The 117,139-nt window shown below is 44.5% G+C and overlaps 1 protein-coding gene across 2 annotated transcripts; it reads right to left on the minus strand.

Annotated features, from left to right (window-relative positions):
- Positions 1 to 30,324: 30,324 nt before the first annotated feature.
- Positions 30,325 to 100,368, minus strand: ptchd1 (patched domain containing 1). Of its 2 annotated transcripts, none has more exons than XM_059967794.1 (3): positions 76,256 to 78,507; positions 63,443 to 64,103; positions 30,325 to 36,968 (listed from the first exon to the last, which is right to left on the minus strand). In XM_059967794.1, exons 2-3 carry the CDS (start codon positions 64,038 to 64,040, stop codon positions 35,317 to 35,319), a joined length of 2,250 nt encoding a protein of 749 aa, XP_059823777.1. In that variant the 5' UTR covers positions 64,041 to 64,103; positions 76,256 to 78,507; the 3' UTR covers positions 30,325 to 35,316. The 2 variants fall into 2 exon arrangements, with proteins under 2 accessions (XP_059823777.1, XP_059823776.1); XM_059967793.1 differs by lacking the exon at positions 76,256 to 78,507 and adding an exon at positions 99,642 to 100,368 and having other exon boundaries at positions 30,333 to 36,968.
- Between the last annotated feature and the right edge of the window lie 16,771 nt (positions 100,369 to 117,139).

Raw genomic sequence — 117,139 nt, forward strand, 5'->3', positions numbered from 1 at the left:
AATGGACTGACACTATCCGTGGAGGAGAATAGACAGACACTATCCGTGGAGGGTGACAGAGAATGGACAGACACGATCCGTTGAGGATAATGGACAGGCACTATCCATGGAGGGTGACGAAGAATGGACAGACACTATCCCTGGTGGGTGACAGAGAATGGACAGACAGTCTCCGTTGAGGATAATGGACAGACACTATCCGTGGAGGAGAATGGACAGACACTATCAGTGGAGGAGAATGTACAGACACTATCCGTGGAGGAGAATGGACAGACACTATTCATGGAGGGTGACGGAGATTGTACAGACACTATCCTTTGAGGAGAATGGACAGACACTATCCGTGGAGGATAATGGACAGACACTATCCGTGGAGGGTGATGGAGAATGGACAGATACTATCCGTGGAAGATAGTGAACAGCCACTATCCATGGAGGGTGACGGAGATTGTACAGACACTATCCGTGGAGGAGAATGGACAGACGCTATCCGTGGAGGATAATGAACAGCCACTATCCATGGAGGGTGACGCAGATTGGACAGACACTATTCCTGGTGGGTGACAGAGAATGGACAGACAGTCTCCATTGAGGATAATGGGCATACACTATCCGTGGATGAGAATGGTCAGACGCTATCCGTGGAGGATAATGAATAGCCACTATCCATGGAGGGTGACGGAGATTGGACAGATACTATCCCTGGTGGGTGACAGGGAATGGACAGACAGTCTCCATTGAGGATAATGGACATACACTATCCGTGGAGGATAATGGACAGACACTATCCGTGGAGGGTGACGGAGAATGGACAGATACTATCCGTGGAGGAGAATGGACAGACGCTATCCGTGGAGGATAATGAACAGCCACTATCCATGAAGGGTGACGGAGATTGGACAGACACTATCCGTGGAGGAGAATGGACAGACGTTATCCGTGGAGGATAATGAACAGCCACTATCAATTGAGGGTGACGAAGAATGGACAGACAGTATCCCTTGTGGGTGACAGAGAATGGACAGACAGTCTCTGTTGAGGATAATGGACATACACTATCCGTGGAGGAGAATGGACAGGCACTATCCGTGGAGGATAATGAACAGACACTATCACTGGAGGGTGACAGAGAATGGACAGACACTATCCATGCAGCGTGACGGAGAATGGACAGACAATATCCATGGAGGATAATGGACAGACGCTATCACTGGAGGGTGACGGAGAATGGACAGACACTATCCGTGGAGGGTGACGGAGAATGGACAGACACTATCCATGGAGGGTGACGGAGAATGGACAGACACTATCCGTGGAGGGTGACGGAGAATGGACAGACACTATCCCTGGAGGAGACTGCACAGGCACTATCCATGAAGGGTGACGGAGAATGGACAGACATTATCCGTGGAAGAGAATGGACAGACACTATACATGGAGGAGAATGGACCAACACTATCTGTGGTGGGTGATGGACAGACACTATCCATGGAGGAGAATGGACAGACAATATCCATGGAGGATAATCGACAGACGCTATCACTGGAGTTTGACAGAGAATGGACAGACACTATCATTGGAGGGTGACAGACAAACTCTATCCGTGGAGGATAATGGACAGACACTCTCCGTGGAGGATAATGGATAGACACTATCCGTGGAGGGTAACGGAGAATGGATAGACACTATCCATGGAGGAGAATTGACAGACACTATCCGTGGAGAAGAATGGACAGACACTATCCATGGAGGGTGACGGAGAACGGACAGACACTCTCCGTGGAGGATAATGGACAGACACTATCCGTGCAGGATAATGGACAGGCACTATCCATGGAGGGTGACGGACAGCCACTATCCGTGGAGGGTGACGGAGAGACAATATCCGTGGAGGATATTGGACATACATTATCCATAGAGGAGAATGGACAGACACTATCCGTGGAGGAGAATGGACTGACACTATCCGTGGAGGATAATGGACAGCCACTATCCATGGAAGATAATGGACAGACACTATCTGTGGAGGGTGTCGGAGAGTGGACAGACACTATCCGTGGAGGAGAATGGACAGAGACTATCTGTGGTGGGTAATGGACAGACACTATCCATGGAGCGTGACTGTCAGACACTATCCGTGCAGGATAATGGTCAGGCACTATCTGTGGAGGATAATGGATAGAGACTATCCGTGGAGGATAATGGACTGACACTATCCATGGAGGAGAATAGACAGACACTATCCCTGGTGGGTGACAGAGAATGGACAGACAGCCTCCGTTGAGGATAATGGACATACACTATCCGTGGAGGAGAATGGACAGACACTATCAGTGGAGGAGAATCTACAGACACTATCCGTGGAGGAGAATGGACAGACACTATCCGTGGAGGGTGACGGAGAATGGACAGATACTATCGGTGAAAGATAGTGAACAGCCACTATCCATGGAGGGTGACGGAGATTGTACAGACACTATCCTTTGAGGAGAATGGACAGACACTATCCTTTGAGGAGAATGGACAGACACTATCCGTGGAGGATAATGGACAGACACTATCCGTGGAGGTGAATGGACAGACACTATCCTTTGAGGAGAATGGACTGACACTATCCGTGGAGGATAATGGACAGCCACTATCCATGGAAGATAATGGACAGACACTATCACTGGAGGGTGACGGAGAATGGACAGACACTATCCGTGGAGGATAATGAATAGCCACTATCTATGGAGGGTGACGGAGATTGGACAGATACTAACCCTGGTGGGTGACAGGGAATGGACAGACAGTCTCTGTTGAGGATAATGGACATACACTATCCGTGGAGGAGAATGGACAGACGCTATCCGTGGAGGATAATGAACAGCCACTATCCATGGAGGGTGACGGAGATTGGACAGACAATATCCATGGAGGAGAATGGACAGACGTTATCCGTGGAGGATAATGAACAGCCACTATCAATTGAGGGTGACGAAGAATGGACAGACAGTATCCCTTGTGGGTGACAGAGAATGGACAGACAGTCTCTGTTGAGGATAATGGACATACACTATCCATGGAAGAGAATGTACAGACACTATCCGTGGAGGATAATGGACAGACACTATACATGGAGGAGAATGGACCAACACTATCTGTGGTGGGTGATGGACAGACACTATCCATGGAGGAGAATGGACAGACAATATCCATGGAGGATAATCGACAGACGCTATCACTGGAGTTTGACAGAGAATGGACAGACACTATCATTGGAGGGTGACAGACAAACTCTATCCATGGAGGATAATGGACAGACACTATCCATGGAGGATAACGGACAGACACTATCCGTGGAGGGTAACAGACAGACACTATCCGTGGAGGGCAACAGACTGACACAATCCGTGGAGGATAATGGACAGACACTATCCATGGAGGATAACAGACAGACACTATCCGTGGAGGGTAATAGACTGACACTATCCGTGGAGGATAATGGACAGAGACTATCCATTGAGGAGAATGGACAGACACTATCAGTGGAGGGGAACGGAGAATGGACAGACTCTATCCGTGGTGGAGAATGGACAGACTCTATCCGTGGTGGAGAATGGACAGACGCTATCACTGGAGGGTGACGGAGAATGGACAGACACTATCCGTGGAGGGTGACGGAGAATGGACAGACACTATCCGTGGTGGAGAATGGAAAGACACTATCTGTGGAGGGTGACGGAGAATGGACAGACACTATCCGTGGAGGGTGACGGAGAATGGACAGACACTATCCGTGGAGGAGAATGGACAGACACTATCCGTGGAGGGTGACGGATAATGGACAGACACTATCCATGGAGAGTGACAGAGAATGGACAGACACTATCCGTGGAGTATAATGGACAGACGTTATCACCGGAGTGGGATGGAGAATGGACAGATACTATCCATGGAGGGTAATGGACAGACACTATCCATGGATGGTGACGGAGATTGGACAGACACTATCCGTGGTGGAGAATGGACAGGCACTATCCATGGAAGATAATGGACAGACACTATCTGTGGAGGGTGATGGAGAGTGGACAGACACTATCCGTGGAGGAGAATGGACAGAGACTATCTGTGGTGGGTAATGGACAGACACTATCCATGGAGCGTGACTGTCAGACACTATCCGTGCAGGATAATGGTCAGGCACTATCTGTGGAGGATAATGGATAGAGACTATCCGTGGAGGATAATGGACTGACACTATCCGTGGAGGAGAATAGACAGACACTATCCGTGGAGGGTGACAGAGAATGGACAGACACGATCCGTTGAGGATAATGGACAGGCACTATCCATGGAGGGTGACGAAGAATGGACAGACACTATCCCTGGTGGGTGACAGAGAATGGACAGACAGTCTCCGTTGAGGATAATGGACAGACACTATCCGTGGAGGAGAATGGACAGACACTATCAGTGGAGGAGAATGTACAGACACTATCCGTGGAGGAGAATGGACAGACACTATTCATGGAGGGTGACGGAGATTGTACAGACACTATCCTTTGAGGAGAATGGACAGACACTATCCGTGGAGGATAATGGACAGACACTATCCGTGGAGGGTGATGGAGAATGGACAGATACTATCCGTGGAAGATAGTGAACAGCCACTATCCATGGAGGGTGACGGAGATTGTACAGACACTATCCGTGGAGGAGAATGGACAGACGCTATCCGTGGAGGATAATGAACAGCCACTATCCATGGAGGGTGACGCAGATTGGACAGACACTATTCCTGGTGGGTGACAGAGAATGGACAGACAGTCTCCATTGAGGATAATGGGCATACACTATCCGTGGAGGAGAATGGTCAGACGCTATCCGTGGAGGATAATGAATAGCCACTATCCATGGAGGGTGACGGAGATTGGACAGATACTATCCCTGGTGGGTGACAGGGAATGGACAGACAGTCTCCATTGAGGATAATGGACATACACTATCCGTGGAGGATAATGGACAGACACTATCCGTGGAGGGTGACGGAGAATGGACAGATACTATCCGTGGAGGAGAATGGACAGACGCTATCCGTGGAGGATAATGAACAGCCACTATCCATGAAGGGTGACGGAGATTGGACAGACACTATCCGTGGAGGAGAATGGACAGACGTTATCCGTGGAGGATAATGAACAGCCACTATCAATTGAGGGTGACGAAGAATGGACAGACAGTATCCCTTGTGGGTGACAGAGAATGGACAGACAGTCTCTGTTGAGGATAATGGACATACACTATCCGTGGAGGAGAATGGACAGGCACTATCCGTGGAGGATAATGAACAGACACTATCACTGGAGGGTGACAGAGAATGGACAGACACTATCCATGCAGCGTGACGGAGAATGGACAGACAATATCCATGGAGGATAATGGACAGACGCTATCACTGGAGGGTGACGGAGAATGGACAGACACTATCCGTGGAGGGTGACGGAGAATGGACAGACACTATCCGTGGAGGATAATGGACAGACGCTATCACTGGAGGGTGACGGAGAATGGACAGACACTATCCGTGGAGGATAATGGACAGACGCTATCACTGGAGGGTGACGGAGAATGGACAGACACTATCCGTGGAGGGTGACGGAGAATGGACAGACACTATCCGTGGTGGAGAATGGAAAGACACTATCTGTGGAGGGTGACGGAGAATGGACAGACACTATCCGTGGAGGATAATGGACAGATGCTATCACTGGAGGGTGACGGAGAATGGACAGACACTATCCGTTGAGGATAATGGACAGGCACTATCCATGGAGGGTGACGGAGATTGGACAGACACTATCCCTGGTGGGTGACAGAGAATGGACAGACAGTCTCCGTTGAGGATAATGGACATACACTATCCGTGGAGGAGAATGGACAGACACTATGAGTGGAGGAGAATGTACAGACACTATCCGTGGAGGAGAATGGACAGACACTATCCGTGGAGGGTGACGGAGAATGGACAGATACTATCGGTGGAAGATAGTGAACAGCCACTATCCGTGGAGGGTGACGGAGAATGGACAGACACTATCCATGGAGGGTAATGGACAGACATTATCCGTGGAGGTTGACGGAGAATGGACAGACACTATCCATGGAGAGTGACAGAGAATGGACAGACACTATCCGTGGAGTATAATGGACAGACGTTATCACCGGAGTGGGATGGAGAATGGACAGATACTATCCATGGAGGGTAATGGACAGACACTATCCATGGAGGGTAATGGACTGACACTATCTGTGGAGGGTGATGGAGAGTGGACAGACACTATCCGTGGAGGAGAATGGACAGAGACTATCTGTGGTGGGTAATGGACAGACACTATCCATGGAGCGTGACTGTCAGACACTATCCGTGCAGGATAATGGTCAGGCACTATCTGTGGAGGATAATGGATAGAGACTATCCGTGGAGGATAATGGACTGACACTATCCGTGGAGGAGAATAGACAGACACTATCCGTGGAGGGTGACAGAGAATGGACAGACACGATCCGTTGAGGATAATGGACAGGCACTATCCATGGAGGGTGACGAAGAATGGACAGACACTATCCCTGGTGGGTGACAGAGAATGGACAGACAGTCTCCGTTGAGGATAATGGACAGACACTATCCGTGGAGGAGAATGGACAGACACTATCAGTGGAGGAGAATGTACAGACACTATCCGTGGAGGAGAATGGACAGACACTATTCATGGAGGGTGACGGAGATTGTACAGACACTATCCTTTGAGGAGAATGGACAGACACTATCCGTGGAGGATAATGGACAGACACTATCCGTGGAGGGTGATGGAGAATGGACAGATACTATCCGTGGAAGATAGTGAACAGCCACTATCCATGGAGGGTGACGGAGATTGTACAGACACTATCCGTGGAGGAGAATGGACAGACGCTATCCGTGGAGGATAATGAACAGCCACTATCCATGGAGGGTGACGCAGATTGGACAGACACTATTCCTGGTGGGTGACAGAGAATGGACAGACAGTCTCCATTGAGGATAATGGGCATACACTATCCGTGGAGGAGAATGGTCAGACGCTATCCGTGGAGGATAATGAATAGCCACTATCCATGGAGGGTGACGGAGATTGGACAGATACTATCCCTGGTGGGTGACAGGGAATGGACAGACAGTCTCCATTGAGGATAATGGACATACACTATCCGTGGAGGATAATGGACAGACACTATCCGTGGAGGGTGACGGAGAATGGACAGATACTATCCGTGGAGGAGAATGGACAGACGCTATCCGTGGAGGATAATGAACAGCCACTATCCATGAAGGGTGACGGAGATTGGACAGACACTATCCGTGGAGGAGAATGGACAGACGTTATCCGTGGAGGATAATGAACAGCCACTATCAATTGAGGGTGACGAAGAATGGACAGACAGTATCCCTTGTGGGTGACAGAGAATGGACAGACAGTCTCTGTTGAGGATAATGGACATACACTATCCGTGGAGGAGAATGGACAGGCACTATCCGTGGAGGATAATGAACAGACACTATCACTGGAGGGTGACAGAGAATGGACAGACACTATCCATGCAGCGTGACGGAGAATGGACAGACAATATCCATGGAGGATAATGGACAGACGCTATCACTGGAGGGTGACGGAGAATGGACAGACACTATCCGTGGAGGGTGACGGAGAATGGACAGACACTATCCGTGGAGGATAATGGACAGACGCTATCACTGGAGGGTGACGGAGAATGGACAGACACTATCCGTGGAGGATAATGGACAGACGCTATCACTGGAGGGTGACGGAGAATGGACAGACACTATCCGTGGAGGGTGACGGAGAATGGACAGACACTATCCGTGGTGGAGAATGGAAAGACACTATCTGTGGAGGGTGACGGAGAATGGACAGACACTATCCGTGGAGGATAATGGACAGATGCTATCACTGGAGGGTGACGGAGAATGGACAGACACTATCCGTTGAGGATAATGGACAGGCACTATCCATGGAGGGTGACGGAGATTGGACAGACACTATCCCTGGTGGGTGACAGAGAATGGACAGACAGTCTCCGTTGAGGATAATGGACATACACTATCCGTGGAGGAGAATGGACAGACACTATGAGTGGAGGAGAATGTACAGACACTATCCGTGGAGGAGAATGGACAGACACTATCCGTGGAGGGTGACGGAGAATGGACAGATACTATCGGTGGAAGATAGTGAACAGCCACTATCCGTGGAGGGTGACGGAGAATGGACAGACACTATCCATGGAGGGTAATGGACAGACATTATCCGTGGAGGTTGACGGAGAATGGACAGACACTATCCATGGAGAGTGACAGAGAATGGACAGACACTATCCGTGGAGTATAATGGACAGACGTTATCACCGGAGTGGGATGGAGAATGGACAGATACTATCCATGGAGGGTAATGGACAGACACTATCCATGGAGGGTAATGGACTGACACTATCTGTGGAGGGTGATGGAGAGTGGACAGACACTATCCGTGGAGGAGAATGGACAGAGACTATCTGTGGTGGGTAATGGACAGACACTATCCATGGAGCGTGACTGTCAGACACTATCCGTGCAGGATAATGGTCAGGCACTATCTGTGGAGGATAATGGATAGAGACTATCCGTGGAGGATAATGGACTGACACTATCCGTGGAGGAGAATAGACAGACACTATCCGTGGAGGGTGACAGAGAATGGACAGACACGATCCGTTGAGGATAATGGACAGGCACTATCCATGGAGGGTGACGAAGAATGGACAGACACTATCCCTGGTGGGTGACAGAGAATGGACAGACAGTCTCCGTTGAGGATAATGGACAGACACTATCCGTGGAGGAGAATGGACAGACACTATCAGTGGAGGAGAATGTACAGACACTATCCGTGGAGGAGAATGGACAGACACTATTCATGGAGGGTGACGGAGATTGTACAGACACTATCCTTTGAGGAGAATGGACAGACACTATCCGTGGAGGATAATGGACAGACACTATCCGTGGAGGGTGATGGAGAATGGACAGATACTATCCGTGGAAGATAGTGAACAGCCACTATCCATGGAGGGTGACGGAGATTGTACAGACACTATCCGTGGAGGAGAATGGACAGACGCTATCCGTGGAGGATAATGAACAGCCACTATCCATGGAGGGTGACGCAGATTGGACAGACACTATTCCTGGTGGGTGACAGAGAATGGACAGACAGTCTCCATTGAGGATAATGGGCATACACTATCCGTGGAGGAGAATGGTCAGACGCTATCCGTGGAGGATAATGAATAGCCACTATCCATGGAGGGTGACGGAGATTGGACAGATACTATCCCTGGTGGGTGACAGGGAATGGACAGACAGTCTCCATTGAGGATAATGGACATACACTATCCGTGGAGGATAATGGACAGACACTATCCGTGGAGGGTGACGGAGAATGGACAGATACTATCCGTGGAGGAGAATGGACAGACGCTATCCGTGGAGGATAATGAACAGCCACTATCCATGAAGGGTGACGGAGATTGGACAGACACTATCCGTGGAGGAGAATGGACAGACGTTATCCGTGGAGGATAATGAACAGCCACTATCAATTGAGGGTGACGAAGAATGGACAGACAGTATCCCTTGTGGGTGACAGAGAATGGACAGACAGTCTCTGTTGAGGATAATGGACATACACTATCCGTGGAGGAGAATGGACAGGCACTATCCGTGGAGGATAATGAACAGACACTATCACTGGAGGGTGACAGAGAATGGACAGACACTATCCATGCAGCGTGACGGAGAATGGACAGACAATATCCATGGAGGATAATGGACAGACGCTATCACTGGAGGGTGACGGAGAATGGACAGACACTATCCGTGGAGGGTGACGGAGAATGGACAGACACTATCCGTGGAGGATAATGGACAGACGCTATCACTGGAGGGTGACGGAGAATGGACAGACACTATCCGTGGAGGATAATGGACAGACGCTATCACTGGAGGGTGACGGAGAATGGACAGACACTATCCGTGGAGGGTGACGGAGAATGGACAGACACTATCCGTGGTGGAGAATGGAAAGACACTATCTGTGGAGGGTGACGGAGAATGGACAGACACTATCCGTGGAGGATAATGGACAGATGCTATCACTGGAGGGTGACGGAGAATGGACAGACACTATCCGTTGAGGATAATGGACAGGCACTATCCATGGAGGGTGACGGAGATTGGACAGACACTATCCCTGGTGGGTGACAGAGAATGGACAGACAGTCTCCGTTGAGGATAATGGACATACACTATCCGTGGAGGAGAATGGACTGACACTATCCGTGGAGGAGAATGGACTGACACTATCCGTGGAGGAGAATGGACTGACACTATCCATGGAGGTTGACGGAAAATGGACAGACACTATCCGTGGAGTATAATGGACAGACATTATCCGTGGAGGGTTATCAACAGTCACTATCCGTAGAGGATTATTGACAGACACTATCCGTGTAGGGTGACGGAGAGACACTATCCGTGGAGGATATTGGACAGACACTATCCGTGGAGGAGAATGGACAGACACTATCCGTGGAGGAGAATGGACTGACACTATCCGTGGAGGGTGATGGACAGACACTATCACTGGAGGGTGACGGAGAATGGACAGACACTATCCATGGAGGAGACTGCACAGGCACTATCCATGGAGGGTGACGGAGAATGGACAGACACTATCCATGGAGGATAATGGACAGACACTATCCATGGAGGGTGACGGCGAGACACTATTCGTGGAGGATATTGGACAGACATTATCCGTGGAAGAGATTGGACAGACACTATCCATGGAGGAGAATGGACCAACACTATCTGTGGTGGGTGATGGACAGACACTATCCATGGAGGGTGAAGGAGAATGGACAGACACTCTCCGTGGAGGATAATGGACAGGCACTATCCGTGGAGGAGAATGGACAGACACTATCCGTGGAGGAGAATTGACAGACACTGTCCGTGGAGAAGAATGGACAGACACTATCCATGGAGGGTGACGGAGAATGGACAGACACTATCAGTTGAGGAGTATGGAGAGACTCTATCGGTGGAGGAGTATCGACATACACTATCCATGGAGGATAATCGACAGACGCTATCACTGGAGTTTGACAGAGAATGGACAGACACTATCATTGGAGGGTGACGGACAAACTCTATCCATGGAGGATAATGGACAGACACTCTCCGTGGAGGATAATGGATAGACACTATTCGTGGTGGAGAATTGACAGACACTATCCGTGGAGAAGAATGGACAGACACTATCCATGGAGTGTGACGGAGAATGGACAGACACTCTCCATGGAGGATAATGGACAGGCACTATCCGTGGAGGAGAATGGACAGACACTATCCGTGGAGGAGAATTGACAGACACTATCCGTGGAGAAGAATGGACAGACACTATCCATGGAGGGTGACGGAGAATGGACAGACACTCTCCGTGGAGGATAATGGACAGACACTATCCGTGCAGGATAATGGACAGGCACTATCCATGGAGGGTGATGGAGAATGGACAGACACTCTCCGTGGAGGATAATGGACAGACACTATCCATAGAGGAGAATGGACAGACACTATCCGTGGAGGAGAATTGACAGACACTATCTGTGGAGGATAATGGACAGACAGTATCCGTGGAGGGTGTCAGAGAATGGACAGACACTATCCATGGAGGATAATGAACAGACACTATCCGTGGAGGATAATAGACAGCCACTATCCATGGTGGGTGACGGAGAATGGACAGACACTATCCATGGAGGATAATGGACAAACACTATCTGTGGTGGGTGACGGACAGACACTACCCATGGAGGAGAATGGACAGACACTATCCAAGGAGGAGAATGGACAGACACTATCCGTGGAGGATAATCGACAGACGCCATCACTGGAGTTTGACAGAGAATGGACAGACACTATCATTGGAGGGTGACGGACAAACTCTATCCATGGAGGATAATGGACAGACACTCTCCGTGGAGGATAATGGATAGACACTATCCGTGGAGGGTAACGGAGAATGGATAGACACTATCCATGGTGGAGATTTGACAGACACTATCCGTGGAGAAGAATGGACAGACACTATCCATGGAGGGTGACGGAGAATGGACAGACACTCTCCATGGAGGATAATGAACAGACACTATCCGTGGAGGATAATAGACAGCCACTATCCATGGTGGGTGACGGAGAATGGACAGACACTATCCATGGAGGATAATGGACAAACACTATCCAAGGAGGAGAATGGACAGACACTATCCGTGGAGGTTTATCAACAGACCCTATCCGTGGAGGATAATTGACAGACCCTATCCATGGAGGGTGATGGAGAGACACTATCCGTGGACGATATTGGACAGACATTATCCGTGGAGGTGAATGGACAGACACTACCCATGGAGGATAATGGACAAACACTATCTGTGGTGGGTGATGGACAGACACTATCCATGGAGGATAATGGACAGACACTGTCAGTGGAGGGTGACGGAGAATGGGCAGACACTATCCATGGAGGGTAGTGGACAGACACTATCTATGGAGGATAGTGGACAGACACTATCCGTGGAGTATGAAGGAGAATGGACAGACACTATCCATGGAGGGTGACGGAGAATGGACAGACACTATCCGTGGAGGGTGACGGAGAATGGACAGACACTATCCATGGAGGGTGATGGAGAATGGACAGTCACTATCCGTGGAGGGTGACGGAGAATGGACAGACACTATCCCTGGAGGAGACTGCACAGGCACTATCCATGAAGGGTGACGGAGAATGGACAGACATTATCCGTGGAAGAGAATGGACAGACACTATACATGGAGGAGAATGGACCAACACTATCTGTGGTGGGTGATGGACAGACACTATCCATGGAGGAGAATGGACAGACAATATCCATGGAGGATAATCGACAGACGCTATCACTGGAGTTTGACAGAGAATGGACAGACACTATCATTGGAGGGTGACAGACAAACTCTATCCATGGAGGATAATGGACAGACACTCTCCGTGGAGGATAATGGATAGACACTATCCGTGGAGGGTAACGGAGAATGGATAGACACTATCCATGGAGGAGAATTGACAGACACTATCCGTGGAGAAGAATGGACAGACACTATCCATGGAGGGTGACGGAGAACGGACAGACACTCTCCGTGGAGGATAATGGACAGACACTATCCGTGCAGGATAATGGACAGGCACTATCCATGGAGGGTGACGGACAGACACTATCCGTGGAGGGTGACGGAGAGACAATATCCGTGGAGGATATTGGACATACATTATCCATAGAGGAGAATGGACAGACACTATCCGTGGAGGAGAATGGACTGACACTATCCGTGGAGGAGAATGCACAGGCACTCTCCGTGGGGGTAATGGAGAGACTCTATCGGTGGAGGAGTATCGACAGACACTATCCATGGAGGATAATAGACAGACACTATCCGTGGAGGATAATAGACAGACGTTATCACTGGACGGTGACGGAGAATGGACAGACACTATCCGTGGAGGGTGACGGACAGACACTATCCATGGAGGAGAATGGACAGACACTATCCGTGGAGGATAATAGACAGCCACTATCGATGGAGGGTAATGGACAGACACTATCCGTGAAGGGTAATGGACAGACACTATCCACGGAGGAGAATGGACAGACACTATCCGTGGAGGGTAATGGACAGACACTATCCGCGGAGGAGAATGGACAGACACTATCCGTGGAGGAGAATGGACAGACACTATCCGTGCAGGATAATGGGCTGTCACTATCACTGGAGGGTGACGGAGAATGGACAGATACTATCCATGGAGGGTAATGGACAGACACTATCCGTGGAGTATAATGGACAGGCGTTATCACTGGAGGGTGACGGAGAATGGACAGATACTATCCATGGAGGGTAATGGACAGTCACTATCCGTGCATGAGAATGGACAGACACTACCCAAGGAGGATAGTGGACAGACACTATCCGTGGAGGGTGACGGAGAATGGACAGACACTATCCGTGGAGGATAATGGACAGACGCTATCACTGGAGGGTGACGGAGAATGGACAGACACTATCCGTGGAGGATAATGGACAGACATTCTCCGTGGAGGATAAGGGATAGACACTATCCGTGGAGGGTAACAGAGAATGGATAGAAACTATCCATGGAGGAGAATTGACAGACACTATCCGTGGAGAAGAATGGACGTACACTATCCATGGAGGGTGACGGAGAATGGACAGACACTCTCCGTGGAGGATAATGGACAGGCACTATCCGTGGAGGAGAATGGACAGACACTATCCGTGGAGGAGAATTGACAGACACTATCCATGGAGGGTGACGGAGAATGGACAGACACTATCCATGGAGGAGAATTGACAGACACTATCCGTGGAGAAGAATGGACAGACACTATCCATGGAGGGTGACGGAGAACGGGCAGACACTCTCCGTGGAGGATAATGGACAGACACTATCCGTGCAGGATAATGGACAGGCACTATCCATGGAGGGTGACGGACAGACACTATCCGTGGAGGGTGACGGAGAGACAATATCCGTGGAGGATATTGGACAGACATTATCCATAGAGCAGAATGGACAGACACTATCCGTGGAGGAGAATGGACTGACACTATCTGTGGAGGAGAATGCACAGGCACTCTCCGTGGGGGTAATGGAGAGACTCTATCGGTGGAGGAGTATCGACAGACACTATCCATGGAGGATAATAGACAGACACTATCCGTGGAGGATAATGGACAGACGTTATCACTGGACGGTGACGGAGAATGGACAGACACTATCCGTGGAGGGTGACGGACAGACACTATCCATGGAGGAGAATGGACAGACACTATCCGTGGAGGATAATAGACAGCCACTATCCATGGAGGGTAATGGACAGACACTATCCGTGGAGGGTAATGGACAGACACTATCCGCGGAGGAGAATGGACAGACACTATCCGTGGAGGAGAATGGACAGACACTATCCGTGCAGGATAATGGGCTGTCACTATCACTGGAGGGTGACGGAGAATGGACAGATACTATCCATGGAGGGTAATGGACAGACACTATCCGTGGAGTATAATGGACAGGCGTTATCACTGGAGGGTGACGGAGAATGGACAGATACTATCCATGGAGGGTAATGGACAGACACTATCCGTGCATGAGAATGGACAGACACTACCCAAGGAGGATAGTGGACAGACACTATCCCTGGAGGGTGACGGAGAATGGACAGACACTATCCGTGGAGGATAATAGACAGCCACTATCCATGGTGGGTGACGGAGAATGGACAGACACTATCCATGGAGGATAATGGACAAACACTATCTGTGGTGGGTGACGGACAGACACTATCCATGGAGGAGAATGGACAGACACTATCCAAGGAGGAGAATGGACAGACACTATCCGTGGAGGTTTATCAACAGACCCTATCCGTTGAGGATAATTGACAGACACTATCCATGGAGGGTGACGGAGAGACACTATCCGTGGACGATATTGGACAGACATTATCCGTGGAGGTGAATGGACAGACACTACCCATGGAGGATAATGGACAAACACTATCTGTGGTGGGTGATGGACAGACACTATCCATGGAGGATAGTGGACAGACACTGTCAGTGGAGGGTGACGGAGAATGGGCAGACACTATCCATGGAGGGTAGTGGACAGACACTATCCATGGAGGGTAGTGGACAGACACTATCCATGGAGGATAGTGGACAGACACTATCCGTGGAGGGTGAAGGAGAATGGACAGACACTATCCGTGGAGGGTGACGGAGAATGGACAGACACTATCCATGGAGGGTGACGGAGAATGGACAGACACTATTCGTGGAGAATAATGAACAGACACTATCACTGGAGGGTGACGGAGAATGCAGGGACATTACCCATGGAGGGTAATGGGCAGACACTATCCATGGAGGGTGATGGAGAACGGACAGGCACTATACATGGAGGATAGTGGACAGACACTATCCGTGGAGGAGAATGGACTGACACTATCCCTGGAGGAGACTGCACAGGCACTATCCATGACGGGTGACGGAGAATGGACAGACATTATCCTTGGAAGAGAATGGACAGACACTATCCGTGGAGGAGAATGGACCAACACTATCTGTGGTGGGTGATGGACAGACACTATCCATGGAGGAGAATGGACAGACAATATCCATGGAGGATAATCGACAGACGCTATCACTGGAGTTTGACAGAGAATGGACAGACACTATCATTGGAGGGTGACAGACAAACTCTATCCGTGGAGGATAATGGACAGACACTCTCCGTGGAGGATAATGGATAGACACTATCCGCGGAGGGTAACGGAGAATGGATAGACACTATCCATGGAGGAGAATTGACAGACACTATCCGTGGAGAAGAATGGACAGACACTATCCATGGAGGGTGACGGAGAACGGACAGACACTCTCCGTGGAGGATAATGGACAGACACTATCCGCGCAGGATAATGGACAGGTACTATCCATGGAGGGTGACGGACAGACACTATCCGTGGAGGATGACGGAGAGACAATATCCGTGGAGGATATTGGACAGACATTATCCATAGAGGAGAATGGACAGACACTATCCGTGGAGGAGAATTGCCAGACACTATCTGTGGAGGATAATGGACAGACAGTATCCGTGGAGGGTGTCAGAGAATGGACAGACACTATCCATGGAGGATAATGAACAGACACTATCTGTGGTGGGTGACGGACAGACACTATCCATGGAGGAGAATGGACAGACACTATCCAAGGAGGAGAATGGACAGACACTATCCGTGGAGGTTTATCAACAGACCCTATCCGTGGAGGATAATTGACAGACACTATCCATGGAGGGTGACGGAGAGACACTATCCGTGGACGATATTGGACAGACATTATCCGTGGAGGTGAATGGACAGACACTACCCATGGAGGATAATGGACAAACACTATCTGTGGTGGGTGATGGACAGACACTATCCATGGAGGATAATGGACAGACACTGTCAGTGGAGGGTGACGGAGAATGGGCAGACACTATCCATGGAGGGTAGTGGACAGACACTATCTATGGAGGATAGTGGACAGACACTATCCGTGGAGTATGAAGGAGAATGGACAGACACTATCCATGGAGGGTGACGGAGAATGGACAGACACTATCCGTGGAGGGTGACGGAGAATGGACAGACACTATCCATGGAGGGTGACGGAGAATGTACAGACACTATCAGTTGAGGAGTATGGAGAGACTCTATCGGTGGAGGAGTATCGACATACACTATCCATGGAGGATAATCGACAGACGCCATCACTGGAGTTTGACAGAGAATGGACAGACACTATCATTGGAGGGTGACGGACAAACTCTATCCATGGAGGATAATGGACAGACACTCTCCGTGGAGGATAATGGATAGACACTATCCGTGGAGGGTAACGGAGAATGGATAGACACTATCCATGGTGGAGAATTGACAGACACTATCCGTGGAGAAGAATGGACAGACACTATCACTGGAGGGTGACGGAGAATGCAGGGACATTACCCATGGAGGGTAATGGGCAGACACTATCCATGGAGGGTGATGGAGAACGGACAGGCACTATACATGGAGGATAGTGGACAGACACTATCCGTGGAGGAGAATGGACTGACACTATCCCTGGAGGAGACTGCACAGGCACTATCCATGAAGGGTGACGGAGAATGGACAGACATTATCCTTGGAAGAGAATGGACAGACACTATCCGTGGAGGAGAATGGACCAACACTATCTGTGGTGGGTGATGGACAGACACTATCCATGGAGGAGAATGGACAGACAATATCCATGGAGGATAATCGACAGACGCTATCACTGGAGTTTGACAGAGAATGGACAGACACTATCATTGGAGGGTGACAGACAAACTCTATCCGTGGAGGATAATGGACAGACACTCTCCGTGGAGGATAATGGATAGACACTATCCGCGGAGGGTAACGGAGAATGGATAGACACTATCCATGGAGGAGAATTGACAGACACTATCCGTGGAGAAGAATGGACAGACACTATCCATGGAGGGTGACGGAGAACGGACAGACACTCTCCGTGGAGGATAATGGACAGACACTATCCGCGCAGGATAATGGACAGGTACTATCCATGGAGGGTGACGGACAGACACTATCCGTGGAGGATGACGGAGAGACAATATCCGTGGAGGATATTGGACAGACATTATCCATAGAGGAGAATGGACAGACACTATCCGTGGAGGAGAATTGCCAGACACTATCTGTGGAGGATAATGGACAGACAGTATCCGTGGAGGGTGTCAGAGAATGGACAGACACTATCCATGGAGGATAATGAACAGACACTATCTGTGGTGGGTGACGGACAGACACTATCCATGGAGGAGAATGGACAGACACTATCCAAGGAGGAGAATGGACAGACACTATCCGTGGAGGTTTATCAACAGACCCTATCCGTGGAGGATAATTGACAGACACTATCCATGGAGGGTGACGGAGAGACACTATCCGTGGACGATATTGGACAGACATTATCCGTGGAGGTGAATGGACAGACACTACCCATGGAGGATAATGGACAAACACTATCTGTGGTGGGTGATGGACAGACACTATCCATGGAGGATAATGGACAGACACTGTCAGTGGAGGGTGACGGAGAATGGGCAGACACTATCCATGGAGGGTAGTGGACAGACACTATCTATGGAGGATAGTGGACAGACACTATCCGTGGAGTATGAAGGAGAATGGACAGACACTATCCATGGAGGGTGACGGAGAATGGACAGACACTATCCGTGGAGGGTGACGGAGAATGGACAGACACTATCCATGGAGGGTGACGGAGAATGTACAGACACTATCAGTTGAGGAGTATGGAGAGACTCTATCGGTGGAGGAGTATCGACATACACTATCCATGGAGGATAATCGACAGACGCCATCACTGGAGTTTGACAGAGAATGGACAGACACTATCATTGGAGGGTGACGGACAAACTCTATCCATGGAGGATAATGGACAGACACTCTCCGTGGAGGATAATGGATAGACACTATCCGTGGAGGGTAACGGAGAATGGATAGACACTATCCATGGTGGAGAATTGACAGACACTATCCGTGGAGAAGAATGGACAGACACTATCCATGGAGGGTGACGGAGAATGGACAGACACTCTCCATGGAGGATAATGAACAGACACTATCCGTGGAGGATAATAGACAGCCACTATCCATGGTGGGTGACGGAGAATGGACAGACACTATCCATGGAGGATAATGGACAAACACTATCCAAGGAGGAGAATGGACAGACACTATCCGTGGAGGTTTATCAACAGACCCTATCCGTGGAGGATAATTGACAGACACTATCCATGGAGGGTGACGGAGAGACACTATCCGTGGACGATATTGGACAGACATTATCCGTGGAGGTGAATGGACAGACACTATCACTGGAAGGTGACGGATAATGGACAGACACTATCCATGGAGGAGACTGCACAGGCACTATCCATGGAGGGTGTCGGAGAATGGACAGACACTATCCATGGAGGAGACTGCACAGGCACTATCCATGGAGGGTGACGGAGAATGGACAGACACTATCCATGGAGGATAATGGACAGACACTATCCATGGAGGGTGACGGAGAGACACTATTCGTGGAGGATACTGGACAGACATTATCCGTGGAAGAGATTGGACAGACACTATCCATGGAGGAGAATGGACCAACACTATCTGTGGTGGGTGATGGACAGACACTATCCATGGAGGGTGAAGGAGAATGGACAGACACTCTCCGTGGAGGATAATGGACAGGCACTATCCGTGGAGGAGAATGGACAGACACTATCCGTGGAGGAGAATTGACAGACACTATCCGTGGAGAAGAATGGACAGACACTATCCATGGAGGGTGACAGAGAATGGACAGACACTATCAGTTGAGGAGTATGGAGAGACTCTATCGGTGGAGGAGTATCGACATACACTATCCATGGAGGATAATCGACAGACGCTATCACTGGAGTTTGACAGAGAATGGACAGACATTATCATTGGAAGGTGATGGACAAACTCTATCCGTGGAGGATAATGGACAGACACTCTCCGTGGAGGATAATGGATAGACACTATCCGTGGAGGGTAACGGAGAATGGATAGACACTATCCATGGAGGAGAATTGACAGACACTATCCGTGGAGAAGAATGGACAGACACTACCCATGGAGGATAATGGACAAACACTATCTGTGGTGGATGACGGACAGACACTATCCATGGAGGATAGTGGACAGACACTATCAGTGGAGGGTGACGGAAATGGACAGACACTATCACTGGAGGGTGACAGAGAATGGACAGACACTATCCATGGAGGTTAATGGACAGACACTATCCGTGGAGTATAATGGACAGGCGTTATCACTGGAGGGTGACGGAGAATGGACAGATACCATCCATGGAGGGTAATGGACAGACACTATCCAAGGAGGATAGTGGACAGACACTATCCGTGCATGAGAATGGACAGACCCTATCCAAGGAGGATAGTGGACAGACACTATCCGTGGAGGAGAATGGACTGACACTATCCTTGGAGGAGAATACACAGGCACTCTCCGTGGGGGTAATGGAGAGACTCTATCAGTGGAGGAGTATCGACAGACACTATCTATGGAGGATAATGGACAGACACTATCTGTGGAGTATAATGGACAGATGCTATCACTGGGCGGTAAAGGAGAATGGACAGACACTATCCATGGAGGGTAATGGACAGACACTATCCGTAAAGGATAATGGACAGACACTATCCGTGGAGGTTGACGGAAAATGGACAGACACTATCCATGGAGAGTGACAGAGAATGGACAGACACTATCCGTGGAGTATAATGGACAGACGCTATCACTGGAGTGGGATGCAGAATAGACAGATACTATCCATGGAGGGTAATGGACAGACACTATCCATGGAGGGTAATGGACTGACACTATCCATGGAGGGTGACGGAAAATGGACAGACACTATCCGTGGAGTATAATGGACAGACACTATCCGTGGAGGGTTATCAACAGTCACTATCCGTAGAGGATTATTGACAGACACTATCCGTATAGGGTGACGGAGAGACACTATCCGTGGAGGATATTGGACAGACACTATCCGTGGAGGAGAATGGACAGACACTATCCGTGGAGGAGAATGGACTGACACTATCCGTGGAGGGTGATGGACAGACACTATCACTGGAGGGTGACGGAGAATGGACAGACACTATCCATGGAGGAGACTGCACAGGCACTATCCATGGAGGGTGACGGAGAATGGACAGACACTATCCATGGAGGATAATGGACAGGCACTATCCATGGAGGGTGACGGAGAGACACTATTTGCGGAGGATATTGGACAGACAGTATCTGTGGAAGAGATTGGACAGACACTATCCATGGAGGGTGACGGAGAATGGACAGACACTCTCCGTGGAGGATAATGGACAGACACTATCCATAGAGGAGAATGGACAGACACTATCCGTGGAGGAGAATTGACAGACACTATCTGTGGAGGATAATGGACAGACAGTATCCGTGGAGGGTGTCAGAGAATGGACAGACACTATCCATGGAGGATAATGAACAGACACTATCCGTGGAGGATAATAGACAGCCACTATCCATGGTGGGTGACGGAGAATGGACAGACACTATCCATGGAGGATAATGGACAAACACTATCTGTGGTGGGTGACGGACAGACACTATCCATGGAGGAGAATGGACAGACACTATCCAAGGAGGAGAATGGACAGACACTATCCGTGGAGGTTTATCAACAGACCCTATCCGTGGAGGATAATTGACAGACACTATCCATGGAGGGTGACGGAGAGACACTATCCGTGGACGATATTGGACAGACATTATCCGTGGAGGTGAATGGACAGACACTACCCATGGAGGATAATGGACAAACACTATCTATGGTGGGTGATGGACAGACACTATCCATGGAGGATAATGGACAGACACTGTCAGTGGAGGGTGACGGAGAATGGGCAGACACTATCCATGGAGGGTAGTGGACAGACACTATCCATGGAGGATAGTGGACAGACACTATCCGTGGAGTATGAAGGAGAATGGACAGACACTATCCATGGAGGGTGACGGAGAATGGACAGACACTATCCGTGGAGGGTGACGGAGAATGGACAGACACTAGCCGTGGAGAATAATGAACAGACACTATCACTGGAGGGTGACGGAGAATGCAGAGATATTACCCATGGAGGGTAATGGGCAGACACTATCCATGGAGGGTGACGGAGAACGGACAGGCACTATACATGGAGGATAGTGGACAGACACTATCCGTGGAGGAGAATGCACAGGCACTCTCCGTGGGGGTAATGGAGAGACTCTATCGGTGGAGGAGTATCGACAGACACTATCCATGGAGGATAATAGACAGACACTATCCGTGGAGGATAATGGATAGACGTTATCACTGGACGGTGACGGAGAATGGACAGACACTATCCGTGGAGGGTGACGGACAGACACTATCCATGGAGGAGAATGGACAGACACTATCCATGGAGAGAGACAGAGAATGGACAGACACTATCTATGGAGTATAATGGACAGACGCTATCACTGGAGGCTGATGGAGAATGGACAGATACTATCCATGGAGGATAGTGGACAGGCACTATCCGTAGAGGGGAAGGGACTGACACTATCCGTGGAGGAGAATACACAGGCACTCTCCGTGGGGGTGATGGAGAGACTCTATCGGTGGAGGAGTATCGACAGACACTATCCATGGAGGATAATGGACAGACTCTATCCGTGGAGGATAATGAACAGACGCTATCCGTAGAGGGTAATGGACAGACACTATCCGTGGAGGGTAATAGACAGACACTATCCGTGGAGGGTAATAGACTGACACTATCCGAGGAGGATAATGGACAGAGACTATCCGTTGAGGAGAATGGACAGATACTATCACTGGAGGGTGACGGAGAATGGACAGACAACATCCCTGGAGGAGACTGCACAGGCACTATCCATGGAGGGTGACGGAGAGACACTATCCGTGGAGGACATTGGAGAGACATTATCCGTGGAGAAGAATGGACAGACACTATCCATGGAGGGTGACGGAGAATGTACAGACACTATCAGTTGAGGAGTATGGAGAGACTCTATCGGTGGAGGAGTATCGACATACACTATCCATGGAGGATAATCGACAGACGCCATCACTGGAGTTTGACAGAGAATGGACAGACACTATCATTGGAGGGTGACGGACAAACTCTATCCATGGAGGATAATGGACAGACACTCTCCGTGGAGGATAATGGATAGACACTATCCGTGGAGGGTAACGGAGAATGGATAGACACTATCCATGGTGGAGAATTGACAGACACTATCCGTGGAGAAGAATGGACAGACACTATCACTGGAGGGTGACGGAGAATGCAGGGACATTACCCATGGAGGGTAATGGGCAGACACTATCCATGGAGGGTGATGGAGAACGGACAGGCACTATACATGGAGGATAGTGGACAGACACTATCCGTGGAGGAGAATGGACTGACACTATCCCTGGAGGAGACTGCACAGGCACTATCCATGAAGGGTGACGGAGAATGGACAGACATTATCCTTGGAAGAGAATGGACAGACACTATCCGTGGAGGAGAATGGACCAACACTATCTGTGGTGGGTGATGGACAGACACTATCCATGGAGGAGAATGGACAGACAATATCCATGGAGGATAATCGACAGACGCTATCACTGGAGTTTGACAGAGAATGGACAGACACTATCATTGGAGGGTGACAGACAAACTCTATCCGTGGAGGATAATGGACAGACACTCTCCGTGGAGGATAATGGATAGACACTATCCGCGGAGGGTAACGGAGAATGGATAGACACTATCCATGGAGGAGAATTGACAGACACTATCCGTGGAGAAGAATGGACAGACACTATCCATGGAGGGTGACGGAGAACGGACAGACACTCTCCGTGGAGGATAATGGACAGACACTATCCGCGCAGGATAATGGACAGGTACTATCCATGGAGGGTGACGGACAGACACTATCCGTGGAGGATGACGGAGAGACAATATCCGTGGAGGATATTGGACAGACATTATCCATAGAGGAGAATGGACAGACACTATCCGTGGAGGAGAATTGCCAGACACTATCTGTGGAGGATAATGGACAGACAGTATCCGTGGAGGGTGTCAGAGAATGGACAGACACTATCCATGGAGGATAATGAACAGACACTATCTGTGGTGGGTGACGGACAGACACTATCCATGGAGGAGAATGGACAGACACTATCCAAGGAGGAGAATGGACAGACACTATCCGTGGAGGTTTATCAACAGACCCTATCCGTGGAGGATAATTGACAGACACTATCCATGGAGGGTGACGGAGAGACACTATCCGTGGACGATATTGGACAGACATTATCCGTGGAGGTGAATGGACAGACACTACCCATGGAGGATAATGGACAAACACTATCTGTGGTGGGTGATGGACAGACACTATCCATGGAGGATAATGGACAGACACTGTCAGTGGAGGGTGACGGAGAATGGGCAGACACTATCCATGGAGGGTAGTGGACAGACACTATCTATGGAGGATAGTGGACAGACACTATCCGTGGAGTATGAAGGAGAATGGACAGACACTATCCATGGAGGGTGACGGAGAATGGACAGACACTATCCGTGGAGGGTGACGGAGAATGGACAGACACTATCCATGGAGGGTGACGGAGAATGTACAGACACTATCAGTTGAGGAGTATGGAGAGACTCTATCGGTGGAGGAGTATCGACATACACTATCCATGGAGGATAATCGACAGACGCCATCACTGGAGTTTGACAGAGAATGGACAGACACTATCATTGGAGGGTGACGGACAAACTCTATCCATGGAGGATAATGGACAGACACTCTCCGTGGAGGATAATGGATAGACACTATCCGTGGAGGGTAACGGAGAATGGATAGACACTATCCATGGTGGAGAATTGACAGACACTATCCGTGGAGAAGAATGGACAGACACTATCCATGGAGGGTGACGGAGAATGGACAGACACTCTCCATGGAGGATAATGAACAGACACTATCCGTGGAGGATAATAGACAGCCACTATCCATGGTGGGTGACGGAGAATGGACAGACACTATCCATGGAGGATAATGGACAAACACTATCCAAGGAGGAGAATGGACAGACACTATCCGTGGAGGTTTATCAACAGACCCTATCCGTGGAGGATAATTGACAGACACTATCCATGGAGGGTGACGGAGAGACACTATCCGTGGACGATATTGGACAGACATTATCCGTGGAGGTGAATGGACAGACACTATCACTGGAGGGTGACGGAGAATGGACAGACACTATCCATGGAGGAGACTGCACAGGCACTATCCATGGAGGGTGACGGAGAATGGACAGACACTATCCATGGAGGAGACTGCACAGGCACTATCCATGGAGGGTGACGGAGAATGGACAGACACTATCCATGGAGGATAATGGACAGACACTATCCATGGAGGGTGACGGAGAGACACTATTCGTGGAGGATACTGGACAGACATTATCCGTGGAAGAGATTGGACAGACACTATCCATGGAGGAGAATGGACCAACACTATCTGTGGTGGGTGATGGACAGACACTATCCATGGAGGGTGAAGGAGAATGGACAGACACTCTCCGTGGAGGATAATGGACAGGCACTATCCGTGGAGGAGAATGGACAGACACTATCCGTGGAGGAGAATTGACAGACACTATCCGTGGAGAAGAATGGACAGACACTATCCATGGAGGGTGACAGAGAATGGACAGACACTATCAGTTGAGGAGTATGGAGAGACTCTATCGGTGGAGGAGTATCGACATACACTATCCATGGAGGATAATCGACAGACGCTATCACTGGAGTTTGACAGAGAATGGACAGACATTATCATTGGAGGGTGATGGACAAACTCTATCCGTGGAGGATAATGGACAGACACTCTCCGTGGAGGATAATGGATAGACACTATCCGTGGAGGGTAACGGAGAATGGATAGACACTATCCATGGAGGAGAATTGACAGACACTATCCGTGGAGAAGAATGGACAGACACTACCCATGGAGGATAATGGACAAACACTATCTGTGGTGGATGACGGACAGACACTATCCATGGAGGATAGTGGACAGACACTATCAGTGGAGGGTGACGGAAATGGACAGACACTATCACTGGAGGGTGACAGAGAATGGACAGACACTATCCATGGAGGGTAATGGACAGACACTATCCGTGGAGTATAATGGACAGGCGTTATCACTGGAGGGTGACGGAGAATGGACAGATACCATCCATGGAGGGTAATGGACAGACACTATCCAAGGAGGATAGTGGACAGACACTATCCGTGCATGAGAATGGACAGACCCTATCCAAGGAGGATAGTGGACAGACACTATCCGTGGAGGAGAATGGACTGACACTATCCTTGGAGGAGAATACACAGGCACTCTCCGTGGGGGTAATGGAGAGACTCTATCAGTGGAGGAGTATCGACAGACACTATCTATGGAGGATAATGGACAGACACTATCTGTGGAGTATAATGGACAGATGCTATCACTGGGCGGTAAAGGAGAATGGACAGACACTATCCATGGAGGGTAATGGACAGACACTATCCGTAAAGGATAATGGACAGACACTATCCGTGGAGGTTGACGGAAAATGGACAGACACTATCCATGGAGAGTGACAGAGAATGGACAGACACTATCCGTGGAGTATAATGGACAGACGCTATCACTGGAGTGGGATGCAGAATAGACAGATACTATCCATGGAGGGTAATGGACAGACACTATCCATGGAGGGTAATGGACTGACACTATCCATGGAGGGTGACGGAAAATGGACAGACACTATCCGTGGAGTATAATGGACAGACACTATCCGTGGAGGGTTATCAACAGTCACTATCCGTAGAGGATTATTGACAGACACTATCCGTATAGGGTGACGGAGAGACACTATCCGTGGAGGATATTGGACAGACACTATCCGTGGAGGAGAATGGACAGACACTATCCGTGGAGGAGAATGGACTGACACTATCCGTGGAGGGTGATGGACAGACACTATCACTGGAGGGTGACGGAGAATGGACAGACACTATCCATGGAGGAGACTGCACAGGCACTATCCATGGAGGGTGACGGAGAATGGACAGACACTATCCATGGAGGATAATGGACAGGCACTATCCATGGAGGGTGACGGAGAGACACTATTTGCGGAGGATATTGGACAGACAGTATCTGTGGAAGAGATTGGACAGACACTATCCATGGAGGGTGACGGAGAATGGACAGACACTCTCCGTGGAGGATAATGGACAGACACTATCCATAGAGGAGAATGGACAGACACTATCCGTGGAGGAGAATTGACAGACACTATCTGTGGAGGATAATGGACAGACAGTATCCGTGGAGGGTGTCAGAGAATGGACAGACACTATCCATGGAGGATAATGAACAGACACTATCCGTGGAGGATAATAGACAGCCACTATCCATGGTGGGTGACGGAGAATGGACAGACACTATCCATGGAGGATAATGGACAAACACTATCTGTGGTGGGTGACGGACAGACACTATCCATGGAGGAGAATGGACAGACACTATCCAAGGAGGAGAATGGACAGACACTATCCGTGGAGGTTTATCAACAGACCCTATCCGTGGAGGATAATTGACAGACACTATCCATGGAGGGTGACGGAGAGACACTATCCGTGGACGATATTGGACAGACATTATCCGTGGAGGTGAATGGACAGACACTACCCATGGAGGATAATGGACAAACACTATCTATGGTGGGTGATGGACAGACACTATCCATGGAGGATAATGGACAGACACTGTCAGTGGAGGGTGACGGAGAATGGGCAGACACTATCCATGGAGGGTAGTGGACAGACACTATCCATGGAGGATAGTGGACAGACACTATCCGTGGAGTATGAAGGAGAATGGACAGACACTATCCATGGAGGGTGACGGAGAATGGACAGACACTATCCGTGGAGGGTGACGGAGAATGGACAGACACTAGCCGTGGAGAATAATGAACAGACACTATCACTGGAGGGTGACGGAGAATGCAGAGATATTACCCATGGAGGGTAATGGGCAGACACTATCCATGGAGGGTGACGGAGAACGGACAGGCACTATACATGGAGGATAGTGGACAGACACTATCCGTGGAGGAGAATGCACAGGCACTCTCCGTGGGGGTAATGGAGAGACTCTATCGGTGGAGGAGTATCGACAGACACTATCCATGGAGGATAATAGACAGACACTATCCGTGGAGGATAATGGATAGACGTTATCACTGGACGGTGACGGAGAATGGACAGACACTATCCGTGGAGGGTGACGGACAGACACTATCCATGGAGGAGAATGGACAGACACTATCCATGGAGAGAGACAGAGAATGGACAGACACTATCTATGGAGTATAATGGACAGACGCTATCACTGGAGGCTGATGGAGAATGGACAGATACTATCCATGGAGGATAGTGGACAGGCACTATCCGTAGAGGGGAAGGGACTGACACTATCCGTGGAGGAGAATACACAGGCACTCTCCGTGGGGGTGATGGAGAGACTCTATCGGTGGAGGAGTATCGACAGACACTATCCATGGAGGATAATGGACAGACTCTATCCGTGGAGGATAATGAACAGACGCTATCCGTAGAGGGTAATGGACAGACACTATCCGTGGAGGGTAATAGACAGACACTATCCGTGGAGGGTAATAGACTGACACTATCCGAGGAGGATAATGGACAGAGACTATCCGTTGAGGAGAATGGACAGATACTATCACTGGAGGGTGACGGAGAATGGACAGACAACATCCCTGGAGGAGACTGCACAGGCACTATCCATGGAGGGTGACGGAGAGACACTATCCGTGGAGGACATTGGAGAGACATTATCCGTGGAGAAGAATGGACAGACACTATCCATGGAGGGTGACGGAGAATGTACAGACACTATCAGTTGAGGAGTATGGAGAGACTCTATCGGTGGAGGAGTATCGACATACACTATCCATGGAGGATAATCGACAGACGCCATCACTGGAGTTTGACAGAGAATGGACAGACACTATCATTGGAGGGTGACGGACAAACTCTATCCATGGAGGATAATGGACAGACACTCTCCGTGGAGGATAATGGATAGACACTATCCGTGGAGGGTAACGGAGAATGGATAGACACTATCCATGGAGGAGAATTGACAGACACTATCCGTGGAGAAGAATGGACAGACACTATCCATGGAGGGTGACGGAGAACGGACAGACACTGTCCGTGGAGGATAATGGACAGACACTATCCGTGGAGGAGAACGGACGGACACTATCCGTGGAGGAGAATGGACAGACACTGTCCGTGGAGGATAATGGACAGACACTATCCGTGGAGGAGAACGGACGGACACTATCCGTGGAGGATAATGGACTGACACTATCCGTGGAGGAGAATGGACAGACGCTATTACTGGAGGAGAATGGACAGACACTATCCGTGGAGGAGAATGGACAGACACTATCACTGGAGGAGAATGGACTGACTCTATCCGTGGAGGAGAATGGACAGACGCTATCACTGGAGGAGAATGGACAGACACTATCCGTGGAGGAGGATGGACAGACGCTATCACTGGAGGAGAATGGACTGACACTATCCGTGGAGGAGAATGGACAGACGCTATCACTGGAGGAGAATGGACAGACGCTATCACTAGAGGGTGACGGAGAGTGGACAGACACTATCTGTGGAGGAGAATGGACAGACACTATCCGTGGAGGGTGACGGACAGACTCTATCCATGGAGGATAATAGACAGACACTATCCATGGAGGGTGACGGACAGACACTATCTGTGGAGGATAATGGACAGACACTATTTGTGGAGGAGAATTGACAAACACTGCTTTGGTTCATTTTGACTTCTGTTAATGTCTGACACTCTGAGCTCCTCCAACAGTTGTTTTTTTTGCTCCAGTTTCCAGTATTTATGGTCTTTTGTGCCTCCATGTAACATGAACATTGTGGGCCAAATCATAATTTTCAAGGGTGAGCTTAAGATATTTTAAACCAGAAGGAAACTTAAGGGTTTGGTTGGAAGCAGATAAAAGAAGCTGAAGACACTGGAATCTGAAGCAACACACAAAGCACTGGAGGAACTCAGCTGGTTGGACACATCTTTAAAGGGAAATGCTTCAAGTTCAGACCCTTAATCTGGACCGCTAAATGGAAGCTGTGCTTGGTGCTCTATTGTTATTGATTCTCTGGAAGGAGCTTTGAAATCTTTATCAGTCATTCTTTAAGTTGTGTCAGCTTTGAACAAGTGAACACTTATATTTGGCATTTATTGCTGGATTTCCCTGTTCTGCTGCACCCTACACATTGCCCACAAAGAGTCAAGATGAAGGACCTTTATGGCTTCCTTGCTGATGGTCTTGTGCTTTATTTGTCTACCTGCCAATACCACACTGTCATTTATAGCTGTAACACTATATTCTGCATTCTGCTGTTGCATCCTTTTCTGCCAACTCTCTGTCCTTCTGCATGGAAAGATCTGTATGGATGGCAGGCAAACATTATATCTCACTACAAACGTCTGTTACCGCATACATTTCATTAAAAAATCTCTAAACATTTTTTCATTCAGAATCAAAAGAGAATGCATCTTAAATAGGTACCGAAATGAAGTGATATCTCACCCACTATGAGCAACATTTGGTTTGAGCCCAGTATTTGTCTCCCACAAGTTCTTTCAATCTGACAGTATACCACTGAACTTTGGGCAGCCCCAATTCATAGAAGGTGCCCCCTCAGTTCCCACACATCTCAATGATCTGTAGGAAGCTCAAGCCACGGCTTCATTTTGTCCCTCCATTCTCAATGCTGCCTTCAGCACATAGTCACTGAACAACTGGAGTAACTGGCGCATTAATCGTCTCTGCCTGGAAAACATCTGCAGTCACATTTCCAACCAACTCTGGCCCCGGTCAGCAATCTTACATTGGGGGGGGGGGTGTGTGTGTGTGTGTGTGTGTGTGTGTGTGTGTGAGAGAGAGAGAGAGAGAGAGAGAGAGAGAGACAGTGTATGTCTGTATGTCTGAATAACTTCTCCAATCTGGATGTCGTCTTTAAGTGTATTAGATCTTTGGAAAAGGTTACTTGTTTACTTGTTACTGATGATCCACATTGACTGCTCTGTTTTCTCCACAATGCTGATCACTGTGAGATTTATTTTCTGCCTCCGTTTCATTTTGTTCTCATCTGGCTGGCTGCTATCAAACTGAAAATGCATAAAATCTGATTGGGATTAGGATTTATTTTAGGAATGACAGCCAGGAGGTTGGATGAAAGAGTTTGTTCATCTACTGGACAGTCTTTGTGACATGTGTTGGAAAACATCAGGGTGTTACACTTCACTTCTACACCTCTCATAATTTTGTATCCTTTAAGTAGATCGCCTCTGAACCTTTAATGCTCCTGAGAAAACAATCCAAGTTTGTCCAACTTCTTGCTGTAGCTGATACCCTCTAATTCAAGCAGCATCCTCTTCTGCACCCTCGTCCAAGTGCCCACATCTTCCTGTACTTTGCTGACCAGAACTGCACGCGAGTCCTGCTGAAGGGTCTCGGCCCGAAACATTGACTATACTTTTTTCCATAGATTCTGCCTGGCCTGCCGAGCTCCTCCAGCATTTTGAGTTTGTTGCTGATATCTTAAAATGTGGCATAACCTAATCTTTATGCAGCCTCAACATGACTTCCCAACTTGTGTACTCGTCACCCCAACCGACAAAGGCAATCATGGCATGTACGTTCTTTATCACCCTTGCTACTTGTATTGCCACTTCAAGGGAGCTAAGGACTTGCACCCCAAGATTCCCGTCTACATCAATGCTCCTAATGGTCCTGCTATTTACTGTATATTTTCCTCTTACATCTGACCTCCCAAAGTACAGCACCTCACATTTCTCTGTCCAAATTTCTAATTGGTCTATATCCTGCTGAATTCTCTGACAACCTTCCTTACAATATGCCAACTTTTTTGTAATTTGCAATCTTTCTAATCTGCCCACCTACACTTACATCCAAACTAAAGAGGTCCCAGCAATGATCCTTGCAGAACTTCACAGATCCCTAGTCTGAATAACACTCCCCCACCACTATCCTTTGTCTTCTGTGGTCAGGTCACTTTTGAATCCAATCCTATCCAACATTGATTTTGCATTACTTAATCTTCTGGATCAAGCTAGCATGAGGGATCTTGTCAAAAGCTTTACTGAAGTTCATGTGTACAATATTCACTACCCAATCCTCATCAATCATCTTCATCACCTTCTCAAAAAACCCAATCATGTTTGTAAGATATGAGTTCCCAGCTCAAGGGCATGTCTGAGAAGGCAACAACCTTTTACCGGGGGCTTCATTCATGGGTGCTTGTTGGTCAGAGTGGACTTGGCGGACTGCAAGGCACAATTCTGCATTGTAGAGTCATAGAGCACAGAAGCAGGCCCATCATTTCCATGCCGACCATCAAGTACTAATCTACACTAACACAATTTGCTAGCAGTTGGTTTTCAGCCTTCTAAGCCTTGGTGATTTATGTATCTGTCCTGACACATTTTAGATGTTGTGAGAGTACCCGCCTCCAAAATATCCTCCGGCAGCATGCTTCAGATTTGATCTTCTCAGGTTTGAACTCACCTTCAAATCTCCTCTAAATTTCATACTCCCTATCCTAAACCTATGACCTCTGATTTTAGACAAATCTGTTCAGAGGTAAAGTTGCTTATCATCTATCTTATCAGTGCCCTTTATAATTTTGTATCAGGTCCTTTCTCAGCTTCCTCTTGTTTGAGGAAAACAATCCCAGACCTTCTAATCTCTGCTCACAACTGAAATCTTCATCCCAATAAAAATCCTGATAAATCTCCTCTGCGCTCTCTCCAGTGCAATCACACCCTTCCTATAGCAGGGTGACCAGAACTCCAGCTGTGACATTTATAAGGTTACCTTAACCTCCATGTACTTACATTCCATGTCCCAGCTAATGAAAGCTAATGAAGGCAAGATTTAATATCATGAAAAAAGTGGTAGCAATATTTTTTCGTGCAATTTTAATACCAAAATATAAAGATGATTTACAAAACTGTGTCTGGAGATCCTTGTTTAAAGACTTGGGAATGATCTATGAAGGATCAGTTATGAGGCACCTGCTCCCCCTGTGCTAATCCAATATTATTCCTAAGGCTTAGAAAAGCTCCTATTTGTCCCAAAATAAAGAGGATATTGCTAAAATAGAAATAAATGTTTGAGAGGAAGAGACTACATGATTTAGAAGTCCTGACTGCATCTCTAACACGAAATGACATCCAACGTTTCACTTTGAGGAAAATTCCTTGTGTAGGATATGTTCAGTAACTAATGCATTAGTTACTGTTAGTTAATGACTATTTTTAAGAAAAGTGTCCAAATTTCTGAATGGGCTGATTGTTGCAGATCATCATCACAATGTGCTCAGTGCATAAATAATGTGGCAGCAGCTTCATAAAAAGTTATATATTTACAGTCGGACAGTGTGAACACTATTTGCGTGCAGAAGCCCAACCTGAATATTTCTGAACAATTCTTTAGTGTGTAATAGTCATCCTACCAGCAGTTTGTAACATATCATCCACCCTTCCACTAATAAAACATTTCAGCAATTAGGAGGTAAACGTGCAACACTTATCAGGAAATAAAAGCAGCATTTTATCTATTATTGATCAGAACAAATGCAATTTGTAATAACTAACAGATTAATTCCTTGAAAAAGTATCTATATGAAATTTGTGCCAAATCAGAGGATCTGTACATTGGGATTGAGTAATCTTCTGCTACTTCTCCTCAAACCTGTTTGTTTACTCAAATTCAAGACAATATCACTTGCTCCTCAGTATGTGCTTGTTGTCGTATACAGGACAATTGGGTAAATTAAGTTCCATGAATAATCTAATTTATTTGTTAAGGTGTTTTAAATCTAGCTACTGTTAGAACTCAATATCTGAGAATTATGGACTTAATCTATAATTCTCCCTCTGACAATATCCAGCTTTATTAATTGTACTTGAAGCCTAGAAAAGACTAACTGATTCTAGAATCATTTAACTAATTAAATAGACACACTAGGAAAGGTCACAAAATCAGACTCTTCCCAGCGTCTCATAGTTCCCAAGTTCAAAAGTGACATCTTTCATCAGGGATTTAATGGTACAACTAACAACCATTATCTAGGCAGTACCTTCACCACATCACCTAGGGTTTTACCTGCAGAGCAGCTGTTCCATTCTGCAAGGGCATGAGTGAGCAGATGACTGGTCTAATTCTTGCAATCCAGCCCTGAGCTAGTCACAGTATCCTGGGTGATCAGTGTAGACAATTGCAAAGAGGCTAAGAACACAAATGTGGGAAGAGACCAAAACCAGTGGTCATTAATGCAAGGAAAGAATAAATCCAGCGGGGAACATTTATACCCAGGGACTGGCAATGCCTCACAGAGTAGTTTGGTTGATACATTGAATGGGGGAGAAAGGAATAAAAGGAGATTAAGTGGATCTGAGGAGATGTGTCGGGCATAAATCAGCGACATAGGCCAGTTTGGCCAAATTATCTGTTTCTGTGCTGTAGGATCTCTGTAAAACTATCAGCCAGAGCTAAGTTTGTTTCCTTGCTGACAGTTTCAGGCCTTTATTTTCCCCTTCATCTCCCCTATGCTAGATTTTCTCCACTCCACCTACACTTCCACTCCATCCCCATTGGCATTGCCTAGCTGTACATGTCCGTCAGACTGAGGTGATGTGGTCAATCACTCGGGTCCCGTCCAGGTCCACCATTTCCATGCACTCAACCTCTTCAAGGTTGTTGGGGCTCTTCCTTTCTGCTCGCTTCTTAGAAGGTGGCACGAAGGTCAGTATCACAGGTAGAATGGCAAAGCAGTGGAGAAAGGTGAAAAGCGCTATTAGAAACAGACACCTGAATAGTGTGCAGATCAAATTAGAAGGCACGGAAGTAAGTGGGATAATACCGACCATGTAGCAAAAGTTGCTCTGCAAAATGGCCACTCCATGCAGTTCCAAAGCATTTTTAACCCACTTCGTCCTGGTTAGATCTTTACCCAAGACAAATGTAGATATGAATGGTGCACAGTTGTCGATGGTGTAGTTTATCCCATAAATTAAGCAAAGGACAGAAATACAGTCCAATTCCACTTCCCACAGAGTCATGAAGCCAATCACCCCAAACTCCACTGACGCTACAGTCAGGATGAGCCAGACGTTCACCAAAGAGTTCGCCACCAGGAACGCAGTGAAGAAGAGAACAAACAGTGCACTGATGCACGAGTTCTGCAAGGGTGCTCCCACCGACGAAGCATATCGATCCATGTAGATAAAGGATGGGTTGAAAATCATAAACTTCACCTTGTATGTCAGAGAGAGCTTTCTCAGAGTCTCAAGTAGATCATAAATCTCTTCTCTGGTGTTTTCTGCAGTTTTGGCCACCAAATACATGCGGGACGCAACCACCTCCAGTTCACTGTTGGGTTTCCTCACCAATATGATATCATCCAGGAACTGACTGTACTGAGGAGTCTTTAGGAAGGAATTCCTCAGGGTTTCCAAGAAGTAGTTTCTGGACACTGCAGTGGTAACATTCAGTTTTTTAAGGTAAGTTAAATACGACTCAAACCATGATATTCGAACAAACCCTTCAGTTATTTCCAGCAAATCCTCCTGAACACTGGCATTCCAGTACTCTATTGGTTCGTAGATATAAAATCCAATGACTGGACTGTAGCTGCTAAAATACCTCTGCTGGACAGTGTGATATGAGACAGTGCGAGACTCTGTAGCCACCACATTATTGAGGTCCAATCCTTCACTGACCTGCAGGTAGCCCATTAAGGCAAAGGAGATATAAATGAGATAAAACAGAATCACAAAAGGTTTGACATAAGTGTTTGTAATCCAGTCACAATAATACTGTTTCAAAAACCAAAGCAGGAAATGGTTCTCATAGGTGCTCGTGTCACCCGGAGCTGTTGCCTCCTCGTTGAACTTGGTCATCATGATAAACCTGTACCAGGCAGGTTTACCTTGAAGATCATCTGGTTTTGGCACTTTCCTGCAAAAAATGCTGTGCTGGTAATTATTTTCCAGGTAACCAGTGAAAACCAAATTAGAGCCGTAGAATGCCATCAGGTAGAGGTAGTTAAAAAGTATAGATATGCACGTGTTAACACAGAACTCCTTCACGGCCTCTATATTGGTGAAGGGGCTGGCACCAATGCCAAAGGTTACCATGTACATAGCAGTGGTGAAGGTAATGGGCAGCATGGTATCGGCATACACAGTGGCGATCCTCTCCTTCACATGTTGGTCCTCCATGGTCTCCCTCCATGACGAGAGCATTTCAAACATGCTGTACAGTCCATGTCCTGAGGAAAGGCAGACAGAAAGGCTTCAATTAAAATCACAGACTCAAAGAGCTGAGGCAGTCCAGCAGACCGCTTCTTGCAGTTCAACACCCAGTCTGCAGGTCCCTTCATAAGGTTAGCTTTATTGTTATCTGCACAAGTGTATGTGTGCACAGCTGCAATGAAAAACTTACTTGCAGCAGTTTTACAGGCACCTGGCATCAGATACACAATATTCATTAAAAAATACATAAATTATACAATTGTTTACAAGAAAGAACAGAAACAAAAAAATCCATTGTAGTGCAAAGTGGTCATGGTATTGCTATACTGAGGTAGTGGCTAGGGCAGTGCAGGTTGGTTCAAAACCTGAGTGGCTGAAATGAAGTAGTCACACTTGAACCTGGTGATGAGAGATCTCGGGCTTCTGTATCTCCTGCCTGATGGAAGATCTGAGAAGATGGCATGACTCAGATGGCGATGACAGTGCCTCACGTAGATACCAACAAGGGTTGGGAGGGATATGTCTGTCATTTATCAGAGCGAGCACACTATTCTCTACAGCTTCTTATGTTGCTGCGTGTTCAAATCACTGTACCAGACCATCATGCAATCAGTATGGATACTTTCAAAGGAGCAGAACTAGGTCATTGAGTCTGCTCCACCATTTTACCATGGCTGATCCATTTTCCTTCTCAATCCCATTCTCCTGCCTTCTCCCCTTAACCTTTCATGCCCTGACTTATCAAGAATCTATCAACCTCTGCCTTAAATACACCCAATGATTCGGTTTCCAAAGCTGCCAGTCCAAGAAAACTCAACAAATTCACCACAACACACACAAAACTTATCAGGCCAGGCAGCATCTATGGAAAAGAGTAAACAGTCAATGTCTTGGGCTGAGACCTTTAATCAGGACTGCCCTCTGCAGGAGGTACCAATCAATATGAGGGAAGCTAAGGTTACCTATGATAACAACCCTGTTATTTTTGCATTTTTCCAAAATCTGCCTCTTGATCTGTTCCTCAGTGTTGCTGTTGCTATTGGGGATGACAGTGTCTATAGAATACTCCCAATAGACTGATCACTTCCTTCCTGTTTCTGACTTCCACCCACACCACCTCAGTAGACAATTCCTCCATAACGTCCTCCCTTTTTGCAGTTTTGATACTATCACTGATTAGCAACAACACTCTCCCACCTCTTTTATCCTCCTCTCTGTCCCTTTTGAAACAGCTAAACCCCAGAACATCCAGCAGTCATTCCTGCCCTTGTGACAACCAACGATCTGTAATGGCCACATCGTAGTTCCACCTATTAACCCATGCTCAGCACCTTGTTTCTGATACTTCTAGCATTGAAACAGACACACTTCAACCCATTCAACTAACTGTAATTTTGCCCTGACCTCTGCTTATCCATCCTCACAGTGTCTCTACATGCTGCATCTACCTTTTCAGAATCAGAATCAGGTTTAATATCACCGGAGTATGTCATGAAATTTGTTAACTTTATGGCAGCAGTACAATGTAATACATGATCAATAAACATAGAGAAAAAAACTGAGATATAATAAGTACATGTGTATATGTCTATTAAATAGTTAAATTAAAATAAGTCATGCAAAAAAACAGAAATAAAAAAGTAGTGAGATACTGTTTATAAGTTCAATGTCTATTTGGAAATCAGATGGCAGAGGGGAATAAGCTGCTCCTGAATTGTTGAGTGTGTGCCTTCAGGCTTCTGTACCTCCTTCCTGATGGTAACACTGAGAAGAGAGCATGTCTTGGGTGGCGGAGGTTCTTAATGATAGACACTACTTTCCTGAGGCACTGCTCCTTGAAGATGTCTTGGGTTCTATGGAGGACAGTTCTCATGATGAAGCTGCAACTTACCTTGATCTTGTGCAGTAGTCTCACCCCATATAAAACAGTAATGCAGCCAGTCAGAACGCTCCCCACAATATATTTGTAGAAGTTTTCAAGTATTTTAGTTGACAAACCAAATCTCCTCAAACTCCTAATGAAATATAGCCACTGTCTTGCCTTCTTTGTAGCTGCATCAATATGTTGCATCCAGGTTAGGTCCTCAGAGATATTGACACTCGGGAACTTGAAATTACTCACTCTCTCATCTTCTGATCACTCTATGAGGATTGGCTTGTGTTTCCTCATCCTACCCTTTCTTAAGTCCACAATCAGCTCTTTCATCGTGCTGATGCTGAATGCCAGGTTGTTGATGCAACACCACTCAACCAGTGGTATATTTCACTCCTATACACACTTTCATCACCATCTAAAATTCTGCCAATGATAGTTGTGTAACGCCCTGGTTAAGATTTCACTGCTAATGTTGCAGGGTATTTCATTTAATAGTTTTCTGTAGAAACAGTATGTTCTGTTGGTAGTGTTTCGGTTACCGTCAAAGATAAGGGGTTGTGATGTCATGCTTAGGAATGTCGTGTCATCCAATCAGTATGGTGGAATTGAGAGAAGGCTCTAAAGAACGCTGGGTGGAGAGGTTTTCATGACGGACACTGAGGTGGGTTGAGGTCTTTTTGGGCAGGGGATGGAAAGAAGAAGTTTGAGAGAACCAGCTATAGGATTCGATCCAATGGGAATGCACAATTTGATTGGAGTCGAAGTCCCAGTGTGATTGATGTACAAGAGTTGACACAGTGAGTACACTGGACACATCAGCTTGTGTAAGTTTTGAGCTCCAACTTGTGCACAGCACATTTGACTGTTTTAGTTATGATAGGCCTTTTGGTTTTTTCTCTTCTTTAATAATGGTTTGCGTAAGTTAACATTCATAAATACACTTTCTTTTAATTGTATACAGTCTGTTATTTCTTGTCAACGAGCAATTGTATGAGAGCAGTCGTTACACAGTATTCACACAGATTGGGGTTTGGGTGGGTGAAACATCCCAACTTCCTTGTTTTGGTGAGACCCAAGTCATATCAACCCTGAACATATGGAGTCTGAGAAAAGGTGGTTTTCTCACCACTGAGTCCAGTGGCTTTCAGCAAGGGGCTAATGAGCTACATCTCTAGAGATTACCCCAGTAAAAAGGGGTTTCATTGTGGGGGCTCATCTGGGATTGGATTCGCTGAATATTGTGTAGTTGCTCTAAGAATTTATTAAGTGGTTTGTGTGTTTAAGCCTGTGTTAAACTATTGACCAGGAAAGTGATTAAGATACGTGAGTATGGATGCTGCAGGGATTAAGCATTTGTGCTATTCAAAGAGATTATTCGTAACTAAGGCTTGTGTTCTGAGCAGTGTGGATATCTGTAGCCCAGATGAATTGCTGAAAATAGTTTTAAGTTTGGTTCCAGTGTAAGGGAAAGTTACAATCATGGTCTGGCAGTTTATCAAAACAGGAGGCAAAGATTTTGTTTTAGCTCAGTCTAGCAAGGACGTGATGGGAGTGGATCTGCCTGTTATGCTTGGGGTACCTGGAGAGACGGGGCCAATGGGCTGTCCATACTTTCAGAGAAAACCGGAGTGTCAGCAAGGGTGCCAGATTGGAAGTCAAGTCTCCTGCAGCTGAGGAGGAGACTTTAAAAGACAGGTTTCTCTCATTTCTGCGGAGTGAGTGGTCTGATGTGGAAGGTCTTCAGCGAGGGGTGAAAGTTCTGAGTTGGTGGCCCTTACATCCCTGTAGGATAAACGGCAAAGTGCATTGGCAGAGAGTCGCAGGCTGAGAATGTCATCGGGAGTGAAGCCTACCCCCAATGGGGAGGAGGAATATGAGACTGGTGGAGCAGACCCCTCAGATGCTGGATGAGTGGCCGTGCTCTGATAATGTGAAAAGACTGCGACTGGTAGAGAGTCTAACAGGTCTGGCTGCTGAGGTGGTGAGGTCCTTGAAGGCAAAGAACCCATTTGACACTTCGTGCAAGCATTAGAAAGCATTTTTGGCATGACAGGAGGCCCAATGGAGCTTATGACGGGGTTTAGGAGTATGTCCCAAGAGAAAAGGGAGAAACTTTCTGCCTATATTTTTCAGCTAGAGAGGCAGCTGCTCTGCTTATGGTGCAAAGGGGCCATTCATCTGTCTATGTGAATCAATTAAGGATTGGCCAAGTGGCAAAGGGTGCACAGTCACGTGATGTAATTGCTTTAAGCCTCCGAATGCCCTGTAAAACACCCCCCCCCCATTTGTTGAGCTGATCAGAGAAGTATGAGAGGAGGAAAACACGATGGAGGATCAGGAGGCCTCCGTCAGCAGGGCACAGTCCTCGCTAGTAGCCTCTGATGCTGAAGCGACACCTGATGTTACACAAGCGGGGTTTTACAGGATTTTGTGAGAGATTTTAGAGCTGAGATATTGGCTGGTGCTGAAGGAGCTGCTGACTAAAGCATCTGTGTTGGCCTTTGCAAACTCCCAGTTGCCGTATGTACTGCATACAGATGCCGGCCAAGAGGGCATAGGGGGTGTTCTATATCAGGATCGGGGTACAGGGTTGAGACTTGTCACTTCAGTCAGCTGGAGTCTGTCACCCTCTGACTGAAACTACCCCATGCACAAATTGGAGTTCCTGGCATTGAAATGGGCTGTGGTGGATAGGCTAAGTGACTATCTATATGGTGACAAATTTCAGGTGAGGACGGACAACTACCCATTAACTTATATCCTGACCTTGGTGAAATTGTAGGCCACAGGCCATCGGTGGTTGGCGAAGTTGTCTGCCTGTGATTTCAGCTTGAGGTACCGGCCGGGGAGCCAGAACATTGAGGCTAATGCATTGTCCCAACATGTGCACGAAGGGCTAGAAATGGACAGAGAGTGGGAGAGCGTACCTGCACCTGGAGTTAAAGCAATGTGCCATTGTTCCGTCACAGGGAAATTGGAGGCAAGGCTGGGCAGGATAGAGGTGTGGATCATTTGGGAGCTTCTAGTTGTGCCATTCCACAACCTCAGTGCAACCTGACTGCTCTGAATACAAATCAGTTTCCTGCATCGAATCCTGGGGAGGTGGCCACCGCTCAGCAAGGTGACACCTGTATAGGTACTGTTTGGTCAGCTGTTGCTAAAGGGGACAGGGCCCAAGCTGAAAAGATGGAACACCCTGTCGTATCTCTGCTGCTGACAGAATGGAACAAACTGGAGCTGAGGAACCCAGTTCTATACCAGGTCACGTCTCCTCCAGACAGGCCTCATCACTACCAGTTGGTTTTACCGGAGTAGTATCGGAGGATTGTGTTGAAGTCACTTCATGATGATTCAGTTCACTTGGGGTTTGACAAGACCCCAAGATTGGTTCTACTGACCCTGAATGAAGCCTGAGGTTGAAGAGTCATGCATTCGATGTAATTGGACGAAGACACTGCCTACAAGGGTTGCTCCTATATCCCACTTACAGAGTGTGGGGCCACTTGATTTGGAATGCATGGATTTCCTCTCCATACAGCCTGATTCCAGCAACACTGCAAATGTCTTGGTTATTACTGACCACTACACCAGATATGCTCAAGCCTTCCCTACAAAGGATCAGAGGGTTTTCACCATGGCCAAAGTGTTAAGGGAAAAGTATTTTGTTCATTATGACCTTCCAAAATGGACACACAGCTAACAGGGAAGGGATTTTGAGAGTAGGGTCATACATGAGCTACTGGGCATGCTTGGAGTCAAGATGTCGAGGGCTACGCCTTATCACACTCAGGGTGATCCTCAGTCTGAGAGGTTCAACTGGACATTGCTCGGAATACTGGAGATCAGCAAGAAGAACAGATGGAGTCAGCATATTGGGCATCTGATCCACTGCTACAACTGTACACAGAATGAAGCCACTGGATACTCGCCATACTAAGCGAGATTGCCTGTAAACCTCTGTTTTGAGACTGGTGGGGAAGACTTCCACAGAAGACCAATTTTAAGTATGTGTCTGATATGAGAAAGGAATTGCAAAGGGCTTATGAACTAGCAGAGGTCTCTGCTACCAAGCAGAATCATGGAAATGAGGCGATACAATCAAAAGATTAGGTTCTCCCAACTGATGCCTGCAGACAGAGTTCTAATAAGGAAACATAAACTGGCTGACGGCTGGGTGGTTAGCGTTACATAGTGGAGAGTCAGATGCCAAATGTACCAATTTTCCAGGTGAAGCCAGAAGATGGGAACGGACCTGTCAAAATTCTCCATCAGCACCACCTTTTACCTCTAGGACAGGAGGTACATGTTGACCCAGAGCCTGATGTGGACCTTACACCTAGCAAGAGGACTCAGCACTAAACTGGGAAAACAGAAAGACAATTAGTGGAGTGACCTGAAGACAATTAAAGTGGACCTAACCACTGAGTTCTGTATGGACTCAGAGGATGAGGAAATGGGGGTGTGGTATATGTTGCCCTATGCAAACTCCCCAATAATTGATAAAGAGATTCCTGAACCTCCCCACACAGACTCGGATGTAGCAGGGAGGAATAAGAGTGGACAGGCAGACTTGTGGCTGGACAATGAAGGGAAACTGGGCTCCAAAGTAACTGGGGATGAAGATGAGCTCAGTCAAGTAGCAGTGGAAAGTAATGGACCGGGGGAGCATGCCCAAGTAGAAGTAAGGTGTGTCTGAAACTGAAGAAGCAGAGGATGGGATAAAGAGGTCTCAAAGAGTCAGGAAACCCCCCAGATAAGTTGGCCTAATACACACCAAGAGAACAGAGTGTTGTGTCTATCCCCCTAGTGAGATATGTCACCACCATTTACAAATGGATTGGAGATCATGACTATGCAAAATTCCTTTGAAAACTGTGTTATTAATGATGGGTTGATAAATTTCAAAGTCATGAGGACATGACTATTTTTACTGGGGGGAGAGGTAATGCCCTGGTTACAATTTTACTGCTAATGTTGTAGGGTATTTCATGTAATGGCTTTCTCTAGAAGCAGTGTGTTCTGCTGGTAGTGTTTGGGTTACCATTGAAGATAATGGGCTGGGATGTTCATGCTTAAGAATGTTGTGTCATCCAATCAGGATGGTGGAATTTGGAGAAGGTTCTAGAGAATGCTGGGCAGTGAGGTTTTGTGATGGATACTGAGGTGGGGTGAAGTCTTTTTCAGTGGGTGATAGAGAGTGAAGAAGCTCAAGAAAACCAGCTATAGGATTTGATCCAAAGGTGGTTTTCTCTGTGCTGGGTCTGGTGGTTGTTAGTGAGGTGCTAACGAGTCGCATCTCTAGAGATGTCCAGTAAACAGTGATTTCAGTGGTATCATCAGCAACTGTTTGAGCTAAGCCTGGCCACTCAGTACTGGGTGTACAAAGAGTAGAGCAGTGGGCTAAGCACACATCCCTGTGGAGCACCAGTGTCAATTGTCACTGAAGTGTTATTTCCAATCTGCACTGATTATGGTCTACCGGTTAGGAAGTCAAGAATCTAGATGCAGAGGAAGGTACAGAGGCCCAGGTTCTGTAGCTTTGTGATCAGGACTGTAGGAATATTGGTGCTATATTCAATAAACAGCATCCTGACGTAGGTATTTGTATTGTCCAGGTGATCCAAGGCTAAGTAGAGAGCCATTGAGATCATGTCTGCTACAGACTTATTGCGGCAAAAGGCAAATTGCAGTGAGTCCAGTGAGTCAGGTCCTTCCTGAAACAGGTTTTTATTCTAGCCATGACCAGCCCCTCAAAGCATTTCATCACTGAAGATGTGAGTGCCATTGGGCTGCTCTTCTTGGGCACTGGTATTGTTGCCCTTTGAAAGCAGATGGGAACTTCTGACTGTAGCAGTGAGAGATTGAAAATGTTTTTGAATACTCCAGCCAGTTGGCTGGCACAAGTTCTCAGAGCCTTACCAGGTACTCCATCTAGCTCTACTGCTTTGCGAGGGTTCACCCTCTTGAAAAATACCCTGACATTGGCCTCCAAGACAGAGATCACAGGGTTATTGGATGCTGAAGGATCCTTATAGCTGTGGTTTTACTCTCCTTTTCCATGCAAGCATAAGGGCATTGATGTCATCTGGTAGAGAAGCATCAGTGCCATTTGTGATGTTGGTTTTTGCACTGTACGAAATTTTGCCCGCAAAATCTGCCAGAGTTAACATGCATCTGATGTCGACTCCAATCTCTCTCGGAATTATTTAGTTGTTTCATGGCTCTTGAAATAGTCTTTTGCAAGGCATACCTGGTTTTCTTATACAGATTTAGATCACTAGACTTAAATGCCACAGATCTAACCCTCAGCAGACTACAAACCTCCTGGTTCAACCACGGCTTTTGGTTTGGGAATGTACAGTAAGTTTTTGCGGACACACACTCATTCACACAGTTTTAATGAAGTTAGTAACAAATGTGGCATTCTCATCCAGGCTCAAAAATGAATCTCTAAACACAGTCCAGTCCACTGATTCAAAACAATCCTGTAAGTGCTCCTGTGCCTCACTGGTCCACACCTTCTTGGCCCTCACTACTGATGCTGCAGTCCTCAATCTCTGTCTATACTCAGGGAGTAGAAGTACAGCCAGGTGATCAAACTTTCTGAAGTGTGGGTGTGGAACAGCACGGTGGGTACTCTTGATGGTGGTGTAACAGTGGTCCAGTGTGATGATTCCTCTGGTATTACAGGTGATTCATTGATGATAATTATTTGGTGACTTTTTCAAGCTTGGCCTGGTTAAAATCCCCCAAGATGATGAAGGCATCAGGATGTGCTGTTTCATGCCCACTGAATACATCGCTCAGATCATCTGTTTGACGTTGGCCTGAGGTGGAATGTACACCGCAACCAAAATGATCACTGAAATCTCCTGCAGCAGGTAAAATGGCCAGCACTTAATAGCAAGGTATTCCAGGCCTGGTGAGCAACATTGAGACATCACTGACACATTAGTACACCATGTGGAGTTGATCATGAGGCATACACTACCGCCTCTGCTTTTGAGAGACTCAATTGACCTATCTATTGTGAACCCATCCATTCGAATCACTGCATCCAGCACAAAATGGGTTAACCAAGATTCCGTAAAATGAAGGTCACACACGTTTTTTTTACACAAACTGCCCCATCCTCTGACATATATCACTCTAGTTCCCACCCCCGCCAAACTAACTTAAACCTTCCCCAACAATCTTAGCAAGCCTGCCCACAAGGATATTGGTTCCCCTCGGGTTCAGGTGTAACTTTTCCCTTTTGTACAGGTCATACCTTCCCCAACAGAGAATTCAATGTTCCACAAATCTGAAATCTGCCCCACCCCCGCACTAATTATTCAACCAAATCATTTTATTCTTATCCTCACTGGCATGTGGCACAGGCAACAATTCAGAGATGACTACCCTGGAGGTCCTGCTTCTCAGCTTCCTACCTAGCTCCCTGTATTCTTTCTTCAGGACCTCATCCTTTTTCCTGCCCATGTTGCTGGTACCAATATGTAGCATAACTTCTGGCTGTTCACCCTTCTCCTTTACAATGCTGTGAACATGATCTGAGATATAACCCTGGCATTTGGGAGGCAACATATTACCTGGGTGTTTCTGTCACATCCACAGAATCTTCCGTCTGTTCCCCTAGCTACTGAATCCCTTACCCTCTCCTGACAGTCACCCAGGTACCTGCTTCCTTTAACTTAGGGGTGACTACTCCCTGTAGCTTTTTATCTATCACCTCTTCATTCTCCTGAAAGAGCTGAAGGCCATGTAGTTCTATCTCCAGTTCTCTACAGCATTTCTAAGGAGATGCAACCAGATGCACTCTCACTGACGTAGCAATCAGGAGACCTAGATCCATGGACACAACTCTAGCTAGGCACCAATAGACAAAGAGAGAAACATAACAGAACCTCATCGTTGCCTCTGCCTCCCCTTGCTGAAACCTCTTGAGCCAAAGCCTCAAGCTTCCTACTCTAACACTGATCACTCACACAATGGCTGCTCGATTAAACCACATCTCTTGTCATTGGCCCTTGCCAACCCAAAAGATCTCAATCTCCATGGTAAGTCACAACAGGCCCCACTTGTTTTCTTAGATCTGGCACTAAACTCCACAAGCAATGGCTTCCCTATTTCAAGCTCCACAGAAAGACATATAAGAATGGCAAGTCACCCAAGGCACAGTTAGGCTGAGAGTTGATGATAAAGAGCAGAGTGACGATGATGCAGTCATAGTTATAACTTAGGAAACATCACCCCTGACCTGCTCTCAAATGGTTCAAATCTGTTTTAAAGTAATTTGAATGCTCAACATATTAGAGGAAGGTTAAAAGATCAAACTTCACAATTGCATCCTGGTTTAATCATAGTTAAACAAGACAGGTTCTTCTTTCCTAAAGTATTGACCACCTATCAGAAGTCGATGAAATTTGAGCCAGGTTCATGTGGGAAAGCACTGTTTTCTTGATTGTTAGCCAATTGTACTGAGGATAAGCTTAGTTCTTGTCTGGTATCTAAACATGTAAGCTGTAGGACTGAAAAAAAGATCAGGAATATGAAACCCTCAAATACCTGTCATTAATGGGTATACAACTCCACATATTATAACATCAGAGCATGAAGTAAAAGGAGCAGACACCCAGACAGAGATAATGCAGGTGAAAATCACAAAAGTCTAATTTTTAAACAATGCTCCCTTAACGTTGATTTCCTGCAAGTTGAAACTATTTCTCTCAATTAACCCCTTATTATTTCAATACTTTGCCAAGACCCGCATTACCTTTTAAATTTGAGGGAATACATACACAATTCATATTTTAACCCTAGGAGTTTAGGAATAATTTTAGTATATCTACACAGGATTCTAAAGTATGATGGTTAAGGTTACTTGCAGCATTCTACTTGCAGCTAACCAAGGCTTAACACAATGATAGTCTATTCTCATTCTATTGTTTCGTGGTTTTGTGATCCTTGATATGATACACCAAATCATTGGACCTTTGTATTATATTCATGATCCAGGTATGTGGCCTCCTAAAGCTCCCTGGTCCTCCTGAGCTTCTAGTTTTGCACCATTTGGAAAATACTTCTATTTTGGACCAGCTTAGACAGTCCATCATTAGCCAACACTGAAATCTATCTGCCACATTCTCTCCCATTTATTTAATCTAAATAAATCATTGCTTCCATCAACACTGCTAACAATGTTGATAATCATTGTGATAAAGGAACATTTATCTAATCCATGGAATTGTTAATAAAGACAGTGAATAGTTAAGCCCTAGTACAAATAGGTCCACTTTAAGTACCTGTCCATTTTCACTCTGCTGTATAACCTGCCTCTGAGACAATTTTACAGGCAGGTGAATTGTTTATCTTTCAACACCATAGGGCTTATTTTAAGCTCATTTACTTACTACAGCATGGAAGGGAGAGATTCGGCTCACTGAGTCCATTTGTCTCAGCGTGGTAACGAAGAATGAGCACAATGCTTTACAATACCAGCAACACGGGTTCAATTCCCACAACTCTGTTCTCCTCTTTGTATGATCTGTGACTGTGTGTGTTTCCTCTCAGTGCTCCAGTTTCCTCCCAGAGTCCAAAGATGTGCCGGTTGGTAGGGTAAAATAAGACTTCTGAACCTACCTCTTATACAATAAAGGTGAGCTCTTGACCTCTCAGTCTAAATGGTCATGGCCCTTGCACCTTATTTGTCTGCCTCCTTTGTAACAAAACACTGCATTATTTTCCTTTTGAATGAAAATATTTTCACTGTATCTTGGTACATGCAACAATTTTAATTGATTAACAATTACTGTCTGTGAAGAGAAAGCTAGTGTTTTTGTTCAAATCTAATTATAGGAGCAGACTTGCATAGCTCTCAAAACAAGCCAATAAAAGATAGTTATCTTTGTCAGTGCAGCCACAAAAGTCTCACTGAGAGTGAAGTGTGTTTACTTACCTTGCCTTGAGCTTTTATGAAAGTTTATAATTCCACGTTCACATTTCTTATGTTATGTGAGGTACAATAACAACACTATTTAGAAATGTAGTTATTTTTCAATTGTCTTTTTAAAGATTAATATTAACAATTTTGAACAGGTTTTCTAGTGCTTCATCTATTTCAGTCTGTCTCGGTTATACACTTGTCAAAATCAGAATCAGGTTTATTATCACCAGCATGTGACATGAAATTTGTTAACTTAGCAGCAGCAGTTCAATGCAATACATAATCTAGCGGAGAGAGAAAAAATAATAATAGTAATAAAAAATAAAACATAATAATAAATAAACAAGTAAATCAATTACATATTTTGAATAGATTATTAAAAATGTGTCAAAAACAGAAATACTGCATATTAAAAAAGTGAGGTAGTGTCCAAAGCTTCAAAGTCCATTTAGGAATCAGATGGCAGAGGGGAAGAAGCTGTTCCTGAATCACTGAGTGTGTGCCTTCAGGCTTCTGGGTGCTGGGTGCTGGGTGCATAGTTAAACAATGAATACATGTAAATAAACAACAGGGCATTATTTTTCCTTAAAATTCCATAATTACTGTTATTAATTCATAAATCAATGATAGGCTGTGCTCAAAATTACCACGGCATGTGAGAGAATTTTCTTTTACAATTATTGCCAATGCTCTCTGAAAGGTTCACCGCCCCTGTACAGTGATTCTTTAAAAAGATGTATAATGATCACAAACAGAGGAAAATTGTACTTTGTGAACTTTGGTTATTTTTTATCTTCCATCTCTTGAACTGTATGAAAAACTGCATAAAGTCAATGAGATGTTGCAGCCCAGAAATGGGCCTTTCAGCTCATTGAATCCACACCAAACATCAACCACACATTTACTCAAGTCTTATATTAATCTCATTTTTATTTTATTCTGCCCCCCCCCCCACCGATTCATTAGGTACACTTACAGCAGCCAATTAACCTAGCAATTCCAATACTTTGGAATGTGGTTGGAAACTAGAGCACTCATGTGGTCACAGTGAGAATGGATGCAAACTTCACAGACGATGCCAGAAGCCAGTATAGACTGTGGGACCCTGGCACTGTGAGACAGCAGTACTACCAACTGCACCCAGCATTACTGTGTCATTAATGTGCAGAGCTCATGGCTAATTCTTATCCTGCAGTGGCCTGTCCCTCTCTCTCTTCTCCCCACTTCCAAGATAAAAGCCAGCAGGCTCAAGGACAGCTTCTGACCCATTGTTATAAGACTGTTGTATGGTCCTCTAGAACTGATTAGATGCACTTTTGACCCAACAATTTAATGGCATTACATCTTACTGTCTGCCTGTACTGCACTTTCTCTGTACCTGTAACACTTTATTCTGCATTCTGTCCTACCTCAATGCACTGATGTGATGAAATGATCGCTAAAGATGGCATGCAAAATATAGTTTTTCACTGTTTCACAGTGAATGTGACCATAGTAAACCGATTACCTGTATTTTAAACACTACAAATAGAATCTCATCATTTATAAATGGAATATACCATTTACCAGTTGGATTGAAGTAAGCTACAGAGAATTGTAAACTTAGTCATCTCCATCATGGGCACTAAATTCCATAGTATCCAGGTCATCTTCAAGGAGCGATGCCTCAAACAGGCGGCATCCATCATTAAGGATCTCCAGCACCCTCCCATCACCCAAGTCACACTTTGTTCTCATTGCTACCATCAGGAAGGTAATACAGGAGCTTGACAGCACATGCTCAATCATTCAGGAACAGCTCCTTCCCCTCAGCCGTCTGATTTCTGGATGTTCATTGAACCTATGAACACTACCTCATTAATTTTTTATTTCTATTTTTGCAATACAGTACTTAATTTAGATTCTGATTCTGTTCTTAACGGGGACATTACAGTGTTGTAACTGATAGAGCTGCAATGGGGGCATTACAGTGTTGTAACTGATAGAGCTGCAATGGGGGCATTACAGTGTTGTAACTGATAGAGCTGCAATGGGGACATTACAGTGTTGTAACTGATAGAGCTGCAACGGGGGCATTACAGTGTTGTAACTGATAGAGCTGCAATGGGAGCATTACAGTGTTGTAACTGCTGTCTCACAGCTCCTGTAACTTGGGTCCAACCCTAATCTCTGATGCTATCTATGTTGAGTTTGCATATTCTCACCGTGACTGCCTGGTTTCCCAGGGTGCTCTGGTTTGAAGATGTGCAGGTTGGTTTGTTAATTGACCACTGTAAACTGCCTGTAATGTGTAAATGAGTCTTAGAATCTGATGGAAGCTGCCTGCAATGGAGGGCCGTAGCCATAAGGAAATATTGAATCAGACAAGTTTATTCTCACTGGGACATGGGTGACTGAGGGGTGATATTAGAGAGGTTTATAAAATCATGAGAGGTATGGATTATGCAGATAATTAGAGACTTACCATGGCAGAGCCGTGTAGAGAGTACAGGTTTAAGGTGAGAGGAGGAAATTTTAAAGGCGATTTTAGGAATAACTTTTTCACACAGGTGGTGGTGGTTATTTGGAACAAGCAGCCAAAGGAAATGGTAAGGGTAATTAGAAAATTTATAAGGCATTTAGACTGATATTTAAATAGGAAAGCCAAAGAGGGAAATAGGCTTCATGCAGGCAGATGGGGTTAGTGTAGATAGACATCATGGATGAGGTGGGAAGAAACAGCCCATTGATTCCCTAATTCTGTGAAAGTTGGGAAGAACAATAAAAAAGGCATTAGTGTAGATGAATGTTCAGATTGTCAGCCTGGGCTTAATGGAACTGATCCTGTTCTATATAATTCCATGACTCTCTCTCTGAGATGAGGAAGGAAACGCACGTGATCACAGGGAGAACATGCAAGCTCCACAACAACAGCACCGGAGTTTGGGATGGATCCCTGGACACTGCAATGTGAAAAAAGCAGCACCACTGAAATGCATATCTCTCTAAAGAAGGACTTCCAAATGTTCACAAAAATAACACACTTTACAATTCACCTGTTCATTGCTTTGGTAATCTTTTCAGAAAATGTGTATGGCCTTGACGACTCTCACCAAGTACTATGAATCATTTTTAAGGTGTTCATACACTCAGTCTATAATCTTGAACTATCTAGATCACAAAACACCATACTGAAAGTTCACAAACCATGAAGAAATAAAAGGAAATAAAGACAAATGATGGTAGAAATATCAGCAGAAAAGAAAAAGAGCCAAAGTTTCACAGTGAAAACCTTTCATCCTTCAGAGATCTCAATGCACCACAAAAATTCGGCCTCAAACCACATATAGCTCAAATCAATACAGTTAAATGCCCCTAAATGAAAGAACTCAAACCCTATGCATAAACTCAGACACCGTAAACAAGAAATATAAATCCCAAAGAGAAAAACAAGCTTCAACAGAGTGCGATTACAAACCCCAACAAATAAAATATACAAACTTTTAAATAAAGAACACAGGTTCAAATCAGATCTCAATCATATTCAATCCCCCCCCCCTGTGAATTTATTTACTAAGGGTTTCTATGGTACCATACTCAATCCATTCTGTTGGCTGGAGGGCAATAATGAACATCTATAGCAAGCCGTGCACAACAGCCAGGCTCTGCACACCAGACTCTAAATGCATCCACTTGGACAGAAAGTGTGTTCAGGGGAAATTGGATGAACCTGGCCTTTCAGAATCCAGTAGGTTTCAATGAGATTCCCCCTCATCCTTCTGAACTGTATTGAGCACAGGCCCAGAGCCTCATACATTAAGTCTTTCAAGTGTGGGATCATTGTTGTGACCCTCCTCTGGAACCTTTCCACAGCCAGTACATCTTTCCTTAGATATGGGGCCCAAATTACTCAATTACCACCCAGGTCTCAGCACGTTTGAGGTACCAGTAATTTTATACTGTTTACCTTTCAACTTGTATCATACTATATATACACCTTATTATTTGTTAATTTAGTTATAGTCATATTACTTTACGGGTTATGTATGTGAGTTATATGTACTGTGCTGTGCACCTTGGTCTGGAGGAATATTGTTTTGTTTGACAGTAAACCGTACTTGAACTTGAATGCTAACATTGCAGTTCCCTTCTTTACTACTGACTCAATCTACATTTAGAGATCCTGACCTAGGACTCTCAATGCTCTTTGCACTTCTAATTACTGAAGTCTCTCCCTACTTAGAAAATATCTACACCTTCATACTTCCTAACAAAGCAGATAACCCCACACTTCCCTACTTTGTATTGCATCTGCCACTTACTTGCCCTGTCCAAGCCCTTTTGCAGATTCTTTGCCTTCACACCACTACCTGCTCCTGTACCAATCTTAGTCTGCAAATTTTGCTTCAAGTTTAAATTGGGACCATATCAATTTGTAAAAGATTGGAGATTGAGGATTATGGGGATGATTGGCCACAGTCATATTGAATGGTGGGGCAGGTGTGAGGGACTGAGGGCCCACTCCTGCTCCTACTATTCTCAAACTTAGATACATTACACTTAATACTCTCAACCAAATCATTAATATAGATTGTAAATAACTGGGTCAGTAGCACTCATCCCTGTAGCATTCCATTGATCACCTCTTCCCAACCTATCCATCTATCCATACCCTCTGTCTTCTATCTGCTAATCAATTCTCAATCCAAGCTAGTGTATTACCTCCAATACTGAGGGCTATAATTCTTTTTAATAATCTGTTTAGCACCTTATCAAAGGGCTTCTCAAATTCAAAATGCATGGCTACAAAAGGTGTACACATCCTTTCTACACTTTTCAACTTCAAAAAATTCCAACAGATTTGTCAACTTGATTTTCCATGCTGACTCAAACCAATCCTATCATTATTTTCTGCACCTTGCAAACATTGCATTAAAAATTGATTCCAACATTTTCCCTATGACTCATATCAGGCTAACCGAGTAATAGTTCTGTATTTTTGCATTAAGTATCCTTGCTTAAGAATGGTTACATTTGACACTTTACAGTCTGGGAGCCCGTTATTGAAATGATGTTTTAAAGGAAATACTGGAGGACAAGACATGCCCTGATGAAGGGTCTCAGCCTGAAATGTCAACTGTTTATCCTTTGTCACAGATGCTGCCCAACCTGCTGAGTTCCTTAGTGTTTTGTGTGTGTTACTCTGGATTTCCAGCATCTGCAGACTCTCTGGTTATTCTCAATGGATGGAGATTCTTGTTGCATGTAGGGATTGGTCAATTAACCAGAACTATCCACTGGGAGTCATGGTGTCAAAAGGATGGAAACAGTCCTCTTGGCTCAACTTGTCCACACTGAGCAAGATGTCTATCTGAATTAGCTCCATATGCATGTGCCTGGCCCATATGTCTCTGAACCTTCCTATATTTATGTACCTGTACACATGCCTTTTAAACATTTCAATAATTTTGTTATGATACCCGTTCCTGCCACTCACTCTAACAACTCATTCCCACCTCACTGTGTAAAAACATTGCTCCGCAGGTTCCTATTAAATTACCCTAAACTTCTAGCCTCTAGTTTTAAACTCCCACAACCTGGGTAAAGTACTGTGAGCATTACCGTTTCTGGGCCCCACATGATTTTATAAACTTCTGTAGAGCTACCCCTAAACCTGCTTTGCTCCAGGGAACACACACAAAATGCTGGTGGAACGCAGCAGGACAGGCAGCATCTTTAGGGAGAAGTGCTGTCGACGTTTTGGGCCGAGACCCTTCGTCATTGAGTCTAAGATTTGGCACGTCATGTAACAATTGTTCAAGATGCTGGTGAGACCACACCTGGACTGTTGCCCTGACGAAGGGTTTCGGCCCGAAATGTCGACAGTGCTTCTCCCTATAGATGCTGTCTGGCCTGCTGTGTTCTACCAGCATTTTGTGTGTGTTGTTGTTTGAATTTCCAGCATCTGCAGATTTCCTCGTGTTTGCTCTTCGGAGGTGCTTTAACTGGTCACATTTTTGGACCAGCAGGTACTGTGAAAGTACGGTAAGGAATTCCAGTGTTTAGACTTTATAATGATGAAGGAACAGAACATAATCTGTGTGACATGTAATTTGGAAAGGCCTTTCCTGGGAGTTAGATTCCTACCATCTGCTGCCCTTCTCCTTTTAAATATCAGAACATGCTGCTTTAGGAGAAATTGATACAGTTTTAACAAGAAACTGAAAAGCATTTTATAGGTCAAACATGAGGAAATCTGCAGATGCTGGAAATTCAGGCAACACACACAAAATGCTGGTGGAACGCAGCAGGCCAGGCAGCATCTATAGGAAGAAGCACTGTCGAAGTTTCGGGCCGAGACCCTTTGTCAGGACTAACTGAAAGGAAAAATAGTAAGAGATTTGAAAGTAGGAGGGGGAGGGAAAATGCGAAATGATAGGAGAAAACCAGAGGGGTTGGAGTGAAGCTGAGAGCCAGAAAGGTGATTGGCAATTATTGTAAGATTTTTTTGTTGATATTTTAATAAGATACTGTTATCTTATTATTAATTTAACTTTAAGTCTAGTGCATTTATAACCTATCTAATATTATGTTATGTTTTTCTTTATATGTGAAATTTAATAAAAAGATTGGAAAAAAAAAGAAAGGTGATTGGCAAAAGGAATACAGAGCTGGAGAAGGGAAAGGATCATGGGACGGGAGGTCTAGGGAGAAAGAAAGGGGGAGGGGAGCACCAGAGGGAGATGGAGAGCAGGCAGAGTGATGGGCAGAAAGAGAGGGAAAAAAGGAGGGGGGAGAAAAACTAAGTATATCAGGAATGGGGTAAGGAGGGGGAAGGGACTGTACTGTCAAGATGAAGCCACACTCAGGCTGGAGGAACAACACCTTATATACCAGCTAGGTAGCCTCCAACCTGATGGCATGAACATTGACTTCTCTAACTTCTGTTAATGCCCCTCCGTCCCTCCTTACCCCATCCCTGATATATTTAGTTTTTCTCCCCCCTCCTTTTTTTCCTCTCTTTCTGCCCATCACTCTACCTGTTCTCCAACTCCCTCTGGTGCTCCCCTCCCCCCTTCTTGCTCCCTAGGCCTCCCGTCCCATTATCCTTTCCCTTCTCCAGCTCTGTATCCCTTTTGCTAATCACCTTTCTGGCTCTCAGCTTCATCCCACCCCCTCCGGTCTTCTCCTATCATTTCGCATTTCCCTCTCCCCCCACTACTTTCAAATCTCTTAGTATCTTTCCCTTCAGTTAGTCCTGACGAACGGTCTCAGCCCGAAATGTCGACAGTGCTTCTCCCTATAGATGCTGCCTGGCCTGCTGTGTTCCACCAGCATTTTGTGTGTGTTGTTTGGATTTCCAGCATCTGCAGATTTCCTCGTGTTTGCTACAGAAATGCTAACATTCCAAGAGGACCAGAATATAAAAGCAAGGATATAATTCCTTAGCTTTGTAAGGCATTGGTCAGACCACATTTTGGGCCCCATATCTGAGGAAGGATGAGCTGACATTGGCGAGAGTCCAGAGGCCTACATAGAGTGGATGTGAAGAGGATATTTCCAACAGTAAGAGAGTCTAGGCCAGAGGGAATAGCCTCAAAATACAAGGATGGCCCTTTAGAACAGAGCTGAAGAGGAATTTCTTTATCCAGAGGGTGATGAATCTGTGGAATTCATTGCCACAGGCAGCTGTGACGGCCAAGTCATTAGCTATATTTACAGTGGAAGTCGATAGGTTCTTGTACTAATCCAAACTACTCTTAAATGTTGAAATTGAACCCACATCCCACTGGCAGCTCATCCCACACTCTCACCAGGTTCTCTTTAAATATTTCACCTTTCACCTTTAAGTCATGACCTCTACTTATGGGCTTGCCCAAACCTCAGTGGGAAAAGCTTGCTTGTATTTACCCTACAATGCTTCCATGTATTGTAGTACATGTGACAATAAAGCTCATCTTAAAATCTTTAATCCATTTCCCTCATAATTTTGTATACATCTATCAGATCTCCCTCATTTTTCTTCACTCCAGGGAAAAAAAAGTCCTAACCTATTCCATATTTCCCTATAACTCAGGTCCTCGAGTCCTGGTAACATTCTTGTAATTTCTCTCTGTACTCTTACAATCTTATTGACATCTTTCCTGTAGGTAGGTGAATAACGTGCACACATTACTCCAAATTAGGGCTCATTTATATCAACATAACATCCCCCTCCTGTACTCAGTACTCTGATTTATCAAGGTCAATATGCCAAAAGCTGTTTTTACGACCCTGTCTATCTGTATCATCACTTTCAATGGATTATGGACCTGAACTCTCCGATCCCGTTGATCTACTGCACTTCTCAGTGCCCTACCGTTCACTGCGTAACTCCTGTCCTGGTTGGTCCTCACACAATGCAAAACCTCACACTTGTCTCCATTAATTCAATCTGACATTTTTCAGCCCATTTTTCTAGCTGGTCCATATCCCACTGCAAGATTTGATAGCATTCCTCACAGTCCACTACAACTCCAATCTTGGTGTCATCTCAAAATTTGCTGATCAAGTTTATCACATTATCACCCAGATCGTTAATATAGATGAGAAGCAACAACACACCCAGCACTGATCCCTACGGCACACCACCAGCCACAGACCTCCAGTCAGACAGGCAACCATCTGCCTCTCCCACAAAGACAACATTGAAACCAAGTTACTACCTCATCCTGATTGTCACGTGGCTGAACCTTCACGACTAGCATCCCATGTGAGACTTTGTCAAAGGCCTTGCTAAAGTACATTTAGACAAAGTCCATTACTTGTCCTTCATCAATTTTCCTGGTAAGCTCCTTAAAAAACTCTATAAGACTTTTAGACATGAGGTTTCATGCACAAAGCTATGTAAAGTCTCCCTAGATGAGCTGTCTGTTCAAATACGTATATATCCTTTCCCACTAGAAAACCTTCCGATATCCACTGCATTTCTCAGGAGTGAAATTGTCTATACATCAAATAAAGAAGGTAATGTAGGAAGGAGCAGTGGGATAGGCAGCATCTAGGGAGAGAGAAATTGTTAACACTTCATTCTAGGACCCCGTGTTAGAATCCCTCATTCAGACAGATGTATATGCACATAATCTAACTACATTCATATGCCACCTTCAGCCCCCCACCCCTACACAGAGTCACAAATATTTCATTCTTACCCACTCAACCGTACTCCCCATTTCCTTCTTCTTTCCTTCCTCTCAGCCCTCACTTCCCTCATGCCCCACCCAACCTCCTTCCTCAATTTCCTTGCTTGTCTCCCCTTCCCTCATGCTTTCAGGCTCCCTCTTCAGCCCCTTTGCTCTCTACTCACTTGCACCCCCCCCCCCCACACAGTTCCATCTCTCTCTCTCTCTCTCTCTCTCTCTCTCTCTCACCTTCTTTTCTCCTGCCAGCCCCCACCCCACCCTCTCTCCATCTTAGCACTGTCTGGCATGGGGATGGAAATTCATGCCTCATTTTGAGCTGGCGTATTTCACTTAGTCTGAGGGCAGACACCGAGGCTTGTTTCAGAGATTCACTAACTGATGGTATACCTCAGTAACCACCAGGGATGAATACAGGTAGCCACTGTCTCATTCATCATCTCTATCAACGCTGCTCCCCAGGATTTGGTTCCTACATTACCTTCTCAACTCCTTTAAAAACAGTTTCCTTACTTTTCTTCCACCCTCCCACCTGTACTTTGTGCAGCTAAGTGTTGTCCATTTATCAATGAATGTAATTGGCAATACTCAAAACACACGGTTAAAGAATCTGTAGTGGTGGCCTGAGGAAGCTACAAATGTTTAGGGTCATTGTGCAAAACCCTTTATAGCGAAGTCACTCTTACTACATCCAAACGCTCCTTGGAAAGTTACCCAGTACCCATGGTTCTCAAAATGGAGTCTAAAGATTCGTTGGAAAAGGCCACAGGCCATCCATGTCACACTGCTGAATTTACTTGCCAACCTTCTGAACGGTTTAGCTCCAGTTTTTAAGATTGTGGACTCCCACATCACTTGAATATCTCTTACATCAGCTAACATTTAGAAATCTAAAAATGACTAACTACAATTATCATTGATTAAAGAACATAGACTTTCAAAATAACAAATGTGTTTGGGCAAGTCCCAAATTGAGAGTTCATTCAAAGGCATTTTGCAACTTAAAACTCATACTACATCATTGCTTTGTCTTTCTTTGGGGCGGGTACAAAAAAGGTTTATGAGAAGCTTGGATAGGTACATGGATGGCAGGGTTATGGTGGGCTACGGCCTCGGTGCAGTCAATGGGACTAGGCAATTTAAATGTTTCAGCACAAAGCAGATGGGCTGAGGAGCCTGTTTCTGTGCTGTATGTTTCTATAATTCTATGACTGTACAACTGAGGGGTTATTCTGTGCCACACACAGTTGTGCCAATAACAGAAACTAGTTATTTGCTTTTAATGATGCTGCGATTTGACAAATAAAATCTCCTACCATCAGGGAAAGTCACCTGCTATTCTATCAAGAGTGCCAATGTATATTTTTTACTTTACATGATATAAATATCCCATCTGAAAGACATGACCTGCAATTGTGCCGTGCTGCCTCAGCAGTGGCTGGAATGATGCCAACCATTGGAAACTTGTGTTTGGGTGTGTGGCTTAAATGTGCTCTTCTAACTCAGAGCACAGTGCAGCAAATTCAGTAAGTTATACAGTATAGATAAAAGTGCACAGGAATCATTCATACCCCAGGTTCAACTAAACAGAAAGTACAAATTACATGCATAGAAATACAGCAAACACATATACACCAAGCAAACAAGCAGCTACACTAGATACACTCTAGGTGACCCTGGCTGACCTGATCTTAGAACCACAGCCTGGAAATAGGCCCTTCTGCTCTTGTCCATAGCAACCATAGTGCCCACCAAGCCTGTCTCACTTCCCTGTGTTTGGCTCTTATCTCTCCAAAACATTCCTGTCCAGGTGGTTTTTAAATGTTATCAGAATCAGAATCAGGTTTATTATCACTGGCAGGTGGTATGAAATTTGTTAACTGAGCAGCAGCAGTTCAATGCAATTCATAATCTAGGGGAGGGAGGGAGGGAGGGAGGGAGGGAGGGAGAGAGAGAGAGAGAGAGAGAGAGAGAGAAAACAACTATAAGTAAACAAGTAAATCAATTATGTATATTGAATAAATTATAAAAAATGTGCAAAAACAGAAATACTGTATATTTAAAAAAGTGAGGTAGTGTCCAAAGCTTCATTGTCCATTTAGGAATCGGATGACAGAGGGGAAGAAGCTGTTCTTGAATCGCTGAGTGTGTGTCTTCAGGCTTCTGTACCTCCTACCCGATGGTAACAGTGAGAAAAGGGCATGTGCTGGGTGCTGGAGGTCTTTAATAATGGACGCTGCTTTTCTGAGACACCACTCTCTAAAGATGTCCTGGGTACTTTGTAGGTTAGTGCCCAAGATGGAGCTGACTAGACTTACAACTTTCTGCAACATTTTTTGGTCCTGTGCAGTAGCCCCTCCATACCAGACATTGATGCAGTCTGTCAGAATGCTCTCCACGGTACAACTGTATAAGTTTTAGAGTGTATTTGTTGACATGTCAAATTGCTTCAAACTCAACTGTTTCCTCTGGCAATTTGTTCTACATACTCAATACACTCTGCATGCAGAAGTTGCCCCTCAGGTCCCTGTTAAATCTTTCACCTCTCACTTTAACCCTATGGCCTCTCGATTTAGTTCTCCTACTCCAGGCAAGAGATTATATGCGTTTACCCTAGCTATAACTCTCATGATTTTATATACCTCTACAAGGTCACACTCAATCTCTTATGTTCCAAGAAATAACGTCTCAGCCTCTCCCTATAACACAGGCTTTCAAGTCCTGGCAGCATCCTCATAAACCTACATGAATCTTGACCTCAGCTCCATTTTCCTGTTTGTGGAACTTTCCAGCAGTAAACTCTAATCCCATCAGCACATTCTCCCATTATCCATCTAATAATAAATAATGATTGCCATGGTTGGAAGTTCCCACCTGTTCAAAATAGCAAGACTTATACCAGTGCCCAAGAAGAGTACTGTGAGCTGCCTTCATGACTGTCATCCATTAGCACTCACATCTACAGTGATGAAATGCTTTGAGATATTGGTCATGGCTAGTCAACTCCTGTCTCAGCAAAGACCTGGACCCACTGCAATTTGCCTATCACCACAATAGGTCTACAGCAGATGCAATCTCATTGGCTTGTCACATGGCCTAGATCACCTGAACAATACAAGCACTTATGTCAGGATGCAATTCGTTGACATCCAACGTTCAACACTTAACACCATCATTCCTTCAGTACTTGTTGATAAGCTACAGAATCTGGGCCTCTGTACCTCCCTCTACAATTGGATCCTCAGCTTCCTAACCAGAAGACCACAATCTGTGCAAATTGGTATTAATAACTCCTCCTCACTGATGATCAACACTGGTGCACCAGTGTCTGCTTAGCCCACTGCTCTACTCTCTCTATACCCATGACTATGTGGCTAGACATAGCTCAAATGCCATCAATAAATTTGCTGATGATACAACCATTGTTGGCAGAATCTCAGATGGAGTTGAGCGGGCGTACAAGAGTGGGATATACCAGCTAGTTGTGTGGTGTCACAGCAACAGCCTTGCGCTCAACATCAGTAAGATCAAAGAGCTGATTGTGAAATTCAGAAAGGGTAGGAAGAGGGAACATGAATCAGTGGGTTCGGACCAATCCTCACAGAGGGATCAGAAGTGGAGAGAGTGAGCAGTATCAAGTCCCTGTGTATCAATATCTCTGAGGATCTAACCTGGTCCCAACATATTGACGCAGATATACAGACGGCAAGACAACAGATATATTTCATTAGGAGTTGAGGAGATTTGGTTTGCCACCTAAGACACTCAAAAACTTCTACAGATGTACCACGGAGATGATTCTGACAGGCTGCATCACTGTCTGGTAAGGGGGGAGGGCTACTACACAGGATCAAAATAAGTTACAGAAAGTTGTAAAATTAGTCAGTTCCATCTTGGGTGCTAGCCTCCATAGTGTCCAAGCCATCTTCAAGGAACAGTGTCTCAGAAAGTTGGTGTCAACAATTAAGGACCCCCATCACCCAGGACATGCCCACTTCTCATTCATCAGGAAGGAGGTACAGAAGCCTGAAGACACACACTCAGCAATTCAGGAACAGCTTCTTCCTCTCCGCCATACAATTCCTAAGTGGACATTAAACCCATGAACATTACCTCACTATTTTTTCTGTTTTTGTACTATTTTTAATTTAACTACATAACACACACACACACACACACAAACATATATATATATGTGTGTGTGTGTGTGTGTGTGTGTGTATTATGTAGTAATTATATTTATATTTACTGTAATTGATTTACTTATTTATTTTATTTTCTATATTATCATGTATTGCATTGTACTGGTGTCACAAAGATAACAAATTTCACAGCTTATGTCGGTGATATTAAACCTGATTATGATTCTGATGATGTTGAATGTTGACAGAGTTCCTGCTTCGACCATTAAATGTAGAAACAAATTCTACTGTATCAAAGTTCTCCTGTCCACTGTTTCTGTGGTTTGCATCTGCAATCCAGGTTTCTCTGCCACTGGAAACTTCCTGCCTTTTCATCTCCAATTATGTTTTAATGCCTTGTCAGCCTTTAGTCTGCCTTGATCCAACAAGTAGATAATGGCTATTCATCACTTTCTTTGGATTTGTGTCCCCAAATTTTAGCCAGTCTCTCAAGAACTGTAGGTTGTACTCCCTCTAAAGTCTCAACTTTTTCCCAAAGCCCCTGAATTAAGAGTTGAAATCATTTCACTCAGCCTGTCGGCCCAGCAAGTCCGCAGCAATTATGTGCCTGCACTCTACTTTCACTGTACCACGATATTTTTTGCATTCAGTCTTCCTTCGTGTTTCTTTGATGTACTTAGTATGGAATCAGTTTGCAGCAGCCAATCAATCCACAACCTGCATGTCTTTGGGATGTGGGAGGAAACCAGAGCAGGCCGTGGAAACCCACGCATGCAGTGACAGGGAGAAAGCACAAATTCCACAGGAATGAACCCACACCTCTGGTGCTATGAGATCACCCATAACAACTGTATAAAATGATCACATCCACAGAATCTTACAGATCGGGTTCCTGTGTAAGAAGATGCAACAAGTAGTGGATTCTTCCCAGTACATCCCGAGTACACCCCTCCCCACTAACACTATCTACACGAGGTTCTGCCTCAAGAAGGGAACAGCTATCATCAAAAATCAGCAGCACCTGGGCCATCCCACAGCTACCAGCAGTCAGGAAGTAGCCAGAAGTCCCACAACCCTAAGCACCTCTTCAGTATAGTTATACCACGACCACACTGTACTGCAATCAACTTTTTTTTTGTGTCCTTCTGTAATTTTGTTTAACTTATGAATGTTGCCCCCACCCCATTAATCCTATGAGCCTGCGATGCTGCTGCAATGAAGTTTTTCAGTGCACCTAACTTGCATGTACTGGATCATACGATAATAAACACACCTTCGACAGCTGTTGTGAATATACAATTTGCAGTAAGCCTTTCTGGATGATAATGGCTCAACGTAACAGTATATCGATGGTAATTAGTTTCATACTTACCTAAAATGATGAAGGGTATCCCCAGGAAGGTGGAGTTGTACTTTCCTCCCATCAAGTTGATGATCCCTGCCGAGGTGAGGGTGGCCAGAGCCATAGTCACTAGACCCAGGAGCCCAAGCCAAGGTTTGCTGCGAACACAATCTTGCATGGAACAGCACAGCATGGCCAGAATCCAAACCACCAGCAGGCTGGTCACCAGGTACCACTCCGAAACGTGGCTGCTCTTCTGAAAATCCTCCTTCAGCGATGAAGATGTAAATGGATAGAGCTTCAGCTCCTTATTGGATTTCTGGAAGCTTTCAATGGTCTCGCAAAAAGTCGACTCCCACTTCTCCGCCACCAAGTCATTCAGAGAATTGCGGGTTTGCAGGTAGTAAGTGATTTGCATTGCCCGGGCAGACTTCACCCGGTCTTTGTTTTGCAGAGTAACTCCTCCAAGCTGATGCCCAATGAAGACCTCTCGGCCATCTTTAAGGTAGGTATTTGGGTAATTGATGATGATTCCTGTGTGGTTCTGCACCCACGCAGCCCTGAGCTCCTCCAGCACATGCACAATATCATCCAGAACGCACATCTTATTGTCCTTTAGAATACACATGTGGGCAAATGAGTAGTTGAAGCCCAACACTGGCACCTGAATCCGCGTCACAGATGAATGCAACTGGAAGGAAGTAAGAAGAGGTTGTGGAATAAATTAATAGGAAAGCATAACACTCCACATACAGTAATTCCCCATTCATTACATGAGCCTCTTCCATTTACATTGTGACAAACTAGATCAAACGAAGAGGCCAAAAAACCAAAAGAAAACTGGGGCTGCATCTCTTGTTCAACACTGTGAATCTCACTGGGGTTTGGCAATCTAGGCAGAGAGATTCACATCAGGTGGCAATGTGCCTTGTCATTATGGCCAGAATTCAGCAGTGGTCTCACAAAGAGCAGCAGAGTCCGGAACTCATCACACACCATTGACATTGTCAGCAACAGCTCACCAAATGCAGAGCAGAGAAACAGGTCAGGCCTTCACCTTCACTTTCAATCTTGAATCCTGCCCTAGCTTAAAGAAATTTGCACCATAGGTAACACATTCAGCACCTTATATTCTGCCTGGTTGGTTTATAATCTGATGGCATGAATGTTGAATTCACAAACTTCCTGTAAACTGTTTTCCCTCTGTCTCTTCCTACATTCACCTCACATCACCGTGTTTCTTTATCCCCTTCCACACAGTCTATCTGCCCCTCCCTACTGTTCCCATCTGCTCTCCCCATCTCAACTCACAGTTCTAAGTTGCACCTTTATCCTATCAGTTTCCATCATCTTCAGCCCTTTGACAACCCCACCCATCATCTCCCGGCTGAATTCCATCCTCCTCACCTGCTAGTTCTTGCTCCACCCCTTCCTTCCAGTTTTTAATTTTGATCATCTCCCCTCTATCTCAGTCCAGAACCCAAAATGTCAGCTGTCTATTTCCCTCCATAGATGCTGCCTGACCTGCTGAGTTCCTCCAGCATCTTGTGTGTTGTTCTGTTTTCCAGCACCATTGATCTTTTGTACTGTATCTACACAGAAGCCAATATGCTTTTAAGTTTACAGTTATCGAACAAATAAATGTTTGCAAATGTATTTTCCAGATCTTTATTAGTGCCCTGGCAGCAGTGTTGAGTATATGATTAATAAGCTTCCAAACCATCCCACAATCCGTGCAAGGCCGAGGAGTTCTAATGCATCACAACTGGATTGCTGGACGTCACAGCAGTGTCTATCAAAAACTGCTATAGTCCCCCTCTGACAGGGGCTGGAGGGGGGAGGAGAGATCAGAAGATTGCTGGTCCAAATCCAAAAGGAGCTACATGTCTATGACAGGGACAGAGACTGCGATTCTCTCTAGACTCATGTGAGAGGGATGTTATGGAGACCCTGAAGGAGGAAAGAAAAAAATAGAACTTGCTCTAGTGAAGTTCCAGTTGTATAATGATGCTTTAGTCATTGTGAGTGCAGGGCATGTTGATGGGCTATTTAGTCTTTGCTATCAGGCAATTTGCATGCCAAATAAACTTCGCTGTCTTAACCCGAGTAAGTGCCAATCTGCATGCAACTCTGGAGGTGCTATCTTGATAAAATGAACACTCAACACATCAAACCTTGAGATGGAAGGGCTACAGGAGCAGAAGTCCAAGCCGGGTCCAATTCTGTACCCAATAAAGAGGCTACTTTATTATAGGACTTGAATGGAAGCAGCACCAGAAAGTCTGTTTATAAGAGAAAGCATGAGGTAGTCTGTGTATAAAAGAGTTGGCATGAAATTTGCACTGCCAACCTCTCTGTAATGGAGATAGCACTAAGTACTCCACCTACAGGCAGTTAACATGGGGCAGCCTGAACATAACGGGATTAGTACCAGGTTGTCTATATGTAGCATTCTTATAATGACATAGAAGAAGGTCATTCATCCACTTAGTCCATACCAGATTCTGGCATAGCAGAGCAACTTCACTGTCCCGGTTCTCCCTTGCCCCATTCCTCTGGAGTCCTGTGAACTATTCTCTTCTACATATCCACTAATGCATTTTGATAATTTTAGATCTTTAGATCTTTATCTTTAGATCTTATAGATCTTATCTATACCAGGAACAATTACAGTAGCCAATTAAACTGTGTCTTTAGGGTGAGGGAGGGAACACACTCTATAATAGAGGGGTCATGCAAACTCCACATGGTCAGAATTGGACCTGGGGCACTAAGCAGAGAAGCAGTAGCACTAATTGAAAAGTAGCACAAAACACCTGTACGTTCTAGGGACAGTACCAACTGGCCATATATACTGCAGTTTACATATAGAGTTAGTAGTAGAAGTCTTCATATACTAGAGTTACCCACTATACAGCCTGTCAAGACACATATGTATTAGAATTAGCACCAAACTATGTTCATGCATATGCAATTTTGCATTGCAATTTATACCAAGCACTAAATACCCTCCTTCCACCAGATTAGCAGAGTTGTCTGTGTAAAATTAGTTAATACTAAACAATCTACATTTAGCTAGAGTTTGCAGTTTTAAAAAAACTTGCTTATAAAGTTAGCTCTCAATGTCTTACACGTAATTAGAGTTAGGTCTCAATTTAATGCATATATTTAGAAATTGCAGTAAGCGATCTGATTTAGATTTAGCATCACATGACATTTGTATAATTAAATTGTCACCACATGATCTATATAAAAAGAAACAACATTACCTACAGGGACCACTTGGCCCCTCACCCCATTCTATCTTGCCTGATCTGCTCCCACTCAGATATCAGTTTTTGCTCTACCTCCCTTGGTACTTTTACGAAAATCTATCATTGTCACTTTTAAAAATTCTAATTTATCCAACACCCACAACCGCTAAAGCAAAACAGTTGTTGATTTTCCCTGTAAAGGCAGCAGGGAAGTGTTTCTGATTTCATAGGTGACACAGAGTTGTACATAGAAACTAGTTTTTCAGCCCACTATGTCTAAGCTGACTATTGCCCCACTGCACTTATTAGCTTCCATGTCTCTGAAAACCCTGACATCCTTATGGATCTGATAGTGAGCAAGAGACTACCCAGACCTAACATTAAAGTATGTCTTACAATGTGTCCTTTGACACCAATTCACCCCACAGCTAACAAAGCAAAATTAGGTGAGTGTCAAACACTCAGAATGAACTTAGCTAACATGCTTTCAGACACAACCAAGAGCAACACTCACACACCGCCCAGATGTCACACAGTGCAACCATCTCTCCAGCTGCCTCATTTATGTCTTTTTCCTTAGCATATCCTGAGCACACTCACACACAAAAGCAAGCAGCTGCACACACAAATCAAAGGAGACAATAGCATCTCTCTTATGTCCAGAATGACCCAAAATGCTGTCTGTCCGTTTCCCTCCATAGATGCTATCTGACCTGTCAGGTTTGTCCAGCATCTCATCAAGACAAGAGATTCTTCAGATGCTGGGAATCTAGAGCAACACACACAAAATGCTGGAAGAACTCAGCAAGTCAGGCAGCATCGATGGTGAGGAAGACAGTCGACATTTTGGGTCACGACCTTTCATTAGGACTGAAAAAGAAGCCAGAATAGGAAGGTGGGGGAGGGAAAGGAGTACAAGCTGGCAGGTGATATGTGAGACTAGGTGTGTGGGAAGGTGGATGGGTGGGATGAAGAAAGAAGCCAGGAGGTGATGGGTGGAAAAGATGAAGGGATAAAGAAGTACAAATCTGACAAGAAAGCACAGAGGACCATGACAGAAAGGGAAGGAGGAAGGGCACCAAAGGAAGGTGAAGGGCAGGTGAGGAGAAGCGGAGTGAAAGGGAAGCCAGAATGGGGAATGGGAAAAGAGAAAAGAGAGAGAGGGAGAAATGATCAGAAGTTAGAGAAACCAATGTTCACGCCATCAAGTTGGAGGCTACACAGTTGGAATATGAGGTGTTGCTCCTCCAGCCTCAATGGTTTCGTCATGGCCAAAGAGAAGACAATGGATTGAAATGTTGGAATGCCAATGGAAAGTAGAATTAAAATGTGTGACCACAGGGAAATAATGCCTTTTGTGGCAGACAGAATGAAAGTGCTTAACAAAGTGGTCCCTCAATCTATGTTGGGTCTCACTGATGTAGAGGAGGCTGCACTGGGAGCACCAGATAGTCAATGACCCTGAGAAGCTCACAAGTGAAATGTCACCTCACCTATTAGGAGTCCTGAATGATGGTGAGGGAGTATCTGTAGGAGAAAGTAGAGTACTTGTCTCGCTTGCAGGGATAAGTTCCAGGAGGGACTAGTGGACAAGGAAGTCACATAGAGGATGATCTCTGTGGAAAGCAGAGAGTTGGGGGGAGGGAGAGAAGGGAGAGATGTGATTAGTGGTAGCATCTTGTTGGAGGTGGCAGAAGTTACGGAGAATGATGTGCTGGATGTGGAGACTCATGGGGTGGTAGACAAACCATCTTGTGTGTTGCTCCAGATTCCAGCACCTGCAGTCTCTTGTGTCTCCATATCTCAAATATTTGCTGCTACCTTATCCCTTAGAGAAATGAACAGTCAGTCTACTTCGTCTGAATGTATTTGGCCAGTCTGTCCAAGAACACATTGCCCTCTGCCTGACTATGTCCTTCACCTTGCTTTATCATTCCATTTCTCAGGAGACAGTCTCAGTCCAGAAGCCACTTACGTTGCAAGAGTATCACTCTGCTCAGGAAAGGCAGAGTTGGGAAGTACACAGCATTAACTTAAGTACTGAAACAAAAAAGGTAGATGAGCTAGATTAAGGACAGAAGTTTCTTAGTGGTGGGGGGATACCTGCCACTAGTAGAGAAATACAGCACAGAAACAGGTTTTTCAGCAATGACCATCAAATGTCTATTAATCCTATACACCTCATTTGTTCTCTCCACATTCCCATCAACTCCTCCCAGATTTATTTATGATACTACTGACAATTTGCTGGGGTTAATTTTTATTAATTAACATTTAGAGATACAGCACAGTAACAGGCCTTTCTGGCCCAATGAAACTCACCACCCAGTTACACCCGTGTGACCAACTAATGTTCTTTGGAGTGTGGGAGGAAAGCAGAGCACCCAAAGGAAACCCACATGGCCCCATGGGGAGAATGTACAAACTCCTTACAGACAGTGGCGGGAATTGAACCCATGTCGCTAGCACAGTAATAGTGTAATAACTCTATTGCCCTCGCAGTGCTGATATACAGTGAGTTAAACACCTTCACAAAAATCATCTGAGATGGAGGCTTCCTTCAGGATTAAAAAGTGAGATCTTAGTTGTGAAACTTCAGAAAGTTAAGTAAAATACATATTAAATTAAATACAGAATTGTCATATGCCTAACTACACTAATACTAAAGATTATTTTCACAATCGGTGTTAACCAAGGTAATGCATACATGCAACACTCCATGATTATGCCATGTAAACTCATGGCATAATGATATCTTAATTACGATAAGTGATAAACATTATGCCTTCTTTAAAATATATTTACTATATGTTTACCAATATCAACAAAACTTAATCCACAGATATTGCTGTTTCAAGGTAAAATAAAGAGTGACTGGAGATGGATGTGCTTCAAGTCGAATTCCAGATTAACCCATGTAAGAAATGATATAAAAATTAGCTTACATATAAAGTGAACAATGCCTTGAGAGGCCACAATGTTGAACTATCAACCCACATTTCTTTGGAAGGAAACCAGAGCACCCAGCGAAGAGATGAGAAATAATTTCTATAGCTATTCTCACAGACCGAGTGAGCGATTGTCTTGATCACGAGACCTTGTTGGATATTTGTATGTAGAATATTGCAAGTCCAGTTTGCTGGTTCATTAACAAGATCGACCACGAGGGACTGTGTTGTCTTGGATGTGGTAAGGTCTAGGCCCTCGCCACAGGGTCACCTGTTGTCATCCCCCAGGGATGGAGATGCCAGAGGTGGTGAGGGAGAGAGTAGTACCCCCAGTGGGTGCACTGGGATCCATACAGGTTGGTGGCCCGGCTCCTCCGTAGATGCTGCTCTCCAGTATTTGCTCAATGCTGCCCTCCATTGTTCACTCAGTGGAAGAACAAGATGGACCAGAATGACTAACCATCAATCTACAGTCCTGCTTCTCAGGAATTTGGGCTTTAATTTTTTTCCATTATGACTACGTTTTTCTGAAATCATAACCATATGTGCTATTTGTGCCATGTGCAGTGTGTTGTTGGTAATGTGTTTTGCACTTTGACCTCAGAAGAAATCTCTTTCATTTGGCTATATTCATGTATGGTTGAATGATAATTATACCTGAACTTGAACTTGATTGAACCCTGATCTCTGAGACAATATTGCCTGGGCTCGAGCAGCTGCGTCAATGGAGTTAGGCCAGAAGCCCAGGGAATTTAATGCCCCAGGTCCGCAGATGGCGCAACTGTGCACTAGAACCAGGGCCAATTATGGTACTGCAGTAGGAGGGTCCACATGGCAGGGCTGATGAAGGTGCATGTCGAAATGTTTGGCATATTGTTCAAGTGTCTGAATGGAATAAATGCCAAGAAGAATGGGGGAGTTTATCTCATGTATCTCACAGTTCATTGCCACCATCCCCATTTAGAGGCAGATGGGTTTGATTAACCCATAGGATGATCCTGACAGAACAGTTCTAGTTTCTATACAGACTCTGCGGAGGCCACTTGCGGGCAGCCACAAGGAGTGCAGGTTGCTATTCTTCATGAACAGGGAGTGAACAACCAGGAGCATACTGCAGCCAATTCATCTGTGCCAGTTCTGATTGCAGTTGTACAATCTGCTTCACACTAGCCTCACAAAACACTGAAGTATCATCTTGACTGAGGATGTTAACATTTCGCCTCTCTCCAAGTCCTCCAACCATTTCCTCACCATTGCCCCCCATGCTGAGTAATAACAAGCACCAGCTCCAGAACTGCTCACAGACGTTTGTCCACACTCAGTCAAACAGATAAGAAGCAACCTGGCTGCAGGTACAGTCAGGGCACTGTATTGAAAAAAAGCTTAATTGGAAGGCACTTAAATAGTGCAAATCATTGCATAATTAGTTGATATTAATACATCAATAGGTTTCTTTTGTCATTATTATTTCAACATTGCTAATTTTAAAATGGAATTTAAATCATTTTGGCAATAGGATTTTAGTGCATAGGGTTTGTAGAGGCTTCTGAAAGAATGGATCAAAGCCTACTTATATAAGAAATAGGCAAAAACCATATAGCCATCATCCAGTCCTCCATTCAATGAAACTGTTGCTAATCTTATCTTGACCTCAGCCCCCTTTGCTGCTTATCCTTCATTCTCATTTCCCCATTGCCCCCCCTTTCCACTTAACAAAATTTTGTCTATCTCCATCACAAATAATCCAGCCTCCATTGATACTTTTAATGACTTCCACTTGAAGACAGATACAAAATATCTGTCCAAAGTCTCCAACGTTTTCTTAACTCCCATGATTAATTCCCCAATCTCAACCTTAGCTACTCTGGTCCTTTTTATATATTCATAGAAACTATTAACTGATTATGGAATTCTTTCATGATATGAACTCCCATCTCAGAGGGTCCTTTACTATGTATTATTACTTAATACTGTTATGATCCCAGCCCCCTCCTTTGTGAGAATCGCAAAAGCATCCGTTGGGGGGGGGGGGGGGTCAGTAGACCCAGGAAGAGAGAGAGAGAGAGAAATGTGCCGAATTGCACGTTCCACCCGGGATGCAAAATAAGACAACAGTGACTATTGTCTCATGGAGACCACGTGAAAAGCCCTCGAGCAAGGTGGGCTGATTGAGAGAGAGATTGCATCATCCCAACCTGATTGACACCTGCGACCTCGTGAGGAAGTATAAAGGAGGGTCTCAGGAGGACAGCCCCTTCAGACGCACCAAGAAGACACGAGAGTGATCCCGCAGTAGCGGGAAGCCATTTTGAAGGAAGCCACGTGCTTTAGATTCCGGGATTGGAATTTATGGCAGGAATCACGGAAAACCACTTTTAACTAACATCAGGGAGAGGGAACCTATGCTCCCCCAATTTCACGGAAGCTTCATAAAGACCCGGCAAGTTTTTTTCTCTTCTCCCCCAATCTCTCTCTCTCGGTCGCCCCACGTGAAACCTAGCGATTTGAAGCCTGCAGACTTCTGAGTGACTTTTATATTTCCAACGGACAAATCTATTAACCCCTAGACAACCGTAGAGCTCACTTCTTAATGATGATTATTACTATACCCGCGCTTTAGATTGAGTATTGACGACGTGCATTATCTGAATGTTTGTATTAACCTTACCTCTGTGCCCCTTTATAAATAAAAATGTTTGAAAATAGTGACATCAAACTTCAACGGACCTCTCTATCTTTGCTGGTAAGTTATCCAGTTACGGGATATGTAACAATACTATCTCATTACACTTAATCAGATCTCAAATAGCCTGTCCTCTAATTGGTTCCACAATATATAGTTCTAAGAAGCTACTTTGAATACACACTATGAGTTGCATATCTTTTAAGCTACTCTTACAAATCTCATTGTCCAAATTATGCGATGATTCAGGTAATTTCCTAATTCCTTCTTAATTAATTGCCTGCCATACACTGTAACCATTATCTGGAGCTTAGAGACTACTATCAGTGGTAACTAGTTGTAGCATTATAGAGCAATATAACATGATGCAGGTCCTTCCACTCAAGCAGTTCATACCGACCTTGTTGCCCATCCAGATAATCCCAATTTCCTGCATTCTTTACTGTCATGTTTTGTAACTTCAAAACAAAACTAATTTCAAGGAAAAGATGGAGAGTCCAAAATTTGAGTCTAACTTTGTGTTTACTTTAAGTGAGGCAAGCACGTATCACGAGGTAGCTTCATGACATATGTAAATCACTTACTTTTACATATAACAAAAAGGAATGCTTAATGAGACAATATATTTACAATATTCCTCAAATATTACTGAACTACAACTACTCTATAGACATCCACACCATTGTAAATTTTAAGTTGTCTCATTCAGGTCTAAAGATTTAATCACTGTAGAGGATTTCTAACTCTTGTGGGATAATGTCTTTCCTAACAAGGGAAGTTACTCTGCTTGGCAGGTGAGACTTGTGTATGTGAAATAATCTCAAAGTTCTGAGGCCTCCTCTGTGGTGGTTGTTGGAGTTGACTGGGGCTGCAGGAAGTGGTTCTGACAGCTCTGGGATCAGGTTTGATCTTTGCTTCTCTCACAGTCCCGGCTTCTTTCTCTCTCTCTTTATTCCATGTTCCTTCTCTTTCACACTTTTCTCTTTCCTTTCCTTTTTCTTCTTTCTAGGATGTGCATCTTGACCTTGAGAAGGTGGATTTAGTTCATTTGATTATCCACTTATTAATCCTATTGCTCCCTTTATGATCTGCTCTCTCCTCTAGGTTTCCTCATCCACTGTATCATCTGCCAAATCCTCTGATTTGTATCTCCATTGACTCCTTTCTTTTTGGCCATCCATTCATCCAGCTGGGCTTTGGTCTTTGCATCTACTTTTACAAGCAGCTTTTTGTCTCCCACTTGGAGTTCTTGCAATAACCTTAATGTACACAGAGTAGATTCTGGTTCTTTATACTCACAAATGTCGAATGCTTGCAACTTTCCTTGATCTCTCTTCCAGTTTAAAACCAATCCACATTTCACAAGTAACTGTCGGATTAATGTATCAGAAACTTTCTGAGATATGTTGCCTACAACAACTGTTGGTAGTCAGACCACAGCTTCTGTCACTTTCGCAATTCCTCTGAGCAGCAGGGTATTTCCTTGGTTCAATATGCTTTCCAAGCAGAGGCACCATCATCTGCTTGCCCTCTGTTGGGCAACAGTTCATGGTATAAAACATGGAGACAGTTGAGGCATCATACAGTACCTTTCTTAATTTACTTTCAGTTGACTCTATTGTAGGGGATGTGGCATGCAATAGAGGATGGATCTCCAATCAAGTTGTAGTTATCTCAGCCAATTACATCCCCAGAATACTGGCCTTTTTGTTTTTACCACATACAGGCCAAATATAGCTTGTTGATTGTTGTATTTCACTATTATTGAATGCCATTCCCATTGGAATTATCATTTCTCCAGTATAAGTTCTTAGTTGGATATTTGTACTTTAGTATCTTGGAAATGCAGTTCAACTTCCTTTGTGGAATGACCGAAACAGCTGAGCCAGTGTCCAATTTCATTTAAGTTAATTTGCCATTCTCATCTCGTTATCTATATTGCTTGTCTATTGTTAGTTTTCATATCATAAATCTTAAGGCTACCCAGTCCTGCATCGCTCTTATCATGATCAGATTTTTCATCAACAATATGAAGATTAGTGCTCTTTTTGAAACTGCAACCTGGCTTTTTATCATTTTCTCTTCCTTGTACAATCTATTTACTTTTGTCTGCCAGACACACTGTTTGTCTGTGTCCTATTTCGTCACAGTTTCTACAAGTTTCACCTTTGTACCTGCATTGGTCCTGCCACAATGGTAACACAATTTGTTCAGCCAGGCCAGTTTCAGTTTGGACATTGTAATTTTGTTTATGCTCACTTTCATTCCTAACTGCAACTTAATTGCATCTCTGTCTGCTGTTTCCATTGATACAGCTATTTCAACTGCCTCTTTAAATGTAAGTTGTGCTTCAGTTAGGAGCCATTTTTGAATGCTTTTTTATAATCCACAATCCAAATGATTTCTCAATGCACCAATAACCTATCACTGAACTGACAATGCTCAATCTTTTCAATTCAGCCACATACATTGAAATAGACTTCCCTTCCTTTTGATTCCACTTATGAAACCTAAAGTATTCTGCAATCAACAATGGCTTCAGTTCTAAATGTTCCTGCATTCATTTCCTATCAGCAAAGTTCATTTCAGCTAGATTAGTTGAAGCCATTAAGCTTCAAAGCAAACTGTATATCTTTAAATACAATGCACTCAGCAAAACTGGCACTTGTTTCTCATTGGCTATTCCATTTGCTTTAAAATACTGCTCAATCCGTTCAGTATACATATTCCAGTTTTCTTTAGTGTAATCAAATGTGTCAATCTTTCTGATGTAACCAGCTATTCCTACTCTTTTTTAATGATTATTATCAATGATAGTCACTGTTTATGAACTCGTGAATTCTTCTGTATTCTGCCCTTTTTTTAAATTCAACTGTCTTTCTTTTTTCAAAGAAGACATGCTGTTTCAAAGAATTTTTAAATTTGACCATTTCTCGCAGCACCTTTAAAAAATTGGAACATCTAGCTGGGCTTCAACAAGTAGGTAGCCACCTCAGGTTTGTTTTAAAAACACCTCTTCGCCACTGTTTTGCTTTGTAATTCCAAAACATAAAACTAATTTAAAGGAACAGATAGCCCAAAATGTGAGTCTAACTTTGAACTTTAACTTTGTATTTACTTTAAGTGAGGTGCACACGTTCCACATGGTAGCATAATGATGTATGCAATTCACTTATTTTTGCATAAAACCTGCAATGCATTATGTAAACAAAAATGCTCAAATATATTTATATTACTAAAATATTATATGCACATTTAAATATTTCCAGTTTCTACCAAAACTAATTCTATATTGTGATTTTTATAAATGAATGTCTTTTCTGACTTCCTTTCTGATTTCATCCTTTATTATCAGAGATACCCACTTTCTACCTTTTCTTCTAAATTTTCAAGTACAACAGTCCCTGTCAATGTAAGCATTGTCATCCATTGAATTACTTGAGCATGCATGCTTGCTTAAGTATGGCATTGATTCCAAGAGTAACAATACACAGATCATATGCTGGAAATTCAGAGCAACATACTCAAAATGCTGGAGGATCTCAACAAGTCAGGCAGCATCTGTGGAAATGAATAAACAGTCGACATTTTGGGATGAAACTCTTCATCAGTTAGAAAATCATATTTATAAATTACTGAGGCAATGCATTATCATGTGACTATTCCATCCAAAGAACATACTCTTAGAATCAAGATTGTCTAATCATATTTCCAGTTCACAAGTGTAATGAAATAATTGTTACTCCAGATCTGATATGGCACCAAAAAAACACAGTAAGATAAAGAACACAATAAATACGAAAACATAAGACAGCTTATATACATAGATTGATTGCATGGCCATAAAGTGATACATACACAGTAGTATCCATACATAAGCTGTCTCTGACATGAAATGATAAATTAGTGGGAGCTGTGGAGAGCTGGGCGAATGGGCGGAGGTATTGATCAGCCTTACCGATCAGGGAAAGAAACTGTTTTTGAGTCTGAGTCTAGTGGTCCTGGCATAGATGATATATAATCTCCTCTCTGATAGGTCCATGAGCAGGTTGGGAGGGATCCTTTATGATGTTACTGGTATACATGTCCTTGATTGTGGTAGTTTTGTGCTGATGACGTGTGGAACAGTTTTGACTACCTGTTGCAGAGCCTTGCTGTCTGCTGCAGTGATGTTTCCGTACTATGCTGTGATGCATAGAATGCATCTGTAGAATGATGTGCTTAGTTCAGCTCTCTTCAGAAAGTATGGTATTGGTGAGCTCTCCTGATGGTGTATGATGTATTCGAGAACCATGAGAGGTTGTGCGAGATGTGCACACTGGAATTGAAATAGCTTCCGATGTTAAGAGGGTTGAGAGTAGTACAAGTTCTCCTTAGATTGATAACCATCTCCTCTATCTTGTTGACATTGAGGAAGAGCTAATTTGCCTGGCACTCTTCCATCTCCTCTCTGTAGTCCATCTCATCGTTGTTGGTGATGAGCCCCACCACTGTCGTGTCATCAGCCAACTTAATGATGTGATTACTTGGGTGCTTGGTCGTGTTGTCATGTGTGATGAGAATGTACAGCAATGGGCTCAGCACATAGTCCTGAGGGCACCTCTGTTGAAGATGAATGGGAGGGAGATACAGTTGTGCATCTTGACTATCCGGTCTGTTAGTTAGGAAGTCTAACACCCAGGTGCACAGTAGTGTGTTTAGACCAAGGAGTAGGAGTTTGTTCACCAGTGTCTGACGATAATGGTGTTGAATGCCAAACTGAAATCCTGAACCAGCAATAGAGTCCTTGTTTTCTAGGTGTGTCAGGGCCAGATGCAAGACAGATGCTATGGAGTCTGTCATAGAGCAGTTCTGTCAGTAAGCATATTGGTGAGTGTCCAGTGTGGCAGGAATGGAGATTTTGATAAGTACCATCATCAATCATTCAAAGCACTTCATGATGATGGGCAGTAGTCATTTAGTTCTGAGGTGCAGTGATGGTGGCTGATTTGAAGCATATGGGGACAGCAGCCTGGATGACTGAATTGTTGAAGATGCCTGTGACAACACCAATGAGCTGGTGTGCACACCGCACATTCCTGAGTATTCAGCCTTTGTGATGTAGAGGAAATTCACCAGAGTTTTTACCTGACTGAGGTACACAAAATTATGAGGGGCAGAGAGGGATAAACAGACCATTAGCAGAGGCATCGAGAGGTAACAGAGTAAGGTAAATAGTAGGAGATTCAAGGGTATTATTTTGTTCCCAGAGAATGATTGAAATCTGAAAACCACCACCTGATGGGCTGGTGGAGACAACCAGCACTTAAAAAGAATTTAAATGAGTATAGCATACAAGACCAAGTACTGGGAAATGGAAATAGTATAGAAAATGATTTGATGACCAGAACGATAGATTGAAGGGTCTGCTGTAAGTCTTAATGGTATTTCATGGCCCTCGCCTTGACACATGCTTTTACTGACAGTCAGATCTGCACAAGTATACATTAACATCAGGAGATGAACGGGAGACTGATTTATCCTGAAGGCCAAACCTCAGTCTTCCACTAAAGACTTTTTTTGTATGGCTGACCTTGTTTGTTCACAGTGAATGAGAGAAAGGCATTGTTGCAAGGCAGGAATCATTTGAAAAGAATAGGTCTCGTTGGGAATGAGTTTTACTTCAGCCAATAAAAGAAAGGTGTAACCAGAGCAGCCATTGTTGGAGTGAACCAATGTTAGAGTGGGAGATTTCGGCTCAAAAGCTAGAGCAAGCACAGGCAGAGCTTCTAAATATTTTTTTCCCTCTTTCTATGTCTATTAGTGCATAGCTAGTGAGCTGAGAATGGGCCCAGAGTTTATGTTCTACGTATGAGATATGGGAACTTAGAGACCTCCAGTCTCCCTGATAACTATATCTGCATGAAGTGCACCAAGCTTCAGCTTCTTAGACAGTCACAGTGTAAAGGAAATAGAGCTGCAGCTCGATGACTTTAGGTCATACGGAAAAATAAAGAGGTGATAGATAGGACTACAAGGAGGTAATCACCCCTTAGTTGCAAGAGGTAGGTACCTGGGTAACTGTCAGGAGAGGGAAAGGGAATACACATTCAGTGCAGAGTACCCCTGTGGCCATTTTCAGTAATTCCATTTTCAGTATTTTCATTCTCAGTGATTCCATTCTCAGTATTTCATTTTGGATACTGTTGGGGGGGGGCAGCTTACGGGGGGGGGGGGGGGGAGAGCCACAGCAACCAAGTCTCTGGCACTGAATCTAGCTCTGTAGATCAGAAGGGAAGGGAAGAAGAAGAGTGCAGTATTGATACCGCAGCAGACAGAAGATTCTGTGAACGTGAAAGAGAAATCCTGGTGGTATGTTGCCTCACAGGTGCCAGGGTTAGGGATGTCTCAGAATGGGTCCACAGCATTCTAAAGGGGGAGAGTGAACAGCCTGAAGTCATGGTACATATTGGTATCAGCGACAAAGTTAGGAAATGGAAGGAGGTCCTGAAGAGATAATATAGGGAGTTAGGTAGAAAGCTGAAAAGCACAAACTCCTGGGTAGTAATCTCTGGATTGCTGCTGAGCCACATGCCAGTGAGGGTAAAAATAGAATGATATGTCAGATGAATGCATGGCTGAGGAGTTGGTGCAGGGGGCAGGGCTTTAGATTTCTGGATCATCAAGATCTCCTTTGAGGAAGGTATGACCTGCACAAAAGGGACAGGGTACACCTGAACTCAAGGGGACCAATATCCTTGTAGGCAGGTTTGCTAGAGCCATTGTGGAGGATTTAAACTAATTTGGCAAGGGGACAGAACCAGAATGATAGGGCTGAAGATGGTATATAAGTAGATGCAGTGTGTAGTGACACTGAGGAAGAACAGACAGATGATAGGGCAAAATTGCAGTCCGTGGAATAAGTTAAAGTGTAACAGGGGCCAAAATCAAAAAAGATGATGAATACGGAACTAAAGGTGTTATATTTGAAAGCACACAGTATACACAATAAGGTAGATGATCTTATAGTGCAGTTAGAGTTTGGCATGTATGATGTTGAGGACATCACAGAGTCATGGCTGAAAGAAGATCACAGTTGGGAGATAAACATTCAAGGACACTCATTGTTTCAGGACAGATAGGTAAGCAGAGTGACAGGGTGGCTCTGTTAGTAAAAAAAAAATTTAAATCAAATCCTTAGAAAGAAGTGACATGGGACCAGAAGATGTAGAGTCCTTGTGGGCAGTTAAGAAACTGCAAGGGTAAAAATACCCCTGATGGGAATTGTATACAAGCTCCCAAACAGTAGTCAGGATGTGGGCTACAGGTTAGAATGAGAGATAAAAAAGGCATGTAAAAATCTCCAATAGTCATGAGGGATTTCAATATACAGGTAGATTAGGAAAATCAGGTTAGTGCTAGAATGCCTACAAGATGACTTTGTAGAGCACCTTGTGGTTGAGCCCACTAGGGAAAAGGCAATACTGGATTGAGTGTTGTGTAATGAATCAGATTTTATTAGGAAGTTCAAGGTAAAGGAATCCTTAGAAGGCAGTGATCATAATGTAGTCTGAGAGGGAGAAGATACAGTCAGATATATCAGTATTACAGTGGAGTAAAGGGAATTACAGAGGCATGAGAAAGGAGCTGGCCAAAGCTGATTGGAAGGGTGCACAATAGCAATGGCTGAAATAGGCTGCCCTCCTTGTTTTCCTGCCTTGAAACATTTACAATGTACTAGTGCACTTCATGAAAATGTTACCAAATTCAGTACAAGCAAAAATCCACTGCAAAATTAAGTGTGTTCGGAGTCCTGCTGTCCACAATACCACATTGCTGATGGTCACCTGATTTTGCACCGTGGACTTGAACACTGTCTGAACGGCAAATTCAATTTTCATGAAGAGCACAACTGAAATTGCACCAGTCCCCGAGGTAAAATTCCTGTGGACTCAATATCTCCTCAATTAGCACGTCTGTATTGTCACCATTGCCTTTCTCAGATTGTTGAACTTTAATTATAACACTTCTGTTTAATTACAACATCTACACTTTCACTGGATTGCAGTGAATGATAATGTCTTTGTGTGCTAAAAACCCTGATGAACAGTTACAGATGGAGCAATGTTTGTGATGCCTGGGCACGAGGACGACTTTAATAAAGCAAGAGAGTTGTTGTGAATCTTCCATTACCTGTTTTTCATAGCCAAGGAAAGCTTATTCTGTCTTTGAATGGTTAGCCTTATGAAAGCTTGTCAAAGGTTTCTATGTATTCAGGGTGAGGTTTTCAGAAGTATTTTTTGATTATGCCTACAAGAGGTGAAGTGCAGACTGGGAGTCAGGCAGAAATCTCTCTCTCCCCAAGGTATTTTGGCATTTCAGAGCAGGCATCTCTTCATTGCTGTCTGCTACAAGTCTCCTTCAGCACCTCAGACTTTCACTCTTAATCCTGCTGGATTACAGTCTCCACTGAGCTTTCACGACAATTGTCGAAACCCCACTCAACTCCCTTACTGGGTCTCAGACTGAAACCAAAGGAGGGCATTGACCCCAATTATCCATCAAGATCTAGACTTCAGTGTGATGGCTGAAACACAAACTATCCCTTAGTTTTGACTATGAAATATTTATTTCTTTCATGACAAGTTATACATTAAGGAGTGAAGACCCTTAGAATTCATGAAGAGATCTGGTTCAGAAAGAGAGTCTAAAGTGCAACGGTAGTGCAATCTACTGCTCCCTGAACCTTAGGTAAGCATGCAGGCTTTGCTCAACATAACTGGATCTACCTAAGGAAAAGTTATTAAATAGATATCATTAGAGGCCTATCTCATGCTGAACTGTCAACTACCTGCTTTAATAAGGCACAGAATAGCTGGAATGATTTGGAAACTAGGAAAGTTAGGGTAACAGTGGACTTAACATCTACAAAAGCATGGATATAGGCAAAGCCCTGCCCACAGAAGATCACAAATTTCTGTCACTGTGACTTAAGAAAATCTTGGTTCTTTGTAAAGCTAGAATTGGGAGTGTAGCTTCTTAAATATTCCAGCATTAGGGTATGTACTCCTTAACACTTCTTCTGCTTCTCCGTCAGAGGCCCTGAGCCTGTCTACCCTGACTTCCCCCTCCTGTTGTTTATTTCAGCTCACATGCATGCCCATATAAACAACCATAGCACGAAGACAATGTACAGGAACATATGGTGGTGGTGTGTCTGTCTCCGGATTCACCAGCATTATTCCTTAGTGATTTAACTAAAGCACAAAATATGACCCATTTTTCTGCCATTGCTTAAAGGAGCATGGAGCAATTCATCTTTCCATCTGTATTCCATCGACCAAACATTCTCCTTACTCCTACTGGGCAGAAGGTACAAAAGCCCGAAAGCACAAACCACCAGGCTCAAAGACACCTTCAATTCACTTGACTATTGAACAGTCCCCTAGTAAGATTAAATCAACTCTTGATCTCATAATCTACCACATTATGGCCTTCTCTGTAACTTCCACCATCCCCAAAAGGATCCCACCACCAAGCACATATTTCCCTCCCCCCCACCCACATTATAGTTTCTGCAGAGATTGCTCCCTTTGCGACTCCCTTTCCATTAATCTCTCCCCACTGATCTCCCTCCTGGCACTTAGCCTTGCAAACAGGATAGTGCTACACCCGGCCTACACCTCCTCCCTCACTATCATTCAGGGCCCAAACAGTCCTTCCAGGTGAGGTGACATTTCTGTGAGTCTGTTGAGGTCATCTACTGTATCCAGTGCTCCCACTGTGGCTTCATGTATATTATTGAGAGTTGGCGTAGATTGGAAAACCATTTCACTGAGCACCTATGCTCTGCTCGCCAGAAAATGCAGTATCTCTCAGTAGCCACCCATTTTAATTCCACTTGCCATTCACATTCTGACATGTCCATCCATTGCCTCCTCTACAGTCACAATGAGGCCAACTTAGGTTGGAGGAGCAACACTTTATAGTCCATCTGGGTAGCCTCCAACCTGATGGTGTGAACATCGATTTCTCAAACTTCTGGTAATGGCACCCCTCCTACCACCCCCACCCACCTTCACCATTCCCCATTCCCATTTCCCTCTCTCACTTATCTCCTTGCCTGTCCATCACCTTCCTCTGGTGCACCTCCCTCTTTTCTTCCTTCCATGGCCTTCTGTCCTCTCCTATTAGATTGCCCCTTCTCCAGCCGTCTAAATCTTTTTCACCAATCAACTTCACCACTCTGTCCCCCACCTCCTGCCCATGTTTCACCTATCACCTTGTATTTCTCACTCCCCTCCCCCCACTTCTAACACTGACTTCCATTCTGTTTTCCTCAAGTCCTGCCAAAGGGTCTCGGCCTGAAACAATGACTATACTCTTCTCCACAGACGCTGTCTGGCCTGCTGAGTTCCTCCAGCATTTTGTATCTGTTGCTTGGATTTCAAACATCTGCAGATTTCTCTCTTGTTTGTTATGGCCTTGCACCTTTTTGTCTGAGTGTACAGCTCTTCCACTGTAACACTTTATTCTGCACTCTGTTATTGTTTACCCCTGTACTATCTCAATAGACTGATGGGATAAATGATCAGTATAGATGACATATGCAAAATAAAGCTTCTCCACTGTACCTCAGTACAGGTGATGATAATAAACCAATTTACCAACTTAAACTTGAAATACCTGCTGGTCACTGGTCTGTATTGTGACAGGAAGTGCACTTCATCAAACTGCACAATTCACACAAAACGGCAATGCACTGAAGACTTACAAGGAAAACCACTGCGTTTTTAATGGTACAGTATTTACATCATTTCTCTTGCTTTCTCTCACCATTTAGGAAGTACTTTACTTCACCTTTCTTGGGCCCAAAATAAACTTGCACTTGGTCATGCCAAACTTCATCCATCTACCCTTAATTCATTATTGTATCTTTACAAGTATCTTCTTAATCTATATTATTTACTGCCCTTCTTAAATTTCTGTCACCTGAAAAATTGGGTACATAACTATTTAACCCTATATCCAAGTCATTAACAGGATGTTAAAAGTTAAGACACAAGAAACTGCAGTGTTGGAACCTGGCGCAACAAACAATCAGTTGGAGGAACTTAGCAGGTTGAGCAGCATCTGCTGGGGGAGCAGAAATGTAGACATTCCAGGTCAAGACCCTTCATCGGTACAGAGAATAGACCTGAAGGCAAATTAAATTGTTAAGTTGTGATAATAAAAACTATTTTACCATCAAACCATCACAGATGCTAGTCAATCCCCAGTAATCTAATATTATCCTCCCTTTCTATTCTCAGTCCTGATGCAGGGTCTCAACCCAAAACAGTGACCATCAGAATCACAGATTTATAATCAGCAATGTACAGTTGCAAGAAAAAGTTTGTGCACCCTTTGCAATTACCTGGTTTTCTGCATTAATTAAATTAAAATGTGGTCACTCAAAGCTGCTATGTAGGTTGATTCTGTGGTTAAGAAGGCATAGGTGCATTGGCCTTCATCAACCATGGGACTGAGTTTAGGAGCCGAGAAGTAATGTTGCAGCTAGAAAACAACACTGGTCAGACCCCACTTGGAGTACTGTGCTCAGTTCTGGTCATCTCACTACAGGAAGGATGTGGAAACTATAGAAAGGGTGCAGAGGAGTTCGTCAAGGATGTTGCCTGGATTGGGGAGCATGCCTTATGAGAATAGGTTGAGTGAACTCAGCCTTTTCTCCTTGGAGTGATGGAGGATAAGAAGTGACCTGAAAGAGGTGTACAAGATAATGAGAGGCATTGATTGTGTGGAGAGTCAGAGGCTTTTCCCAGGTCTGAAATGGCTAACATGAGGACACAGTTTTAAGGTGCTTGGAAGTAGGTACAGAGGAAATGTCAGAGGTAAGTTTTACGCAGAGAGTAGTGAGTACGTGGAATGGGCTGCCAGCGGCAGTGGTGGAGGCAGAAATGTTAGGGTATTTTAACAGACTCTTGGATAGGTACATGGAGCTTAGAAAAAGAGGGCTGTGCATAAGTCTAGGTAGTTCTAAGATAAGGACATGTTTGGCACAGCTTTGTGGACCAAAGGGCCTGTATTGTACAGTAGGTTTTCTATGCTACTAATCTTCATCTAAGTCATAATAATAGTCTACAGTAAAAGAAATTGTCTACAAATGGAGGAAATTCAGTACTGTTACTACTCTCCCTGGAAGTGGACATCTGCAAAGACCACACCAAGAGCACAACGTGCAGTGTTGAAGGAGATAAGAAAGAACCCAAAGTTAACAGCAAAAGACCTGCAAAAATCTCTAGGACATGCTAAAGTCTCCGTTCACGTGTCCACTATAAGAAAAACACTGAACAAGAATGGTGTTAATGGAAAGACACCATGGAGGAAACCACTGCTCTCCAAAAATGTCGGGGTAGTGCTCTGTCACCTGAAGCCTTATAGAGCCGGGTGATGCAACAAGACAAAAATCCAAAACGCAAGAGTAAATCAACAATAGAATGGTTTTTAAAAAAACATTCATGTTTTGGAATGACCAAGTCAGAGTCCTGACCTTAACCTAATTGAGATGTTGTGGCATAACCTAAAGAAGGCTGTTCATGTAAGGTATCCCAGAAATATTGATGAACTGGAACAATTTTGTATGGACGAATGGTCTAAAATTCCTCAACATTGTGCAATTCTGATCAGCAGCTTCAGGAAACATTTTGTGGAGGCTTTTGCTCCTAAAGGAGGTTCTACCAGTTACTAAATACACTAGTACAGTGCAAGATTGAAAAATTACTGAAAAAATAAATAGGTATGCAAGATGAATAACGAGGTAGTGCTCATGAACTTAGACCAATTGGAAATCTAATGACAGAGGAGAAATATCTGTTCCTAAAACACTGAGCGTAGGTCTTCAGGCTCCTATGCCTCCTTCCCAATGGTAGTAATAAGAAAAGGCATATCTGGGATCCTGAGGGTCCTTAATGATGGATCAGTCTTCTTGAGGAGTGCCTTTTGAAGATGTCCTCGATGGTGGGGAAAGTAGTGCCTGTAATGAAGCTGGCTGAGTTTACAGTGCTCAGCAGCTCATTCGGTTCTGCACACTGGGGCCTCTACACCAGATGATGGTGCAATCCGTCAGAATGCTCTCCATTGTACATTTGTAGAGACGTGTAAGAATCTTTGGTGACGTACACCACAATCTAGTTTAGTGGTCAGTGCAGTTCGGGACATTGGAGATCAGAGCTCATTTCTGGCGTCCTCTATAAGCAAGTTTCTGCATTCTTTCCCATGAGTGTGTGGGCTTTTATGGGAGTACCGATTAGTAGGTCACATGTTCTGTGATTAGGCTAAGAGTTAAATCAGTGAGTTGCTGGGTGGTGTGGCTCAAAGGGCCTATTCTGTGCTGTATCTCGAAATAAAAATTAAATACCAAATTTTAAACTCCTAATGAATTACAGTAATGCATAATTACATCAATGCGTTGGACCCAACATAGGTTCTTTGAAATTTTGATGCACAGTAACTTGAAAATGTTCACCCATCCCACCACTCATTGAAGACTGTATGTGTTCTCTCAATCTCTCCTTCCTGAAGTCCACAATCAACTTTTTTCTTGCAAATTTGTTTTGCAACACCTCTTAACTATCCGATCTATCTCAATCCTCTACGCTGTCTGAGATTTTGCCAACAACAGAGGTATCAAGGCAAATTTAAAGATTACATAAAACCTGTGTCACCATCCAGATATTCCATTCAATTATTCTATAAGTTTAAATTTAGCTCCAGATTCCAGAGTCTGCAATTGCTCGTCTCCAGATTCATAGAAAACAGAACAGTACAGACCCTTCAGCCCACTATGTTGTGCAACCAATATAAACCTACTTCACAATAAATTTAACCCTTCCCTCCTACACAACCAATACCCTCCATTTTTCTTACATCCATGTGCCTATCTAAGAGTCTCTTAAATGTCCCTACTCTATTGTCCCCTACCATGACCATAGAATTGTACTCCAGGCAACTACTACTATCTGTGTAATAAAAATAGTTCTCCTAATTTCTTTGTCATTCCTCCCAATCAATTCCTATCCCCAATCAAAAAGTAATTACTTTTTTAAAAAATCAGCTAGAACTTGGGAAGTTCATTGTACCCAATACTTTTTCTTCGTTTCCAATGCTGAATTAGGCTTTCTATCAAACTTCTTTTTAAAAGACTTTTCTGATCCCTAACCCCACTCCAAAAAAAACACTTCAAAGTTGACAATTATCATCTTATCCATCATTATATCATCTCTGTCTGTTCTCAGTGGACCAGTAAGTGGCTGAGTCACCGCCAGAGGAAGTTTCACTTCTGGTCGCAAGCACACATACACATAGAGGATTACGGAATACAGTACCAGAGGAATTAGTGCAATTGCTGATACTCAGGGATGTGCTAAGCCTGGGAACCTACAAGTTTCCTTTTCTTTCTGATTGATTTTTTCAAATATTACATATGTATTATTTTACATATTCAATTTTTTAAGTGCTTAATATTATTTGATTTTAGCATTTATTTTGAGGTCCTCGTTCCTGTACCTCTTCTGTATCCAGTTCATTGGATGACTTCCTTTTCTTAGGAGCTTACATTGATCACTTCTTTTATAACACAATCTACTTGTGTCCCATCATTTCTTTAATATTGTAAATATGTTGAAATGGAGCATCACCAAATGTAGTCAATCATGGCCCAGTTAGCGGAACATTTGCCTCTGAATCGCGTTCCAGGAATTTGAACTCAAAACATAAGTTGACATTCTGATGCTTTACAGGCGATGTGCCAAGTTTTCAAGGGAGACTTCTTTCATTTGGTTAAACTTGTCTGACTGATCCTCTTTACCAAAAAGGTTGTGGCCCAGAAATTGCAGTGAGGTTGTTGTGCTGAATACAATGACTTAGTTGTGGACCCATCACTGCCGTCTTCAGTAGCCGTGTTGGGAGTATCATTTTTGGGATCAACATTAAGTCAGGGGCTCAGGGATGAGAGGGGCACATTTTGGAGGACCATTGGTTAGTGATGTTTCACCAGAGGCTTATACCTTATGTGCAAGAATGACAAATCAATGAATCGAGAAGTCAAGGTTTTGAGGGCCATCAATGATGAGATGTGGGGTCAGCTCAGCAAGGTGGATTGAGGCCAATTATGGAGGGTTAGGCCATGGATTAAGCAGTAAGAAGATAGAAATGGGTGAAATTGGAACCTGGGCTAATAAGAGCAGGAGTTTTACAGCCTGGGCTGATCATAAGCATGGCGTGGATCATCTGAGCACATCAAAGGGGTGGTCTGATCCTGGGTTCATCATGGGCTTGGGTGTTATGGGACTCACTGAAGTTGAATGGAAGGGTAAGGGGAGGAACTGAAGTGTAGATAATTATTGGAACGTTCTGTAGTGTAGGATTTTGAATACTGTCAATTAAAGGCTGCCCATACCAGGGCACTTCTGTGACGATAATATAAATATTCTTGGAAATTATATAAGTTCATGTTAACTTATGTTTTCTCCTCATCTTGTAATGCACTGTGCTACTGCTGCAAAATGCTAATTTTCATTGTATTTATTAGCTCTGTATGTATGCTCCTGACAACAATAGACATGAAGTGGAAGTAAATCAAGGGTAAGGATGTCACTTCAGTCACAGAATCTCAGCTGAATGCGACTGGTCAAATTTCTGGGGTGATATAATAATCAACCACTCATGTTCTATTCTGAAACAATGACACCGAGCACTGGAAAAAATTTCTAGACCCATTTCTAGATCCATAAGCTAGTATAAGGGCAAACACGAGGAAATCTGCAGATGCTGGAAATTCAAACAACAACACACACAAGATGCTGGTGGAACACAGCAGGCCAGGCAGCATCTATAGGAGAAGTACTGTCGACGTTTCGGGCCGAGACCCTTCGTCAGGACTAACCGAAAGGAAAGATAGTAAGAGATTTGAAAGTAGAAGGGGGGAAGGGGAAATGCGAAATGATAGAAGACCGGGGGGGGGGGGGGGATGAAGCTAAGAGCTGGAAAAGTGATAGGCGAAAGTGATACAGAGCTGGAGAAGGGAAAGGATCATGGGACGGGAGGCCTTGGGAGAAAGGGGGGGGGGGGGGAAGCACCAGAGGGAGATGCAGAACAGGCAAACAACTAAATATATCAGGGATGGGGTAAGGAGGGGCATTAACGAAAGTTAGAGAAGTCAATGTTCACGCCATCAGGTTGGAGGCTGATGGCCTCCAAAGTGTTGTATATAAAGTGTTGTTCCTCCAAGCTGAGTTTGGATTCATTTTGACAGTAGAGGAGGCCATGGACAGACATATCAGAATGGGAATGGGATGTGAAATTAAAATGTGTGGCCACTGGGAGATCCTGCTTTTTCTGGTGGACTGAGCGTAGATGTTCAGCGAAACGGTCTCCCAGTCTGCATCGGGTCTCACCAATATATAAAAGGCCACACCGGGAGCACCGGATGCAGTATACCACACCAGCCAACTCACAGGTGAAGTGTCGCCTCACCTGGAAGGACTGTCTGGGGCCCTGGATGGTGGTGAGGAAGGAAGTATAAGAGCAGGTGTAGCACTTGTTCTGTTTACAAGGATAAGTGCCAGGAGGGAGTTCAGTGAGAAGGGAAGGGGGAGACAAGTGGACAAGGGAGTCGTGTAGGGAGTGATCCCTGCGAAAAGCGGGGGGGAGGGGGGGAAGATGTGCTTGGTAGTATAAGTATAAGGGTGTTTTTTTGTCCTGTGTGAAATCCTGAAAGATATTCATCCCTCAATTAGCATCACAATAAACACAATTATATGGTTATTATCACATGCTGATATCAGGTGCAAATTAACGCCACAGTTCCTACATTATAAGTAGCAACACTTCAAAAGACAACATAGCAAAAGCATCTCAAGACATCTCACAGTAATGCAACTGAACCACTTTTAGCATTCAGCTGTATAGAAAGGTATTAGAACAGAAGTCCAAAAGCTGAATCAAAGAGGCAAATTTCGCAAAGCAACAAAACTGTAAAGGCTTAAAGAGGAATTCCAGAGCTTGGGACCAAAGCAGCTAAAGACACATCCAACTGCACAGGAGTTTTTTTTTAATGGAGCTGTGCAAATAGACCAGAACTGGAGCACAGATCAAGTCAAAGTTGAGTTTATAGTCAAATGTGCAAGTACATATATGCAAAGGTGCAATGAAACTTGTAGCAACATCTTAGGCACGTAACATCAGATGCACACATTTTCAAGAAAAATATAAACTGTACACATTTTACAAGAAACAACACAATTAGAACAAAAAAAATTACATTGTGTACAAAGTGGTCATAGTGTTGCTATACTAAGGTTGTGATTAGGGTTGTGGAGGTTAGCTCAAGAACTGAAAAATTGAAGGGTAATAGTTATTCTTGAAAATTCCAAACTTCAAAGCTCAAAATAAATGTATTATCAAAGTACAGTGGTGCTAGAAAGTTTGTGAACCCTGTAAAATTTTCTCTATTTCAACATAAATATGACTTAAAATATGATCAGATCTTCAAGTAAGTACTAAAACTAGATAACAAGAACCCAATTAAATAAATACCACAGAAGGTCTCAGTCAGAAACGTTGACTGTACTTTTTTCTATAGATGATGCCTGGCCTACTGAGTTCCTCCAGCGTCTTGTGTGTGTTACAAAACATTATACTTGTTCATTTATTTATTGAGAAAAATTATCCAATATTACATGAATTTGTTGGAAAAATTATGTGAATGTTTGTTTTCAGTAACTGGTGTGATCCCCTTGTACAGCAATAACTTCAGCCAAGTGTTGATCAGTCCTGCATATCAGCTTGGAGGAATTTTAGGCCATTTCTCCTTACAAAACTGCTTCAACTCCGGGATGTTCGTGGGCTTCCTTGCATAAACTGCTTGCTTCAGGTCCTTCCACAACATTTCTATAGGATTGAGGTCAGAGATTTGACTCGGCTATTCCAAATCACTAATTTTCTTCTTTTAAGCCATTCTGTTGTTGATTTAATCTTGTCTTTTGGATCATTGTCATGTGGCATTATCCAACTTCTACTAGGCTTCAGGTACAGACTGCTACCCTGACATTCTCCTGTAAAATATCCACAGAACATTGTCTGAGAAGCAATGTAGAACATCCAGGTGGTCATTTGCAAACTTGAGATGTTTCTTCTGTAGTGGCCTTCAATGAACACCATTACTGTTCAGTGTTTTTCTTATAGTGGACACATGAACAGAGCTTTCAGCAAGTTCATGAGATTTCTGTAGGTGTCTCACTGTTAATGTCGAGTTCCTTTTCACCTCCTTCAATTGCTGACCCTTTCCACCTCCGACCCTGCGATGAAAACTGGTTTCCTTCTCCTGAAGTCAGTAATCAGCTCCTTGGTCTTGCTGACACTGAGCAAGAAATTACTGTTAAAGGCACCACTCAACCACCAGATTTTCAATTTCCCTCCTATATGCTGATTTGTCACCACTTTTCACTCAGCCTATGATAGTGGTGAAACGAGTTGAGCAGGCGCAAAGCACACAGCCCGGTGGTTCACCTGTGCTGATGGAGATTGTGGAAAATGTTGTTGCCAATCCGATCTGACTGGGGTCTGCAACTGAGGAAATTCCAAGATCCAATTGCATAAGGAGTTATTGAGGCCAAGGTTATGAAGCTTATTGATTGGTTTTGAGGGGATAATGGTATTGAATGCTGATCTGTAGTCAATAAAGAGCATCCAGGTGTATGCATCTTTGCTGTCCAGATGTTCCAGGGTTGAGTGAAGAGTCAATGAGATGGGATCTATTATGGAACTGTTGCTCCTGTAGGCAAACTGGAGCAGATCCAAGTCACTTCTCAGGCAGGAATTGATATGTTTCATCAGCAACCTATCAAAACACTCCATCACTGTGGATGTAGATGCTAATGGATAATAGTCACCGTGCCAGGTTACCACATTCTTCTTAGAGCCAGTATAATTGAAGTCTGCTTAAAGCAGGTGGGTACCTCAGACTGCTGGAGCAAGAGGTTAAAGATCTCAGTGAACACTCCAGCCAATTGATCAGCATAGGTTTTTAGCACTTGGCTGGTTACCCCATCCGGGCCAGATGCTTTTTGTTGTTTCACCTTCCTGAAGGCTGCTCACACTTGCGTCTCAGACTGAAATCACACGATCATCGGGGCGGAGGAATTTGTGATGGTTCCTCCATTTTCTGACGAGCATAGAAGGTATTGAGCTCATCTGGAAGTAAAGCCCAGCTGTCACCACGTCACTTGATTTTATCATGAAGTACGAAGCTCCACCTTTTGCCTCATTTGAATCAGCAGTTTGGTCCACTCTGTAAATCAAGAAGCCTTCAGGTCTGATCTCTGTATCTGGCACGCTCGGAGAAATCCACATCTCAGTTAGGCATAGAACATAACCTTCTCTCATTTCCCTCTGAAACAGCAATCTTGTCCTCGGGTTCTCAGTTTTGTTTTCCAGCAACAGTACATTTGCTAACAAGATGCCGGGTAGAAGGGGCCTCATCCCTCTGTGTTTCAGGCTAGCTTGGAGTGCCCGTCCCACCTCACTACTGGCCATGGCAGTGAACCTTCATCTGCCTAAAGGCACCATACCGGCCCAGTCTGCCAAGTCCTTCAGAAGATCATGAGATTTGTAGATCATTAAGTGATCCATGGATTTGTATAGGGAAGGGGGTAGACCACAGAGGTTTGTGGTTCTGATAGCAGAGGTAATGCTGGAGCTAAATAAGGATACTGCATCACAGAATAGAGGCACTGCAAGAGGATAGAACAGTCAAGCATGATTAAGTTGACAGGCAGGTCAAGAAAGTTGATAAGAGTTAATATGTTATGGTCACAGTCATAGAAGATATTGCTTACAATTCTGAAAGGAAATTTTAGTGATAACCCAGTGAAACTATAATATTCTGTTTCACCTACTAACTGTGGTTGGTTGATTGTACAAGTGGGTCATTTTGCACTTCCGTATGCTTTGTTCTCTGTAGCAAATTGTTTCTCAATAATTATTGTAAGTTTACCTGCCAACAGCAAAATGTTTAGTTTAGATCTTTTAACGAAGACAAACTTACCTAAGCTTACAACTCTGATTATGTTCAACTTAAACAGCAAATAGCCAGGGAAAAATTTAGCATTTAGTGTCTTGCATTAATTTTTTATTAAATGCACATTGGTTGTTTGTCAGTCTTTATCTGCTTATGTATAATTTTTTGTAAATTATATTGTATTTCTTTTCCCTCCCTGTAAATGTCTGCAATCTCAATGTAGTATATCATAATATATACATATGTACTTTGATAATATATTTTGAACTTGGAACCTGATGCAAATCTTAGTTATTTACTAACTAAGGGTTTTCTCATCTTATTTTAAATCAAGATTCTTATTTGAATGAAACATTCATTGAGACTGAATTTTAATTTCCCAATCACCGATCTGGAAAGGTCCTTAAGCATCTCCTTTTTGAAAGTAATAGGGCACATCTTTCTTCAGGGTGTCTCAAGGTGCAAGGAGCTGGATCCCATGACAGAGGGGAGCTTAAAGCCTGTCTGGGTGTGACATCTGGCTTTGACATCTGGTGAACCCATGCCTCCAAGTTCATCAGTATCAAAATTGAGAACTAAACAAATGTGAAAACAGCAAACATTCAATCAAAATGTTTAAATAAATATTCAAGATAAAATTAAAAAGTTAAAACATACAAAAAAATAACTGAAACATTTAATCAATTAACTGAAATAAAAAGCTCTGATGCAAGGTTTCAACAGATGCTGTTGTACCTGCTGAACTCCCCCACCATTTTTATTTTGCCCCTGATTCCAGCATTTGCAGTCCTGTATGTCTCTACATAAGAAGCTCTGCTTGGCTTACTCCTGGCAACCAACTTCTCCCGTTCATTAGAATGGTTCTGCTGTACTTATGCCAAGCTTCACCGTGCACAGGCTCAGCAAAGAGCCATCTCAGTCTGAAAGCTAAGAAGTCTGTGTAAACATGCAGTGCCTTCTTGGATACTATCTTGGGTTTATCTGAGCAGCTAATCACATAGGTTGAAGAAAAAGAAATGCCACTGGCTTAGGGCCAGTGACATGAGTACAACCTTTTCCACATTAACTCTACAATTCACTGTCTGAAAGGGTGGTGGAACCAGATTAAATTGCAATTTTCGAAAAGGAAATGGATAGATAGTAGCGGAAGAAAAAAATTGCAGTACTGGGAGAAAGAGCTGGGAAATGCACTGAATGACTGAACCAGCAACGCACTGATGAAAGTCAGCAATCTGAAATGGGATAGTATGTCTAACATTCATGTCAAGAAAGAAGGGGGAGAGAGAGGGAGGAGGGGAAGGGAAAGGAAGAACAAATAAACAAACTTGCTTTTATTTAGCACCTTCAGGTGCTCAGAATGTGCCAAACGTAGAGCCAGTAAAACAAAAGTTAGCAGTCTAACATGCCAGCAAATTTGCACACTTTCCCACAAACAGTAATGTGATAAGCAGTTTTACTAAGGTTAATTGAGGGATAAATGCTTGTAGGTCACCTAGACAAAATCCAATGCACTCCTTCAAAGCATTGCCTCGGTTGCATCCAGCTCAGAGAGTAATTTTAATGATGAATTGGCATCTTATTTTGATATTATCTGGCATTCACAACTTTTAGGCTCAGAAGACAGACTGTTATTAGTGACACAAAGCTAAGGTTAGAATTTCACATACAGACTATAAAGACCATAAGACATCACAATGGAATTAGGCCATTCAGCCCATCAAGTCTGCTCTGCCATTCCATCATGTTTGATTTCTTATCCCTCTCAACCACACTCTCCTGCCTTCTACCTGTAACCTTTCATGCCCTGATTAATCAACAACCTATCACCTCCAACTTAAATATACCCAATGACTTGACCTCCACAGCCAACTGTGGTCATGAATTCCACACAGTCACCACTTTTTGGCTTTAGAAATGCCTCATCGCTGTTTTAAATGGATGTACTTCTATTCTGAGCTGTGCCCTCTGGTCCTAGACTCACCCATTATAGGAAACATCCTCCCCACATCCACTTCAATATTCAGTAGGTTTCAGTGAGATCCACTCCCCCCACCCACTCCCATTCTTCTAAACTCAAGTGAGTACAGGCTCCTCATATATTAACCCTTTAATTTCAACAAATTATTCTCGTGAACCTCCTCTGGAGTCTCTCCAATGGCAGCACATCCTTTCTTACAATATAGGGGCCTGAAATAGCTCACTATACTCCAAGTGCAGTCTGACAAATGCCTCATAAAGCCTCAGTATTACATCCATGCTTTTATATTCTAGTCCTCTCAAAATGAAAGAAAACAATGCATTTTCCCTCCTTTACAGATTCAACTTGCAAGTTAACCCTTGCACAAGGACTCCCATCCCTTTGCACCTGATTTTTGAATTTTCTCCTTGTTGAGAAAATAATCTACACCTTTATTCCTTCTACCAAAGTTCTCAACCATACACTTAATTCACTATATTCCATCTGCCACTTCTTTGTACATTTTCCTAATCTGGCCAAACCCTCCTGCAGACTCCCTGCTTCCTCAACAATATCCGCCCCTCCACCTTCATATCATCAGCAAACTTGGCCACAAAGTCATCAATGCCAATACCCAAATTATTGACATATAACATGAAAAGTGCTCCCAACACCAACCCCTACAGCTTCATTCAGTTCAGGCCCAGGCTTAGAAAAATAATTTATGAAAATTCTTAGCTAGCCTGTCTAATTTTCTACTAGGACAGTAAGAAAGGGGTTCGAAAATGTGTTTAGGTCATGTTATCCCTGCCTCAGAAGTGTGAGATGGGATGGTGTGGAGGGAGCTTCAGTCTGTGTCTGACTCCAGGAGAGTGTGATGAAACAGTGTAGAGGGAGTTTCACTCTGTCTGACTCCAGGAGTGTGTGATGGGACAGTATGGAGTGAGTTCCACTCTATGTTTGACCTTGGGAGTGTGTAATGGGAAGGTGCGGAAGGAACATCACTGTGTCTGACCCCACGGGTCTGTGATGGGACGTGGTGGAGGGAGCTTCACTCTCTGTCTGAGCCTGGGAGTGTGTGATGAAACAGGGTGGAGGTTGCTTCACTGTGTCAGTTAAAAGGGCATCTTAAACTGTGATAGTGATATTGGAGAAAACATTTCAAGTGATATTGATGATGCTGGTGTCTTTAGACATTCAGAATGGTATGATATGGAAGCAGTCAATATAACTAAAGGGAACGTAATGATACCTGGATGGATAAGAGTAAGATAATCTTGATGGTATCAGGTTATATATTTAGCAATATGTGAATTATATGAGTGTATATCTAGATGTGTCGGATGGTATAAAGATCATAGACTTGGAGTGAAGAGCTGCTGGTAACAGAGATACAGGAATGTATAACAATGCTTATCTGCAAGGCATACGTGTTTCAGGCTCTAATTTCAAAAGTGTTGGCGAGATTGAACCTGATACCATGAAGATGCATATTTAATGTATACACAGATGAATGTCTGTTGCATGATTGTTACTGTTTGATACTATGGGGTACATATCCACTGGAGGAACTCAGCAGGTCTATGAGAGGAAAGGAATTGTCAATGGTCCAGGTCAAAACCCTGCTATCAGGACTCATCAAATATGAAAGTAAGCAGGAGGTTTGATGGATGACGACGAGAGAGTAAATTTATTTGATGAGGAACAGTAGCTGAGTGTATAATGGGAATGTGGGTTCCTGGATCTGCACAAGATATAGGGTATCTGATAGAATGTCAGGAGAAATCTGCTAGTATGACTAAATGAGTTAGAACAGTACAGCACCAGACCTGTCCTTTTGGCATATGATGTGACAAGTCAATATTTAATTGATTGACTGTATGCCAAGGTACCAGCACTTTAGCCAAGAGTTACCCTACTGGTCACCATCCCCTCGTCCTCTGCGTATTCATGCGTAAGAGGCTCTTAAAAACATCAAAGAAGGCATGCTTGCCTTATTAGTCAAGGCATCAAGTTCAAGAGTCAGAAAGTTAGCTGCAGCTTTATAAAACTCTGGTTAGGGGGCATCTGGAATACTGCATGCAATGCTGGAGGCTTTCGAAAGGGTGCAGAGGAGTTTCACAGGATGCTGCCTGGATTAGAAGGTTTAAGCTAAAAGGAGAGACTGGACAAACCACAGTTGTTTTTCTGGAGTGGTGGAAGCTGAGGTAAGACCTTACAGAAGTTATAAAATTCTGAGAGGCACATTGAGAGCAAACTCCAGTTTTTTATCCCCAGGGTCAAATGTCTAATTATAGAGGGTATGCATTTAAGGAAAAAAGGGGAAGGGTTCAAAGGAGATGTTTGAACAGGCTCTTTCTTTACACAGAGGGTGGTGGTGGAGACAGATAATCTAGAGGTGTGATAAAGGCAGGCACCTGATGGTAAACAGCGGGAAACACAAAATTTAATTGTATCTGAGGTTATGAGGTCAAGTATTCCGGAATCTTCATCACAGAGGAAGACCAGGCCTTAGCTCTACTCTGGTGTAATCACTATGTAACTGCAGTGTGACATCTTTACTCCTGTACTCAGATCTTCCTGAATTTGAGATGACCCTCCCTAACTGCTTGTTAAATTGTAGTGGATTGAACACAAGACATGAAGTTACCTGTATACAGAAACACTTTTCAATCTTACTCTACTTAAAAACACTCTGCCATTTAAAAATTTTTCTAACAATGTGAAAGATTTCACAACTTTCAATTATATTATTTGCTCTGCAAGCATTCTCACAGTCCTTACAGCTTGGTACCATCAGCGAATCTGAATTATTCTTGATGCTCTCATTGATATGGACTGTGAGAAGCTGAGAACCTAGTGTTGATCCCTGTAGTATCCCACCAGAGCCTCTAAACACAAAAATGGCCCATTTCTTCCTGTTTTCAGTTTTCTCTACATTAACCAATCCTCGATCCATGCAAGTTTATTATTCCTAATAATATGTCACCTAATATTGTTTCAATGTCTCTTGTGTGATACATTAATGAAGGCCCTGTGAAAGACCAAACATATGATATCAACCAAGCCACCCAAATTTATTCCAGTTTACTGGCTTTCAAAAACCTCAAATTGATTTATCAAATATAATTTGATAGGTGAGTCTTTGATGCCATGAGATGGAGAAATAATGAGATGAAACTCAGTTTCCTGATGTTACTTAGTGATTAAGTATGACAATCTGCAAATTTAATGATATGAGGAAGACATCCAGTCACTATCTGATGTTATGTGAGGATGTGAGGCAACTGAGGATGAGGCCTCTTATCCCTAGGTGGTTGTTATGAGGCCAGACTGCTGTTGGGTTACATTGGTTCAGTGCTAAAATGGATTGGTCCTGCGAAGAGATGGTTTTGGATGAGGAGGAACAGTACTGGAACAGAGTGGTAAGACTTGGTGACAGATTGGTGCTGGGACAGAATGGATGCAGTGTATTGGTAATGGGATTGAGATGGGCTGCTGATGGGATGGAATGAGGTGGACTGGTGACCAGATGCATTGAATAATGCAGGATGGGGATGGTATCGCGAGAGTCTGAGCCAGGATGAGATGGCGATTAAATGGTCGAGGAATGGGGATGAGACAGGGAGGGAATGAGATGGCACGAGAATTTAACGAGCTGCTCTGGTTATGCGATGAAGAAGTGGTCTAGGATGGGAAATGAAGTGAAATGAGATGTGGTAGGATAAGTGCGGCAGGAATGGGACGTGGTGGGATGGGAGGTAGGGTGGGGGTGGAGGTGGGACACAATGGAGTGGGGGGGTGGACGTGGGATGGGATGAGGGGCTGGAGACAGAACGTGATGTTTGGGGGCTGGAGACAGGCCGTGAAGGGGGGACTGGAGACGGGACGTGATGGGGGGGATGGAGACGGGACATGATGGGGGGCTGGAGACGGGACGTGATGGGGGGGATGGAGACGGGACGTGATGGGGGGGTGCCAGAGACGGGACGTGATGGGGGCTGGAGACGGGATGTGATGGGGGGGATGGAGACGGGACGTGATGGGGGGGGTGCCGGAGACGGGACATGATGAAGGGGTGGGGCTGGAGATGGGGGGGGGGGATGAAGACGGGACAGGATGGGGGCTGGAGACGGGATGTGATGGGGGCTGGAGACGGGATGTGATGGGGTGCCGGAGACGGGACGTGATGGGGGCTGGAGACGGGACGTGATGGGGGCTGGAGACGGGACGTAATGAAGGGGTGGGACTGGAGATGGGATGTGATGGGGTGCCGGAGGCGGGACGTGATGGGGGGGTGCCGGAGACGGGACATGATGGGGGCTGGAGACGGGACGTGATGAAGGGGTGGGGCTGGAGATGGGGGGGGGATGAAGACGGGACAGGATGGGGGCTGGAGACGGGATGTGATGGGGGCTGGAGACGGGATGTGATGGGGTGCCGGAGACGGGACGTGATGGGGGCTGGAGACGGGACGTGATGGGGGCTGGAGACGGGACGTAATGAAGGGGTGGGACTGGAGATGGGATGTGATGGGGTGTCGGAGGCGGGACGTGATGGGGGGGTGCCGGAGACGGGACATGATGGGGGCTGGAGACGGGACGTGATGAAGGGGTGGGGCTGGAGATGGGGGGGGGATGAAGACGGGACAGGATGGGGGCTGGAGACGGGATGTGATGGGGGCTGGAGACGGGATGTGATGGGGTGCCGGAGACGGGACGTGATGGGGGCTGGAGACGGGACGTGATGGGGGCTGGAGACGGGACGTAATGAAGGGGTGGGACTGGAGATGGGATGTGATGGGGTGTCGGAGGCGGGACGTGATGGGGGGGTGCCGGAGACGGGACATGATGGGGGCTGGAGACGGGACGTGATGAAGGGGTGGGGCTGGAGATGGGGGGGGGGATGAAGACGGGACAGGATGGGGGCTGGAGACGGGATGTGATGGAGGCTGGAGACGGGATGTGATGGGGTGCCGGAGACGGGACGTGATGGGGGCTGGAGACGGGACGTGATGAAGGGGTGGGGCTGGAGATGGGGGGGGGATGAAGACGGGACAGGATGCGGGGGGGGGGGCTGTGGACGGGATGGGGGGCTGGGGATGGGTCAGGTTGAGTTGAGCGGGGTCTAGAGATGGGACATGATGGGGGAGTGGGGATGGGTCAGGTTGAGAGGGGACCGGATGGGGGGGATGGAGACGGGGCGCGATGGGGGTGGGGGAAAGGAGATGGGGACAGGATGGGGGGACGGGACGGGTCGGGTTGAAGGGGGTCTGGAACCTGGGTTCGATGGGATGAGGTGAGTTAGGCCGGGTGTGGGCGGTCCGCTGACCTGGAGGATGAGCCGTGTGTGCTGCGGGTCGAGCAAGTTGCCGCCGCCTCTCCCTCTACTGCTGCCCGGGGTGGTGATGACGACCCGGCCGTAGGGCCCCGGGCTCTGTAGGTCCGAATAGAGCAAGTGCTTGGACTGGTTGACGGGAAAGAGGCTGTTGACCAGAGTGCGCTCGATCTTGGCCAGGCTGTGGCGCGGCGCGAACAGATACTCCATGTTGTCCTCCACCCGGTAGCGGCTGAAACTAGCGCCGAACAGGATGGCAAGCAGCACGGGCGCCGAGGCGAAGAATACCGGGTGGTTGCCGATGAAGAAGCCCAGGCGGTAGAAGCAGGTCTTCAGGCCCCGGTGCAGCAGCTGCCGCAGCATGGTGAGCAGGGCTCGGCCGGCGGCCTCAGACGGCGGCGGGGCCCGCCCAGCCCTCGGCCTCGGAGCCGGCCGCCATCCGCAACGGGCGGGCCAGGCGCCACCCCTTCAGCCGTGTGATTGCCGGGGCCTGCCGTGTGTGCCGTGCCGTCCTGTGCTTTGAGGCCCGGCCAGGCCTCCTGCTCCACCCCAAGGCTGCAGCGAAGGGTTCGGCCGCTCTCTGACAACTGAGCAACTGGCTGCGGGCGGGGCTTGGGCTGAGAAGGGAGGAGGGAGGGGAGGGCGAGACAGCGAAGGAGTGAGGGGAGAAGAGGTGTGGGGGAATGAGGGTGGGGAAGGAGTGAGGGTAAGGGGGAGGAGAGAGTGGTGGGTGGATAGGGTTGGGTGAAGGTGGGAGGGGATGAAGGAGAGAGGGTGGGGAAGGGGAGGAAGAGGAGGATGGAAGGGTGAGGGTGGAAAGGGAGGGTATGAGGCATGGAGGGTGAGGGTGGGTGGGAGGGGATGAAGGAGAGAGGGTGGGGAAGGGGAGGAAGAGGAGGATGGAAGGGTGAGGGTGGAAAGGGAGGGTATGAGGCATGGAGGGTGAGGGTGGGTGGGAGGGGATGAAGGAGAGAGGGTGGGGAAGGGGAGGAAGAGGAGGATGGAAGGGTGAGGGTGGAAAGGGAGGGTATGAGGCATGGAGGGTGAGGGTGGGTGGGAGGGGATGAAGGAGAGAGGGTGGGGAAGGGGAGGAAGAGGAGGATGGAAGGGTGAGGGTGGAAAGGGAGGGTATGAGGCATGGAGGGTGAGGGTGGGTGGGAGGGGGAAAGGGATGAGGGAGAGATGGTTGGGAGGGACAGCAGGGAGAAATTAGGGCTGGGGAGGAGTGAGTGAGGGGATGAGGAGAGTGCTAGGGAGAAGAGGGGATGGCAAAGGGAGGATGGAAAGTGGTGGCAGATGATGGAAGAAGAAAGCAGGATGTGGAGCGGTTTGGGAGAGGGGTAAGAACCGAAGGAAGAGGAAAGGGAGAGTAATAAGGAGAAATGAGTGGAGGGTAAGGATAGGCTGAGGGGAAAGGAGAGGCAGCATTGATGTGGTGGGGAGGAAGAGGAGTGGGGGGATGGGAGGGGGAATGGAAAGGGTCTAAGAGGGAATGGGGATGTGTGGTGGGGGGAGAGAATAGGATGGGGGAGGACAGTGGTGGGGTAAGGTGGGAAAGATGGGGCGGAGGGGAGGGTAGAGGAGGGAAAGGAAAGGCAAATTGTGAGGGAGGGGAGAGAAAGTGGGGGGCCAGGAAGAAAGGTGAGGTGAGGAGGTGTTAGGTGAGAATAGGATAAAAAGGGGAGGGGGAGATGGAAGGAGAGAGCAACAGAGGGAGGCAGAGGGGAGTGGTTGAAGCTAGGTGGAGGGGGAGGGAGGGGAGAGATTGGGGATAGGGAGAGAAGGGTGGAGGGGGAGAGATTGGGGGACGGGAGGAGGAGGGTGGAAAGTGGAGGGGAGATTAACGTTATTTTTCTTCAATCCCATTTTATTACCCCCATATTTTCATCAAACTCACCCTCCCCAAGATTCTACCCACCCTCAACCTGCATATCTTTGGGATGTGGGAGGAAAAACCCAAGTGATCACAAGGAGAACATGCCAGCTACACACAGAGAGCACCCGAGGGTAGGATTGTTGGAACTGCGAGGCAGTGGCTTTATCTGTTTGCTTTCACTCATAGAAACATACTGATTCTTGAGTTAATTGGCTACTGTAAACTACTCCTAGTGTAGGTGGCTAGTAGAAAATCAAAGGAATATTAACAGGCACGTATGTGAGAATGGATGATAGGGAAATAAGTGAGAGAACAGGAAAATAGCACAAGAATAAATTTGCTCTGAAGAGTCAGCAAATAGATTATTTCCTCCATGTTGTATGGAAATATACTCTCCACTTATCCTAAACCACCCTCTTCACCTTCCACGATCTCAGCTTGTCATCTAATCCACCTTCCACGATTTCTGATTCTCATCTAATTTCACCTCCACCGTTCTATCGCATAATTTCCCTTGTACCCTGTTCCTCCATATACAGATGCTAACTGACCTGCTGAGCATCTCCAGCATTCTCTGTTTTAGTTTCAGACATCGGCAGTATTTTGCTTTGATAGCCCTTACGGTATTTTGGAGTGATTGCCTGTGTTCACTGTGTGTATCCCATAGTCAATTTGGCCTCTGGTGCCTCTTTTTTCATATTCGTTAGTATTTTAAATTTATATTTCTTCTAAGTTTTTGTAATTGCACATTTTTTTACTTTCTTCTATCTATTTGTCACCCTCTCCAATGTATCTGGTTAATGGCTTAATTTTTAGCCTTAATTTTCCTCAGGCCTCTTTACACTTGACATTCATTGTTTTTGTTATGAGAGAATATATTTCTCCTGAATCTTACTGAACATAATTTTAAATATTTCCTGTTGCTGTTTGATCTTTTGGTTGGTTTGCATTTCTGTTTACAAATTCTGCCGTTTCCATCCTCTCTCTCATCATCATCTCTTCTAATCTATTATACTGGTTACTATTTTAGTTATACTTCTAAACCACTTCACCTTCTGACTGCTCAGCACTAAATCCTCTTGTAGTTGCTGTCTGTTTTGTTTCCTCTGACTGGGTCCTCCCAACATTTCCTCACATGTTGGGCTTTTCATATATCGCCACAAAAAGGAGTTCTTAACACAAGGCTGAAACACTTTCACTACCTTTTCTAATTCTATTGATGATAAATGAACAATGCTGCCTTTTTTGCATCTGGCTGACATTCATTAATCTGTCCTTTACACCCTGACTTTCAGTGGCATTACCATTACTAAATCCCCCACTATTAATATCCTGGGGATTACCGTTGACCATCATCTGAACTGGAGTAACTATGTGGCTACAAGAGTGGGTCAGAGGCTAGAAATCATGCAGTGAGTATCTCCTCTCCCAACTCTCCAAAGCATCAACAAGGCTATAGTCGGAGTACAATGGGATAATCTTCACCAGCTAGGGTGAGTGCCACTTTAGCAACACTCAGAAAACTCAATGCTGTAGGGGCATAGCATCCCACTTGATAGACACCCCATCCTCAACCATTCACTCACTCCACTACCAAAGGATAGTGGCAGCAATTTGTACCATCCACATGATGTATTGCAACAACTCTCCAAGACTCCTTAGACCTTTCAAACCCATGACGTCCACCATCTCGAACGGCAAGGGCAACAAAAGCATAGGACACCATCACGCGGAAGTTGTCCTCTAAGGCACACACCACCCTTACCATCTATCACAGATCCGTCACTATTGCTGGATCAAAATATGGGAACTTTCTCCTAGACGACATTGGACCGCAGCAATTCAAGAAGGCAGTTCACCACCACCACCACAATGACAATTAGGGATGGGCGATTAAATACTGGCTCACCCTACAAAGCCCACACCCTTTGAATAAATATTAATACAAATAAAGTCTCTATCTTAATGGCCCCAGAGAATGGGCATATAAATACGACATCCTGGATCACCTAAAAGGTAGAAATTCACTCACAAATATTCTTAATCGAAGTTGGGACTTCTCTACCCCCCCCCCCCCCACCATTACCTTATCATTTCCTGTCAGTCACCTCATGTAAAGATACTCCTGTATCTACTGTCACTTTACATTAATTAGATGCATATAATCTCATGTATTTATTTTGATGTTTGTTTTTTATCCTGCATCAGATCCAGACTAGCAATAGATTTATTCTCCTTTACATGTGTGTACTGAAGAATGACAAGAAACAATCGTGAATCATGAAATAAATTTGTTCTATATACCCAACCCACTGTGGAGATTGTCACTTTCAACCATGGAAAGGATTTTCATGAGCTCCCACATGGCAAAATGGTCAAAAAAGTAATTTTCTTACAATATTAACTATAGCTTTTTAGGCTGGTCAGGCACATAATGGAAGCTGAACTAAATCAGAAAATCTGTAGTTCAGAATTCACCTTCAAGTTCAGATTAGTTTATTGTTATATATATCTCAAGGTGCAATGAAGGACCCCCCACCATCCAGGCCATGCTTTCTTCTCACTGCTGTCATCAGAAAGGAAGTACAGGAGCCTTGGGACCCACACCACTAGGTTCAGGAACAATTATTACCCCTCAGCCATCAGGCTTTCGAATCAGAGGAGATAACTTCACTCATCTGAACTCACCCCAACACTGAGCTGTTCCCACAACCTATAGACTCACTTTCAAGGACTCTTTATTTCATGTTCTTGATATTTATTACCTATTGTGGAAGAAAAATGACTTTAGAGACTAGACTTAAACAGCGGTGATACCTTTATTCAGCATGATATCATGGAGAGCTTGCAGAAATGTGCAAATCTGTAAGTTAAAGAACAATTTTGGCGTCTATACTGCTGAACAGGCAAATATACGTGACCTCTGACATGCGAGTTAATCTATTATATAAGCAGGTATACATAACTAGTAGCAAATAAGTACATCTGTAGCACAGGATTTTTTAGTCAGAGAGCAAATAAGTGACTAAATCATTAGTGCGTGTTCCTCTTTTCTACACTTAGTGCTGCAACCTGATTATGAAAGACTCCTGTCTGCAAGTATAAGCATGGGACATTGGGTTACAAAGTTCAAATAGAAAAATGCAAGTTAGCTACTTATTTTTTAACCTTCTTGCTGACCCTTCTTCCACACTTGTTTATTATTATCTTGGTTTGGTTTTGTATTTGCACAACTTATTATCTTTTGCATATTGGCTATTTGTCTTGTTACTATATGTGGGATCTTTCATCATTTCTATTTTGTTTCTTTGTATTTACTGTGAATGGCTGAATGTAGATGAATCTCAGGATTAAAAAATGGTGACCTATACCTATGTACTTTGGTAATAAATGTATTTTGAACTTTGTTCACATGATGCTCAAAGAATAAACAAACTATTCGTATTTTGTATATATGTAGAATAAACAATTCATTTTATTCCACATTGTCAACTTTCCATGGTATTAAATACTATTAGCAATACCATTGAAAAGAATCTGATAAGCATGGTAAATGTTTTTATTTATCTAATACACAAGGTCATAGCACACATGGAAAATAAACATCAGCTAATGATGCCAAAGTAGTTTGCAATGCATTCTGTAGTGACAAGTCACATTGTTAGCTGTGAAGAGCTCTGGGTTGCTTGAGGTCAGGAATGGCTCTCTTTATATTCATTCAATTTATGATTCATTTCAAGATTTTAAAGTTTTTAGATTACAGATGGAAAAACAATTCTGGAATGTACCAGCAGAGAAAAGATGATTTAATTTACAGGTGAATTACTATTTCCTGGGGAGGGTAGAATCTGGGGACAGTTGATGGAAATAAGAAAGAAGTCTCAGCATAGATAGGAGCTTCTTGGTCGATGCAGACTTGATGGGTCGATGTGCCTGTTTCTCTGCTATGTAACTGTTTTACTGAAGAAAATGATTATTTAAAAAAATTTGCATCCTATTTGCTGTATGGATTCGGGGGTCTAAATTCATAGCTCCTTGGAAATGGCTACACAAGTAGATAAGGTGGTAAAGAAGGCATATGGTATACTTGGATTTACTTAGTGAGTTCAAGAGTCAGAAAGTTATGTTACAATTTTTATGTTAGGCAGCATCTGGGGTATTGCATTTCCTTTCTGGTCACCCCATTATAAAAAATGTGTGAAGGTTTTTGAAAGGGTACAAAAAACACATTATATGGAGACTTTGGACAGACGTCTATTGTCTATTTACTTGAGTGGGAGAGGCTGTATCACTGCCTGGTATGTGAACTGTACTTCCCTCAATCACAGGACTCTTCAGAGAGTGGTGCAGACAGCCCAGTGCACCTGCGGATGTGAACTTCCCACTATTCAGGACATTTACAGTGACAGGTGTGTAAAAAGGATCCAAAGGATCATTGGGGACCCAAGTCACCCCAACCACAAACTGTTCCAGCTACTACCATCCAGAAAACGGTACCACAGCATTAAAGCCAGGACCAACAGGCTCTGAGATAACTTCTTCCACCAGACTATCAGACTTCATTAATTCATGCTGACACAGTGGTATTTCTAAGCTATACTGACTGTTGTACATCTTAACGTACATACTATTTATTACAAATTACTATAAATTGCACATTTAGACAGAGATGTAACGAAGATTTTTACTCATCGTGTATGTGAAGGACATAAGAAATACATTCAATTCAATTCGCAATAAAGTCAATTCAAGTGGACTGGTCTTTTATTTCCGTTCTAGTTTTCTATCACTTTATAGATGCAATGTTAACAATGGTGGTGTAATATTTCCTCTACTATATGTTTATGAGGTATGGTATGAGGATACAACCACCCCTATTCAGGGAGTTGGTTTAATTTAATATTTAGCCTTTTCTTTAAGTGCATTTAGATCATTTCCATTCTGATGACTTCTGCCTAATCAGTTGCTCTGGTAAATAAGGTAAAATAAATTCTTATACTTTTGTTTTCCTGCTTTCAATTACTGGCTTATGCTTTTCTTTTTTAATTGATGATCTGGTATTTTTTTTTGCTACTTCGTTTTGCTCCACTAATCATTTTTCGTAATTTATTTTTGCTTTCTAATTAATTTTTTTATCCTTCCTTCATTGTATTCTTGCGTTACTCTTCATGTAAGTCAAGCGTTCCCAACCTGGGGTCCGTGGACCCCTTGCGTAATGGCGTTGATCCACAGCATAAGGAAGGTTGGGAACTCCTAATGTAATTTCTCATTACCTTCAGATGTTTCCTTGTGTTCTTATTCATTCATTAATATTTAGTCCTGTTTATTAGTTAAATATGTTTTCCTATTTGTCATTTGAACATTCAAATATTTCAAATTTGCTGTTGCAATTCACTGACATCATTATGTGTATTCCCTGGATGCATGAGGAGCTGTAACTATCAACAGACATCTGGATGGTTCTCATTGTCATCATTTGATAAAAGATTCTTACAACAAATCTCAGCAATTTTCCATCATGTGACTGCATATGATTCTATCCTCCATGTTTGGATCATTATTGATGAAATTGGCTATCATTGTCTTAATATAGGACAATACCTCTTGTGATGAGCTGTTTGCTGATGATGGTCTATCTGATCTGTAACTGCTGCTGCTCAAGACTAAAAGATCTACATTTGTAAGCTCAGCAGCTCTCCTATGTCATTCTAGTCTACTTTATTAACCCAGCCTCATCATAGTAAAAACACTGATTTACTAACATCACAATATTTTCTTAGAAATTTCAGGTTTGCAAACGAGTGGGACCATAAGACATAGGAGCAGAATTAGGTGATTTGACCCACCAAATCTGCACTGTCATTCCATTATAGCTGATCTATTATGCCTCTCAGCCCCATTCTCCTGCCTTCTCCCTGTAATATATGACACCCTTATTAATCAAGAACCTATCGCCCTCCACTTTACATATATCCAGTGATTTCCACAGATTCACCATCTTCCAGCTTAAGAAATTCCTCCCCAACTCTGTTCTAAAGGGATGTCCTATTCTGAGACTGTCTTGTGGTCCTGGAATTATCCACTACTGGAAAAATCCATTCCATCTAGGCTTTTCAATATTCAAGAGGTTTCAATGAAATCCCCCCTCATTTTAACTCCAGCTCGTATAGGCCTAGAGCCTCCACATATTCTCCACATATGTTAACCCTTTCTTTCCCAGGATCTTTCTCGTGAACCTCCTCTGGACATTCTCCAATGCCAGCATATACTTTCTGAGATCAGTGGGAGAGTTTAAAAAGCGAGCCGATTAACGGAGCAGGCGACAGAGTAGTGGGAGACAGAGTAGGAAGGCTTTGGCTCGAGAGGCTTCGACAGGACGAGCTTGCTCCCAGTCAGTTAAGGCTGGGTAAGCTCCTTTAATAACTCTAATTAGCTTAGGAGTTGGTAATAGAGGCAGCAGTTAGGGCAGTCGAGTGCGCCGTTTGCAGTATGTGGGAAATCAGGGCGAGCACAATTGTCCCTGATGACTACACCTGTAAAAGGTGCATCCAGCTGCAGCTCCTGACAAACTGAGTTAGGGAACTGGAGCTGGATGAACTTTGGATCATTCGGGAGGAAGAGGCAGAAATAAACAGGAGTACAGGAAGATAATCACCCCCTAAGGGTCAGGAGACAGGTAGCTGGGTGACTGTCAGGAGAGGGAAGGAGAATAGACAGAACGAGCAGAGCACCCTTGTGGCCGTTCCCATCAATAACAAGTATATTGTTTTGGATACTGTTGGTGGGGAGGACCTACCAGGGACAAGTTGCAGTGGTTGTGTCTCTGGCACCGAGACAGGACCCTCGGCTCAGAAGGCAAGGAGGGAAAAGAGGATAGCAGTAGTGATAGGGGATTCAATAGTTAGGGGGCCAAATAGGAGGTTCTGTGGAAGAGATCGAGAATCCCAGTTGGTCTGTTGCCTCCCTGGTGCCAGGGTCCATGATATCTTGGATCAAGTTCTCAGTATTCTCAAGAGGGAGAGTGAGCAGCCAGATGTCATGGTTCATGTAGGGACCAATGACATGGATAGGAAGGAGGAGGAGGTCCTGCAAAGAAAATTTAGGGAGTTAGGTGCAAAGTTGAAGGACAGGACCTACAGGGTTGCAATCTCAGGATTGCTACCCGTGCCACGTGCTAGTGAGGCCAGAAATAGGAAGATAATGCAGCTAAATACGAGGCTAAGGAGTTGGTGCAGGAGGGAGGGCTTCATGTTTCTGGACGAATGGGCCTTGTTCCAGGGAAGGTGATACCTGTTCCGATGGGACGAGTTGCACCTGAACTGGAAGAGGACTAACATCCTTGCGGGGAGGTTTGCTAGTGCTGCTCCAGAGGGTTTAAACTAGATTTGCAGGGGGAGGGGAACCAGAGTGTTAGAGCAGATAGTGAGGTGGAGGAGGATAAAGGTAATGCAAGAGCTCATGGAGTAAAGCCAGATCAAGCACATATGAAGAGGCTTTGAGGAAAGAGAAACAGATTAAAGGGTGTAAAGGTAGAAGGGCTAAAGTGTGTGTACTTCAACGCAAGAAGCATCAGGAGCAAAGGTGATGAACTGAGAGCTTGGATATGTACTTGGAATTATGATGTTGTGGCCATTACAGAGTCTTGGCTGGCACCAGGGCAGGAATGGATTCTCAATATTCTTGGATTTCAGTGCTTTAAAAGGGATAGAGAGGGGGGGAGAAAGGGGAGGAGGGGTAGCATTACTGGTCTTTTGAGTCAGTATGGGTAGAAGTCAGGAACAGGAAGGGAGCAGTTACCCTATAGGGATATTCTATAGGCCCCCTGGTAGCAGCAGAGATACCGAGGAGCAGATTGGGAGGCAGATTTTGGAAAGGTGAAAAAATAACAGGGTTGTTATCATGGGTGACTTTAACTTCCCTAATATTGATTGGCACTGGTTAGTTCCACTGGTTTAGATGGGGCAGAGTTTGTCAAGTGCATCCAGGATGGATTCCTGTCACAGTATGTTGACAGGCCGACTGGGGGGAATGCCATACTAGATCTAGTATTAGTTAATGAACCGGGTCAGGTCACAGATCTCTCAGTGGGTGAGCATCTGGGGGACACTGACCACCGCTCCCTGGCCTGACCCGGAAAAGGATAGAATCAGAGAGGACAGGAAAATTTTTAACTGTGGAAAGGGCAAATTATGAGGCTATAAGGCTAGAACTTGTGGATGTGAATTGGGATGATGTTTTTGCAGGGAAATGTACTATGGACATGTGGTTGATGTTTAGGGATCTCTTGCAGGATGTTAGGGATAAATTTGTCCCGGTGAGGAAGATAAAGAATGGTAGGGTGAAGGAACCATGGGTGACAAGTGAGGTGGAGAATCTAGTCAGGTGGAAGAAGGCAGCATACGCAAGGTTTAGGAAGCAAGGATCAGATGAGTCTATTGTGGAATATAGGGTAGCAAGAACGGAGCTTAAGAAGAGGCTGAGGAGAGCAAGAAGGGGGCATGAGAAGGCCTTGGCAAGTAGGGTAAAGGAAAACCCCAAGGCATTCTTCAATTATGTGAAGAACAAAAGGTTGACAGGAGTAAAGATAGGACCGATTAGAGATAAAGGTGAGAAAATGTGCCTGAAGGCTGTGGAAGTGAGCGAGGTCCTCAATGAATACTTTTCTTCGGTATTCACCAATGAGAGGGAACTTGATGGTGGTAAGGACAATATGAGCGAGGTTGATGTTCTGGAGCATGTTTATATTAAGGGAGAAGAAGTGCTGGAGTTATTAAAATACATTAGGATGGATAAATCCCCGACGCCTGATGAATATTCCCCAGGCTGCTCCACAAGGTGAGGGAAGAGATTGCTGAGCCTCTGGCTAGGATCTTTATGTCCTTGTTGTCCACTGTAATAGTACCGGAGGATTGGAGGGAGGCAAATATTGTCCCCTTGTTCAAAAAAAAAGGTAGTAGGGATAGTCCAGGTAATTATAGACCAGTAAGCCTTACATCTGTGGTGGGAAAGCTGGTGGAAAAGATGCTTAGAGATAGAGTCTATGGGCATTTAGAGAATCATGGTCTGATCAGGGACTGTCAGCATGGATTTGTGAAGGGCAGATCGTGTCTAACAAGCCTGAGAGAGTTCTTTGAGAAGGTGACCAGGCATATAGATGAGGGTAGTGTACTGGATGTGATCTACATGAATTTTAGTAAGGCATTTGACAAGGTACCACACGGTAGGCTTATTCAGAAAATCAGAAGGCATGGGATCCAGGGAAGTTTGGCCAGGTGGATTCAGAATTGGCTTGCCCGCAGAAGCCAGAGGGTCATGGTGGAGGGAGTACATTTGGATTGGAGGGTTGTGACTAGTGGTGTCCCACAAGGATCAGTTCTGGGACTTCTACTTTTCATCATTTTTATTAACGACCTGGATGTGGGGGTGGAAGGGCGGGTTGGCAAGTTTGCAGACAACACAAAGGTTGATGGTGTTGTGGATAGTGTTGAGGATTGTCGAAGATTGCAGAGAGACATTGATAGGATACAGAAGTGGGCTGAGAAGTGACAGATGGAGTTCAACCTAGAGAAGTGTGAGGTGGTACACTTTGGAAGGACAAACTCCAAGGCAGAGTACAAAGTAAATGGCTGGATACTTGGCAGTGTGGAGGAGCAGAGGGATCTGGGGGTACATGTCCATAGGTAGATAGGGTAGTTAAGAAAGCTTATGGAGTTTTAGCTTTTGTAAGTCAAGGGATAGAGTTTAAGAGTCGCAGGGTAATGATGCAGCTCTATAAAACTCTGGTTAGGCCACACTTGGGAGTACCGTGTCCAGTTCTGGTCACCTCACTATAGGAAGGATGTGGAAGCATTGGAAAGGGTACAGAGGAGATTTACCAGGATGCTGCCTGGTTTAGAGAGTATGGATTATGATCAGAGATTAAGGGAGTTAGGACTTTACTCTCTGGAGAGGAGGAGGATGAGAGGAGACATGATAGAGGTGTACAAAATATTAAGAGGAATAGATAGAGTGGACAGCCAGCACCTCTTCCCCAGGGCACCACTGCTCAATACAAGAGGACATGGCTTTAAGGTAAGGGGAGGAAAGTTCAAGAGGGATATTAGAGGAAGATTTTTTACTCAGAGTGGTTGGTGTGTGGAATGCACTGCCTGAGTCAGTGGTGGAGGCAGATACACTAGTAAAATTTAAGTGACTACTAGACAGGGATATGGAGGAATTTAAAGTGGGGCGTTATATGGGAGGAAGGGTTTAAGGGTCAGCACAACATTGTGGGCCGAATGGCCTGTCCTGAGCTGTATTGTTCTTAGTTTTCTTATCTAAGGGGCTCAAAACTGCCCAGAATATTCCACGTGTAGTCTGACCAAAGCCTTATAAAGTCTCAGCTTTACATTCTTGATAGTTCTCTCAAAACAAATGCTAATATTGCATTTGCCTTCCTTAGCACTGACTCAACCTACAAATTAGCCTTTAGGGAATCTAGCAGAAAGACTCCCAAGTTTCTTTGCACCTCTGATTTTCAATCTTTAAGATATTTAATAAAAAAATTTTTGAGGCATTGTAAGTGGTGTTACTTCAATGTACCTGTGTATTTTTGAATAGTAATAAAAAGATTTGAAAAGAAAGATTTCTAAATTTTCTCTGTTTAGAAAAGTTTGATTTATTATCAGAGAATGTATACAGTATACATATTGAAATTCTTCAGACATCCACAAAACAGAAAAAAAAATCCCAAAGAATGAACGACAGAAACATCAGTACCCTAAAGCACCCCCCCCCCAACTCCTACACACAAGCAGCAGCAAAAACATCAGCCCTCCCCCTCTCCTACCACCAAGGAATAGCAAAGCCCCCCAAAGAGACCTTGATGTATGGTCCATCAAAAAAGTTCATCCTGGCACTTCAGTATCTCAGACAGGCTCTTTCACTGTGAGGGAGTGAGAGATTGCTCCTGCAACAACAATGACAGTGGGAGACCAGCAGCTCGTCATTTCGACATATCTTACATATTGCTTCTCCGAGTCCCCCGACCCAAGGACCAGGTCCATCGAGAGAGAGAGAGAGAGAAGTATCATGCATGTACAGCAAAGTGCAAGATCATAAATTTCCCTCTACTGTATTCCATCTGCCACTTCTTTGCCTATTCTCCCAATCTAAGTTCTTCTGCAGAATCCCCACTTCCTTAACATCACCAATCTTTGTATCATCCACAAACTTGGCCACAAAGCCATCAATTCCATCATCAAATTATTACATATAACATGAAAAGTGCTCCCAACATCAACCCTTGTAAAACAGCACTGATTACTGGCAGCTAAATAGAAAAGGCCCCGCATTATTCCCACACTTTGCCTCCTGCCAGTCAGCCAATCTTCTATCCTTGCTGGTATATTTCCTGTAATACCTTGGGCTCTTATATGGTTTAGCAGTCTCATGTGTAGTACTTGCCAAAGGCCTCTGAAATTCCAAGTAAACAACATCCACTGAGTCTCCTTTGTCTATCCTGCCTGTTGTTTCCTGAAAGAATTCTAACAGATTTGAACTGCAAGATTTACCCTTGAAACCATGAAAACTTCTGTCTACTTAGGTGCCTCCAAGCACCCCAAATCCTCATCCTTAATAATGGACTCCCAATGTCTTTCCAACCACCGATTTCAGGCTAACAGGCCAATAATCTCCTTTCTTCTGCCTGTCTGGAGTAAATAAATAAGCAACAAATATTGAGAATGAGATGAAGATGAACATGATTCCATAGCTGTGGGAACATTTCAGTGATGGGGCAAGTAGAGTGCAATTATCTTCTTAGAGCCTGCTGGTTGAGGGGTAATGACTGTTACTGAAACTGGAGGCACGAGTCCTGAAAAGAGACCATATGCTGGGTGAGGGGGTCCCTGATGATGGATACTGCTTTCCTGTGACAGCATTTCATGTAGATGAGCTCAATAGTGTAGAGAACTTTAGCCATGATGGGCTGGGCTACTATTTTTCCACTATTTTTTGTAGGATTTTCCATGCAAGGGCATTAGTGTTTTCATACCAGGCTGTGATGCAGCCAATCAATATACTCTCCACTACACATCAATAAAAGTTTGTCAAAATTTTAGATGTGAAGATTCAGCATGACAATTCCCAAGGAAGTAAAGGTGCTGCCTTTATAAATCACTTAATGAATATATTATTTCATTTAAGTACTGAGCCCAGGATAGGTCCACCAAAATAATAACACCCAGGAATTTAAATTTGCTGACCCTCATCACTTCTGATTCTCCAATGAGGACTGACTCATGGACCTCTAGTTTCCTACTCCTTAAGTCAATAAACAGCTCCACCACATATGATACAGCTCATTACACACTGCACAAGTGAACCTTAAACACTAAAAAAAACACCCATCTGTGGTGGTACCAATGGTAAGAGCCTCCCTGTTCTTGATGTTAACTGAATGACCAAAGACACTTTTGACAACACTTTGTTGTCCAGTTATTCTGTGTACAATGTTGAGGGTCAAAAGGGAAATAATGTAATATAGTCTTCAAAGAACAGGGCATTTTAATTTTTCTTAAGTACATTGCCACACTAAGTCCTTTATAGCACTCAGGTTCTCTGGGTGGTGAATTGAGAGGCGCAATGTTAATAGTCACACTTAACATTGCCTCCAATAAGGAGTAAGGCAGTTCTTAAATTCTCAGCAATTTCCCACATGCTTTGAGATGAATGTGCACTAGAGGGCATCTTCTAACAAAAGCCTTCTACTTCGTCCCCATTAAATATTTGGCTGTGGAGCATCGACCCTTACCAATGATTTATTTCAGCTCCTTTAGAAACCTTTCCTGCTGCCACAGTGTACTCACTTGATCTCTCTTCTGCAAGATTAACTTCTTGAAATGTTCTAACCATATCTGGTCTTGAATATTTGACACTTTTAGAAGGATGCACCACTCGTCACTTTTTTTCAAATATTAACTTAAATTTTCCGAGGTTCTCACCTTGTGACATTAATTCTGATCTTCTAAGACATGCATAACCCTGTCTCTATTTACCTTATGCTCAAGGTGCTTGTAATTTGGAGTCCTTTTATACAAGTATATTTTTAAACCATGGATCCCAAATAAACACACAAAGTAGATCAGGGACTGAATTTGCCACTTGATTGCCATCAGATTAAATGGTGTTTTGATAAATTCAGTCATACCAACTACATTGTTGTAGTTCCATATCTCAAATCAATGGTCCTGGCCTCTTGACATCAGTCCATTAACTTTACTATGGAGAAAAGAAACTAAAAATGCAGCAACTTGAAGTAAAACAAAAATGAGCTACTGTAAGAGCGGTCAGTTTTTCCAGCGGCTGTATCTCAACTTAACTATTAAAATGCAAATTGTACATCAGCTGCAGATACCCAAGATTTCTGATTCTTCCTGCTTAAATTCCCACATCACTTACTGTACTTTACCAATTCTTTAAACCATCTTGTACCCTTAACAAATGCCCTAGTTTCAAACTCCAGCTTCATGTGTGCATTACTTTAAACCAACTTTGCAGCCATGCAACTTTCGAGGGATTAGCCCCTAAAGCACCCATGCTTATATCTCTCTCCTCAGCATTCCCATCTCTAACCGGTCTTTCAGTCACTGTCCCCTACATCCCACCCCCTCCCATTTGCTTGGAAGTGGATTTCCATATAAACGTTTGGGAACCCATACGCTGTAGGAACTCAGGTAGTCCGATGTCTCAGGCCAAGACTCTTCATCAGGACTGGAAAAGGTGGCGGCAAAAGCCAGAATAAAGTGGGGTAGGGGATGCAAGTGATAGGTGAGACAAGGTGAGGGGGAAGGTGGGTGAGAGTGGGGATTAGGTAAGAAGCTGGGGGGTTGATGGGAAATGGAAGAGGAGAAAGACTGAAGAAAGAATCTAATAGTGGACAGTGGACCATGGAAGAAAGGGAAGGAAGGAAACTAGAGGGGGTGAGAGGAGCACCAGAATGGGATTTTTAAAAAGTGATTAATGGTGATTAAGTGAGAGAGGAGTAATTAACGGAAATTACAGAAACCAACATTGGAGGCTACCCAGACAAACCTTAGGATATTTCCCAATGTTGAAAATCCATGTCTGCTAAATACAGAATTTCCTCTACATGTTCCCCATTTGTACAATGCTATTATTTGAATATTAATTTTGTGAACTGCATCAAAAAGCAAGTGCCAGTTGTAAACATGGATGAAAATCTAGCCAAACAATCTGGCAATCTGGCTGTTAATAAACCAGTCTGATGGTTAATCCATTGAAATCATAATAGCAGTAAAAAAACAGCCAACCTACTCTGCCAGGTTATAGCCCAGTGTGTGTGGATGATCACTCCTGGCTTCCAACAACCCTCCCCCCCCACCCCCCAGCCCCCGACAAAGATTAGGAAGAAGCCCTGACAGGTGAACAAAATAAAATGCAAAACCAGCATAAACCAAGTAATGCAAAAACAAATGGTCTGTGAAAACAGCCAGAATTGCTTTACATTGCAAGGTTACTGGCAGAGGCTCCTTCAAATGATGGCTGCAGAAATTCATTAACGTCAATCCAAGGGCCACCATTATTCTTGTAAACGAACATTCTGTATTAGTCTGCCACCTCTTCCCACGGGAAGCAAAGTGTGTAAAGCAACACAGCAAAATAAAATCTCATAACATCTCAAGATCTGAATTGCAGTTGCAAAAAGTCTTACAATTTAAGTTCAATCTCTGTAGGCACTTCACAGCAGTGTTATCAAACCCACCACTGACATTGATGGGAAAAAAATGGGGATTCCTAATGAACAAGAGACCAGAACTTGTAAAGCAGTGCCTACGGAATATTATGGACAAATAGCAATCAAATTCCAAGTCAGCAAGCACAAGAGTGATAGACCAATAGGACTGGTGCTAGCCACAGGCAGCAAAGTTTGCTGTCGACCTGGAGAAGTAAAATAGTCAAGACCAAAGATAGACATGGAATGGATGAAGACTTCATATTAGACTATAAAACCATAAAACATAGGAACAGAAATAGGCCATTCAGCCCATTGAGTTTTCTCCACCATTCCATCATGGCTGACTTATTATTTCTCTCAAGCCCATTCCCCTGCCTTCATACCAGTAAGAAAATTAATGAAAAATAGGTTGCAGATAAACTGTAAGGTTTTAGATTTAAAAGACCAACAATTACACAAAGGAACTCAAAGAGATCCCTTTGCCACTCCTGTTACAAATTTGTTAATAATCTCACCCAAATCTCTCAGATAAACAGCAAATTATAAACAAAATGGGTGGCACAATGTCTAGGTTAGTGGAGCTGCTATCTCAGCTCCAGTACTTCTGGTTCATTGGAATTTGCACATTCTCTCTGCACTACATAGGTTTCTCCTGGGTAATCTGGTTTCGTCCCACGTCAGAAACGTGAGGTATGACACGCTATACAGTCGGTCCTCCTTAACCGCGAGGGATTGGTTCCAGGACCCCTCGTGGATACCAAAAAATGCAGATGCTCAAGTCCCTCATTCAACCTGTCTCAATGCAGTGAACCTTAGGACCCCACACCTTATTTAACCTGTCTGAGTGCAGTGGACATTAGGACCTGGCGGCAGAGTTCT

Source organism: Hypanus sabinus, chromosome 4, assembly GCF_030144855.1.
Source record: "Hypanus sabinus isolate sHypSab1 chromosome 4, sHypSab1.hap1, whole genome shotgun sequence".
Taxonomy (NCBI): Eukaryota; Metazoa; Chordata; class Chondrichthyes; order Myliobatiformes; family Dasyatidae; genus Hypanus; species Hypanus sabinus.

Bases quoted from the DNA above. Each gene is read 5' to 3' on its own strand.
- ptchd1 (XM_059967793.1), bottom strand. From the start codon at position 100,010: ATGCTGCGGCAGCTGCTGCACCGGGGCCTGAAGACCTGCTTCTACCGC. The intron at 64,104-99,641 runs GTCAGCGGACCG...ACTTCCTTCCAG, and splicing joins ACACACGGCTCATCCTCCAG to TTGCATTCATCTGTGACGCG. The intron at 36,969-63,442 runs GTAAGTATGAAA...GCCTTTCCTCAG, and splicing joins GATACCCTTCATCATTTTAG to GACATGGACTGTACAGCATG.